The sequence below is a fragment of the Cupressus sempervirens genome, chromosome 3 (assembly GCF_028749045.1).
Source record: "Cupressus sempervirens isolate cs-2001-9-10 chromosome 3, ASM2874904v1, whole genome shotgun sequence".
Lineage (NCBI taxonomy): Eukaryota > Viridiplantae > Streptophyta > Pinopsida > Cupressales > Cupressaceae > Cupressus > Cupressus sempervirens.
In genome coordinates this window covers 783,623,354-783,767,532 of record NC_143120.1, presented here as the reverse complement: position 1 = coordinate 783,767,532, position 144,179 = coordinate 783,623,354, and the positions used below count along the sequence as shown (strand labels likewise).

At 35.4% G+C, this 144,179-nt stretch overlaps 2 protein-coding genes and 1 pseudogene across 4 annotated transcripts; 1 reads left to right on the top strand and 2 right to left on the bottom strand.

The window, feature by feature from the left end:
* Positions 1-25,064: 25,064 nt before the first annotated feature.
* LOC149569135 (uncharacterized) lies at positions 25,065-25,650 on the bottom strand (annotated as a pseudogene).
* Positions 25,651-54,961: 29,311 nt separating this feature from the next.
* On the bottom strand, positions 54,962-118,306 carry LOC149569133 (uncharacterized). Of its 3 annotated transcripts, none has more exons than XM_089821908.1 (5): positions 118,036-118,306; positions 117,904-117,957; positions 117,653-117,704; positions 76,659-76,747; positions 54,962-55,335 (listed from the first exon to the last, which is right to left on the bottom strand). In XM_089821908.1, exons 1-4 carry the CDS (start codon positions 118,134-118,136, stop codon positions 76,679-76,681), a joined length of 276 nt encoding a protein of 91 aa, XP_089678034.1. In that variant the 5' UTR covers positions 118,137-118,306; the 3' UTR covers positions 54,962-55,335; positions 76,659-76,678. The 3 variants fall into 3 exon arrangements, with proteins under 3 accessions (XP_089678034.1, XP_089678033.1, XP_089678035.1); XM_089821909.1 differs by lacking the exon at positions 76,659-76,747 and adding an exon at positions 109,624-109,667 and having other exon boundaries at positions 55,207-55,335; positions 118,036-118,295; XM_089821907.1 differs by lacking the exon at positions 76,659-76,747 and having other exon boundaries at positions 118,036-118,268.
* Positions 62,580-65,129, top strand: LOC149569134 (uncharacterized). Its single transcript, XM_089821905.1, has 5 exons — positions 62,580-63,512; positions 63,641-63,937; positions 64,049-64,173; positions 64,268-64,544; positions 64,652-65,129. The coding sequence occupies exons 1-5, from the start codon at positions 62,589-62,591 to the stop codon at positions 65,036-65,038; spliced, it is 2,010 nt and encodes a 669-aa protein (XP_089678031.1). The 5' UTR covers positions 62,580-62,588; the 3' UTR covers positions 65,039-65,129.
* Positions 118,307-144,179: the final 25,873 nt, after the last annotated feature.

Sequence of the window (144,179 nt, the reverse complement as noted above, 5' to 3'; positions counted from 1 at the left end):
TCTAAAGAATGGAAACATATGCACTTGTATGATTAAAATTATCAATAAGTATGTGTATCTATTTATAAGAGTAGATAAAATACTATAAAAATATTGATCTCGAAAAACTCATGTTGAAGAGAAGATCAAAACATTAGTCCCCTATGCATGAAGAGAAACATATCCCAAAATTTGATCAACTAATTGTTTATAAAACATGAAGAGAATAATTGCTTGAGGATAAGGAATTTTGGGGAGGGTAGGATTGTCATATACCTCTAATAATTAAATTTAATCATAATAACTAGACTATATAAATCTATAACACTTGAAATCAAAAGAAACAATATTTATGACAAACTAATTAGTTAAGAGACTGTGATAATTATAAGATAATTATGTATTAATAACACATAATATTATTTCAATAAATTTTAAATATGATTACACACATATATATAAATACTTCAATAATTATATAAATCTAAAAATTTATAATATATTCATATTAAACATATATTAATAAAAAATTCAATTATATATTAAAATATAAATACAAACTTGGTTAATTAGTCACTAAATCTCATGACCACTGAATCCATAGAATCAACAATATATATGAAAGTAGACACATTCCATATGTCAGAAAGTGCACACTAAGTAGGATGAGTTGAGTTACATCATAGAGAAAAATATATATTATTGAAGCATGACGAGACTATACAAAATGAAGTCCTCGTTGGATAAAGGGGGATTGAGAGAAATGTAACTAGTGGGAGGACATTATATGAGAAGTAAGATGGAAAAACATCCACATGATCAAGGGACACTTGTCCATCAAACAATGTCTTGCAGAATGAAAAGAAGATTGCATAATAAGGAGTACGAAAGAGTGATAACATCAAACAAAATAATCATCAAACAAGAATAATGCAGTCGATCTAGTGTCAAGCCATTATTTGCAAATACCTGAAATAGAATGGAGGAGAAGAATAATGATAGAGGGAGATTAATATTCAGAATGAAAATAATAATCAAAATGGGTGGCAAGCACAACCAAGTAGGCATCCTAATCATTACAAGAAATATCTAGTCAAACTTATTCAAGATAAAATTATTTTTGTATCACTGCTTGTAAATCATTTTAAATTGGATGAGACATATTCAAGAAAATCTCTTTTGGTCATAGTTAGAGAGTATTAAAAGTTAATATTTGATATTAAAAAGAATCAAATAGAAATGATTATAAGAATTACAATATCATTTGATAGCTTTGGAATGATGATGTCTAACCAATGGCTTATCGGAGAAGACCAAGATAACAATAAACAAGATGATAGCAAAAGATATAAATAATATAAGGGAAACATCAAGCAAAAGAAGTGAATGAAAGAGGGCAAGAATAGGACATGTAAATATAATTACAAAAATATAATAGAAAATAAATGATAGAAGGATAGGGAATCATCAAGAGCTTAGGAAGACAATAAATTTTACATATAGCAACATGAATAATAAACACAACAACAATAATTAAGGGCACCGAAACAATAGAAATAAAGAAAGGGAAAGTAAACTTGGTCGATTAAGGTGTAATTCAACCATGTATAAAAAATAAGTAATATCTAAATCACCAAGGGATACATACATACATATACATATACATATACATATACATATACATACATATACATATATATATATATATATATATATATCAATGAAGAGGTCATAATCAACATAGAGATAGTGCAGGACCTCTCTTAAGAAATAGAGGCAATAGATATGACAATATTATGGAGGAAAGAGTACAATTTAGATTAAAGATCAAGAAGTATATTTTATGTTTGACAATAAATGAAATAGAGAAAATTATGAGAACCATCTGTGGTATAGAGATGAATTGGCATGGCTTCCTTTGGGGAGCTCAGTAGTTCAAACCTCGAATTGTCAAAAAAAAAAATAGAGAAAATTATCAATCTAGGATTAATAACCTTAAATGGGACAAGAATTTGGTAGCTCTTATAGAGACCAAGTTAGTCGTGGTAGAGGGCATCTTTCATGGATGTCAAACTTAGAGATTAGAGGTGTTGATCTTAGATTGGTTTTGACAATTGAGTATAAACACACATAAGAAATTTTCTAAGTTGATGCTAAGTATAATATAGATGTTGAGTTACTATATGTGCCAAGCCATAAATTCAAAAAAGTGTCAAGTCATTTAGATGCTGAGTAGATAGATAGTGTCGAGCAAGTTTCAACTATCGAGTGACTAATAGATGTCGAACCAGTATATGTGTCGAGTAAACTATAGGTGTTGAGCAAGATAGAATTCCTATATGTGCCAAGCATCAGTAATCAACAAGTGTCGAGTGACACAATATTAACATACGAGTTTGTGCCTTCACAAACTTAGATGCAAATCATGTTGCATGAAAACTAATATACAGATTTTGAATCTTAAAGATAAGATCGAATCTATTAGATTTCTTATGTACTCGGCATGCAATCAATCAAATAATTGTAATACTAAAGAGGCAAAATGGATGAATCTCAACCATAGATTCATACGTAACCCTAAGTCATGAAAACCTTTTAAGAAGGACGAAGCTCCATAATTTAAGTATCACGATGAGAGATTCAACAGAAAAAAGACAGAGACAAACAAAGCAAAAAATAGTAGGGTGAAGAGTGCGTACAAGGTGACTTAGTAAAATAGGGGAATTGCCATAACAAAGTATCAACACTTCATACAGAGTCATATCAGATCAAAGAGGATTAGATCAAAATGGACTGAACATGGATCTAAAATCACCAATTAAAGATTGTAAGTGATCAGGTCAACACATTCTACTATACTTTCTAGCCATTGTATTAGGAGAATAAAAATCCTATGAAAATAGGTTGGTTTAACAACCATTTTGTAAATCTTTTAATAGGGTGACATTCCAAGTGAATCTTTTGTAAATCCTTTAGACAGGTACACCTTTAACAGGGTAGGGCTCTCATAGGGTAGATCATTGCTGATGGTCAAATCTTGTAACCTTAACCAGTTACATATTGTTGTAGTGATAAGTTGTGAGTGTCATCTCCACCCTAGTTTTACCTTCTTATTTTGGAGGGTTTTTGGGTGATCAAATATTGTGTTGTCTATTTTTATACATGCATTTACTTTCATGTTAATTATAAATGTTACATGCATGTATTGATTTTAGTTAAAAGTTTTATAGCCTAAACTTTGGTACTTTTGATTCACCCCCCCTGTTAGAAGTATACTTCCCACTTGTAAATTCCAAAAATTGGTATCAGAGCCAATTTCTCAGAAGAAGAAGCCTTACATCTTAAAGAAAAGATATAGGAATGGAAGTCTACAAGCTTGGGAAGATTATAGAGAACCAAGAGATTGAAATACATCTCATTCTACTTTCTCTGGAAGAAGCTAAGGAAGAATTGAGGAAATCTCTAAAGAGAAGAAGAGACATTGCCATAGCTGAGAATGATACACAGTAGAAGGAGATTGACACCACAAAAGTGTTTAGCAATGAAGATTCTAAGGAGTTTGATGCAGCAATTGTAGACCTAATGGAGAAGAATAGAGCTCAAGCAGACGAGATTATAACTCTTAAGATTGAAAAAGAATCACAAGCCATGATGCTTTGTGAAGTGACTAAGTAGAAGAACAGAGCCATTAAAGATAAAGCTATGATAGAAGATAATAAGAGAAACCTTGCCAATAGATTAGAGGAAAAGTCAAGTGAGCTTGCAAGAGTTTCCAACATGCAACTAGACACCCTAAGCCAAATGATGAATTCCCATCATGAGTTGAATGTCAAGGACATTGAGATCTCCACACTGAAGATGTAAAATAAATAACTGCAAAATGACTTGAGAAGAAAAAAATAGATTGCAAAAAGCTTCAAAAAACCTAATGAAGCTATCAAGTACTTTGAATAGCTACTAAAATCACCAAGATCTAGAAATGACACTTCAGAACTAGGTTACACCAGTACTGAAGAAGGAAAGTCATCTAAGACTACAGAAGAAAGAAGTGACAAAGGTAAGAACACAAAACCCACTTGTCATTTTTGTCGTAAAAAGGGAAATAACTCTAATGTGTGCAGGATCAAGAATGTCAATCAGCATGAAAAATCGAAAAACATGGGTCACTATCATAAGTGCAATAAGCAAGGTCATCAGGCACATTACTGCAGACGCCAAGATTTGAAGGTAACTACTACAATTGCAATAAGTATGGACATAGAGCCTTTGAACATAGATCCAAGCCTGTGTGGACACCAAACCAACCAAAAAAGAAAAATAGTCATAGACATCACTACAATTAGAACTATAACACTAGGTAGAGCTATCACTATTGTCAAGAATATGGACACATTCCTGAGAACTACATAAGAACACACTTTAGTGGCAATTACAATAGGTGGTTGAGTCAAAAAACTTGTTTTAGCTATCTAAAGATAGGACACATCAGCAAGTATTGCCCAACTAGGTCAAAGGTACCCAACTCTAAGTTCAACAAAAAAAAAAGGAAAAGTTGATGTTGAACACATCATAGGAGAGATGAATAGGACATGGAAAATAAGAGATGGAACAACACATTGAATGGAGAGATCACTTCACCTAAAAGGTCAAGTGCTCACACTTCATCCAACTAAGTAGAAGAAGGTATGTGGGACTAGTATTTAAATGCTTTATCATACATCATTTCCCAGAATAAATCAGCACTGAAAAGGATAGATTAGCATGAATAAATATACAAGGTTAAATTTTCAAATTTTTCACATTATTGTCGAGCAAGGAAAGTAGCCTTCAGATGTTGAGTTGTCTGAAAAACTTCGTAGAAGCCAAGTTAGTCGTAACTGCCAAGTAAAGGGAAATTCTTATTGAAGCCGAGTAAGGAAAACCATAGTGAATGTTGAGTGTTAGAAAATCAATGGAAGCTGAGTAAAATAGAATTACATAAGGCGCCGAGTGGACAATTGTATATGCACTAAGCATTAAATGCTATGAAATGAAGGGTATAAGGTCAAGTTTGTGATCATTTTTCATCATCACAAACACAGAGCAAGAGCAAGAAGAGTGCAAAAATAATTTCCATGCAAAGATTGATGCTTTTGTAAAGATTCCAACTAAGATTTAGCATTTCTTCATCGATTTAAGGTATTTACTCTAGTGTCGAGCTACACAGTTAGGCAATTTTTTCATCTTAAAACCCTAATTTTTAGAAATGGCATCTCGCTCTAGGAATCCCCAAGATAAGGAACCATTTGAGGTTTAATTGGTCAGTAATGAAGTTAAACAACCAAATTTCAGACCAATTCCTAAAGTTGCATATAAAAATGACCCTGTCAGTGCTTTTTCTATTATTCCACCTAAAGTCGTCATGGTGCAAGATGTCAAAAGGTTTATAATTGTAAAATTAGTGCAACTGGTGACATGGAGATTAGGCAAGCATACAATAAACTTTGTGAGAATGGGGTATTGAAGGAAGACTTTCAGATTGTTGAGAGGAAGGACTTAACCTGTGCCCTAGATTTCCCCACTATTTTCAAGATTGAATGGATAAGAGTTGTGCTAAGTAGAATCCACAATGGAACCCTATGGTTGGAGGATGGTCCGATCAAACTATCAAAAAGAATTATACATAGAGTTACTGGGTACCCAACCCTAGAATGGCCAAAGACACTAAAGAGTGATTCAAAAGAAGCCATAGAGAAGAACACTAGGGCAAAGTGGGATAAAAGAAACACAAATATTGTCACAATCAAAGATCTACTTGTAGAATTTTTTGTAAGGGTCATATCTCATAAATTCTACTAGTCAAGCTGACTGAACAATGTACCATGCATTGCAGTTGATGTAGGATACAAAATTATCAAGAAGGATCATACATATGATATGGCTAAATTGCAATTACAATAAATTATGGAGAATTTGGGAGCAATAAGGAGATCCAAGAGTGCACAGTGTAAGTTTAGATCAATTTTGATATGCTTAATTTTCTATGTTCAATGTGAATTCCCCTCTTTTGGTAAAGTAAGTTGGAAGACAAATAGGTCAGTACCAATATAGGTGAATGAATATATAGAGCAGATAGGCGCAAATTTTGAAACCATAATAACTAGCTACTTTGAAGACTTTAAGAAGTCAATGAAACAAAGACTCAGGATACCTATCTCTCTTGTTGAATGGCATATCAATGACATTTGTTTCTTAGTTGACATTGATTTTACATATATCCAAGTAGTAGTACCAAGGGTGAGATGGCTAAGGCCACTTGGATATGAAATCAACATTGATGAGGCATTAGCAACAATCACATCATTGCTTACAGAAGACATTGATGAAAGTGCAAAACCTTTTTGGCACTTTTGATGTTGTGAAATCTAAGGTAGAAATGGAGTTGAATACTGCTTCAACCCTAAAGAAAAAGGACAAATTGGTCAAAATTCTTAAGGCTAGATTTGGTGAAGGCACAACAGAAGCAAAAGAAGAAGATGATGAAGATGAAGAAGAAGAAGAATAGGGCCAGGAGCCACTTGCTTTGACACAAGGTATGGGAGAAGATGTTGAAGAGGTAGAAGGTGTCGAGGAGGAAGAGCAAGTCAAGGAAGCACCTCCTAAGCAAGAGCTAAGGAAAAGAAAAGCTCAAAAGCAACCAATAGCTCAGCTTAAGGGAAAAAAAACTGCCAAGCCTAGTCCAACTAAGCCTACTACAAGGGCAAGTACAGAGCTACAACTAAGGAGGCTAAGAAGAAAGAAAAGAAGAAGGCTACCAATCAGGAAGGTCCAGCCAAGAAGAAGCTCAGAAGAAATTATGTTTCACCTCTTGAATCAGATGAAGAAAGAACCAAGTCACAAGACATAAGCCAATTTAGAGTGGTAAGTCACACAAACAAATTTGATTTATAAAATATATGTGATAATATTAGAGATAATGCAGACATAACTGGCTTAAAGAGCATTGATTTTAATAAGTTGAGTAGAGAAGGAAAAAAAATAGTTGAAGAATCAGTCTACACTATGATGTCAAAGTTCAAGAACACTCCACTTGAACTTCACAATTCTATTCCCAAAGAGTTCTATTCTATTTTTGAAAATAAATGACGTTATTGCCTTAATATGGAGAAAGAAATAAGAGAGTCAAAATTGGCTCGATTAATGCCTGAGCTCACAAAAGAGAAAATTACCAAGGCAAATAAGAAGCATGGGAGTAAATTTTCACCCAAATATAGAGCCTTTAGTATCCTTCAAAATAAGATTGAAGATGTTGTCAAAAAGTCCACACAAATGTGGAAGTTAATCTGTGGACTTACAGCTATAAAAGAAGGAGAAGAAGATCCCTTTGAAGGGAGAAACAATAGAGAAGAGGATGAAAATGAAAAGGAAGATGAAGGAGAAAAAGAAAAGGTAGATGATACAATGGAGAAGAAAACACAAAAGGATGATATGGTAACTATTCAATAGCAACAAATAGAACAGGGTGTGCAAGACACACAATTTCCACCTCCAAGCCCTCCACATATTTCCTCCACACCTGTGAATACAATAATTGTGCAATATGTTCCTAAAAACTTTGGTCAAAACATAAATCCACTAACTATAGAGGATCTTAAAAGGATTCTTCACCTAACTAATTACAAGCACAACTATGCACAAATCCAGTCTTGGTGAGTGTGGAAGAATTACAAAAGGTTGTAGCTGACATCACAAGGGAGAATGTGAATCCACAAGAACCACCTTCTCATATCCCAACAGGTACAAGTGGACAACCTTTGGAGCAGATAGCAGTAGATAAATCATCCAAGGTTGACTCTATAGTTACAATCACTACAACTACCGAGGAGCCAGGAAAGGGTGAAATAGGATAGATGGATACCTCTATTTCTACTACACAAGAACAAGATGCACCACAACAAATAATAGTAACTGATCAAGGAAGAATGGAGGAGGAGACCCCAAAGGAAAAAGAGAAAGAAGCAATTCAAACCCTAGTAAACCTGCGAACCTCTAGGACTCCAATTGGAATGACTCAAAAGCCAAGCACTGAAGCAATACCACTTCAAATTTAAGCACCAAGCTCAAGCTCTACAAAGGTTGCAAGGGTACTTCACTATGGAGACCGTACACTAGATGAAGAAATAGTCATTCCTAAGTATGACTATACAACCATGAACATTGATCAGATAAATGAAGTGTAAGAGGCACTAGAAAGGAAAAAGAAGTAGGAGATAATCAAAAATGAGTATAAACAAAGAAAGCATTAATTGAGATAAAAGACATCTTTCTAGATGCATTTAGCTTGTAAGCACCTGATGAAACTAAGCCCATTATAGAGCAACTATCTAGTATAGTGGAACAGATGAAGATTGAAGACCTTGATACAAATGCCAAACTATTAGAATGGTCATAAAATAAGTTTCAAACAAAGGTGAATGAAAGAATATCCAGTGAGATAGCACTATCACAGGTAGAGTTGTCAAAGAAAATTCAAAAAGTGAAGACAGTACTTGAGAACATATTCTCATTGTACTCAAAATTGTGTGACCCATCATTTTCACACAAGAAACTAGCCAAAGAATAATGAGCTTGGAAAGGAACTTAAAGATATCAAGTATGCAACTACCCAAAGATCTAGCTCAGAGTGAGAAGCATTTTAATAGTTTGCTTCACACTCAGAAAGAACTAGCTGTGCTAACAACAGATGAGGCAAATACAAAGGCCAAATTAATCCAAATACAATCTGCCATAACCCCACATATGGAAATTTTGTAAAAAGAATTGGCCTATGCTAAAAATGTATTAAAGAAAGACCCCAATCTTTCTACATTAGAAGACCTAGTTCACCTTGTAGCAAAGTCAACCATCCAAATTAAATCAATGGAAATTGTACTACAGAATTGGGATACTATTCTGAGTATAGTAATGGAGGTAAATAAATCCTTTTTGGAAAAATATTTAGTTAACATATAGAACCCTTTAACATAAGTGTCAAAAAGGGGGAGATAAAATTTTGGTGAGAAAAATTTTCCAAAAGGAAACTATAACTGCAAGGGAAGATATGTAAAAGGGGGAGTTGGAAGTTAGAACAGGGCAAATAGACAAAGAATGAGAAGGCAAGGCATATCAAAATCAGCATGAAACAAATCCAAAAAGGGGAGTTTTGGATATAGCCAAGGCACATTAACTTAGGGGGAGTTACAAATTTTGAGGTATAAAGTCCTTTGCAAAATTTTGAACAATTTTAAAGTTTTGTATATATGCCAAATAGAAAGTATATCATACTCGAAGAAATTTTATTCATCATGTATAGTTAAGTATTTTTGACACTCATGTCAAAGAGGGAGATTGTTGATCTTAGATTGGTTTTGACAATTGAGTGTCAACACAGTTAAGAAATTTTCTAAGTTGATCAATATAGATGCCGAGTTACTATATGTGTCGAGCCAGAAATTCAAGAAAGTGCCAAGTCATTCAGATGCCAAGCAGATAGACAATGTCGAGCAAGTTTCAACTGCCGAGTGACTAACAGATGTCGAGCCAGTATATGTGCCAAGTAAACTATAGGTGCTAAGCAAGATAGAATTCCTATATGTGTTGAGCATCAGTAATCAACAAGTGTCGAGTCACAGAGTATTAACATATGATTTTGTGCCTTCACAAACTCAAATGCAAATCATGTTGCATGACACCTAATATATAGATTTCAAATCTTAAAGATAAGATCGAATCTATTAGATTTCCTATGTACTCTACATGCAACCAATCAAATAATTGTAATGCTAAAGAGGCAAAAATGGATGAATCTCAGCCATAGATTCATACCTAACCCTAAATCACAAAAACATTTTAAGAAGGACAAAGCTCCATAATTCAAGCATCAAGAAGAGAGATTGAAGAGAAAAAAGGCAAAGATAAAGAGAGCGAGGAACAAAAGGGTGAAGAATACATACAAGGCAACTTAGTAAAATAGGGGAATTGCTAGAACAGAGTATTAGCACTTTGTACAGAGTCATATCAGATCAAAGAGGATCAAATCAGAATGGACTAAACATCGATCTGAAATCAGCAATTGAAGATTGTAAGTGATCAGATCAACACATTCTACTATACTTTCTAGCCATTGTATTAGGAGAATGAAAATCCTATGAAGATAGCTTGGTTTAACAGCCATTTTGTAAATCCTTTAATAGGGTGACATTCCAAGTGAATGTTTTATAAATCTTTTAGAAAGGTACACCTTTAACAGGGTATTGGAGCCTTTAACAGGGCAAGCCTCTCACAGGGTAGACCATTACCAATGGTCAAATCTTGTAACCTTAACTAGTTACATATTGTTGCAGTTATAAGTTGTGGATGTCATCCCCGCCCCAGTTTTACCTTCTCATTTTGGAGGGTTTCTATGTGATCAAATATTGTGTTGTCTATTTTCATGTGTGCCGAAACTTTCATGTTAATTAGAAATGTTACATGCATTTATTGATTTCAATTAAAAAATTTATAGCTTAAACTTCGGTACTTCTAATTCACACCCCCCCACCCCCCCCCCCCCCCTTTAGAAGTATACTACCTGCTTGTAAATTCTAACAAGAGGGAATCTCTTAATTGAATTTCAGAGAGACATTTGTAGAGAATCTCTTAGAGACAATATATATTGTAGTAGTCATTCATATGCATATGTCAGAGATAAAGAGAATTGGTTAGTAGTGAGATCTCTACCAAGTAGTGTTAATAAGAGAATACCCAAAGATCCCAAGAGGCCTTAGGAAGGGTGCTCTTCATATGACGATTAACTAATTGAGAATTATTTCTTATTAGAGAGTTAGGTGATTTGAGAAGAGTTCTTTCCAAAGGATTAGGAAAGGTTAGTGGGGTAGTATTAAAACAAGTATTTAATTATTTCAACACTTATTAAATTTAATATATTTTTTCTATGTTGTACTAATGATTTGTTATAGGTTTTGACACTCATTTCTTAAACTAGAAGAGGGGAAACCACACATAGTCAATCTATAAAAGAAAATATATGATAACTAAAATTTTACTAAAATACATGGTGTAAATAAACCTTACACAATGCACACATGCCTTCATGTATTCTCATCAAGGAAACCTCATAATTTATGCAAGAGCATCTTAGGTTTCTTGTAATTTACACTCCAATTTGTTGGCTTATTCTAGTTTGTTGATTGTTTCTATGATTATTACTTTGTTCAAGTCAACAGTTACGATGTTCATAGCATGATCTAGACTTAGTCTAGCTCATATTCATAAGATAGAAACTCATGATTTTTTTCTTCAGCTATGAATTATTCTCTCTGAGATAGTGTGTTCTTCTCAGTTTTTATGTTTATTGGTGGATTTACATCTTGCAATAGAAACCTATAACTATGCATATATGGTGGAGCATATAGTGTTGTTCTTGATCATATGAGGACCTAAATCTAGAACCTCATATATTCACATAGTTTATGTCACTTATTCCTTTTGATTTGGGACATGACCTATTTGGTTGTAATATATTTCCTATTATTGAGAATGTTTTTTATCTTAAGGTCAACATGCATTTCACAATTCCTTTTTATTACATAGTGTGATGTATATCTTATGATAGGAGTTTGCTAGTATCAATATATTAGTTAGAAGAAGTAGATCAAAGGTCATTGGCCAAATATTGTAAGCAAGAAAGCATATATGAGCCTGACATGTAGCAAGGTCTATTGTTGAACCTTTTTACATCTAATTTTCTATGAATAATTGATAATTTTTCTTGGTTCTCTCCATAAACTTGTTATTTCCTTCATTTTTATTTCTCTTAGCATGGTTGGACCAATCTCTTCAAGGTTTCTCCAACTTGGGACTATGTCAAGTGGTATAAGAGAAAGGTTGTGTCTTTTATAAGCTTGTATAGTGAATCTAAGGTTACGAAGCCCTAATTTTGTTTGTTTGTAGGCCAAAAGAGTTCATATATGATCTATAATTTGTAGTGCCTCTCGTGTTTGCATTCTACACCTTGTTATAATTTGAGTCTAGAGATACTTGATATTCTTATTAATTCTACTTTGAGATTACCTGAGGGCCAGATGTTATACTTTGATTTAGTATCATAGATGTTATATTGCTATGTTGTTCAATCTATCATATTTGCATGTTGATTCCATTTTGATATGACAGTACGTCTATGATTATATCGGGTTATGTGGTATTTTGGACATATCTTTGTTTTAGTTTTGTGATGGATTTTATGTTATGGATATTTACTTCATTTTTTTTTCATTATGCTTTATGCGAACATGACTGATGTAAATGGATTATTTTAGTATAACTTAATAAATGGTTAAATTAGTTATTTAATGCATTTATTGCTTCGACTATCATATTATATGCAATTGCACTTGATCATGTATTTTAGTGTGTAGGTATTATATCCCTGGCAGTGGCACATAGAGTTAGTGATTCAAGCATTCATATTTTACCAATGTCATCCCTATATGGTCGATGTACCCTTATTTAATTGTTTAAAATAAACCTTTCGATGATTACTGAATCTGAACTCATTTGCATTATGTGATTATACTAGTAAGTGTGTCTATGCATTTAGAGGTTCGCATTATCACAAAAGTTGTTGAGTTAATTTCTGTGATTTTGGGTTTTCGGGCTTTAAATTTTATTGAATTTACTTTATGGAAAATTTACCTTAGGTGAATTCCTATTACGAGGGATAACTTGTTTTCATTTGGGTCGATTTGGAGTTTAGCTAGTCTAACTGGCTATTTTCCCTAATCAATTATTCACTCGAAAAGTGAATAAGTATTGAAAAAGGGATTTGTTTTCTCATTTCTCACTGTTGCAAAATACAAATTTGAGAGCTTTTCTAAGAATCCTCTTCTTGAGGATCACGTTTATGTTTGTTGTGAGAGCTGTGAGTGTGGGCCTTCGTGAGGTTAGTCTCATTGGATCCAACTCTGACATACCTTGATTTGCAGTGATTTCTAGCAATTTTAGCAAGCGATTTATTTTATTGTGTTGTTTTTAGTTTTAGCCCCTTTTTCTGTCACTTAGGGATTTCTCATTTCTTATTTTTTCTTTGTTTCTACTTTTGTTTCTAGTAGCAATTTTTTAGGAGGTTGAGAACTAGTGTTCCCCTCTGTTTCTGTTTGTTGGTTCTACCCGATTGGTTGAGTACGAACATTTTCCCTATTTTCAGGATGGCAGTTTGGGGCTTCACATTATTATGTTGATCATTTTTGCATATGATGTCTAAACCCAAATTTTATTTTATTTTCAGCGTTTTTATGCCTAAAGACCAAATGGGTTTTAATTTTAATATTTTTCAGTTTTTGGGGTTTTTACCTTATTTTGTGTACCACCTATTTTCTCAAATTTTCTTAGCATGAGTCTGGTCATGGACCTAGATCATCTATTTGGATGTCATTCAGACCATTGTTCTCCTAAGACTATTTTTGGTTGAGTGATATTTTGTGTTGTGTTCTCATCCAGTCCTTGTGTTATGATTTTTGTGATGGTGGTGTACCACATACAAGTATGTGTACATATATTTTTGGGGTGATTTACAAGGCCTGATCTTCTATAGTACTTCTAAAATTTATGATCATTTGGTGTTGGATTGGGAATATGCATTCCTACGGGCACTCATCATTGGATGAGCATGGGTAGGCTAGGGTAGCATATGGAGGGGGCTCTTATCTCGCAGCCTAGTGACCATTGCACAAAGAGTTGGCAAAGGAAGTTTTAAGTAAGTGATAACTAAATAAAATGCAGGGTGGTAATATCATTTAAGATAATAAAAATTCTTCAGCGTGAGAGCCTTGGAAAGTTGAGTCTGCACTATTCCAAGCTTGGGCTTGTCGATACCAAGTGAATCTTCATGATGTCAGGCCCTACATAGCAGCCCATTGAGTGTTTGACCAGGACCTATAGTATGCATTGTCTATGATCTTGGCTTCAATCATCATACTATCTAGCATGAGTGTTAGCCATAGATGTTTGTTTTATGTGTGTTTGTTGTTGGATCATTATCTCCATCAGCATAGTGAGAGTGGACCTACGGGTCTCACATGGTTGGGAGGCATAGCTACCTTCACCACTGGTAGGGACCAATGTATAGAGATGGTCTATTTTCCCAATGTGACCATTGTTGGATGTTTCTACTTCATACTTTGAGTTCCAAAGTATGCTTTCTTGTGATGTATGCTTTTATTGGAATGCTTGATTATCATGTTAGATGATGTTAGTTTCATTGACGCATTCATCTATTACATGATATTTAGTATATGTTAGAAGATGAGTTTTATTTGTAGGATTATCTTATTCTTTACTTCTAGCATGTTAGATTTCCTTATTCTTATGTTGTAGCATGTTTTAGTAGTGACGGTCCTAATAAGATAGCATTGACGATCTAGTCAATAGTTTGGGATGTTACAGGTGGGGGATGGCTAGGGCCCACAATGGTCTCATGATGCTATTATGGTTGGAGGAACCACGTAATTAGTTTGGTTATTTATTTTATTGTGATGTTAATTATGTACACTACAATGTTGCTTTTAATTATTTTCCCTTCACTGTTTATTAGATGGTTAGATTAGCTTCAGTCTTTTAGTTATTTCTTTGAGTCTCTTTTCCTCAATATGTGGATCTGATAATCCCCGATCTGGAGTAATTATTTTTCTAGTTTTCTTTCCTTAATGTTTTTTGGGTTCTTATTTTGGATTCTTACACAAAATTATAGTTCTCGTGTGGTGTGTTGGGTTTTCTTGTGTAGCTTCTAGCACCTTCTCGTGCAAAACCAAACACCAATTTTGGGTGTCTTGGCTATTGGGCCAAGTACATTCTCACATTGTTTGGTGTACTTCCTCGCATGGATGATAGTTTCTAAAATGGTGTATTGCACTTCCTAGTATGAGAATTTGTCATTCTGTTGTCCTTGTGTGAATAACATGGGGTATCTAGGCTTTGCTAGGGAAATTTTAGAAGTTAGTTTTGGACACCCTGTTATGTTTTACACCTTCCTAGTTCAAAACCAATTTCCTATGGGATTTAAAATATATCATTTAAGTTGACTCCTTATACTTAAGATATATTTTAATATATGCGATGAGTCTTTTTGCGACAGGTTCCAAACCTCTACGAGCCAAGATAAAGATTCTAGTAAATTTCAAGGCTTCAGAAATTTAGACTTAGCCAAATTTCAAGGCTTCAGGTTTTCAAACTTAGCCAATTTTTAGGAGTCAACATTTGTCTTTGAGCATGTTGTTCAATTGTTGTGTTGCTCTTCCTTTGTGCCCTTGACGTGTGTGAGACCATGGTTGGTCTCTACTATTTTCTTGTTTATGTTTTGGTTAGTGGTGATGCTTGGAGATCTTTGGTGTTTTGGTGTTTGGTTAGTCTTCCAGTGTGATCTTTGTGCTCTTTGTATGTTGGTTGATGTGTGCATCCATTCTTGTTAAAAAAAAATGTTTGGCTTTTATCTATTCTTGTTCCAAGGATCTCTAGGTGGGGCATTACATAATTTAAAAGGGTCGCAATGATGGTTCATATAAGGAGAGATATGGATCTAGAAGTGATGGATATGTTGATACAAATTTTGTCTAAACTTGAAGTAATAGAAACTCTCCAAAGAAGAGGAATATGTATTGAAGATGTATGTGATGAACAAATAAAAGAATTTATTTTTGTAAATTTTGAAACTCTACTTGGATAAGGTGATGAATTATTTCTAAGAGCCCTAACTAGAGATAATGGCAGACCATATTTCAACTTATTGGATTGCGATGGTAATCTAGATTTAGATGAATTTCTTGATTGGATCACTAAGATGGAAAATTATTTCAATATTAAAGTTAAAATACATATAAGAATGTAAAAAACTTGTAGCATTTTTTTAAATTGAAAGGGTGTCTTTCATTATGGTGAGAGCATTCACAAATTGATAGACAAAGAAGAGGGAAGGAAAAAATCAAGTGTTGGGATAAGATGGTGAATAAGATGAAAGATAAATTCTTTCTAGGTGATTATCAAGTTAGTTTATTTTGGAAGGTCTAGAATCTATAGTGGAAAAAATCTACTATAAAGGAGTATATCGAATAATTTTATCATTTGGATATCATATCTAGACATATGGATGATGAGGCTGAAACAATTGAGAGATACCTTAATGGTTTGATAACATTTATTCAAGATGATATTAGTTTGACTAAGATGGAAAGTATTCAAGAATCTTATCAATTTTCCCTAAAATTCAAGGAGAAATTGAACAAGAGACAAAAACATAGACAAGGAAGAAGAGGTGGTAAATTCAAAGAGGTGACATTTACTAGAGGGGGAAAATAAAGTATTCAAATCTAAACAAAGAAAAATTAGAATTAAATGAAGATATTTGCTGAAAGAAACTTACTTTAAATGTAGACAGGGACATAGAGAATGTGAGAACTCTCAAGAAAATTCAAGTAAGAAGATCAATAAAGCTATAGAGGTATGCATTTATGGAGAAAGAGTCACCTAAATCTTTGAATCAACTGAAAGATGAAGATTCCTTGATGGTTAGATGAGCACTATAAAATGAGAAACTTGGTCACAAACCAGAAAATTGAGACAAAAAATTGTTCTAGACAAGATGTAAAGTTTCAAGAAAAGGTTGCAAAGTCATCATCAATGAGAATTTAGACAACCTAGCATGAAAAGAATCAATTATTAAGTTGTAATTGTAAAGGATGAATCATCCAAAGCCATATTGGATTGCATGGATAAGACATGATAATTGTGGTACTAGCAAGTGAGTAATGTGTAGTGAAATTTAAGATTGGATCTTATTATGATGCAATTATTTGTGATATTTAATGGTGATAGTGATGCATTGTTGTGATAATCTTGTTTGGTGGACCTTGGTAGTATGATGGACAAGCTATATATACTTGTAGATTGAAAAGATATACCATATTAGAAAATGGATGAAGTAATGTTACCTTTAATAGGAGATCCTAAGAATGAAAATTGTACCATCTAGTTAGGATTTTCTTAGTTGAAGGAAGGAAATTCTTGGATGCTATAAAGAGAAAAGTATGTATTAAGTTTTGATGCTAAAGAAAATTTATTTTGGAATGATAGATAAATATACTAAGGAGATAACAAAGTTACTAAAAAAAATTAAGACATCATTTCATATAATGTACCAAAGAAATTAACTCTTGTTAGTGGTATCAGTCATCGTATGGATCTAGTTACAAGAGAAAGTTTACCAAACAAAGAATCTCACTAGGTGACACCTCTAAAAACATAAGGAACTGAGTAGACAAGTGCAAGAATTATTGAGAAAGTTTCAAATTAGGAAAATTTTGATTCCTTATATGAATGAAGATTGGAGAATGTGTATTGATTTCAGAGCTATTAGCAAGATCACAGTAAGGTGTAAATTTATTTCACCTAGAATGGATGACATAATGGATTATTTTAGTTGGACAGTGTTTTATCAAGATTGATTTCAAGAGTCATTACCATCATATAAAAATTAGAGAGAAGGTGATAAATGGAAGACTACATTAGATACTAATGAGGGTTTGTATGAATATATGGTTACCCAAGCACATTTGGGGTAGTTTTCTGATGAGAATTCAACAAAATTATGACAAGAAAATGATGACATTCTAACAAATTATGATCATCAATAAAAAAATTCTATAAGGTTCAACAAACACATATTTGTTACATTTCTAATGATTGTAGTGTCAAAAATTATGAGTTATGCTAAATTTCATCAAAACGGTGAAAAATATTGGCTAGATTTCGTTATTTTTTTAACAAAAGAATCCAACATAGGCACCAACAAGGTTGTTGTGCTTGCAAAGAAAAAAATCATATACCAACAACATTCTTGTCGATGCTATGAGAGGGTTCATCAAAATTCTAATAGACTAACCCAATACATGCACTAATGAGAGTGTCGTGATTCTGATAAAAAAAAAAAATGAACTTCGTCTACAATAGTCTCATTGGTGCCTGTGTATGGATTTGTTGATATTGTGACGAACTAGTTTGATGCAATAAAGACGATCAATATTTCAAAGAGTTTTCAAATTGAGAGACTCATAGCTTAGTGCAATAGTCCATGAGATGATAAAATAATTGATAGATAGCTTTGTCATTCATCATTTTGGATAAAAAAATTTTATTTAGTAGGTTTAATATCTTTTCTCATTTAGATCTATATAGGAATTGGGTATAGAAGATGATACCCACCCACGGAAGATTTGATAACTAGGTTGGAGAGGTGGAACAAGAGGATGTGATACCCATCATTGTGTACCTCTCACTCATGTTGTTGTCTCATTCAAAAAATTTAACTTGGAGGAAAATTCCTAAGGAAAGGAAAACAATTGTTACATAAAAATAATAATGACACTATAGCGAATACCACACAATAGATTTATAGGTGTACAAATATGGAATGACAAGATTTTTCTTTAAATTATTGGAGAGGTTTAATGTAAATAATTTATTGTTTGTGCATACATTCTTTATCAGAAACTGACATAGTGCAAGGCAAGAGAATCCTCAAAAGAGATGTCCTAGCCCCTATCAAATAACCACACAGTGGAAACACAACACAAGAGACCTAGTCTAATACCAAATGCGACTCTTTATTCACAAAATAATTGTTTACGTGCAATGTGCTCAGTTGTAAGGCCTCCAGGGTTTGGTCAAACACAGTAGAAATTACAATAACATATCTACAAGATCCCTCAAGATCCAACCCAAACACTAGCTAGTCCAAATCCACACTCTGACAGAAACCTCAAAGTAAGATCTAAACATGTGCTCGCAATCTCACCAAGCAATCTCCTTATTTCCCAAGCCTTAGTTACCAACTTTTCAATTTTTTCTCCTCTGTTACATCATCTTCTCCATGATGGATTATTATGACTAAAGACTCCAAAAGACCCCCTACTTATACCGAACTAATCCACAAGTTGGCCTAGTATGTTACAAATTAAATAAACCCTTGCATTAAATGCACATTTAAGCCACAAGTCAACTTACAACTAAATTAAATGCCAAGGTTAGCTCCAATGGTAACCAACCCTCAAACAACTCAGGCAACATAGGGTTCGAGTGTCAAAAACAACCTCTGAGCATCAGCAAAACTACAAGCATTATCAAGTTCCACCAACTGCCAAGTACCAAAATCCCTTCATTGACCGAGCTACTCAACTAATGCTACAACCAAGAATAACTTATCCATGTAGTAAAAATTGATATCCTAGTGTATGTTGAGTTCCTTCAATGACCTAGTGCCACCAAAAGAGAACCAAGAAACACTACTCCAACTAAGTACCTCAGTTAACACTGCAACTAGAAACTACTCAGTAAGGATTGCACCACACCTCTTCCTTTGAGTGAGTCCCCTAACTCCAAGGCCAAAACACACAAACATGCAAGATTGTCAACAAGCCTAGGATGCTCCTGCATCAAAAAGTTGACATGCCAGTCCACAAAAAGCTCAATAAATCTCACACATCCTCAACTTGGAGATATTTTCCTATGAACCTACTTAAGGGAGGGATTATTAGTTAGCTATGTTTTCATATTTAAAAAATAAATAAAGATCAATTTTTAGCCACTTTTAGTAATATAATTGACAAGAAAAGTTATTTGCATAAAATCCCAAAGGATTTGAAACATAGGGAAGCATAATAAAGTTTTTCTTTTGTGTCAACCATTCCATTTTTAATAGGATTTGTGTTCTTATTGATATTTTGAACACAGTGGCCATATCTTAGAAGCCTATCGACAATCATGATGCTCTTCTTCAAAAGGTGAAAATAGAGAAGGGAAACTTGTAATTTGACAATGGTGTAAGAAATTTAGGATTGGAAGATTTAAAAATGTTTCAATGGGTTGATCTAGATTGAGATGGAAAAAAATCAATTGAATGATGCACTTACGACTAAATTCATGTAAGTAAAATTGGAAGACAAAATATGTGTAAGTTTTTCTCAATATGTGTTGGAAATGTAAGCTGTATATCTTGGTTGCATACAATGGATTCATTTAGATTATTGTTCCAATTATTTAGTTATGGACTTAAAGTCACATGAGTATAACTTAAATAAAATGCATGCATTAGCATTGCTCTGTATTTTCTAGCAATGAAATTTATATTGGAGTTACATACTACCACATTTTTTTATGAATTTTCTTGTTAAATATTTATAGCCATAATCGATATTAGAGAAAAATAAAGATAGAGAGGACTTGATAATTAAAATTTTAATATTTGAGTTGTAATTGATGATGCAATGATAGTGATTGGTTTATTAATGGAAGTTTATCTATGACTGGTTTATTGATGGTTTTATGTATGTATTTGGCTAAGGTAACCTAGGTGGCACTTATTTGATCCTTAATGCCAACCAAAACAAATGAAAGGAAAGTATACCGTAGGGCCTTCACATTCCAAATTGAAAGTTGAAGGGGCCTGATTGTATTTCATGGATGAGATTCACATTATTAAGCCCACCACTTCAACTCCCTAAATCTAATCTCCAACATTTTATTTGAAAACTCTAGCCATGTTTCTACCAATGTCTAATTTTATTAATCAATACTACTCCACTTATGAAATAACAACATTTTGGTGATTATGTCATTCACTCAAAAAAAAAACACTAGGTGATGATACCCAGATCTAAGGTTGAGAGGATATCATTAAAAAATGACCTAATTAGGGAAGTGATCAATGATGGTTCCAAACTCAATTTTCCAACCCCACTAAATGCTCTTAATAATTTCACCTCTAGACTCTACTCAATATTTTTTTACACCTAGGGTTACTTGTCATACTCAACCCCAACCCTCATCTTCCTTGTCCAACCTTCTTAATTGCCCATATTTAGCTCAATCCTAGTCTTATAAATCCAAAGTCCTAAATGATGATTTATTATTTAAACATGAAAGGATTTCCTCCTCTTATCACCAAGGAACTATTTTTAAGGTAGTATCTTGTAGTCCAATAACCCCCTATGGATTTAATCTAGGTTCCTCCCCTAAGAGACAAACCCTATATAATCTTAATCACTACTATTGGATAACCAAGCTAGTGCTTTGTTTATAATAGGTAACACTTCATTTACATTCATCTTAATGAAATGCACTACTTAATATTATAATGTGAAGGAATTATCTTATCCCATCTTGGATAAATTAGATTAAGTGGTGTCATATTTTGAAAGATTGATATCATGGAGTTGTTAGAAGTTAAGAGTTGACAATATTTGATTGGAAGCTGATAATAATGTCTTTTGGAAGAAGATATAGGTTCTTACATACAAATCATAATGAAGGAACTAAAAGTTGATCTTGTATAAGAACTCTAGTTATCTATCTCAAATAATTTTTTTATTAGATAAGAAACAAAATAAGGTGTTGAACTTGTTACAACCAAAATCCCCAAGAAAGAGGTTACACAAGCAAATATCAGAATACTTATACAAGTTGTTAGACAACCCATTTATATTATATTTACATAAATAAATAATCTCACAATAAGAGTGGGTTAAAATGTAATGTTAGATCATCACTTCCAATCATAAAGACACGTCACCAAACCATAACTAGTTCAACTAAACCATCACAAGCTCAACATTAATCATTGATTGTCAACTTACCATCACTCGAGAACATAATAGAATTTAACTTATTCAACAACCATGTCACTTATTCATCGATCACCTATATTTGCATATATCATGTCAATGAGTTTTGGTCATAACTATATAATTTGAATAGTATTATTTACTGTCTCTTGAGATCTCTTTTATTGACTTTTTATAAATTTGACAAACTAATAGTATCGCCCATCGCTTGTCACTAAGTATTCTAGTAGTTGGACTATTAATAGAATAAATCATACATTTCTTCACTTCAATAGAAGAAATCATATAATGGACCTCCAGAGACATCCTAGATTCATTCATAAGGATCATTACTAACTCATTGAAACACATTTTTCATCATGTTTATGCTTGGTAATGTACTAGGAATATTAGGTCAAAAGTTTCAACATCAATAACAATACAACAATTTATCATCATGCAATCAAATATATATCATGATACCACTAAACATCATCTTCCATCAGGAAATTAGCTATGCTAACAATATCCCCCTTTGGCATTGATGGAAATCGTCTATACACTCTTTAAATATTTTATAGAAAAATGATACTTTGTGCACAAACCTGTTCATCATCAATTAATACTAGGAAACACAAAATATTTCTAATTTTTTCTTTCACCACTTCTTCAGTTTCTCCCAATTTTATTGGAGTCCTCTCACCCACGCTTCAACATATGCATGCTTTCCCTTTGAAAACAATGCCAAAGGTGCTAAACATAATTAATATCTACTCTATTAAGCCTAACTAACTAGAACATATCACTACAACTCCCCCTAAGGAGTAGCCTCAATACATCAATTTAAACACAAAGATATTCAATAGTGTTATTCAATATCTTATGTGATCTCTCTATTTGACTCTTTGTAAATTTGACAAACTAATCAAATCATGTATTGCTTGTAACTAAGTGTTCTAGTAGTTGTACTATCAATTCACCAAATCATACAATTATTCACTTCAAAATTAGTGGTCATATCATGGAACTTCAAATATATCCCTAATTCTCTCATAAGGATTACCTACTACTAAAACTCATTTCAACACCTTGCTCATCATGTTTATGCTTAGAAATATACTAGGAATATTAAGTCAATAGTTAATATCAATGACAAGAATTGATCATCATGCTATCAAATCTATATAATGACACCACTAAATATCACCTTCCATAATGACATCATTTATGCTAAAAATATACCCCTTTGACATTGATGGTGACTCTCTCTACACTCTTTTAGTTTCTACAGAAATGATGCTTTATGCAAAAACTTGTTCATTGTCAACTAATACTAGAAAAAACAAAATATTTCCACTTTTTTATTTTACCACTTCTTTAGTTTCTACCACTTTTATTGAAGTCCTCTCAATTGTATATCATCATTCATATTGTCCCCCTCTATTAGCACATTCTCCTCGTTTGACAACAATGCCAAAGGTTCTAAATAGACTTGATATCTGCTATGATGGACCTATCTAGAACATATCACTACAATCCCTCCCAAGGAGTAGCCCCAAAATATCAAGTCAAAGAAAAAGATGTTCAATAGTGTTATTTATTATTTCCTGTGATTTATCTACTTGACTCTTTGTAGATTTTACAAACTAATCAAATCACCTAGCACTTTCCACTAAATGTTCTAGGATGTATACTATTGATTCACTGAATCATACATTTATTCACTTTAATAGTAGCAACCATATCATGGATCTTCAGAGGCATCCATAATTTTCCCATGAAGTTCACTACCAATGAAGCTTACTGTAATACCTTGTTCATCATGTTTATGCTTGACAATGTAGTAGAAATATTAGGTCAATAGTTGACATCAATAACAACACAATAATAGATCATCATGCTATCACATCTATATCATGACACCACTAAACATCGCCTTCCAATACAATATCATTTTTATTAACAATATCCCCCTTTGGAATTGATGGAAACCCTCTCTACACTCTTTTTGTTTTCTTCCAAAGTTATACTTTGTGCACAAACCTATTCATCATCAATCAATACTAAGAAACCAAAAAAAATTACACTTTTTCTTTCAGCATTCTTCATTTGCACCCCCTTTCACCACAGTTCTCTCATATTGAATTTATCATAGAATTACCCCCCTTTATCAACACATTCTCCCCCTTTGACAACAATACCAAAGGCACTAAACACACTTGATATTTTTCCTACTAAGCCTAACTAACTAGAACATATCACTATATCCACCCCCTAAGGAGTAGCCCTAAAACATAAATTCACACACAAAGATATTCAACGAGTACATTTGAATTAATGCAATTGTATATTCTTCGAGCTCAATTCGTGTAGGCGAATGATCCCTAGCCTACCTCTTAGATACTCAAATGTATCCTTAGACAATAGTTATGTGAATATATTTTCTGTTAGCACATACTCTATTATTACTTCCTTTTCCTGAACCTTCTCTCTAAGAAAATAATATTTGATAGCTCTATGCTTAATCTTAAACTAGTGCATGACTGGATTCTTTGAAATGTTAATGGCACCTATATTGTCATAGTATATAACCGTCGGTTCAGTAATCTTGTCCTAAATTTCTTCTAGAACCTACTTGATCTAAACTACCTATGTACAATTAATTACAACAACAACATACTCAGATTCAACTGCTGATTGAGATACTCAATGTTCTTCTTGCTTGTCCAATATACAAGCCTATCATTGAGAAAGAATCTACCACCACTTGTACTCTTCTGATCATCAGCGTTACCTACCCAATAAACATCAATAAAAACATTCACTGTAAAATTACCTTATGTCCATACCATAGGGCCCATAATATTCAATTCCCTTGAAATATCTAAAGATTATCTTTACATGCAAATGAGATTCATTGGGATTAGAGGTGAATATAGCCTCTAACCCAACTTTCTCTGCTATATCAGTCTTTGATATACTACATACTGTAGTTTACCGATAATGGATCTGTATAGTATTTAATCCACTGCTTTGGAATCATCTTCATTTGATAGGTTGCAACGGGTTACAATAGGAGTACCAACTGGTTTTGAGTCTTCTAACTCATCAAGTTCTCTCTTACATACTTAGTCTGACTTATGTAGATACCATCTCTAATTGTTAAGAAAAATAATTAGTGATGACTTATATACATGAAGAACTACAAGTCGACCTACCTTGACATGTTTCTAACTAGTTATTACATGCTCCATAAATGTCAATAATTTAACCACAAAATTATTACTTAGATGGACGTGATTATTATACAAAACAGTGCTATTATTATCTAGCATTATAGAAAATAACGTAGGAAGATTCAAATGAATCAGTACAATTATTCCAAGGATTTAGACATAGTTGACCCTATAAAATGTTTGATCAATATGTCCTCGGCTTGCCAAGCTCTGTACATATAACTGATGAATCCCACGGCAGGTTAAATTCGACTGCTATTTCTTCCACCAATTTCAACTTAAAATCAAGTGTTGTCAATTTATTAGACAATTTAGCAATAATCTCCTGTCTTACAGAAGAATAAGAATTCTCATCCAATGCAAAAGACACAAATTCAACTCCATATCTCTGCCCAAAAAGATCTCGCAAGCTCTGCAACTTAGGCAGGTCAGCACACCTTGCAGAAGCAAATATTAAGCTTGAAACTTCTTCATTCAAAGCAGAAGGAATGTCCTTGTGTCTTCGCATATAATGAATATGTTCCATGACACATACACAAAAGCTTAGAATCAGATTATATCCATCCAAGAGATTTTGTTCCTCGTATAGGAGTTGAGCACGCTTCAAGCAGTTTTTGTGCCTCCCGTTCTTGAGAAGCTCGACGATCGTTTCTAAACTGTTGAACTTGTGATTTCCTCTTGTTTTGTAATAATTGCAGGCGTTTTAAGAGTATTTCTAGCAGATGCTTGCACTTGGAGGCTTTTCTCCACCCAAAAATTCTCTCCAACATTATTTCATGTGGGAACGACCAAATGGATCGGTTGATTTGAGAAATATTATATAGCTTTGTCTTCCAAACACAGGAAGACGTTGCAGCCTTTGGAGTGGGCGGCTTACTTTTGGGAATAGTATGATTAGGTCAATTTGAATTTCTCGATGTTTTAACTTATAAATAATGAGTGATTGTGTTAAGTTTTATTATACTTCGATGTTTTTTTTTAAATAAATCTTCAGTCTTTACAATTTTTTTTTTTTTTTATGATGAAGGTTGACACCAAAGTAATTGGTCTAGATCAATATATGAACAGATCTATATACATATATAATATAGAATATTCAAAGTTAGAAGGGAAAATATCATACTTTTATAATCACATAAGGACTCATAGAAAGTAAGCTTTAAACATATTAATGGTAACTCCAATCTTAAAACAATCTTTCAAAAGGTTTCAAAATAACCAAAAGGAAAAATAGAAAATCAGTAAACAAAGAATATGGAGGATCAACAAACTCTATCTATTAACCAACCTAATTGAATTATCAACAACACACAAAGGCCTCGAATTGCTAGCATTTATTATAAGCTTCCCTAAAAAGGACATTAAGGAAGGAGAGATAGTAGTTGAATAAATGGACATGAGGACAAGCCTCACCGAGAAAACATAACAAGGAAAAAATCAACAGACAAGCAAAGATCAAAAAGGGGATATAAATAGTTGTTAAAGTAGGGATGATATAAAAGAGTTAGAAGATAATATATTGAGCATAATATAAATAAACTCCAACAATGTGAACATTGTCCACTCCAAAATTTGTATTTGGAAGATACCAAGAAAATTTAAACAAACACGGGAAGTTGGCACATGAGTTAATATTGATCCATAATGACTTAAAAGATCAATTAATCTTGTGGGAGAAAGCCCATTAAGGTCACTTAAACAAGGATAATAAATCACCATCATTAGAGCACAACAAAGGGCTCACGATCATAAACACACCTAGAAATTATAATTATCGAACAAAAGATCAAAATAAGGGGGGTCAAAACAGAGACTTGTCAAGAGTAGAAATGGAAAGAGAGGAAAAACTAAGATACAAAAGGCCAAAAAAAGAGAAAACAACCTATGATGCAAGAGAATATATCAATCTAATAGAAGTAGAGAATGCAAAAAAGGAAACTGTAGTTAAATTGGAAGCACATAATAGGCATATTAGAAATAAGAATGAAAGTCTTTCATTGATTACTGATAGTATTAAAATTGACATATTAAAAGAAAATATAGAAGAATTAAAGAAACAAATAAGTCTAGCAACTCAAGAAATGGAAAAACAGCCAGATAATATGGGTACTAATCAAAAAAAAGGAAAACCAAAAAAGAATTTGAAGCTATATAAGTTTTGAATAATGTCAGTTGGAGTTCTAACACCTCCTTGAAGAAAATAATATGCTTGGAAACCAGCAAAATTTCGAAGGGAAAAAGAAGAAAAAGTCCTCTGATGATCTTGAACTTGGAGAGGATGAATTCAGAACAAAAGATGTTCAAAATTAATTGGTAGATGTTAAGGAAACAAATTGTTTTCTATCTATATTAAATATGGTAAGTATAATTGATCACCTTGAGCCCTCTGTCAAACACAAAGTCATGGAGCAAAAAAATTACATTATAGGTATCCCAAATATATTCATTAACTTAGAGGATAAGTGCCAAGATTCAAATTCAATGTTTTTTTGCTATTCCATTTGTAGCTTCATCTTCCATCCAAGAAGTTATTATACCTTTTAAGGATCTTATATAGTATGCTAACCATTATAAATCAAAAAATTTGAAAGTAACAATAGATCCACTATTAGATTTACTTCTGAGGCTTGATTCTAAATTGATTAATGTCAACATGATCATGTCCAAATTGTCAAAAGAACAAACTAAATCTTTAGAAAAAATGTAAGTTGAAATTGGGACTTATGTCAATTTTAGAACCAAAATATCAAGTGACTAGGTTGATGTTGATAAAATAGATAAGATTATTAGATTAAACCTTAAACACAACTCTAATATAGTTTCAAATTTTCCTTTTGATGAAGTTGAATTAGTTGAATAAGAATTCTTTAAGGACCTTAATTATGAAGTAGAAGATGAAGAAAGTGAAGAAGCGATAAAAGAAAAAAGTTGGTTAATTGAAAGAATAATGGAAATGGATAAGGAGGAATTAGAAGATGGGGATTTAGAGGATTATAAATAAAAACACAATTCAGCAAACACCAAGGATTATAGTGTATCAATCTCAAATAAAAACACAGCCTTGGACATTTATGTATAAGTAGGGAAAGATAAAAATCTGAATATAGCAAAAATAAAAGAGTATAACAAAGTAAACCAAAAGAAAATGGAATCTATTCCACCCTTCTGAGAAAAAGAAGAAAAAAGAGAAGGAGCTTGCAAATATATTCCTATTGAGGTAGAGATGTCTTTAAGGGAATCTAAATTGATAAATCAAGAAGAAATGCCAGATAGTTAGAATTTGGATAATCTAGATAGGATTAAATTAGGAAAAATTCAAAATTGGGAGGAGTTTAAGATCCAGAAAATAGAAATATTTCAGTAAGATATGGAAAAAAATAGATGGACTAAATAATCAAATTAATAAAAATAGTAGGCAGAGATGCAAATGAGGATGACAGAGGAATTAGTAAAAAAATAATGAAATAATTAGGAAAAGAATATTCATATAAAGAGAAAGATGAATCTATTACCACAAGTGTGCAAAATGTTAGTAAAAAAGTAGATAACCTTGGTATCGTAGAAAATGTACAAGGCTTAGAACTTCCAAAATGTGAAAAAAAAAAAAGTAGAAAAAGAGGAAGAAAATCCTTAATTGAACTTAGAGTAGCTACAAATCTAGTTGGTAACCAGAAAAAGATTAACAATCTTTTGAATATGGGGAAGGGGAAGTTCCTTCTTAGGGAGACATGAAGATAACATGGAATATTAGGGGTCTAAATGCCCCTAATAAAAAGTGCTTACTCAAGCAAAATTTGAGATTATTTGAATTAGATATAGTAATAATACAAGAAATGTAACTTAACAAAGAAGGAAAAAAAACTTAGAAGAAATTGGGATCTTGGAAAATGAAACCGGTTTATTCAGTTGGAGCCTCTAGGGGGATTGGTATTATATGGGATCTAAGGAGGGTATATTTCACATCACTTGTATCTAAAATCAATTGAGGGGTGAGTTAAAAGCTTCATAAGCGAAATTCAGTTCCTACTTATTAATGTGAATGGACCAATACCAACAATGAACAAGAAAGAAATATGGAATAAGATTAGTAATTATCTAAAACTAAAACCACTAGAAAATATTTTTATCGGGCATTATTTTAATCCAATCCTAGATTCAAGAGAAAAAGACGGTGGATCTATGGCCATCACCCAGGTTATGTAAGACTTCATAGCATGGTTTGCAAAAGATAACCTTATATATTCCATCATCTAACAGTGTCTTCACATGAACTGATAGATGAGTTAATGTGTGTAATATAGTAAAAAGATTGGATAGATTATATTTAAAGGAAAATTATTTTTATTTAATCATCTTTTTAGTACATTCATCCTCCCTAATGTAGGATCTTGTCACTATCTAGTTATGCTAGAAATAGGCGAACTATAAAAATCATCAAGAAATCATTTTAAGTGTGAAAAAAATGGTTTCTAGATAAAGATTTTCTTACTAATATCTTGTATGCTAATGAAGTTAGATATCCAAAAATCTTATGATAAAGTGGATTGGATATTCTTATGCAAAACACTCGAAGCTTTTGGATTCTCACGTCAATGGATCAACTAAATATATAATTGCACTTCAACACCAAAAAAACCCTTCCTCATTAATGGTACCGCTAGAGGCATTTTTAGCATATCTAGAGGAATGAGACAAAGGGATCATATATCACCTTTTTTCTTCATTCTTATGATAGAAGCTTTTGACAGAGCCATAATAAAGGCTTAATCTAGACGGGAAATTAGAGGAATCACAATAAGTAAGGAGATCCCTAAAATAAGACATCAACAATTTTTCTTATGACACTAATCTACCAAGAGAAAGTACTTTAGAAGATACTCAAAATTATAAGCAAATAATAAATAAGTATATGGAAGCATCAGATCAAAAGGTAAATAGTAACAAATCTGAGATCTTCTTTATTAATACCAAAGAGGAAGTGGAGAGAGATATTTGTTTAATAATAGGATATAGAAAAGGAACCTTCCCATGAAAATACTTTTATATTCAACTTGGAAAAGGAATTAGAGAAGGAAAATCTTAAGATACAATTTTAGAAAAATGGAATAAAAATTGGGAAGGTTGAAAGGGAAATGGTTAACTAAAGTAGGTAGGATGACTATGATCAAAGAAGTATTGTAGGCCATTCCCACATATCATATGTCATGTCTTCCCGTTTACCCAAAGGTGTTAAAAGGAAATTAGACTCTAAACTATATTTTAAAGAAATGGTAGGGTACTGGAGATAAGAAAGAACAAACTTTGATCAAATGAGGGAAAACTTATAGACTTGTAGAATATTGAGACTTAGGCATAAAATTTTGAAAATGAGGCTATAGGGGCTAAATTAATTTAAAGAATGTTTAAATAACATAATAGTAAATGGGCCAAAATTTAATATCATAAATACTTAAACAATAATAAACCTTTGCCTTTGTTTAGAACTAAAAATATACCAAAAGGTTCAAGAATTTGAAACTTTATGTTGAACTTTCGTTCCTTAATATCTACAAACTTAACTTGGGATATCAGCTTAGGGAAGGATGCTTTATTTTGGAAAGATTCATGGGATGGGCTTTGCTCTCTAGATAGTGTCAATATACCAACTAACATCAAAAACGTGCTTTCAACTCTATGGGGTAAGAAAGTGAGTGATTATCAAATTAAGATTAACGATAATAAGTACGGTGGATAGAAATGGAAAACCCTAGATGCAACTCCACCTTCGTTAATAACTCTTAAATAGAAGATAGGAAAACCATACATACACCTAAAATATTTAAACTAATTGGGAGCTTCAAAGGATGGAAACTATAAAGTCAAACTAGGGCATGAAGAGATAATAAATTCCCAACAATGGGATAAGATTGGCATTCCTCTTGGACTATGTTGGGATCCAGCATGTCTTTTGAAAGTAGGTATTTTTCTATGGGCTTCTCTTTGAAAGAGACATAACAAAAGATACGTTTACCAAGATGGGTTTTGAGGGACCATAAAGATGCCAACTATGCAAAAAAGAATTTGAATCATCCGAAAACTTTCCTTATGATTGTCCCTTTGCTAAGAATTTTTGGTATTCGTTATGTAAAAAAATTAATTGGAAGACATCTTTCCCTGACAATATATTAAACTTTTTAAGAAGTTGGCCAAAACATGGATTTTCTAAGGTTTATAGTAATTAATGGAATATATCCCCTTCCATAGCCCTGTGGGGATTATGAAAAGAGGAATACAATACTTTTTTGTAATGAAAGGATGGGTCTAATGTCATTTCTTGACAAATTGGAGGCATGTATCATTGAGGTGGCTAACAATAATATCAGAAAATCATATAAGGAGGAAGGTTCTTTTTCAAACTGGGATGTAGAAATGCATAAACATGGGTTTTACCTAATAAATCCACAAATGACCTACAAAAATTCCAAGAAGATGCTAGGAAGGACGTAAATGGGAACCTCCTCCTATAGGATGGTCAAAGTTAAATTTTTATGGGGCCTCTAGTGATCATCCAGGACCAACAAGCTTAGGATGTATTATTTTTATAGATAATGGATGATGCTTAACGAAGCATGCCAAGCCCTTAGGAGTAACGTTTAATAACTTAGTAAGATTAGATGCCCTTATTGTTCAGGTTTAACTCCAAGTAGAGATATAGGTATTTAAAAATTAGTTATCGAAGTTGATTCGCAAATTATCCTAAATGTGTTAATATAAAGAGAAACCCCTAACTGGATCATTAATTCTAAACATGAATATTCTCTAACCATAGTTGATAAATTTGAAGAGATAAACATTAAACATATGTATATGGAAGGTAATAAAGAAACGGATAATATTTTTAATAAAGGAGTGGATGGAGAAGAGACTCTAATAAGATAAGTCAATATGATAAGTTTAAGTTAGATATTTGATTTTGTTAGAATTTGGTCCTTAAAAGGAAACTAGTTTGAAATATTCTCAAATTCCTAAATTAGATTCCTAAATTAGAAGTGGGTTCTTATTATATTTGATTTTCTTTATATTATGGAATTTTCAAAATACTTCCTAGGTAATGTTATATTTATGATTGTTTCACAGATTTTCTAACTAAGATTCTTGATTAATAAAAGTTAATTTGCTTAGCTAATAATTTTATTTTTTATAATACAAGTAAATTTTCTTAAAAAATTTGTCACAATCGATCTTAGCTAGATTCCAATTTTTCAAATTTGATATAAATGGACATTTTAAGGAACATTGTAACTTATGAAGACACCTGTGAAGGAATAAAAAGTAGGTTTTTGAAATAAGGAATTTATTGTCTGGACAAAACCAAGGGTACATACCCATCTCTTATCTTTGGTGTCCTACAGAGATGGGTATTTTCAAGAACCTTTTAAATTTCGGCCTTTAGGCCTATTACTATCAAAAAAAAGATGGGTTCTAAAAGAACTTGAACATGTAAGTCAAGTGAGAGACAAAATAAAACAAAGAGTCTAAATGATTCTAGGTGTGGATTAGCTTTACTTTTAAACATCTTCTCTACCATTTTCACCTTCACATATATGCCTTATATCTTGAACATTATGTCATGCAATTATCATATGTTTTACATTGAGCCCTTGTAGTCTAGATTTCTTATATTTTTTTTCTAAAGAGAAAAACTATAGAAATATTTAGGGATCTCTAAATTTCTTACCTAGAGATTTTTTAAACAAGACAATGGGTTTATTTTTTTGGATTGCTTATATATTTTATCATTTCTTCGATCCTAAAAACTCTTAGTTCTTAAAAAAATGATTAGAAAACTTTGTATTTAATTAGAAAGGAATATTTCTACATCTATACAAGTTTAGTATAATTATAATAAATTTATAACTGATAAATCTCTTTATTTTATGTCATATTAAATGAATTTAATAAAAAAATAATGTTGTCAATTAGGATTTCTCCTAAAAAGCTAAGCATTACACTCAACAATCATGTTGAAACATGAAACTCGGATTGTGGGTTATTTTTTCATGAGAGTGAATCTCTAGATAATGGGTTGGGTTCCTCTTTGTAATTCCCTAAAACTAACTTTTTCAAAAATAGAGATAAGAAAGCTACTTGGAAATATAAATAAAAAGGTGATACACTAAGATTTTTTCAATCTATAGAACTCTTGTGTGAAACAATTTGCATCCACAATAAAATATAAATTCAAATTAATTCTCACAAATCCACATGCAATAATTTTTTTTAAAGAAGATTTAAGAGTTCAATAACTATAAAAAGGGAAAGATACTTTCATTTAAGAGTTCAATAACTATAAAAAGGGAAAGATACTTTCAAAAATTAAAATGTTGAAGACACAAAACACAACTCATAACTTGTCAACACAAGATAGGAAGAAAAATCCTATATATATATTCTAAATACAAGGGATAATTCTCCTATAATCCTAAAAGTTAAGTACTCTATATAACAATGTTTGAATCTAAAGAATTTTAAAATCAAGGATGGTTGTGTTGAGCACTAGATTTTTAGGATTTGTAGTAGGATTATCCCTTGGATTCTGAATAGAGATATGATTTTTTATTTCCTGTCTTATTTTTACAAGTCATGAGACATGTTTTTCGGCTTAAGTAGTTTAGTTTGTGGAATATTATTTCTCTTTTATGATTATTAAACACTTGGGCCTTCTTTAAATCTAGTTATCGCATGTAGGTTTGTGGGAATTAACTTTATTTCAAAGTTTATTATAGATTCAAATTATCGTGAGAGTTATGAATATTGAATTAATTATAGTGTATTACCTTTTTATTTATATTTCTTAGTATCTCTTTTATCTCTTTTCCTATAAAAGTGAGTTTTTATCAATTTATCTCTTTTTTATTAACTTTTCCAATATTTTTTGTTGATGATCTTTTCATTGTGCGTTGATGTATTATATATATGATTATATTCATAGAGTTGTGACCTTTCATTATATTCATAAAGTAATTATTAATTATATATATTATTTTTAATTATTATATTAATTATATTAATTATATAAATTATATAAATTATCATTAATATTAATTAGAATATTTTAATATATCATTATATTAAACATATCATCAAATTATTATATTAACGAATTATATATTATTATACATATCTGAAATATATCTAATATATGTATATCATACATATAATTAATATCATAATAATTTTTTATTATTATTATTATTTCGATATGTATATGTCTATAATGATACATTATTATATTATAAATTATGGTCAACCTTATTATTATCATTTCAAATCTAAATATATCAATAATATGTATTAAAGATATTTAATATTATTTATCTTATTTATTATAAATAATATTTGTATCTTTTTTTTAAATAGATAATTATAATAATTTAATAACCTGATATTGGTATTTAATCATTATTTCTTATTAAAACTTAATCTAAAATTGGGGATATCACATTCCTCCTCTCTTGAATTTGCTTGTCCTCAAGCAATTGATTTGGTCCTCGTTTTTTTTTTTTTTTTTTTTTTTTAGTGCAAAAAGAGGGGTAAAAATTTATTAAGACAGAAAGGAATACAACAAGGAGAGCTCAACAAGGAGCTCGATCCTGAGCAACAAGATCATCAAATTCTTGCACCATCTCAAAGGACAGTTGCCCCCTATCCCTAACATTCCAACCCGGATCATGACTAGAAGCCCATTTGGCTAAACAATCAGCAGGTCTATTCCATTCTCGCGGAATATACTTGAACCTAATGAACTGAAAAGAGGAAGAGAAGAAAAGAATCTGCTTAACAACAGTGGCCAGCTGCCAACTAACATCCTCAAGCTCTTGCGAAGAAAGCATGTTCACCACCACCTGGGAATCAGACTCACAAATAATCTTACTCCATCCCCACAAGCAACACTGTTCCACAGCATATAAAATAGCCTGAGCTTCCATGAGATTGTTAGTATAATCACCCTTATGAATTGAGAAGAAAAATTTAACATTCCCAGAACTACAACGAGCCACTCCGCCAATACCAGCCGGACCAGGATTCCCACGAGAAGAACCATCAGTGTTAATTTTCAGAACTCCACAGGGAGGAGGAGTCCAGTGCCCATCCCGGTTAACCCAACCCTTCTTCTGATGGTGAAGCTGCCTGGACATAGAAGGAAACCTATGAGCCGCAACCCCATCCTGCAGATGAAAATTGAGGCGATTACAGATAGCAAGATCAACCGGATCCATACCCCCATCAAGCTCACACTTCACAAGAATAGTTTCCTGGAGAGAATGTGATATTTTCCACCAAAGATGCAAAACACCAAGCCGAACATCTTGGAATATGCGACGATTCCTCTCCAACCAGATATGCCAAAGCATGAAAGATGGGCCAGCAATCCAAGCAGCATGGAGAGAAGAAGACTTGGAGGGAGCACTACCCAAGCGAGCCCAGAACTCAGGCAAAGAGGAAGCATGCCGACAAGAGCAACCCCAAGCACTCCACCAAAGGTGCCATATCTGAGTAGAATAGGAGCAATGGAAGAACAGATGAGAGACAGACTCCTCTCCATTACCACACAAAACACAATAAGAGGGGCCCTGAAATCCACGTTTACAAAGATTATCCCAGGTAAGACAACGGTTGTGAGCCACTAGCCACATGAAAAAATTGCACTTGGACCAAGAAACTTTATTCCAGACTTGCTTCCACCAAGGGTCCTCAGCATCCCCAAATAATTGTCTAGTTATCTCCTGATACCCAGCAGAGACATGATATTTACCAGACAAGGTACCGCCCCAAGCCAATACATCTGGACCAAGCAAAGAGGAACACTCTCTAGAGGCCAGAATTTGAGAAAGTTCCTGACGATCCATGTCTGTACCTCCAGGAGGCCAATCAGAGGAATGCTTCCATCTATAACCAACAACAGGTCCCAATTGATAAGGAGTCTTGTAATGAGCGACTTTATCCCATCCAGCGGCAAGAAAAGAGTCACAAAGAGGCTGAAGATGAGGGTATATGGATAAAATGGAAGGGAATCCATCCCAAGCATCAGACCAAAACAAAGCCTGAGAACCTCCTTTACATATCCAGAACAGACCCCTCTTCACCAACATCGCACCTGTCTTCAAAGTATGCCAAATCATTGAGCCACAACCTTCAAGAGGAAGTGCAGAAACAGAGCAAGGATCAGCACCATGAAAATATTTATGAGTGATAATACGAGCCCAAAGTTGATGCTGTCCAGAGCACCATCGCCAATAAAGTTTAGCAGCCAAAGCTTGTCTACTCAATAGAGCAGAACGAAGACCAAGACCACCCTCCTTTTTAGGCCTACAAACAGTTGCCCAATTAACCAAGCTCCATTTAGTACTACGCAAATTACCACTCCAAAGGAATTGTCGAGAAAGAGCATCAAACTCCTTGAGAAAGTAAATAGGTGCAGCATGAACCATGCTTCTATAAGTAGGAAGAGCTTGGATAACAGCTTGAAGAAGAGTAACCCGGGCAGCAGTAGAAAGCCATCTATGAGTCCAATGATTTACCTTATCTTGAAGCTTGGTAATCAAATTTTGCCAGAAGAGACGTGGCTGCCTAGAAACAGCAATAGGAATGCCAAGATAAGTCAGAGGAAGTGAACCCATCTGAAACCGTAGGATACCAACAATCCTGTGCTGAATAGAATCAGGAGTGTTAAAAAAGTAAATGAAAGATTTGTGCTCATTAACTTTCTGGCCTGAAGCTGCCAAATAAACGTCCAAAGCATGTCGAAAGGCTTCAGCTTCCTTGATCCTAGCAAGACCGGCAAGAGCAGAATCATCAACAAATTGAAGATGGGAAAGAGAAGGTAAGCCATTACCCCACCGCCAGCCTTGAATAGAATTCTGGGACACCTGATGCTTAATGAATCTGCCCAAGCCTTCAGCCATGATTATGAATAGATATGGGGAGAGAGGGTCACCCTGGCGGAGGCCTCTAGAAGCACCAAATAGTTGTGAAGGTTGACCATTAATAAGAATAGAAAAAGAGGCAGAAGTAACACAACTCATAATCCAACTCACCCAGTCAGAGCTAAATCCAAAAGAAAGAAGAATACTCCTTAGGAAGCTCCATTTAACTCTATCGTAGGCCTTAGCCATATCCAGCTTAACAAACATGGCTCTCTCCCTTGAAGTAGCCATAGAGTGAATAGCCTCAGTAGCAATAACCACCCCATCCAAAATTTGTCTTCCAGCAACAAAACCACCTTGTTCTTCTGAGATAATAATGGGAAGCCACCTTTTCAGTCTCTCAGCAATCAGCTTAGTAATAACTTTGTAGACCACATTACATAAGGCAATTGGTCTAAAAAAATCCAATTGATTAGCACCCTCTCTCTTAGGAATAAGAGTCAAGAATGTAGAGTTCAAAGCTCGAAGCATCTGCTTGCTAGTATAGGATTCTTTAACCACCTCCAACAAATCATGATTAATGATGTCCCAAAATTCCTGAAAGAATTCAACTGGAAAACCATCAAGACCAGGAGCCTTCCCCTTAGGCATGCCAAAGACCACCGCCTCCAGCTCTTCCAAAGAGATAGGACGCATGAGATAATCATTCATTTCCTGAGTGATAAGGGAAGGAATATAGGACAAAATAATATTTTCTTCATTATCAGCAGGAGGAGAGTCCTCAGAGAAGAGGGTAGAGAAGTACGAAATAGCCTCCTGGAACAAAGCTGGCAAGGAATTCAGTTGGATACCTTGAGAATTAACCAAAGAAGAGATAGTGCTCTGATTCCGGCGAGATTGCACTGTTTTATGGAAAAAGGCAGTGTTTCGATCACCTTCCTGGAGCCAATCAACTCGAGCCTTTTGCTTCCAAAAAATTTCCTCTCGAAGTTCCCATTCTTCTAGAGCTCTAGAAGCAAGGGATTCAGCCTGGCCAAGATCCTCCAAGAAACCTCGATCTCTAATCTCCCTTGTGATGACATCAAGATTTTCTTGAGCAAGCCTCTTCATAAAGTGAAGATTCCCAAAGCATTCCCTATTCCATATCTTGAGCTGTCTTTTAACATATTGAAGCCTTTTAGAAAATGAGAACATTGCAGTACCATATGCAGGGGCACCATCTTTCCACCAACAAAAAACAAAATCATGAAGAGAGGAGTCACGAAGCCACATCAACTGGAACTTAAAAGGAGGATGCTTCGGAACATAAGCCCCTATAGCGGAAAATTTGATTGGCCAATGATCTGAACCCCTCCAATCAAGGATTTCTGAAGAGATAGTAAGGGTGCCACTAAGCCAGAAGCAAGAAACAAGAAATCTATCCAGGCGTTCTGAGATAGCAGCATCACCAGTCCTGCAATTATTCCAGGTATAGAGGCCATTAGAAGGCTTAACATCAGGGAGATGCAAAAGAGATATGTGTTGCCGAAGAAGAGCAGAAGAAGGCCCCAATCTAGCCAAACCACCATGCTTCTCTTCCAGACTTAAAACTGAATTGAAGTCCCCTGCTAACACCCAAGAATGATAAGGATGACAATTTCTAACATATTGAATATGTTCCCAAAGTTCCTCCTTTCCCACAAGATCAACATGTGCATACACATTAGTAACCATGATTACCTCTCCTGAGTCTATAGCAGAAGCTACCATAGAGAGAGCTGAGCGAGAAGACATCCAACCAAGAGGAGAAATTTTTTTGAGGATCCCAAAATATAGCTAAACCACCAGCACTGCCTGTTGCCCCAACACACTGGCATTGGCCAGGAGACCAAATACTAGAGGCATGTTGGACCATAGACTCCACAGAGAGCTTAGTCTCTTGGATACAAAAAACATCAGGACTATGATCAACCACCAAGTTATGAAGAGCCTTTTGTCTAGGGATGCTATTCAACCCCCTTACATTCCATGAGAGAATAATCATCATTGGGTAGATTTGGGAAAATGAGAATCCAAAGGTTTCACTGAACCAGACTCAATCAATATATCTCCTGTGAGTTTAATCTTCTCTTGGTCTGTTTTGCGCCCACTCCTTAGAGGGGGAGAAGAAGAAGCCCACTTAAAGGGTCGAGGCAGCAACCCCAAGGGGAGAGGAGATCCCTTGCCCTTACCTGATGGTAGCACATCCTTAACCAAGTCAGCCAAAACAACATCATCATCTTCCAACACTGCAGGAGTCACCAGAGCCGCTGTCACAGGAGCTACAGGAACCTCACAATTCTGATATACTACAACTTGAGATGCCCCACAAGCATCATTAGGAACAGATCTCTCATCTGGGCAAGCTGGATCAGAAGAGATAGGAGGAATACCCTCCTCTAGAACCATACTATCCAGCACCTCAAAACGGTTAAAACCTGAATCAGATAATCTTTCTTTCAAAGGCCTCTTTTGACCACGTCCCTTAGCTCGAGGACGAATAGGGGTAAATCCATCCTTATCCTGCATTGAAGCCTTACCCTTACCTGTAGCATCTTGTGGATTCATCCCCTTGGTAGTATTAACCATTTGAGATTGTCCTTTCCCTATAGTATCTGCCAAACCACCAGCATTTCCAGTTGTAGACCGATCCACTCCTTTGAAACTCGAGTTACGGGGGCACTGCCGCAGTAAATGACCATACTCATGACAAATCCGGCAACGGAAAGGGAGGGATTCATAATCTAACTGTTGCACCCAAGAAGAATCCCCCAGACAAATTTCCAAAGAATCTGGTAATGGGTTAATCAAATTAATTTCAACACAAATTCTAGCAAAAGAAATAACCTTTTTATCGAGGGTTTGATGTGCGATGGAGTCTCTGAGAAGCGTTGGCTGCCGGCTGGGCTAGGGTTTTTCCCCTAGCCTGTTCTTGGTGTTTGATCTTTACTATTTTTCGATTGTCCTCGTTAATTTCATAGTTTGGATTCATTCTCTTTCCTACTTATGTGTTAGATACTTGCAAAGTAAATACGTTAGTATATAATAACATTTACAAGAACATATGTATAAAGACACAAAGTAGACACATTAATACATGAAGACGCGATGCAAACACGATGTAGACACATGAATGCAGGAAGACACGAAGAAGACATGAAGTAAACATGTTGATGCATGAAGACACATAGTATACATGTTAAAACCTTGCTTAGAAATTGAAATAAGCAAAAGTAGGGCATGTCAGCTTCAACCCTGTAGAGGAGCTACCTAATTGTGTCCCAGTATGGCTTCGCCTACCGAGGTTGCCAATTGAATGCTGTCGGGAGGATGTGCTACATCTTTTGGCCTCTATGCTTGGAAAACCTGTAAGGACTTCTTTGCAGACCTTGGGTAAAAAGGTAATGTCCTTTGCTCGCATTTGTGTTGAAATTGATCTTAGTAGACCCTTACCAGACGCAATAGAGATGTGCGTGGGTTCTTATTCTTGGGTGCAGCAATTGGATTATGAAACTCTTATATTTCGTTGTCGCCTTTGTCGAGAATATGGTCACGTGCAGCGAAGATGCCCAAGGAATCATCCTCGAGAATCTCATTCATCACAGCCTGAGATCAAGCCTCCTGAGGTAGATAAAGGGAAGCGCATTGCTTCTGTGGAGGCAGGGGCTTCTGATGGTTTTGTTCCGGTCAGGGCTTGGAATAAGAACAGGGGTCTGAAGAGGTCATTTAAAGAAAGGCAGGATGATGCCTTTAACAAGTTTGAGGTTTTGGATGAGCTTAGCCAACAGGAAGTGAACTCGGGTTTGATCAATTTGGATCAAGGGCTTGTGGACTTAGCTCAAGATGATCCTATTATTGAGTCTACTATGGATCCTCCAGGGGAGGAGTGTCATCAATTGGATGTTGATCAGCAAAAGGGGACTTCTGAGATGCAAGAACCCCTGGCTATTGTTTCCATTGCAAGTATAGACTCTCCGGCTCTTGGACAACACATTGGTTTATGTTCAGCAGCGAAGAATGAGCCTCCTCCCAAGCTTGGTATTTTGCAGAAAGATATTAAGAAGGGTGGGACAAAAAATTTCGTAAACCCGACAGAAAAAAGGATGTGGTAAAGATTAAATTGACTGGCGAAAATTTGGTGGAGTCGGGGATAGTTAAGTCCCTGGATGCTATTTTTTCAAGCCCCTTGAAATGATTGTTTTGTCATGGAATGTGAGGGGCTTGAATAGCGGCCCCAGACAAAAAGTTGTTCTTGAGTTAGTTAGAAGACAAGGTCCTGATGTTCTGTTCCTACAGGAAACCAAGTTATCTGTGGAAAGTATGCAAGGTCTGAAATCTAGGGTGTGGAGAAGTGGGGAGTGCCAATGCATTGGTGCCCAGGTGCTTCCGGAGGTTTGGCTTGCTTATGGAATCCTAGAAAAATATAGCCCCTTTGGTGGATTTCCTCCAAATCCTCTTTATCCATGGTTTCTTTTGGCCTAGAGACAGGTGAGGTCATTTTATTCTCCAATATCTATGCGCCTATCAATATCTAGGGTAAACATGCTTTGTGGTCCCACATCAAGCTGGTTCGTAGTATGCTGTCCTTTCATCCTTGGATTTTGGCTGGAGATTTCAATGCTATCTGTGAGTTGGCTGAGAAGCAGTGTGGTATTGGTAGATTGGAGCCTTCTGCACTGCTACTTCAAGACAATATCAAATCTCTGAATCTTGTGGATATTAAACCAAATAATGGGCAGTTTACCTGGAACAACCGACAGAGTGGCGAGTTTTGTATTGCAGAAAGGTTAGATCGGTTCTTGGTTTCTTGTTATTGGATTGGTGGGATGTGGTCATCTTTCTCTGAGATTTTGGATTGGAGGGGTTCTGACCATTGGCCTATCAAACTTACTTTAGATTCATCTCGGGTGCTACGGAAGCCTTCCTTTAGCTTCCAACTTATGTGGCTTCGGGACTCATCTTTGCATGATTTGGTCTCTGATTGGTGGAAGAAAGGTAGACCAGCCTACGGCACTTCAATGTATATTTTTACCAAGCTGCTTCAACATGTTAAATTTGAGCTCAAGCGATGGAATCGTTTGCACTTTGGGAATTTATTTCATGAAAAGGTAGGAGCTCAGGCAGATTTGGATGGTATCACTAGAACGATGAGAGAGGAAGGGGTAACTGATGAATTGCTTCAAGATGAGGCTCGGGCTATGAAATTGCTCGAAGAATGGGAACTGTGTGAGGAAATGTACTGGAAACAGAAGGCACGAATTGAGTGGCTCCAGGAAGGGGACAAAAATACAACTTTTCTCTTCAACTCTATGAAAGCCAGGAGACATGGTAACTCTATCATGGGATTGGTGAATGATAGGGGAGAGCTTCTTTCTTCCTCTCCCGAAATGTTTAGGGAGGCAATCCAGTACTTTGAATACCTCTTTAGAGAGGATTCGCAAGGAGGGCCTCCCAAGGAAACGCAAGTTCTTTCATGCATCCCTGCTCTTGTGACCGAGGATATGAATCAGCAACTCATGAGGGATATCTCGCTTGACGAGCTTGAAGAGGTTGTTTTTAACATGAAGAGAGGGAAGGCACTTGGTCCAGATGGATTCCCTATAGAGTTCTTCCAAGAGTTCTGGGATATCATCAAATTTGATCTCTTGGTCGTGGTTCACGAGTCTCAACATAATAAGCAGATGTTAAAGGCTCTAAATGCTACGTTCCTTGCTCTTATTCCCAAGCAAGAGGGCGCTGATAGGGTGAGTCATTTTCGACCCATCTCATTATGCAATGTTATCTACAAAATCATTTCCAAACTTATTGCAGATAGGTTAAAGAAGGGGCTGGTTGATTTAATCTCCGAGGAGCAAAGTGGTTTTGTGGCTCGCAGACAAATTTTGGATGGGATTGTTATTGCATCTGAGGTCATCCATTCTATGGCCAGATCAAAAGAAAAAGCAATGTTTATCAAATTAGATATGGCAAAGGCATATGACAGAGTAAGGTGGTCCTTCCTGCAGCGGGCTCTTAGAGCTTTTGGCTTTGCGGAAGATTGGATTCAATGGGTTTGGAGTTGTGTTACTTCAGTCTCTTTCTCGGTACTTATTAATGGGAGCCATTCTGAACTTTTTGGGGCTTCACGGGGGCTTCGTCAGGGAGACCCTCTCTCCCCTTATTTGTTTATTCTTTTGGCAGAGGGCCTGGGGAGATGGATTAAGCAAAATGTGGAGTCTGGTTTTATTCAAGGCTAGAGGTGGGGAGGAGCGTTACCCCCGCAGATTCACTTGCAATTTGTGGATGACACTGCTTTGATGGGGTTGGCTACAATGAGGGAGGCATCTAATCTCCGTAGGGTCTTGGATGTGTACTTGGCTGCTTCAGGTCAGTAGATTAATGAGGGAAAATCTTCCATCTTCTTCTTCAATACTCTGGGTTCTATTCAACAGAGGATTGCCCACACTTTGAGGTTTCAGATTGGGAGTCTTCCTTTGAAGTATCTGGGTATCCCCATCTCTGTGAGTAGGCTTCCCAGGGAGTCTTGGCAGGTTATTTTGGACAAATTTAGGGTGAAAGTTAATCATTGGACTCACCGTTGGTTATCCTTTGTTGGTCGTGTCCAGTTGATTAAGTCAGTTGTGCAGGCTCTGCCCATTTACAGATGTATGCTTCAGATTGCTCCTAAGGGCTTTCTTAAGGACCTTGATTCTGTAATGCGCCAATTTCTTTGGGCGGGCTGCTTGGAGGCCTCCAAATGGAGTTTGGTTAGATGGGAAGTGGTATGCAGTCTGAAACATCACGGGGGATTAGGTTTGAGGAAGTCAGCTTTGACTGGAGAGGCGTTGGCTACCAAACTTTATTGGAGATGGTGCAATGAGCAGGATAAGAGTTGGGTGATGGTTCTTTCTCAGAAGTATCTTTCGAGGATTCCTCATCTTGATATTTCTAGGTACCCACTTGGAGGGAAGGGCTCGGTGATCTGGGATACTCTAAACAAAGGGGCCAAGCTTATTAAGGATGGATTGTTCTGGATTTGCAACAATGGGGCGGAGGCCCAATTCTGGACCAACTCTTGGGATGGCTATCCCCCAATCATTTCTCAGTTCCCCAACCTAAGGTATCTTTGTCAGCGGTTTCGGGATGCCGGGTGGTCTTGCGTAAGTGATTTTAAGTCTTTTTTCCCTTATGGGCAGTTGGAAATGGCTAATTGAAAGTCTCCAGATGAATGGCCAGTTGCTGATTTACAGGAGGAATGTGTTATGCTACAAACTATCCTCTCCAGTAGAAGATGTTGTGCTCTCCGGGAGGCTAATGTTCTTGCCTAGTCTCCCAATGCTAAGGGGATCTATACGCTTGCCATTGGATATAGTAGTTTGGTGTCTCATAGGATGGTTCTTCCTGAAGTGCAGTGGTGGAAGAAGGTCTGGAACAAGCTTTCTTGGCCAAAATGCAATTGTTTTATTTGGATGCTAGCCTGGAATAAGTGTTTGACTTGGGATAATATTCGGAAGAGAGGGTTTCACGACCCTTCTATGTGTGTCATGGGTGGGGCTAATGAGGAGGATTCTTCTTATTTGTTTTTTCGTTGCTCCTTTGCTCTGCAACTTTGGCATTTCTGGTGGGGAGTTTGGGCAGTTCCATGTGTCCATGCTTCCTCTTTGATTGAGTTTTGGCAAAAGATGGGTCGTCCCCCTTCTATTGCTCCTTTTCTACAGGAGGTTTAGTTTGTGGGGCCTATCTTCTTATTTTGGCAGATTTGGTTGGAGCGCAATCGTAGGATTTTTCGGGGAGAGCAAAGGCTTGTACAGCAAATTTGGCAGAGGTTATTAGGCATGATTCAAAAGACAATGGAGGCTAAGTGCGAAGTGGACTTTCCTTTGGGGAAACAAGATATGGAGTTGGTGGAGAGATTGGGGACATTGGGTTCTTCTTTGGTCTTAACCAAAGCTAAGAGGAGGCATCGTGAGAAGCAAAAAATTGACAGGGTTGGTACATGGCAGCTGCTCCTCATGGGTATCTTGAAGATCAATACTGATGGTTCTTCAAGGGGTAATCCGGGTCCAGCTGGTATTGGCGGGATTGGTAGAGATGCTATGGGTTCAGTGATTTTTATCTTTTCCATCTATGATGGGATTCAAACCATTAACCTGGTGGAGGGTTTGGCTATTCTTGCTGCTCTTGAGAAAGCTTTTGCTTTAGGATGGAGAAAATTAGTTTACGAGTCTGACTCCCAGGTTTTGATCAACATGCTTAATGAACAGAGAGTGACTGATGTTAATTAGCAATTGGCTAGGATTGTGCAACAAATTTTGCATATTAGTTCTTTGATGGGCATGGTGACTTTTGCTCATATTCCAAGGGAGTGGAATAGGGCAATTGATTGCTTGGCGAAATGGGCTTCCGAGCATGCTGATGGATGGAGAATTGAGGAATGGGAGCTGGTTCCTCAAGAGCTATGTCTAGACTTAAGGAGCATTCTTGATGAGGATAGGGTGGAGAATGGTGACAGATGATGATTTTGGTTGTCTTTCCTTTGTCTGGGTCTATTCTTTTGTTCTTTCTGGGGACCTTTGGTCCTTGATCTCTATGTATTAGTGTTTTTTGTTTCTTAACAAAGTTTTTACCCCCTTTATTTCAAAAAAAAGATCCTATGAATATGCAATATATGTTTTTCTAATGACTTGTTGCAAATCAAAATATCATCTAAATATACAATGAATAACTTACCTAAAAATTATTTCAATACCTCAATCATGAATGAAATAAATTTTCTTGATGCATTGGTTTGTCCAAAAGACATGAAAAACTACTTATATAATCCATCATTTATCTTTAAGGCTATAATACACTCATCTCATTCTCTAATTTTGATTCGATGGTATCCACTCTTCATATCTATCTTTGTGAAGTACACATATCTACTCAAACAATCCATAATATCATCCATCCTTGGTAAGGGAAATCTATACTTGACAATAATCTAATTGATAGCTTGAGAATCTATGTACATCCTCCATTTACCATTTTTTTGTGATAGTGCTATTGGTACAAAATGTAGGCTCAAACTTTCTAGGATCAATATTTTCTATAACAACACTTGTACTTATCTTTTCAATTCATCACTCCCTGTTGGAGTCATTCTATGAGTTTCCTTATTTGGAAAAGTGGCTCCTAGAATCAATTTTGCATGGTAATTGATCTTTCTCACTAGTGGTAATTCATTAGATATATTATCAAACACAATAACCTAAAACTCATCTAATAAATCTATAACTTCTGCAAGTAGATAAATTATCAAATACAATATCATCAAACTCATCTAAGAAATCTGCAACTTCTATAGCTACGTCTACTTTCTCTTTATAAAATTTTGGAATTAAAGAAAAAACACTTATGTTCATGCCTAATGCCGTTAGAAATCTCCTACCATCAACTAAACATAACCTAGCATTACTGCATACCTTCTTATTTATTTCCTTCAATGGATTCAATTTCTTCCAGACTCCATCCTTTATAAAAGATTTAGGACCGGTGTTCATAGATCCATGCATTTGTGAGGGCATTGTCTCTATTCCTATTCTAAATATTGAAGTCAACTCCTTAATTCCAAGCACATTCAAACATCTTCATGGGTATGATCAAGGTAAACCCCTTTTTCCTATAAAAAAAAATTGTGCAAAAATATTTTACAAAGCAGTCGAAACATTTTCAAACAAATCAGAAATAGTTGGAGTATCCTTGTAAGTTTTAGGTGAAAATAAAAGGTTTTGAACGTTTCACTTGCCCTGTGCTTGTGTATTGAATGGCTCGGCCATTTTATACTCTCCAAATCAAACTACAATTTGACTTGTAGATAGGTTAGCGCTTTAGGATCTCAAAACAATAGTCAAAGGTATTTTCAAAATTTTACGTCTATTATTAACGTCTAAAGTAGCATGTTTCCTACTTTGAATGTAAGTGCACATAAATATTCCCTAATCTCAATATCATTTTCCATTTTAAAGTTACATATTTAGGAAAAGATCACTATCTCATTAAGCAATTAGGTCATCACTTGAGCCTATAGGTACATCTTCCTTTCAAAAGTGCAATCATGAAAAGGAGAAGTGATCTACCCCTTTACATTGCTTCCTTTTTTGTATTGTATGTATGTATGTATGTATGTGTATCATCCTCAAAAATTAGAACCCATAATTGGATTCTCTATTAGGTCCCATTTTGATGATTTTAAGATATAATGTTTGTTATGCTTAATCCTAACAATCTTATTCCTCTTATTCTTCATTGTGTCCACCATCCTGACTCAATTTAAATTTGGGTTAATTTTTTGAGATAAAGAATATTTCAAGTGTTATATACCCAAGTACAATACATTTCAGTCATTTTGTACTTGGACATTTTGGCCCAATTTTGGTTTATAGCCCTACATCAAGATGTTAGTGGGAAGTGCTCAACGTCGATTTTTTTTTAATCCCAAAATGATGGATGAAATATATAAACACCTTATCTCTCCTCATTTTGCATATCACAACTAAACTCAAGCTATCAAGTGCAATCAAAAGATCAATAACAATTGAGCAATTAGATCCAAGATTTGAAGGAAAGCATCCAAGATCTAGTTTCTCCAATTCAATCGAAGATAATCTTCTCAACTCAATTAAGTTTCTCCCTTGTGATGGACATGTACATGAATTTTCAATCAAGCAAGAAGATCATTCCATCTACATTCATCTCTCCTTCATTGCAAATGATTATCAAACATATATGCATTGAAGATCTAGGAGTAGCATAAATAGATCTATGCATTTGTGAGAGCATTCTTGGTTTCTATTCTACATTTCAAGGTTAACTCCTTGATTCCAAGAACAACCAAACATCTTCATGGGTATGGGTGATTTTATTCAAATGTTTATCTTTTTCCATACTTTCTTCTATGTAATTTCTTTTCATTTTCAAGGTCAATTCCCAAATGAGGGTTTGACCAAGGAAACCCCTTTTTCCCAACCTTTTTCCCATTTTTCTAAGTGCAAGAACAGGTGACAAAGTTGTTTAAACTTTTTCCAAATAGATTGAGAACACTTGGAGCATCTATGTAGGTTTCCAGCAAAAACCCAAGGTACAAAACGTTTAAGTACCTTATATCTTCTAGATTCAACTCAAATTTGATAAAAAGATAGGTTATAATTTCAGGGTCTCAAAATAGTAGATAGGTGTTTTTGGGATTCTGTCCATCTAATATTCAAATCTAAAGTAGCATAATTTCTATTTTGATTCTTTTAAATCTTCCCTAATCTGCATTTATTATCTGAATTCCTTTATTATTTCAATTTTACATATTTAGAAAAGGATAATTGACCCATTTAGCGCTTGGGTCATCCTAGCCAATGGGACATCTTTTTTAATGTGCATCTTAAAAAAGGAGAAGTGATATACCTCTTTGCATTACTTCTCTTTTCCTATGTATGTGTCTATGTATCTATATATGCATTGAGTACTTAGTGTCATATGTATATGTATGCAAATACAAAACTACGTATTTACACATGTACATATAATCTTGAATATTGTGAGTGGATTTTTGTATGCATTTACATATAAGCTTATATATTTGTACACGTGGGGTTATGAAATTTGTTCATTGGGCTTTAATAAGTATAATTATGCGTGTATGTGTGTGCACATGTAAACAAGTATATTTATAAAGAAGGGTGTGTAGTGCAGCCCGTGGCTATACAACCATGAAAATGTACTTCCTTTATATTGCTTTTTCAAACTTTTTTTAAAAAATTCTAAGTCCTCTCCTTCGTAAGGAAGTGCATTTTCGTGGCTGTATAGACGTTGTCGTGTAGTGCATACCATGTTCATAATTATCTCACACATTGTATATCTTATCTAGTGAATCGACTTAACTAAATATCTTTCATTGAGGTGGAAGGAAGTAAGTTCTCCTTTCCACCAAGTTGACAATGAGTTAGATTTCTTATGTCAAGGGTTTACAAAGATATCACAAAAGTTATTTCCTCTCTCTTGTGATTATATTTTCTTTAAGTTTTTTGCTATCATTCTCTACATGCTCTGTGATCTTGGAGGCTTTCCATTCTACAAGAACGTAATAGTTATTTCTGAGAATATCACATTTTATCAAATCATCTATCATGCAAAGGAATCAAGTTGTTGTGACATCCCTACACATTAATGTGTGAAATCGATAATGGATTCAATCCTTATTTAGCTGCATCAAGTCTTTTATTATCTGATATATAGGCGAAGTTGATCCTTTGTAATTAATTTCCAAATGAAATTATTCATTGAATCAATCAAATGATCCTAATCAATTTATGAAACTACATTACCATCAGTAATCCATGTCTTGAATATAAGAATGAAGGGAGTCATAATCATTGTCCTAATTATCAGTTTAAGAATTTGCATTAGCGTTAGTAATCCATGTCTCAAGTATGAGAATTAAGAGAATCAAAATCATTGTCAAGCATATCGATTCATGGAACTCTATGGTTTATGATGTCAGTCTATGGAATTTATTAATAATTGCAAAGTAGTTGTAAGACCCTCATCTATTATCATCTTTCTCAATCAATACTTTCACAAAAGTAATCAATCCTCTATTATGTAATGCATTACCATTTACTTAATCTTCTTAATGAAGGTTATGACACTCACCCATAGCCTTGGTCATTCAATAATCTTTGTGTGTGCGTGCGTGCGTGTGTGTGTGTGTGCGTGTGTGTGTGCGCGTGCGTGTGCGCGTGCATGTGCGTGTGTGTGTGCGTACGTGTGTGCATATGTGTGTGCGCGTACATGTGTGTGTGTGTGTGTGTGCATGTGTTTCAAGAACCATTTTCAAACCACTTGAGAAGATGAGTGAGTTTCAAGAACCATTTTTTCTGCACTGTCAGGCAATTCCCCAAGCAATCCTATCCTTAGGTTGCCCAACAAAGGAAACTTCTCTAGGGAAGCTATCGACACAAAGGCTAGAGTATTGAAGAGGTAGAGGAAGAGGTAGAGCAAGTGTAGTAGGATCAGACTGGACCACAAGGCCAGCATGGGTTGCACCAGACGTAGTAGGGGCAACATGTAGGGTTGTAGCAGGAGCAAGATCCAGATGAGCAACAGAAGTCTAAAATTGATCAATAACATGAGCAGCATCCAAATTTCCAACAAGGGTTTCATCTTCAATAGTAGACTGTGAGTCCTCAAAGGAAGAATCAGAAAGAGTCAAAAGCATAGACTGTCAAACTAGGTTGCACGGGTACCTCCACCCTCCCCCTTCCTCCCCTCCGGACCACGAACTAGTTCGAACCAGTCCCAAGTTCGAATCTGGTTCGACCAAGGTCCTTTTTTGCAAGCCTGATTCGACCTAGTTCGAACTTGGGTGAACCACGTTTGAAAATTCGAACCAAGGTCAAACCCCTGACTACGAACGTGATTTTGACTATTTTATTTGCAATTTTGCATAACTTTTTAGCGTCCATGTAACCTAAAAAGGTGTTATTAATTGGTTTTGTGCCCTCTCATTGTCATTTGATGTTTCTAAATAGGTTATTTTGCCTTGAAGGAGAGCACATAAGTTTTTGAGCAAGCATCTGGTTGTACAAGGAGGAGTTTGAAGATTGATTTGTTGGTGTTCTTCAAGTGTTTGTGCATCATTCATACACATTTGCAAACTTGCAATGGCTGGAAAAGGACCAAAAGGTAAGATCTTATTCCATTTGCTATTGTTTTTGTTCTAATTTTTTTATTTCTCTTTCAATCATCATATGTTCTTGAATCTTTTCCATTATTCCAAAATTTGTCATTTTCTTGCATATAGATTATGAACATGTATCTAATTTCTTGCCATAGGGAAAGGAATGTCAACTACCTCTTCATCAATAGGCAACATCGATCAAAGAATGGAACCCAACTTTGATTCTCCTCTATGGAAGTATGTAGACATTATAAAACCCATTCCAAGAGGTGGTGCATTCCGTTGGAGATGTCGAGGATGTGGTGTAGAAAGAAATAGTTCTTATTATTGTGTGGTAGGTCATTTATGTGGTTATACTAGAAGAGAAGTCAAGAAATGCCCTAGCAAAAATGGTGTCCCTATACCAAATCAAATTGTGTTAAAATATATTGAAGAGCATGAGGCAACAAAAGAGAGAGAAGGACATAGGGCAATAGAACTCAATAGCAATAAAAGTACGAGCAAAGGGAATGCAACCCCCCTCAGATGTTATAGTACAAGACCACCTCTTCTTTAGTACTGCAATGGACACTGACACTGAATCTGTCCCCATTGTACACAAAAGAAAGGGGCCACTAGAAACTTCTTTTCAAAATAAGGCCCAAGAAATTGCTAACATTAAGGTGGGAAGATGCCTATATGCAAATGGGTTGCCTTTTAATGTTGTCTGCTTTCCATTTTGGAAGGACATGTTGAGGGGTGCCAATGAAGCTCCAAAAGGGTATTGGGGCCCTGGGTATGAGAAAGTGGGCACCACCTTGTTGGATGATGAGGTCCAACAGGTTGAAAATCAATTGAAGCTCATAAGGGACTTATGGGTTGAGACAGGAGTGACAATTGTTTCAGATGGCTAGAAGGATTCTAGGAGCCATCCGTTGATCAATGTCCTTGCGGTGTCCCCTAAAGGGGCAATCTTTTTGAAAGTGGTGGATTGTGTGGGCAAACTAAAAGATGGGCCATTTATTGTTGATATCCTAATTGAGGCCATTGAACAAGTGGGTGCAAGAAACGTTGTCCAAGTCATAACAGACAACGCAAAGAATTGTAGAGCAGCAGGTTTGTTGGTTGAGTCACGATATCAACATATCTTTTGGACACCTTGTGTAGTCCATTCACTCAATCTTATGCTACAAAAGATTGGGAACCAAATTGAGTGGATCAAAACAATGTATGAAGAGGCTGAGGACATACAAATGTTTGTCGCAAACCACCACATGACTCAATCTCTTTTCAGGAACCACAAAAATTGGAGCTATTGCAGGTAAATGAACTTGAACTCAAGTTAGTAATTTAATTTTTTATATTTGACAATTTTTAATTTTTCATATTTTACTTGTGCAATTACCAATGTGTATACTTTTCTTAGTTTTCTAAAATATGTATCTAATAGTTGTTTTTTGCTCTAATTTATGTCACAAGTTGCTGAGACCTGTTTTGCATCACATATAATCGTCTTAAGATGACTTGTGCAAGTTAAAGATGCACTTCAAGGTATGGTAATCAGCAACAATTGGGGTGTATGGAAGCAAGAGAACACTGAAAGGGAAAACAAAATAAAGGATAGGCTATTGGCTGAGTCATGGTGGGAATGTATGGAATATCTCCTTAAGATCACCGAGCCCATTATGAGCATGCTTAGGTACACTGACATGGATAGGCCTTACCATGGAGAGATCTATGATGGCATAGACTCAATGATTGAGAAGATCAAGCAAGTTATAAATGAGAAGGAGCAAGATCCGCAAGAGAACTTTTCAAACAAGTGCAAAAAATTATTAATGAAAGATGGAACAAAATGACCACTCCATTACATTTGCTTGCCTATGCCTTGACCCCCAAATACTATAGCTCGCAATATTGTGATCTACCAGGAAGGTTGCCACCATATACAGATATGGAAGTGTCTAACGAGTATCAGGCAGCATTTAGAAGAATATTTCCTAATGATGATACAAGAGATGTAATCATGGATGTGTTCATAGAATTTGTCAATGCTAGAGGTCTAAGTAATGATGCTCTTCATCATCAGTTCAAGAAGGATGCTGATGGTTGGTGGTACCTCCATGGCCAAAAATTCCAAACATTGTAGCCCCATGCAATCTACGTTATATCACAAGTTTTTTTTTTTTTTTAATTAGCTCTCTTTATCTTCAAAAGAATTTTTTTATAAGATTGAATTAATTCTTTTTTAATTGCTTACCCTATCTTGTCTTTATAGGTTGCTAGTTCTTCTACATCAGAAAGAAATTGGAGCACTTATTCTTTCATCCACTTGGTGAAGCGCAATAGGTTGCAATCAAAAAAAGCAGAGAACTTGGTATTTGTGCATAACAACTTGCGCCTTCTTTTGCACAAGACTCAAGAATACAAAGAAGGGGAGACAAAGAAGTGGTATGTAGATGCAGAGATTGTGGACTTGGATGCTTCCACTACTGAGCTTACGATTGATGATTTTGATGACTTTGATGCCAATACCATTGTTGATTTTATTGCTGATCCCATTGGCCTTGGAGCAAGTAATAGCGGAGGCGAAGGAGGAGGAGATGAAGAAGAAGATGAATATGAAGAAGATGAAGATTGAACAACTTAGAACTAAAAATTCAAAATTTTAATAGATTTTCATTCCATTAGTTACTGTTAAACCCTAAACATGAAACAATGATACTTGAACTTGATATTTTAAATGTTTTGAATCTTTCATCTTTGATGTTGAAGTTGATTGAACTATGTTACTATATGATGGTATGATCACCATGATATGTTATTGCTTATGTTGTTTTAAAGTTTTTGTTGTTTAAATGTGTTTATGTTGCTATGCTACATTCTAATTTTAACTAATGCTTCATAAAGATGTGTGTGTGTGTGTGTGTGTGTGTGTGTGTGTGTGTGTGTGTGTGTGTATTTATTTATTTATTTATTTATTTATAATTTTTACATGTTTTTGTACTAACGAACCCAAACGAACCCAAACCCCTTTCCAAAACCTTGTCGAACCAACGAACCGATTCTCGAACCGCAAACTTGGAACCAAACCTGAACCGGCAACTTAGTTGTCCAATGATCAACACTTGCAGCCCCTCACCAAGTTGCACCTTTATGATGCAAAAGAGTGCGGTCAATAACCATGTGCCCATTAGAGAAGCAACACCGACAACGAAAGGGGTGGCCCTCATGATTTAAAGCTTGAGTCCATGGCCTTCCCCCACCATGAGCATCACCTAGAAGCAGAGTGGATATATTCATATCAACAAAAATACAAGCAAAAGTACAATGGTCCAATGTAGCAGTAGCTTCACCCACCTTTAGGAATGGCCAAGAGAGTAGGATCATAACAATGTCAGCAGAAACTTGTTGCAGAATAGAAGCAGAAAGAATAGGATCAAAATGGGCCACGAGGTCAAGAATGGACCACAAGGTCGACGAGGGTTGCACCTAATGTAGCGGAGGCAGCATCCAAGGCTGTAGTAGGAGCAAGATCCAACAAGCAACAGAAGCTTGATTCTGATCAATAGCATGATTTCAATCAATAGCATGGGCAAAATCCATATTTTCAACACAGATTTCATTTTCATCAATGGACTAGGTCCTCAAAGGAAGAATCAGAAAAAGAGTCAAAAGCATTGACTGCCAAATGATCAACAGTTGCAACTCTCCACCAAGTTGTAGCACCTTTACAATGCAGAAGAGCATAGTCAATCACTATGTACCTGATAGAGAAGCAATGCCAACAACGAAAGGGAACACCCTTATAATCTAATGCTTGAGTCCATGAGCACCACCTCACCTAGAAGCAAAGTGGAGATATCCATATCAACCAAAATATAGGCGAAACTAGAATAGCCCAATGGAGCAATAGTTTCATCCACCTTCAGGAATCGACAAAATCTCTTGTTGATATCTTAAGTGATGGATTTTTTTCCCCTATATTTGGATAGATGAGAGTGTATTCTAAATAAAATCTACTTACATTATTAATATTTTTTATTGTAATTATTTTTCACATTTATATCATATTTTTACATCTAAAATATCGTAATTACTTTTTAATATTTCTAAATAGCTGACATATAGATATGATATTTTTTAAATTTATTATTCTTCCAAAAAAACATCATTTGATTTTAAATATACTCTAAAATGTTTGTTGTTCATTTTTAATTTAAAACTTACGATGCTTTTAGGAGACATCAACAAGAACATATTTTCTTATTACTTTTGCATTTAACCCTTATTATGCTTTTAGTATATATAAAGGTTTTTCATATGAACCAAAAAGGGGGAAAAAAATGTTATTCTAGCAGCAGACATTGGGAACTTCGGGAAAAATTGAAAAACAATATTTCTTGCTTGTAAAGATTGAAAGGTCCTACATTGAAACAGTAAAGACGAAAGTGATGAAGCGTGTAAATTGTAAAGACAAGTGAAATGTGGGATGAAAATGAAATTAATATTTATTGCGAATATAATATAATCAATGTCAAGACAACTTATTTTTGCCTCCTGCTGAATCAAAAGTTCCATAGTTACCTTTCATTATTCATGTTTATTTCTCCTTTCTGCAATATCTCAGTTTGTAACTGGGGTTGCACTGAATATTTTGTTTGTATGCTAGAAAGATTAAATGCTTTGAAGTGAGATGAATCCATCACGGAAGGCTTTCTTCTAAATGATGTCCATCCACTGCACCAATTCCGAACTTTGCACTTAATTGTCTCCTTTGCACAATTGAACCAAGCTTGCGGAGAATGTGGACAGGATGGACTTTCCAACTTTTGCAGCAATAAGTCGGCAGTTGTGTTAACCTGCAAAGCATTAAGAATGACTTAAGATTCATACTTTATATATTTTTTAACTCAAGTAGCATCACACCATTTCAAATATCCTGTGCTCATCTCGCACATGAGCTGATTTGATTTATAAGTCAACTCAATGAGCCTTCATGGCAAGTCTCTTCATTCAAGCTATTACAATAATTTTCTGGAGTTAAAATGTGAGATACTCTACCTCCAAAGAGCTACAATTACGTAATAGCCAAACTGTAACTATTCAATAACACAAACACGGCTAATACAAATTCAAAACAAAATGATCAAATCAACTATTACAATAAGATAAACCTAGAAATCATGATAACAGATGCACCAAAATTAATGTCTTTTCATATTTACTAGTGGCAAACTTTAGAAAACCCCAAAGTGTATCCCATTAGAATTAAGTGTGATCTTGTTCATGATTCTATCCTGACACATCACCCTTCTCGAATGATAGCTACAACATAGTTGACTGAATCCAAGCCACTGATATGACAAATGATTAAATATTAAATAGCGTTTCATCATTACTGCCAAAGGTCTCAGAATTCTATAATTTGTGTCAAGTACAAAGCACATATACTATTTAAATCAATTTTCCAAAAAATTACATATATTGTAATCATCTTTGAACATTTTAATCTTGACAGAAATGTCCCCTACAAACTTAATGCAATCCTTCCATTTGGGCAAATATCATGAAATTTCATACACAAGAACTATCTAAATTGCAAAGAAAATTCTAACCCAAAAACTAAAAGCAATCCTTCGACATTATTAAATATCATGAGATTTCATTTATTCTGTAAAGAAAGCAAAGATGACCAAATAGCAAATATTGTAGTTCTAAAGCAGCTTCACACAAACCAAACAACAGTATTTTTTCATACCAACCAGATGCCAATAGTAGTCAGACAAGCAGACCTTGAAAACAGGAAACAAATTATCCATTTTGTCATCCCTGAAAGACTACCAAGTGACCCTTGCCAAGAGCATTCATTGTGCTCTTCATGAATTACACAAAAATGTAATGATATAAAATAGTTGGGCAGTCTCAACTGGTATAACTTTTGTCAATAAACATTTCATGAAGTTGTAACATTGATTACATAGTCATAAATGTTGGCCACGGTTTGTCGTTTGTGCCAGAAAACAGTTGTTGCTAACACCTTCCCTCAACATGATACTATTAAGTCCAGATAAACACCAACTTCTATCCCAGAACTTCTCTAGTGATATATAACACAGCATTTCTAGCTGCTGAAGGATTTATTTTACACCATCAGATTCAATAATAGTTCGATGGGCATGAATGTTTTAATAAGGATATTGACCATTTGCAATATTACTTTCTTATCTTCCACATATGTATTAATTGATATAAAGCTGCAGGCCTACTTACCTGTGTACAACATTCATCATGCAATATCAAGTATGATATGCCACTTCATCACTCCTGAGCATTATCTCAACAACGTCATAAATAATATGTGCAAAGCTTTTACAAAATCATACATGAGCATTATCTCAAACACGTCATAGATGATATGTGTGAAGGTTTACTTTCAACCACTTAATATTTCTTGTTAGGTATTATTAATGGGAGTAACTAATGTACCATGTACAAGCTTCTCAGAGATTTTAACATTAAAATGCAAGGTCTTGAGCAGGCCATTATGGTTTACAAATTCAGATATTCCCCTCTAAACTAAGCCAAAACATTGAAGCATACAAAATTCATAACCTGCACATTGTCTAATTTACTAGTATTCTTCTTTGGCAGACATTGCCATCAAGACATGATTGAATATGATAGAATTCACAGCCACTGTAGGTGTTACATGCTATTGAGAATAAAATGCTGTGTATACAATTCGACAGTGCTAACTTTCCACAAAGGAAATTAAAGAAAAAAGTTACAACTTTATTTGGAACCCTTACACTGGAAAGGGGATATCTGGATGATCATGGAACATGGGAAAGAAACACTAAAATAATAAAATTGTGCATCATGTTGCAATCACATTCCTAAAAGATGCAAATACACTTTACATGGAAGTTATGGTCCTCTGTATCCAGAGAGCTTAACTCTTTTATGGTGAACTGGGGCAGACCATGTGATCCAGAATTCGGGTTTTAAAAGAGATGCAAATCTTTCCCTAGACTACCAACAGAATTGCCAGCTTTTCTCACCTTTAAGAGGAGAGAATCTGTAACAAAAGATATCTATGTGTTGTTGAAGTATGTAGTTTCAGAATTTATGTATTATCAGACATTCTTCCCGTTTGCTTCTTCCAGCTTGCATATGTCCATTTTTGCCAGCATTGATTGATCGTGGTTCACATATGATAATGGTCGACCCTCTTTTGAGGTTGTCGGTTCCTTGTTTAATGATATTCATCAAAGTTACTACCGCCGACAGGTGTCATCTATTTCTGTTATTGTTAATGTCTTTCCGTTCGTGAGCCGCTGCAGGAATTGTTTTATCATTATGTTCCACTTGTGCTTCATGCCTCCTTATCTTCTCTGCCTTCATCATTTGTGCTCCTCTTTGCTTCGAGTTCTTGTCACCATGTGGATGCTGGCGTGGCTTCATTCATGTTCTTCATTTTGTTTGGCTGTTTATATTCTCCCTCTCTGTATGAGTTTGTCAGTCTCTTTATGGTGAGCATGTACTTTCAAATATCAACAATGGTTCTTATCTTAATCCCACCACATATTTTCATAATGGTTGACCGTCGACTTCCCTTGGCATTGTTTCCTCTATGCTGATTGCAGGAGACAGCATGAATAGGTTTTGTTATTATTTCTTCAGAAAGAAGGAGATTATCATGTCGACATAGTTCTCTCATCTTAGAGTTGCCATAACAAATTTTCTGAAAGTTTGGAGACATGGTTTTCTGAGTCATTCAAGTTCAAATAGATAATACATATGCGCACACACACACACACACACACACACACATATATATTCAATGGTCTCAGTGATTTTTGTGATGCTCGATGTATGAGCAGTATACAGATATTCAGTTTAAGTGTTTTATAGAGCTGACATTGAGTCTAATGTAGGCAATTCTCTGAGGATTTGGTTCTAATCATTAAGTTATCATTGTATGTTGGAGATCTTTATATTGGGTAGAGTTCATCTTTTTATTTGATTTGATAAACTAATATATGAATCATCTTTTGGCATGGCTTGGTTTTTCCTCAGTGAGGAGGGTTTTCCTAGGATAAAGACTCGTGTTATCTGTTAGTTACGTTTTACATTCAGTTGTATCAGATTGTATGCTATTATGGTTCTCGTAAATTTAAAGTTTCAGCCCAGAGCCAGAATCTTTTAGTTATATATGTTATTTGTTTCCCTTCTGTTGTTTATTCTATTCCTGTAGATAGCTCTTCAAAATTCTCTTCATGGAAGCCTAAGATTCTGATTGCACTTGAAGAGAATGATCATCTTGATTATGTAGATTCAGATCCTACAGAACCCTTTAATGAAGCTGAGAAAGGTCAATAGAAAAAGAATAAGATCATGGCCAAGAAGATGTTTATTGATTTCGTCAAGGATCATCTAGTTCCCATTATTTCAAAGTTAAATTCAGCCAAAGAGATGTTTCAGACTCTGAAGAACTTATAGGAATTCAACAACACTAGCAGAGCTCTAGCCTTAAGACGTCAACTTCTACATGTTAAAATAGCCCGAGAAGAATCAGTTGTTTCTTAGTTCATGAAGATTATGGACTTAAGAGATCAGCTAAGTGCTATTGGAGAATCTTTTGCAGACAAAGATTTGGTCATGCTTGTCGTGAATGGACTTCCCCACTCCTGTTTGGAGACATAGTTGCCATGATAAGTTTTCTGAAAGTTTGGAGACATAGTTTTCTGAGTCATTCAACTTATATATATATATATATATATATATTCAATCTTCTCATTGATTTCTGTGATGATCGATGTATGAGCAGTATATAAATATTCAGTTTAAGTGTTTTATAGAGCTGACATCGAATCTTCTGTAGGCTATTCCCTGATGATTTGGTTCTGATCATTAAGTTATCATTTTATGTTGGAGATCTCTACATGGGGTAGATTTTATCTTTGTATTTGATTTGATAAACTAATAAAGGAATCATCTTTTGGCGTGGCTAGGTTTTCCTTTCAGTGAGGAAGGTTTTCCTAGGATAAAGACTTGTGTTATCTGTAACTTGTGTTTTACATTAAGTTATATCAAGTTGTGTGTTATTCTGGTTCTCGTAAATTTAACATGGTATCAGAGCGGGTTTGAGAAATTTCAATCCAGAGCCAGAAGCTTTTAGTTATATTTGTTATTTGTTTCCCTTCTGTTGTTTATTCTCTTCGTGTAACAATGGTGAATGGTTTGAAAGTCGACAATAGATTAGATGGCTGTTCAAAATTCTCTTCATGGAAGTCGAGGATTCTGATTGCACTCGAAGATAATGATCTTCTTGATTATGTAGTTTCAGATCATACAGAACCCTCTAATGAAGCTGAGAAAGGTTGATGGAAAAATAATAAGATCATGCCCAAGAAGATGTTGATTGATTCTGTCAAGGATCATCTAGTTGCCATTATTTCAAAGATAACTTCAGCCAAAGAGATGTTTCAGACTCTGAAGAGCTTGTAGGAATTTAACAACACTAGCAGAGCTCTAGCCTTATGACGTCAACTTCTAAATGTTAAAATAGCCAGTGGAGAATCAGTTGTTTCTTACTTCATGAAGATTATGGAATTAAGAGATCAGCTAAGTGCTATTGGAGAATCCTCTGCAGATAAAGATATGGTCATGCTTGTCATGAATGGACTTCCCCACTTTTGGGAATCTTTTGTTCAAGGTATTAGTGGGAGAATTGATCATCCTAACTTTGATAAATTAAGGGCTGATTGCATTCAACAGGAATGCAGACTGGAGGCAAGAGGAATTGGACGGAAATCTCACAATGAGGAAGATCATGTTCTTGCTACTCATACATCTAAAAAGAAAGGAAGTGAAGGGAGGAAAGAAGATTTCAAGAGGCATAGCGATCCAGAATCTGATTCAGCTCCTGAACCAAAGAAGAGAATGAATCTTTCCAGGATTAAATGCTTTAGGTGTGGCAAGTATGGTCATTTTGCCAAAGATTGATTATCAAAGCCAAAATGTCAAGCTGCTGCTGCAAATGTTGATGTTGCTTCTCCAATTAAAGATTCTGATGTTAAATCAGAAGGATTCTTATTCTAAGACTTTAGATGTTGGATTGTTGTTCAATCATTTTTGGTCTGCTGCTCTGTATTTGAGTTTGAGAGTATTGTAGAAATTTGGCTGCTTCGTTTTAGTCTACTTCAGCTGGTTCTAAATCCTTGTGCAAGATTTGTATTAATTAATGATGCTGGTGAAGTCTTCAAATTTTGTAGAGGCATATTCATAATACCATCCTTAATCAATATCAAGAGATAAGTCCTTGTTTCCTAGATAATTATAAATCTTTTATGAGTTCTTCTTTAGTAAAGTATTGCCTCTATTTTTTCTTTGATGTCTCATATCACTTCTAGATAGCTTCGATCCCATCAATTATTATTAATCTCTCTTGTTTGTAGGTTGCATCAAGGAGCTAAACTATGCTTGATTAATTATCATTAGAGAAAGTTTGTGCACTATTGTAAGAATGCCAAAATTCTTTTACTGCAGATCAACAAGTTTGTGTAGCAGAGAGACTATCAATACTCTTTGTTCGGTTAACATAGGAATCAGCTCTATTTTTGTTGTGATTTCTGCTCCTACTGAGAGGGAGTCTGATCATTCACTTTTGGCAATCTTGGACAAGGAGCTCAGAAGGTTGAGAAGCAGTCTCAACTGTGAGCTGGTCTCAACATTCAGATAACTTTAATGTGTTAATGAGTTCTTCTCCGAGAGGGAGAAGTTCCAACTGAAATCCCTTGTTAATGAGTTCTTCTCTGTGAGAAAAGTTTGAGGTGAAATCCCTTATTAATGAGTTCTTCTCTGCGAGAGAAGTTTGAGGTGAAATTTTTTGTTCATGAGTTTTTCTCTGCGAGAGAAGTTCAAGGTGAAATCTCTTGTTTCCACCCTCTGCGAGTAGGTATGGTGGATCCAGCCTTTGCATAAGGCATGGTCAATGTCATGGAAGAAATTCCATGAAGTAGCCACTTTTGTTTATTCACCCTCCTGAGAGTAGTTATGGTGAATGTCATATTGAGATGATAATATTATGTTAAGAAAATATGTGATAAGATTTTGTTATTGACGCTCATTGGTTGCAGCGATTTTCTCTAATATATTCTGATGAAACTGGACTGTATTGGTTCTGACTGTCTTCAGTTGTCTCTCCTTTCTTTAACTGAAGCATCTATAAAATTTCTTCTTTGCTGAGTGGGAGCATTGAAGTATGTAGCTTTAGAAGAAATTTATGTATTTTCCTTAGTTACCGGATTCGCCTGGAAAAGGCCGGATCCGGGCTCGGGTCCGATTCGGATCCGGATCCACGTATGGATCCGTGAGGATCCGGGCAGGATTCGTAATCCTGCCTGTGGATCCGTAAGGATCCGCGGCCCGCGGATCCTTACGGATCCACAGGCAGGATTACGAATCCTGCCCGGATCCTCGAGGATCCACGCGCGGATCCGCGTGAATCCGCGGCAATGAAGGAGGAGAATGCAAAAACGTGGGCCCATTATCATTTTTTAATGTTTTTTTTTTGCCCTAAAGGCCCTAAACCCTAAAAACGACCCTCTAAATCACAATGCAAGTTCATTTGCTCTCTATTTTGCTCTCTATTTTGCTCTCTCATTTTGCTCTCTCATACTTGCTAGTTTGAAGTGAAGTGCTTGGATTCGAAGGAGATCGGTTGTGGAGCTTCAAATACCTTGCAAGAAGTGTTTAAGGTATGCATTTCAACCATATTCTTGAATTCTTTCATAGATTATTGATTTATTTTTAGTTTTCCAAATTTTCAAGTTTTTGTGCAAGTGTGAAGTATGGTTTTCTTTCACTTTTTCTAGATTGCAAGAATAGAACAATGAGTAGTCAAGGCTCAGTGGGTGGGGGTGGGGCTGCATCACCAAGCTTCAAAATTGATAAGGGGTCTCCTTTATGGAGACACACAACAAGAGTTGCACAATGTCCTGGGGGTGGGGCATACATATGGAAATGTAATTTTTGCAACATACAACATAGAAGCTCCTATTCCCGAGTGAAACTACATTTTTTGGGCCCTACGGGTGAAGGAATTCACATGTGTCAAGGTAGTGATAAGAAGGGATTACCAGCTGCACAAATAGCAGCATTAGCAAAAGAGCAAGATGATGCTGATAGAGCAGTTGCAAAAGCAAAACGTGGTGCTTCCCAAAAAACAAATATACCAACACCATCATTTGATCAAACAAACACAAGAACACATCCTTTTTTGCCTATGCCAACTACAAATGATGAAGATGAAGACCCATCTCCACTCACCCGCAAGAGAGGCCCACTAGATAGGGCATTCCAAATTGAAAAGAGAGACATTGCTGATCACAAAATTGGACATTGTTTAATTGCAAATGGTGTTTCATTCAATTTTGCTAGATCACCTTATTTTAGGGAGATGGTGGAAGCAATAAATGATGCACCCCATGGTTACAAACCGCCTGGTTATGAGAAGTTGCGCACTACCATATTACATGATGAGAGGAAAAATGTAGAGGCTCAACTTCAACCAATAAGAGATTTTTGGGTTCAATCGGGTGTGTCTATTATTTCGGATGGTTGGAAAGATTGTAGAAACCGTCCATTGATCAATGTTATTGCTGTATGCCCTAAGGGGGCAATGTTCTTGAAGGCAGTTGATTGTGAAGGGCAAGTGAAAGATGCAGAATTTATTTCACGCATTCTCATTGATGCCATAGAGTCAGTGGGTCCTGATAATGTTGTTCAAGTGGTCACGGACAATGCAAAAGTTTGCAGGGCTGCAGGGATAATTGTAGAGTCTAGATATGATCATATCTTTTGGACACCATGCACCGTCCACTCTCTCAATTTAGTGATGAAAGCAATTGGCACCGAAATAGATTGGGTGAAAATGATATATGAGGAAGCTGAAGAGATTCAAATGTTTGTGACAAATCACCACATGTCACAAGCAATTTTTAGGAGTTTCTCGGACTTGGAGTTATTGAAGGTAAATTTTTATATTTAATATATAATTGAATATTATTGGATTCCACAATTATTAATTTTTGTTGTTGTTTACATTAACATGTTTTAATTTTTAAATGTTTTACTAACTTGAGTTTAACATGTTCTTAGGTTGCTGAAACCCGCTTTGCCTCTCACACAATTGTCTTGAGACGACTTGTGAAGGTAAAAGAAGCATTGAAGCATATGGTCATTAGCCCCCAATGGGGCATTTGGAAAAATTCCAATACAGCAAGGGCTTTAAATGTGAGAAGAATGATACTAGATGAGGATTGGTGGGGTCTTGTGAGTTATGTGTTGGAAATCACCGATCCAATAATGGCAATGCTTCGCTTCGCAGATAGTGATGAGCCATGCCTTGGGGATATTTATGATTCCATGGATAGTATGCTGGAAAAAATTAAAATGGTAAGTTTTACGCTCTTTTACAACAATTTTTTATTTGAGAGATATCTAGATTCTAAAGTTTAAATTGACATATTCACTAATTATAATTATTATTCATATTTCATATCTTAGGTCATACAGAGGAGGGAGAATGATCCTGAGGACACCCTTTACAAGAAGGTGGAAAAAATTGTTCATCATCGATGGAACAAGATGACCACACCTTTGCACCTCCTTGCATATGCTCTATCCCCGAGGTACTGTAGTTCTTATCAAATGTTTGTGCTTATTTTATCCAATGTTTGTGCTATTGATATTTGATAGTGTTCAATTGTCTTTTGTTATCCCCAGGTACTATAGTGCAGATGTACTTCGCCTTCCAGGTAGAGTGCCACCATTTAGAGATGCAGAGGTTGCAGATGGGTATAAGAGGGCACTAGCTAAGATATTCCAAGATCCAGAGATTGGGGCAATTGTGAGGAGTGAATTTGCTGCTTTCAACTCAGGTGAGGATTTCGACCCTATTGCCATAGCAGACCAAAGCAGGATGGGTGCCATCAAATGGTGGTACCTTCATGGGCAAGCCTTCACGTACCTCCAACCTCTTGCCATAAAGGTCCTATCCCAAGTAAGTTTGTAAAATTAAGCTTAAGGTTAACATTCTCAATTCCTTGAATTTATTATTTAATTTATTTATCTTGATTGTTGTATTGATAATTTTTAATTTCTCTTTAGGTTGCCAGCTCTTCTGCCGCTGAGCAGAATTGGAGTACTTACTCCTTTATCCACTCAATCAAACGCAACCGGTTGGCTCCAAAAAAATCAGAAGACCTTGTGTTCATTCACAACAATTTGCGCTTGTTGTCACGGAAGGATCCTAAGTACAAGAAGGGGCCCGAAAAGCTTTGGGATGTAGCACCCGAGACTCCTGATTTAGATATGACCATCCGAGATCTTGCTAGATCCACTTTGATTGATGTGGATGATGAGGAGGAGGATTATGAATTAACAATCCCCTCTACTACTAGTGGTTTGGGTTCCTCTACTAATACAGATGCAGCACTTGCAGCTCACCAGTACCCCTCTGATGCGGATTTTCTTGAAAATCCATTTGATGATTAAATAAAAAACTTTAGTGTTGACTCTTGACTCTTTTATGAGTAAATCATGTTATAAACTTTAAGTTTAATGATCTATATTTTGAATGTTACAAGCTTTCCTTTCAGTAATTCAATGTGAATGTGTTGATTTTCTTTATAATCGTGAAAATAGATTAATTATCAATGTCATTGATCAAGTATACTAGATTCATACTATGAAATGATTTAGTTTTAGAATTATGTATATTTCTCTTTTTTTTAGTATATATAATGCATATATATATATATATATATATATATATATATATGCACGAATCCTCCACGAATCATAATTGGGAAAAAAAAAAAAATCCCGAATCCACGGATCCGATTCACGTGCCCGAATCGGATTCGTGTCACGAATCGGCAACTAAGGTATTTTCAGACATTCTTCCCATTAGCTTCCTCCAGCTTGCATAATCGTGGTTCAGTTATGATAATGGTTGACACTCTTTTGAGGTTGTTGGTTCCTTGTTTAATGATATTCATCAAAGTTAATGCTGACAGGTGTAATCTATTTCTGTTGTCGCTACTGGGTTTCCATTCTTGAGCTGTCGCAGGAGTTGTTTTATCATTATGTTTCACATGTGCTTCATCGTTTGTGCTCCTCTTTGCTACGAGTTCTTGTTACCATGTCGATGCTGGCGTGGCTCCATTCATGTTCTTCATTTTGTCTGGCTGTTTATATTCTCCCTCTCTGTGTGAGTTTGTGGTCTCTTTATGTGAGCAGTTACTTTCGAATATGGACAATGGTTCTTATTCCCACTGCATTTTTGATAATGGCTGACCGTCGACTTTCCTTGGTATTGTTTCCTCTATGTTATTTGCTTGAGACAGCATGAATAAGTTTTGTTATTACTTCTTCAGAAAGAAAAAGATTGCCATGTTTGACATAGTTCTCTCATCTTAGAATTCCCGTGACGAGTTTTCTGAAAGTTTGGAAATCTAGTTTTCTGAGTCATTCAAGTTCAGATATATATATCTTCTCAGTGATTTTTGTGATGCTCGATGTATGAGCAGTATATAAATCAGTTCAAGTGTTTTATAGAGCTGACACCGAGTCTTCCGTAGGCAATTCTCTGATGATTTATTTGGTTCTGATCATTAAGTGATCATTGTATGTTGGAGATCTCTATATGGGGTAGAGTTTCTCTTTGTATTTGATTTGATAAACTAATAAAGGAATCATCTTATGGCGTGGCTAGATTTTTCCCTAAGTCAGGAGGGATTTCCCAGGATAAGGACTTGTGTTATGTGTATTGCATTCAGTTATATCAAGTTGTATGCTACTCTGGTTCTCATTAATTTAACATATGTAATGTCTCTATTTATTAGCAAATTGGCTTTTCCTTGTGGGCTTTCAAGCCTAATAAATGCTGGAAAAGTTCTCTTTTGCCAGAAAATATTACTCAATCACAGAAGTTGTTTCATTTTATTAATTTAGGTTTTTTAATAGTTTAATCTTTAAAAATTTATTGGGACTTTTTCCAAACCAAGAAAAGAAAGTTATTGTCCCATGTAAATGATACTTTGGAATTAAAAGTGAGATAAAAATAAATAAAGGTTATAATGACCATTTAGTTTAGAGGGAGATGCAAAATAAAATTTGTGAAGAGCCATTGACACAAAAGCAGGATTAATTGTGTGTATTAAACAAATGGTAACCAACCATTATGAACAGGTCTATTGGTTGAAGCATCCCATGGAAAATTATAAACTAAATGAGAGGACTTGAGATGGTGGATAGGCAAGCAATGACCTATTGATGTGAGTTTTATTCCACTATAACATGCAGAATCAAATATTCAATGTTTCGAGACGATACACCAAACACTCAATCCTTTGTTGATATAAGATCGTCTCTCATGCTAAGCTTGCAAGGTAAGATCATGAAATGACTTCGACTTCAAGGTTCTTTCAATTGTAGACACTCACTGAGTTGGGATGATGTGATTTGCTGGATCACTAAGGGAACTTATCCTAGTTCATTCAAGACTTGTCAACAACTTGCACTTCTGAAGATTTAGCTTCATAATGTGCAATGAAAATAACCTTTGACTTTCCAACTTGTCCAACTTAATTTAAACTTCTAATTTTTACTATTACTACTTCTACTTCTAACTATGACTGCAAGCAACCATGAATGGACTTGGACTCTACTGGATGTAGGTTAATCAGCGACCCCACCTATCTAGTGCAAGCTTCTAAGGATCTACTCAAATGGTTTTCAAATCATTATCTACCTTCTTCAATCTCATCAAAGGATGCAAACTAAAGATTGGATATCAATTGAAGTTAAGTACCTTCACTAGTTGACCACACAAGGCACTCCTACCATCAGCAAGAGGCTAGTGGCCTAGATTATATTCAAGTAAGTAAACATCCACAATTCTTTCATCCAACTAAACTACTTCTAAACAATATTAAGTGAAATCCTAAGCTAAGTGAGGAAATAAGGATCACCATGCAATAATGCAATCTTGATCACAACAATTCAATATGCGAGAGTCCAGGACACAACAATGAAAAGTAGAGCAAATTCGGCATTATATTAGCAACAAGTCTTGTTTTACAAATAAGAGGGGTAGGGGTTATATAGGAGTCCCAATTACAATGAACAATCAAAGATTAAATTGAAATCAATGGTCCCGATTAAAACATTATGAAACCTAATTAGGACAACCACAAGTAGCCAATAGAAATGAAGCACCACAAAATAAGCCAATGAGAAGATTCAGAGGCTTGAGGACCGATAAGAAGCAAGGAAGTTGCCTACTCATACAAATCTTCATCCAAGATATATACTCCTTTCTTCCTCACCCTTTTAGCAAAACCAATGAACTTAAACAAAATTTCACTAAGGGCCCATTTGGTTGCTAGCATAGGAATTCAAAATTAGAATTGGGAATGGGAATGGGAATTAAAAACTGCAATTCCAGACACGTTTAATTTACCTAGAATTTGATCGGGAATATGTTAATTATGTGTTTAGTTGTAGAAACCTGGAATTGGAATAAGGTTAAGTTTATTGGGTGCTCCGGAGAGTTATTATAGAAAAGATAATGCATTGTTTGTTGTTGTGTCCTCCATTGTTTTGGTTGCTTCTTGTATTCATTCTAGCTTCTGAACCAATGTGAGACTCTGATTCTGTGGCTGAGCCTTTGTTCTTATTTCAGCAATCATGGCATGGGGAAACCCATCAAATCCTTTTTCCCGAAATTGGTATCAGACACATCAGTATGCTCTAGAAGTCATTTTCCATTTGAGGATCTTGAACCACCCCTACCTGGTTTCAAATCCAGAGGGTGCAGATTTGTTCTAACATGAAAGCACTCAACAAAACATAATGTCAATGCTGGTAAGGAGTAAACTCAGTCAAATATAGAAGTATGGTTTATATGATCCGAGAAGTCTGTTTTCATTTTTTGGATTTTTTAAATGTTTATCCATTGATTGCAAAAACTGTGCACAATGGAAAAAGAAAACATTGAAGGTGCTACAGTAGAGAGCGATTATTGCATTCTCTTAGCAATTCAAACTATGATTTCTTACTTGTGTGGAGTGCCCTGCAAACAATTCAATGAAAATGTTGCAAACAGGAAATGTAAATGTGAAAAATTCCATCTTCTGTTGCAGGTCAAAGTCAAAAATGAAATTCAAACAGCCAGCGAGTGAGGAGAAAATTATATATTAGGCTCATTCCAGTCCCTTGCAACCATGTATGATGCATAAAAGAGAGAACAATACAACTGTGGTGACAGGCAGAAGCACAATGACTGACTTCTTAATTGCTCTGAAAGAGCATTTTGTTGCTTTTATTTGTATCCGACTTGGAAATCATTATCTCTGTTGCAGCTAACATTTCTTGTATATCTTCAAAACTGCTCCTATCCAATGTTTTTGTAGTAATAGAACCCATACTAGGGTTACTAAATGACAGAAAATTGTTAGCGCTACCTACATTGGAGACACCCACAAAGCTCCCGATCAATCAGCAGGGCATGGCAGATGGAAGAAATTGCGGTTTCACACCCAACATTTTCCCACCCAAAATCCGATCAAGACATTCTGCAATGGCAGACACAGATGATTAAGTGGATCTCCTATTTCGTGTTAAAGCAGATGATTGTGCCTCTTTCCAAGGAATATCAACCACGAACCCGAAAAAACTATATAATTTGGGAAAGTCAGATTGAGAATAGGAATAGCCTATTCCAATAACAGGTATTTTTTGGAATGGGCATATGCTCATTTTAGGGGCAAAATGGGAATATGTATTCCTATTCTAATTCCGATTTGGCACACCAAATGCAGAATACAAAACATATTCTGATTTTCTATTTCGATTCCGGTTGAATTCCAGCAACTAAACGGGCCCTATGTTCCTCCAAATCAATACTAGGAAGGTTGTTATGTTGTAGCTCCATAACCTCTACCTTCTCCACACAATCTTTATCTTAATTATATGTCCTCATACTTAGGAATTCTTCAGCGTTCTTGGACTTCTTTCTCTTGGATGGTAGGACTTTACAATGCTTGAACCCTTGGTATTTCCACCGTCGTTATTTGGAATTCCTTTATCTTTTTCATCTTCAGATTTGATCATTGGAGCAATCCCCTAAACACATTAATCATCTTCCTTTCCATATTAAATCTTCCTCGTTCCATTTCCTTGTATGACTCGATCATCATCAAGGTCACTCCCCTGATGGGATAATTCCTTCAGCTTGATCCTTGAATTTTATTTCCTTTGTTCCAGTTTTGAAGTGCATCATCTTGAAGTGTTGTCTTTTGAACTTGATCACTTTTAGGTTGATCCTCTTTCATTGTTATCCTTGGTTTTGAGCTTGAGATTGTCTTCCACCTGCCTTTGTTCATTTCCTTGTGGCTATCCCTGCCTTTGATCCAAACATGATTCTCGGTACAAAGCTTGAAGCTGGTATGGCCTTAAGGAACTTAAACAAAATAATAAATCTCAGACTTAAAATCTTTGCATTAACCAATGTAATTTGTGTCCAAACTTAGTAATTCCCTCCAATGAAAGTTGTAACTAAAATAAGTATTTGAATTAGAACCCTAAGCCCCAATTTGACCAATACTTAGCCGTTAGAATCACAAAAGTAGTCTTCCATCCGAATCTGATCTTCTAAGGACAAATTGGACAAATCTGAAGATTGGCTTATAAATTTAGTCCTAACAATTCACTAAGTTAGCAAAATCATGATCCATGGATTCATATGCACAAGGAAGTCTGAAAATGAGATATAATTAATACAAAGTTCCAAACAATGCTTAAACTCCATGCACAATGATTGAAATGAGAGTTTGGAACCTAAGTTTGCACTTATCCATATGTTATTCATCACTTTAAAGAATAAAATCAGACCCAGACAAAGTTCTAATTTTCTACAGACAATCCATGGATAGGTCTGAAAATCATCCAAACTCCAATTCAAACACGACTCAATCAGCACTTGTAAGTTTAATTAAGGCATGAACAAAGTTAGCTTGAATAAAACCACTTGTCACAATTCTGATTTTCTGAATACATGTCTGCAACTTACCTTATTCCGGGTAAATGATTGAAATGAGAGTTTGGAACCTAAGTTTGCACTTATCCATATGTTATTCATCACTTTAAAGAATAAAATCAGACCCAGACAAAGTTCTGATTTTCTACAGACAATCCATGGATAGGTCTGAAAATCATCCAAACTCCAATCCAAACTCCAATTCAAACACGACTCAATCAGCACTCGTAAGTTTAATTAAGGCATGAACAAATTTAGCTTGAATAAAACCACTTGTCACAATTCTGATTTTCTGAATACATGTCTGCAACTTACCTTATTCCGGGTGAATTTGACAAGAACACCCACACAACACTCAGCAACAGCCCACTTGATGATTGGGTGAAGGGGCAAATTATAAAAATTCTTGCAAAAAATGTCCCAAGTATGTATGCTTCATATTTATGTCCGAAGACAAGTATGTTTCAGACCTCTAATGGCCTTGGAATAGGCCTCTAATCCGCCCAAAACGCCTGCAAGGAAGTTAGGAATGCTATGAATGCTCAAAAATAACTTATGATTTTTCTAAAAAATTGCACCATATGGAATTTTCAGATTTTGGTCAGAAAATCCACATATTCATCCCATTTAATGTCTCAAATCAGTCCCAAAATAATCCTTTTTACCTTGCAATTGATTAGCAATCCAGTCCGGAGTAGTTTAGGGAGTCATTCTCAAAAAAGCGCCCCATGTATGGAAATTCTCAGGTTTGGGTCTGCAGACATGAACTTTCAGCCATTTCTTGCCTCTAAAAATTTAGAAAATGAGCTCCAAACAACCTGTAACTATGCATGGATAAAGCTCCTTACGATTTATTTTCCATTAATTTCAAAAAAAATCGTAACATGAGAGGGTTTTCAGAAATTTGGTCAGAAAATACCTTGCTTTCAGCCCTCTAATGGCTTCCACAAACTCAGAAAATATCACCATCCAGCCTCTTTCAATCACTTGCAGCACTTCAACTTACCATTTTCATCCCTCCAAGGTTGGACTGTCTTGCACTTAGCCTTTTTGCTTCAGATTTTAAGCTGCTTGGCAGTTGTCTTTATAAATCCTCTTGATTTCTCTTGTCAGTTGATGACCTTTAGAAGGAGATTGGATTGTTGATTTATCACCCACAAGCAGAGTGGAATAAAAGACCAATGGCCTTCTAGAAGCTTCCAATCTTTATTAATTTTCCCCACATTTAATTAATCATTAAAATAATGCCACAATAGAGAAAATCGATCCATGTATGGATCTTTCAAAAAATTGCTTACTGCAGAATCTTCATTCATCAATCCAAGCAAGCATTCACACTTTGGTTCCATCCATGCAATGTAGGGAAAATCAACCAAAGGTACGCATGGAACTCATTTCACCTTAGAAAAACCCTCATCTCACCAGTGAGTAATATTAAACCTCCAAATGTTAGCATAAAACACTAGAGATCTGAAAAGGACTGCTTTTTATAATAAAACACCATTCAACAATGATCAACATAATGGAAATCACCAACTATCAAACAGTTGTTGAAAAGATGACAAAACTTGTACTCAGCTATGATCCTGCTACTCAATACAACTCCTCACATAGGGAGATTTATATTGTGCACTGCTCACCATGGGTTACTGTTCCGAGGGAACAAACAATCAAAAGCTTTAGTATTCTCCATCCATCTTGTTTGAATACATGCACATTCCTAGAGTACATTTCATTCCACATCAGTCAACTTTCCAACAATGCCTCTCACAGACATTCATGACTAATAACTACCCTTTCTGCCCATATAAAAAGGGAATACACAGGAAGTTGTTGACAGTTGGCTATATGTAGATATGTAAATGTTGTCATTAATGGCAACACATGATGTACATGCTTGTAGATAACCTCGGAAATAAAGATACTTAGCTTTTTGGTACTCAGAAAATTTTCTAAGTATGAAAATGGTTTACAGCAGTGTATTGTTTTATATGCAACCTATTTATACGATGTCATTCTTGAGAGAGAAGATATATGGAAACTGTATACATGTTGACGATGATGTGTATAACCTCAAACAGTACGGAAAAGAGATATTTAAGATATACAGATCAGCGGAATGAAAGGTAAAGTAATTATTTTGTTTATAAAATAATTACTTGACCAATTAGGGACGACATCCTAGATGTTTACTCTATATTGGAAAGTTTATTTTGGTCATAGCCAACCTAGCAGCAATTTGTGAAAAGGCATGGTATTTATACAAAGACATCTTGCGAAATTATGAGGACGTGAATTGTGAAGATATATATTAAGTTATATGTGAAAGTTGTGAATCCGAAGTTTTATATCATATGCAGAAGCAAATTTTGATAACCTGATTTTGTGATCCAAGATCGAGCTGAGGTCAAAGATCAGCTGAAGGAAGGTACAGCATTTATACTTATGTTACTTGTTTGGGCAGTGAGCTCTTCTTGCATCCATTGTACCACAACTCTTGACAGGGTTGGAATCTCCTAACAGGAATTCAAAGTCTCCTAACAGGGACTCATATGTACTAAATGAGTTTATAGACTCCTAACAAAGTCCATCCTCTAACAAGGAACATTTATATTAGTACATCATCTTGTGGGTATCATCCCCACCGGGGTTTTCCCTTGGCCAGGGTTTACCTAGTTAACAAAATATGGTGTTATGAGTTCTCTCTGCACATGGTTACTTTTACTATTCAGCATTACTTGCTTACTTTCTTATGCATGGTTCGAAGTAATAAATAATATCCAGTTGGTAACAAAAGTTTGTAGAATACTGATTCACCCCCCCTCTCAATATTCCCTATTGCTAACAATTGGTATCAGAGCTCAATTACTCTGAAGAGGCTTAACAGCTTGAGTAAGATCCCTACAGCTATTGGACAATTGATGAAGAACCTTGAAAAGGCACTTGAACAAATTGATCTCCTTACTGAAGAAAGAGATAAGCTGGAAGATAGCTATGAAGACTCCAAAGTATACATTGGACAACTGAAGGACGAGATTGAACATCTCAAATCCAAGTCTAAATCTACTGAATCTGAAATTGATGATGATGAATATTCAAAAATTGAAAACAAAGTACACGATCTTGAAGCATGAATTGAAGATTACCAATCTAAAGTTCAGTTTGAAGAATGATTCTAGCAAAGTTGAACCTGATTTGAAGACTGAAAATTCAGATCTTAGAGCCAATCTAGCAAAGAAGACATCTGAACTTGAAGCATTAAAAGCAAATCATGAAGAACTTCAAAAGTACAACACTATTGTGAAAGGTGAACTAACTCAAAGCAAGGTACAACTTGAAAAGTTTTATTCTAGCAGGGAAAAGCTTGATGAACAAATGTCAGTACAAAGACCTACCTATGACAAGACTGGTCTTGGTTACCTATTTAACATGTCTACAAAGAAACCTGAAAGTGGATTCAGATCTGGAAGAAAAAGATAAATCCAGTCAATCTTCTGATAAATCTAAATGGTTGGATAAGACAAGAAAACTGAGAAATTGGATGAACCTGAGCAAGTTGAATCTCCTAAAGAAACTCGGTATAAATTTCAAGGTAAGTGTTTTTCATATAATAAAATAGGTCATATGAAAAGAGATTGTGCACATAAGTCATTTAATCATGTTACGAATTTTTATTGTCATAATTGTCATGGTATTGGTCATAAAGCATTTGATTGTAAGAAAGCTAAATATGATAATGATGAAAGGAATAGTAGAATGTGTGGAAATACTAACCCTGTAGATAAAAGAAGATCTAATGAGAGGACATCAAGAGAAAGAAAAGACCTTTTGAAGAAAGAAAGCAAATCATGTGGTATAAGTGTAACAATGTTGGACACATAGCCCGGAATTGTCAAGCATCTATTGATCAACAAAATCCTAGAAGCAAAACCCCAGTATGTCAGTAATGCAACAACTTCGGACATATAGCGAAGTACTGTGGAATGGACATAAGGAACAATGTGGAAATAGAAGGAACAATGAAAGAAACTTCGGAAATTACAAAAGGAACCATGAAAGGAACTCCGAAACTAACAAAGATAATGAAGATCAATGAAATGTAGTTAGTGAACTTCGAGAAGAACTTGATGAGACATTTGTGAAGGGATTAACTATTGGATCTCAAGAAAAGTCAGATGATGCAGAGAAAGGAAGATTGAAGTCAGTAATTGAGTTTGATTCAATCAAGTTGAATTAAGCTTGTTCACAGCACCAGAATTTGAAACTTCATTTAGAGATTGAGCTATGAGTAGCAAGGTTGAGAAAGATGTATCTAGATGTGTTTAGATTGTAGCTAAGCTCGCTTACAATTTGGAGCTTATCGAAACAAGTTTCGAAGGAAATGAAAGTTGCTGTTACAACAGAGAAAGTTTATTTTGTGACAGAAGATGAAATCTATGTTTTCATAGCAAATTTCTTGGAGCGAAGTTTTGTGGAGCATTGTCATGATGAAAGGAAGCTATGGTTAACCTCGGGTAGCATTTGAAGATCAAATAGATGATTTTAAGCAGATATTTGATTTCAAAATGAAATTAATAGCTTTTTTAGCAAAGTACGCAATTAATGCAAGTTCAAGTTGGATAAATAGAGTACGAACTTGATTATTTCCACATTGCAATTATCTCAGAAGCTAAGAGCACTCAAAAGCGATTTGACAAAGCAATTTCGAGCTAAAACCTACTTTGAAAAAAGGTATTTTATCCTTTTTCGCACAAAATTTCTTTGATAAATTTCTATTTGGTGAAGTAATGGATATGTCAATTGTTCACAATGTTGAAAATATTGAGAGACCCAAATTGAAGGTTTTACCTATGAAACCCTTAGAAGGAAACCTTAATTTGGCTCTATCAACAACTTCGAACAACGTAGTTTATTTGGAAGACATAGGAAACTATTTGTCTAGCAAGTTTGAAACTGTTGGAGGTGAATTTATGAACAAGGATATGGAAATTGTTTTCAATCATGATATGACTGTGAAGCTCGGATTTGAACATATAAAAGATTTAGATTTATTCAAATATTATTTCTATCAAGAACTTGATAACGAACAATGGACTCAAATTATATTAAGCAGAATTCATAATGGGAAGTTTTGGATGGGAGACAATGTAGTTGACATTTCTACCGACTTTATTCATGAGGTTACTGGTCTTAGCTAACAAGGCAGTATACCCATTGGTGAGAAATTAGTCAAGAAGAAGGTTGAACTCAATACTAAAGCAGTTTATAATGGCAAGGCAATGGTGATCGGCACCATCAATCAATATGATGTGAGATTCTTGAGCAGAATCATTGCATATTCTATTTGTGCAAGTTTTAAGAGTGATGAGTTGTCAACAAGCTTTATCTATGCAGCCTACAAGATTTGTGTTGAGAAAGAACAAGTGAATTTGAGTGAGATTTTGAGAGTACAACTCCTTGAGAATTTGGAGAAGATTAACAAAACTAAGAATGGTGTATTCAGATTTCAGTCACTAATCAATCATATTTTCTTTCATATACTTAAAAGATTTCCATTTCTATCAATTACAGGAATCATGAACAATGAAAGATGTACTATGGATAAGATAACAAATGTAGATAAAATCTTGGACAGCCGTAATTTGATTATGAGAACATTCCAAAATAAAATGAAACAAAAATTCAGAATTGCACCAACAATTGTTGACAGATTTAAGGATGACATATGTTTTATGGTAGATACAGACCTAACTTATGTTGAAGCAGTAGAACCAAGGGAAACATTTCTTGAACCCTTAGGTTATGAATTGAGTGATGATGTAGCTATTGGTTATATTGATCTATTATTGAACTCTGAAAAGGACCAAGCTTCATACAAATTTGGAACATATGAAAAGTTAACTCAGTCAGCTTACCAGGCATTTTTAGAAAAAGCATCTCATAAGAAGGTTGAGACTACGATAAAGAAAGCACTGATTGAGGCTGGTATGATAGAAAGAGAATCACAGGCAGTCAGACAAACAATATCTGGACTGAAACAAACTAGTGAACAAGGTGTGATGTATGTGACACCTCTATCAGTTGCTCAAGCATCAGGAGTATCCATTGCAGCAACTCCTAAGAGCAAAGCATTCCATATGTTGTTGTATCAGCTGAGCAACCTAGTGAACCCAAAAGAAAGTTTGAAAGGTTAGTATAAGTTGAGACTCATAAGTCAAAAAGAGTTGAGCAACAAGCTACTAGACCTGAGAAAAGGAAGAAAACATTGCTGACAATTTGAAGATTCCAGTGAGGAATATGATGAGGAACAAAAAGTTAAGCAGCCTGAAAAAGTTATTGCTTCTAAGCAGCCAGTAGGAAAACAAGGCAACCTTGGAAACCAAAGATAGAAAAGATTAACACATCTATTGCCAATAAGGGGAACTTTGTGCAAATGAATAAGTTTTATGATTTGTACAATGATATTGACAAAGAACATATTGATATCTCTACTGTGAGATATATAATTCTTAACAATTTGAAACTTGAAGACATTGAAGGCATTGTAATTCAGAAAGTCTATGACAGACTTATAGCTAAGAAGCATCAGTTCGTGAAGAAGACATAGAACTTCAGAAATCTATGTTAAAAACTATGTGCAAAACTGATAAAGAAGAAGAAATCAAGAAATTGATGAACAATCTAGCACCTTACTTACGAAGTAAGATGAGGCCATTTCTGTTTATGGGAGGTGAGAAAAATGTCATAAGAAGTGAAACAGCTGCAGCCATCGACAAGATGATGATTGAGTTAAAGACTGCACCTACCACTACAGAAAAAACTTCAGTAAATGGTGATACAATGCAAATTGATCAAACTAATATCACAATTAATATTGAAGATGATCCTTTTGCAAGTTGTGATCAGCCTGAGTCCCATTTCGGAAACTTCTAGATCATTTAAAACTGATTGAAGAGGAGAAAAGGCAATTAGAAGAGGAAAAGGAAAAGGTTGAAGAAGCCAATCTAAAGTTGCTTGAGGAGGAGAAGCAGCTAGAAGAAGAAAAGAAAGAACTAGAAAGGAAGGAAAAAGAGAATGAAGGAGAGAGAAAAACAAGCAAGATAGTAGAGACGAAACAAAAGGGAGACTCATCCACTCCACTATCTCTTGCCGACCTTACAGGTGATGATGATGATCAATCTAACTTGATCTCATCTTTAAACAAATTGATTGAGAAGAACAGAAAAGTCAAGAGTCTACAAAGTACATTAATGGAGGTGACTAACAGATTGCACAACACTCTGGCAGCCAAACATGCAGAAGCAGACCCCGAACAAAGAGCCAAAGCAGTAGTCAAATCTTTTGATGATGAATTTACAGAATTGTTAAGTGTTACAGAATCTAAGGCTCAAATTTCTCATGATGCTAATCTTTTTAGCACTGTTTTTCAAAACATAAAGAATGATTTGCTGACTCTTGATACTTATATCAAGGAACTTCAAAGATGTCAACAAGATGACAAGGTACTGTACCAATGAGTGCTTCACCCCTGTGAGCATCACCTAGATCCAATGAGTGCTAAGTGTTCCATTTATTCTCATGAGAGATGGATTCATGTTGAATCACTACTCATGAAACATGGGTCATCGAGTTTGACTCAAAAATCACACAGTTAAATCCTGATATTCACATCACAAGGTACTGTACATCAAATGTATTTATCTCACAAGTTGACTAAAGATTTGGATAATAAGATGGAAGGGAAGTAGAGTAAGCTAGCAAATCTCACAAGTCAGTTATAGCAACCCTCTAGAAGAGTTGATGATTTTGAAGGACAAGTTGTCGATGTTCACACTGACATCAGGAAACTGCAACTTGAAAAAGAGCAAATTTGGAGAAGATTATCAGATTTCAGAGAATCTATAACTCTAAAACTATCAGCCATTGAGAGACAATTGGAGGAATTTGTTAAAAGCAAAGGACACTTATTCCAATTTTATATATTCCGATGTCAATACAGTTGAGATTGCATCATATGCCTTATGTGCAATTCTCACTACCGTCGAAGCAACTGAGGACACATGGGTCAACGGTATGGACAGTCTAAAGGAAAATTTTGATGATTGTATAAAGATTATATCAGCTTGAGGCAGCTAGACAGAAATTTTGACAGAACTTTTTGACAACAGTTAGACAGAACTTTTTGACAATTTTTGGACATTCTGACCTTTGTCATTAATGTCAAAGGAGGAGAAGTTGTATGAGACTATTGTAAGTAAGTTATCCATTTAGTCATGTCAAAAGGGAGAGCATTTTATAAGATGAAGTATTTGTAATAGATGGTAAGTGTAGTAATGTTGTAAGTTTTGGAAAAGTTTTTAATACTTAGCCAATTTTCCTACTTTGTTGCCATCAATGCTAAAGGGGGAGATTGTTGACGATTGGCTATATGTAGATATGTAAATGTTGTCATTAATGGCAACACATGATGTACATGCTTGTAGATAACCTCGGAAATAAAGATACTTAGCTTTTTGGTACTCAAAAAATTGTCTAAGTATAAAAATGATTTACAGCAGTGTATTGCTTTATATGCAACCTATGTTATTTTTGAGAGAGAAGATATATGGAAACTGTATACATTTTGATGATAATGTGTATAACCTCGAACATCAGTAAGGACAGTATGGAAAAGAGATACTTAAGATTTACAAAACAACGAAATGAAAGGTAAAGGAATTATTTTGTTTACAAAATAATTACTTGACTAATTAGGGATGACATCCTAGATGTTTACTCTATATTGAAAAGTTTATTTTGGTCTTAACCGACCTAGCAGCAATTTGTGAAAAGGCATGGTATTTATGCAAAGATGTCTCGCAAAATTATGAGGAAGTGAATTGTAAAGATATATATGAAGTTATATGTGAAAGTTGTGAATGCAAAGTTTTATATCATATGCAGAAGCGAATTTTGATAACCTGATTTTGTGATCCGAGATTGAGCTGAAGTCAAAGATCAGCTGAAGGAAGGTACAACATCTATACTTTTGTTACTTGTTTGAGCAATGAGCTCTTCTTGCATCCATTGTACCAAAACTCCTAACAGGGATTCAAAGTCTCCTAACAGGGACTCATATGCATTGAATGAGTTTATAGACTCCTAATAGGGTCCATCCTCTAACAAAGAACATTTATATTAGTACATCATCTTGTTGGTATCATCCCCACCGGGGTTTTCCCTTGGCCAAGGTTTCCTTAGTTAACAAAATATGGTGTTATGAGTTCTCTCTGTGCATGGTTACTTTTACCATTCAGCATTACTTGTTTACTTTCTTATGCATGGTTCAAAGTAATAAATAATATCTAGTTGGTAACAAAAGTTTGTAGAATACTGATTCAAACCCCCCGCCCCCCCCCCCGCCCCCCAATATTCCCTATTCCTAACAAACACGCCTTCATAAAAAGGGAATAATCATTCAGAGTTTCCTGATTAGAAAACTAAAAGAACACATTGAGACCTTCACCAACTACTCCAAATCAAAACCCATGTGAAGTCAATTCTACTCTGTACCCCTATTGGGTACTACTTGTGCTTGGAAACAGCCAATTTTCAGGCCAATTTGATAGCATGGATATGCTATAATGGGCAGCTCAAATGACGAACAAAGCCTGTGGAAATCAGAAATTATCTACAGCTAATCCTAACAGAAGTATAGTAACCCAAACTTTGGCAAGGACGCTATAATTTTCCCAAGGAATGAAGCAGTTGTATCTAGGAACGATGGCCTTGTGATAGCCCCTAACTGAATATTTAAATATATATTAATTTTATATAAAAATTAGTAACTGAACAACTGAATACACTATTATTAAGTAAATAATTGAATAATAATAATAAATATTGCTTACTAAATATATATATATATATATATATATATGTGTGTGAAAATTAAATATTAATTAAACAAAGTCAACTATTATTCTTAATTAATTTAATTAACAAGTTAATTATTACTCTTATAAACAAGTTACTTAATATTCTTAACTAGTAAATTAATCAATATGGCACTTAATAACTGCATCCATGTCATTAACATATTATTCATTCAGAGATTTTTAAAATAATAATTTATTATTTATTTAATGTGCAATACGGTACTTTATTTATAATTTTAGGTGATAAGATTGTCTCTGATCTTATCTGCCATTTTTTTTATAAACTTGCTTATTTTTTAAATATTGTAAACTTATTTATTGAGTGCCTTTGCTCATTGTTAATACATCAAATAATTTACCAATTACTTGTGTAATATAGTATCCAAGTGAGCTTAAATTATTTTTTCCGAAAAATTTATAATTTCTCTTATGAAATTATTTGCATTAAATTTTTTAAATTAATTTTCTTTAGGCTGGGCTCATCAGTATTTTAGTCTGCAAATCTTTTTCAGAACCCAAATACGGTTTCACAGCAATTTTCTCTCTGCAAATCCCAACCATTACTGGTTGGTTTTTGGGCTACAAACTGTTTTGAACACTGGGCGAATTCATTATGCAAATCGCATCAATCTTTGGTGTCATTTTTCAAAACCACGAGTTATTTTTATCTGCTCATTTTGCTGGCTCTTTCTCTGGTTTTCTTCGTGTAGATATTTGGTTGTATGCATCTTCTTTGGGAGCCATTCTTGTAGACGTGATTTTGCAGACATGATTTTAGACTTTTTTGTGGCCCATTTCCTGCAATTTTCCCTACAAATCATGGCCTCTTTCTGCTCCTTGGGCATTGTCTAGAGTTTTTAAAACTGTGTGTTTAATCTGCAGCCAGAAACTCTTGTTTCCACCACTTTTTTACAGTCAAATCTGCCATATTTGTGGGTTTTTCAAAAACAGCTGGGGTTTCTTTCAAAACTCTCAAATGCTTTGCCATTTTGAAACACTTATTGTAGAGTCTAGGTGGGTTTTTCAAGATCTCATCTAAGTCGTCAGGATTTTTTGGGTATCTCGTTTTCGTGGCTTGATTTCCATGTCCAAGTTTCATTCTAATTTCATCTCTTTTTGGATTTTTTGAGATCTCTTCTAGGTCTTCGTCAAAATGTTTTGAGTATTTTGAAAATTGTCTCAAAGTCTATGCCTTGATTTTGTGCCAGCAGATTTGAAATCTATATGTCTCAATGCATTGAAATTCATGAATAAAATTTCATGCAATCAGCATCTTCAAAGCCTCCTGTTTTTCATGTCTAGAAAAAGATGGCTATATTGACTAACATCATGTTGGAAGGCAGTCAATGTTTCAATGGTAGAAACTACAACACTTGAAAGCAGCGAATGATGACCATTTTTTAATATTGCTGCCTTGATAAGATCATTTTGGGCACAATCCAGCATCCAGCCACAGCAGATAAGGATCATGAAAAGTTTGATGAGCGCAATCAGGAAGTTGTTATGTTCATTAAGACTTTCTGTAATAGATGATCAGCACAGGTTCCCTCCGAAAATCAGCTACGAAGATTTGGGAGCACCTAAAGGCCTTGTAAGAAACCTCTAATAAAAGTTGCGCATTTTTTATAAGAATCAGCTTTTCTCCATCATGACGGATGAGAGAATATCCTTACAGGAACATCTAACAAGATTAAGGACATCTATGATCAGTTGGAGGTGATTGGTCGAAAAATGGAGGAAGAAGACATGGTGGTTATTACCTTGAAGAGCCTTTCGAGGTCTTGTGAACATTTTGTTGAAACTCTCAACATTGCTTCCACGAATGTTGATCTGAAGTTTCCAGGCCTTTAGACCAAGCTTCTTTAGCAAGACCATTGGAAACAACAGTTTGGCACTGGTTCTTCATCTTCTACAAAAAATGCTTTAGCAACACACTCTTAGCCGAAAAACAAAGGGAAAGATCGGCCTTCGTAGAAAAAAGGCTGAGGTCAACCTAAGGACAGTTTTAAGAAAAAGAATATACTGTGTAATTAGTGTCACAAATTTGGTCACATGAAGAAGGATTGTCGTTAGCGATTGGCAAGGGAGGGTCTCCATCATAAAGCTCACGTAGCTAAGCATACTGAGCAGAAAGAATCTGCCTTTTATGCCTCCATGGTTAAAAGCTCTGCAAATCATGTGATGTCTTCTGCCTAGTACATTGACTCAAGTGCTTCAGGTCACTTAACTAATCGGTGTGATTGGTTCACATACTTCTCTTCGTTCACTAACTTAATTGTTTTTGGAGGAGAAGAATACACAGTTGTGGGTAATGGTATTGTTTACATACATTCTGGAGGGAGGGGACTCATATTCTTCAATATGTACTATGCTCCTAGCATAGAACTAAATCTTCTCTCAGTCAATCAAATCATGCGGAATTCTCCTCAGCTGAATGTTGTATTCAACTCATACAAGTGTTTGATTATTGATCGAGAGACTCGCACTCTTGTAGTTGTTGGCATTGGGGATCATGGTCTTTACCAACTTGTGGATACTGGTGATTCTCCGGAGTGAGCCATGGAAGCCAGAAGTTATTCCATCGCCAATCTTCGACATCAATGGCATGGGCACTTAAATGTGCACCATCTCTCTCAATAGGCTCACAAGGGACTTGTAGCTAGTTTATCTGAGATCTAGACTCAACATCATGGTATTTGCAGAGCTTGTCAGGCTAGGAAGCAGCACAGGAGACTGTTCATGGATGGTGACTCATGGTGAGTGTTACATCCCCTATTTTGTGATTTTGATAAGTTATCTAGCCATTGATATTTCAAGCTAACCCAAAATGGTTGGTAAAATTAGTTACTAATTTTTTATTCCTTATGAATGGGAACATTGGTTATTTGTTATTCCTTATGATGGGAGCACCAGAGTTCAGACTGTGGCATGACAAATCTAATGATTTTACTTTATATGTTTATACCGATGTTGATTGAGCAGGCAGTATGGATGACAAAAAGAGCACCAGTGGTGGAGCATTTTTTCTTGGAGGAAGATTAGTCTCTTGGTTAAGCAAGAAGCAAGATTGTATCCCACCGAGTACAATAGAGGCAGAATGTGTTGAAAAAGCAAACAATTGTAATCAAGTAGTTTGGATGAAGCAAATGTTGAAAGATATAAGGATAGAATTCAGTGAACCTGTTGTCATAGATTGTGATAACACAAGCACAGTGAATATGTCTAAGAATCGAATGTTGCATTCTAAGACTAAGCACATTTCTATCAAATATCACATGTCGAGACAGACAGTTGCAGAAAAGGAAATCAAATTGGAGTATGTAAGCACCAAAGAGCACATAGCAGATATTTTCACCAAGCCTCTTCTTAAAGAGACTTTTGAGTACTTGCGAGGTATGCTAGGGGTTATACCCCTACCTACATCAAAGTAGATGATGCAAGAGTGCATCAGTCTAGTGATACAGAGCACCATTGTTCGTCTGGACTGAATGTTGATGCTTCCTATATGGAGGAGTATCTGTGATGGGCAGAGTCCTCTAGGACTCTTGATGGATGTTGTTTTGAATAGTGTCTTTAGGCACTTGAGCAGGTCAGCGATAGTTGATGCAGTGATAGATAGTTGTTGAAACCTTTGACACTGATGTTAATGGGGGAGAGATTACAGCATGAAAAACATTTTGATACATGGAGAAGTTACAGAGCATGTTCAAGTATATCAATAGGGGAGAATGATTGATGAAGAGGATTTGAAAAGAAAGGATAACAGTCTTTAGCAATTGATATTCTTGGAACTAGATGTTTTTCATCTATGTTGCCATCAATGCCAAAGGGGGAGATTGTTGGAAGCATGAATGTTGATGATACTCCTATAGGGGAGTATTGAAGAAACATGATTAGATCATTATAATAATGATATGTTACATTCATGACTATGTTTGTCATTGATATCAACATAGTAGTTTTCTGTGGTATCTGATAGAAGAACAGCAGTAAAGATGAAGTTGGTAGGGACAGATCATTGAGTATTTTCACTAGCAAGGTTAATGGGAGATACTACTAAGTGTCTAGCACATGCAGCTAACCTCAAGTGCATAAGATATTAAGTCTGGAAGAAGTTATGCAAGTTTTGGTGAAGACTATTCTGAGACAGAGTTTACAGAAGCATGTTCTGGTAAACTTGTCATATCTCTTAGCAGAGTTATTATTCTGAGAAGCAAGGTTAAAGGCGTGTAGAAGACATGTTGGAGATGGTGTGGCTAAGCTCGCTCGTCATAATATTACATGTACGGAAAATTATTCAAGTTACAAGGCAACTGATTGATGTTATTGCTAAGTATAATGTGTTCTTAATGAGGTCCTTTAATAATTAATTGAGGTGTAATAGTCGACTCAAGGAATTGTTTTATGGATTCGGTATAAAGGATATTTTCCTTTGTTATGTATGAAAGAATGCAGTAAGCAAGAAGAGCGAAAAGGAGAAGAGAAGATATAATTGCGAAAATAAACAGAGCAAAGCGAAGTTGGAGAAAACTTCATTGCCGAGGTTTTATTTTGAGATCTGAGGTTTGATATTTGGATCCGAGGTTCGTGACCTGGTCTACAAGGTCTGACAATGATTGGTCTGGTTGACAAGACAAAGGAAAGAGGTTAAAGCACAGTACAAACAATCATTCTGCAAGGAATAGTTGAGAGATTAGTTGGACAATAAAGTTCAATGGTCTTGCCCCAGAAGTTGTTTGGACAGTGGATCCTTCTACCTTCTTCAACTCCTAAAAGAGTTGGAATCTCCTAACAAGGATTCAAAGTCTCCTAACAGGGACTCTTATGTACTGAATGTGTTTTATAGACTCCTAACACGATCCATCCTCTAACAAGGAATATATATATCAGTATATCTTTGTGGGCATCATTCCCACTAGGGTTTTCCCTCTGATCAAGGGTTCCCTTAGTTAACAAATCTGGTGTAATTGTGTATGTGCATCTTGTTATGGTTGTTGTTTACTTTGATTGAATGGTTGAGATTAATCAAGGTTGATAAATGTTTTAACTGGATAACTGATTCACACCCCCCCCCCTCTCAGTTATCTTGGTGGACTATTATTTCTAATAGTAACACATACAAATATATGTAAATAATATAAGTATCATTATAGTAAAATATAAGAAGTAATTTATTATTTCCATTTTATGTCAATTAAATTATTTCTTAAAGTCCATCGGACTCTTATTTTTTGATCTTGCATTTACAAACCAAGATTTTAACTCTTTCGCCACCTTTCAAGTCGCCCAATTACATAACACCTCTTGGGCAGCATTATAATTTTAAATAAGCATTACTCGAGAGGATAGAAGATACATCCTCAGCCATTCAAAATTTTGCATTCTTCGTTTCTTCATGCCCGACAAATAGCAATGACAATAAAGATTGAAATACATTTTTTCTGAGGAGCCAATCAAGACTGGCATCCGACAATTTGTAACCAGCAATTGAGAATTTGGCGCACCTCCTTGCACTAGCAGCTTGCCAAGTCGTATATCTCTCATGCATTTTTTTTCATTCCAATCTTATGATTATAAAGCTCTAAAATCAAGCTAACTATGAATGAAAGATATAAATATATTTGGAAACTTGCCAGTCGGATTTGAATCCATGAACATATGATCTCTAAATGTTCTTAAGCTTTCCAGTCTGATAGAATGATCATAACCGATCGAATGATTTTGCATGCAGTCAATCTAGCATTGAATTAAATTACATGTATATTGATCTTTTCTTTCAAGAACATGAATAACCTAGAAACGACCCAAGATTGTATGCTCTTATACGAGGTTATAATGTGATATTCCTCTAAGATAAGATGTATTACCTTTACAATATGATAATGATTTCATTGTATCTCTTGTTACTCCTTAATATCAATACGAGGCCCAAGTTGGGCAAAGAACTTATGACTGTGGTAGACTGAATTATTCAAGAATTATGGACTACACCCGGGATCATCAAGGATGACCAAGCATGGTCGAGATGAAGGGTGTAGGCTGACATCAAAGGATTATGGAAAAACCCTACAAGTCAATAAATGAAAATCAGTAAATAAACCAAGCATTAAAAGAAATATAAGAAACTTAATATGTTGACCGAGTTAGCTCATGGTGGGCAATAGAGGGGTATAGTCTTGTTTGTCAAGTTGAGCGGTGGGTGATCGCGTAAGAAGTGCCCATGTAAACACCTAGCCAAGGTAGGTTAGAGGCAAATATTATTGTTGTGATCATTAGAGGTCACGATAACTTGCAGTCAGATGTATAGGCTGATAGAAAGGACTCCACAGTCTAGCTGGTTGTATAGTTGACAATCCAACACCAGGATGCTCAGGTGACAGGACGAGGTTGTGTTCCCACGCAAGGTAGGGCATTCTCAGTTAAGAGTGAGGGGATACGTTTGGTCCATGGTTGGGAGGTTAAGCCTCTAGCAATACTTCTTTCCACCAAATGCCAAGAATTGCATAAGACAGATCAAGATTGCATTCTTAGTCATTACGGTTAGCACGTATCTTTCCTCCTTTCATGTTTATTCAAGTTCAATTAGTTACAAAATTATTTATGTGGCTGTTGCATTTAATTTCTTTCATATTTGTAAGTATTGTTCAATTGTATCAAGTAGGAACTGATCTCTCTCTATCTCTCTTATTATGCATTGGTTAGTTATGATGAAAGTTTATAAATGCATTATTTACATAATGATTTCTCAATTCCATTTATTAGTTAAGGCAATAACTGAAAATCAGTTAATCGGTTATAACTATTAATCCCATGCATGTGAATATATAAACTTGCTGATTTGGATATTAAATGAGAAGGTAAATATTGGGATAGAAAAATGGGTTTTTACAGCGAGCCTCTAAGGTACTTCAGTTGGTTCATGTTGATCTTTGCGGGCCAATGCATGCACCTTCTGTTACTGATTGCAGGTATTTCTTACTTTTTGTTGATGATTTCAGTTGTAAAATGTGAGTGTACTTTCTTAGATAGAAATCAGATGCTTTCATTGTATTTTAGAAGTTTTAAGGCCTTGGTAGAAAAAAAAGTCTGGTTGTTGTATTATCACCCTTAGGTCAGATAACAGAGGGCAATTTTGTTCTACTACATTCTCCAACTTCTGTGATACACACGGTATTAAACATCAGTTAACCACACCCCATTCTCCTCAGCAAAAGGATGTTGTAGAGCAGTGCAATCATACAATTGTTGAGATGGCCTGTTCCATGTTACAACACAGGAGTGTTCCTAATAAGTTTTCAGTAGAAACGATTTTCACTGCGGTTTATCTCCTTAATAGGTCCCCTACATAGGTTATTAAGAGAAAGACTCCCGAAGAAGTTTGGACTGGTCACAAACCTAGGATCAGTCATCTCAAAATCTTTCGATCTTTAGCTTATGTATGGATTCCAAATGCCAAGCGCTTCAAGTTGGATTACGAGAGTCAAAATTTTATGTTCACAATGTATAGTGACAACCATAAGGCTTACCAATTAATAGATGTATACACTAATCATCTTGTCTTCAGCAGGGATGGTGTCTTTGATGAAAAGTGTGGACCTTTTCACCCATCCTCATCTATGCAAAATTCTGAGGATAGGACATCAACAAATCTAAGTCGACGGTAACACTTGAAATCGATTCTTGATAACATTTATACTTCCTTCAATCCACATGGACTAGCAACAGATCGCAAGTAGGTTAATTAAAGTTAAGGGCCCTGTTACTGTTAAAACACGCACGCCCTTTCCCAACATCCGAAGAGACAGTCAAAACATTGAAGAAAATCCTGCTGACAAACTCCACTTATGATCAGTATAAAGACACCACCTAGATGCTGAGGGTTCACAAGAAGGGTGCCAACGAGTTATAAGGAAGGGCGATATCATATGACAAGGAAGGGCATGTCCCTTAATTGAAAGGAAATATAAATATTGGTAATTGTGTAAGGAAAGGCACCATCGAAGAAGTAAGAATTGGGAAAAACACAGACGGTAGAATATTGTTTTCAGCATTACTATAAGGTATGAATACATATTAACCTCTGTTAGCAGCCAATTGTATTCTGCACAAAGGCAGCGTACTAAGACTAGGGAAAAACTTAGACATTCGAATATTGTTTTCAGCATTACTATAAGTTATGAATACATATTAAACTCTGTTAGCAGTCAACTGTATTGTGCACAAAGGCAGCGTACCAGTTATTGCAATAAAAATATATAATTACATATGCATAAGAATTTGAATTCCTATAAATAAATGAACTAGCATGATTAATATATTAATATATATGTTTCTACTTTATTTATTTGATATATGTAAATTAACATTTATAATTATATACATAAATTATTCATCAATCCTATTACTATATGATTTCTAGAAAGGAAGTCTAGGATGTTACCAAGGAGGGGCTTGTATAAATCCAAGCAATGGATCTTTGTCCCAAGATATGGTAGGGGTCAGCACTCCGTAAGCCTTGATGGATACGGACTAGGACTTGTAAACATTGAGAAAAACCATTATTGGTTTCTAGGCAACTTGGATAACACCTACACCTTCCATTCTGTTGGGTAGGAAAATTGAAGCAAACCAACCCTACATAAATGAAAGTGGGAGAACCGAGATCCACCCCTTTGTTTAGATTTGATTGATACAAGAGGAAGTGTCAATACAAAGCCTAATGGACAAGGACAAAAGAATGAATAACTTGGATATACTTCCCTCTCACCCCCACCTTAAGAGGATTTAGGTAAAAATATGTAACTAAAGTAATGCTAAAATGGAATAGAAAGGAGAAGATAATACCTTATAGAAAATAAACCTGAAAATTTGTTGTCTATTGGTGTAGTTGTAACCCGAGATCTAGGTTGAAATCAGCGAAGTGGACAAAACCCAAAAAACTTTCGAAGATTTGTCAAGGGCAAACTGAATCTTCAAGGACGAAATGAAATATTAAAGGATGCGGTGTAGTGCACCCCTGATGATGGTGTGTGAAGCTGATTTTGATTTTGCAGTTTTGCAAAGAATCGAAAAGGGTATCCAAATTCACAACCTATTCTTCGGTCCGAGATCTGAGACCTACAAAGCAAAGGGATTGTTTCTAAGGTGTTGCAAGGGGGTGGGGGGTTGCCTCACTAAAACCCTAGTTCAAGAATTAACGTTGAATTGGAATAATTGAAATGGAATGTTAGCAAGTAGTAGTGATAGATCTAACATTAAGCAATGTAAATTTATGAATATGCTCTTGAATTTTAAATGTGATCAACTATGGAGATGCAATAGCTTTGACTCAACTTCAAAACCCTAAAATGGAAATCGAAGTAAAACCAAAACCTTCATGAATGTATATGCTTGAAATCCCTCTTTGTAGATCTTGAAAGGATGGATGTAGAAGATGCAACAAAGGATCTTGAATGTGTTAAGGGAGATCTTCAATGTTGAAAATGCAATGAACTACTTCAATTGCTTGAATGCCTAAATCCTTGATCTTTGATGGAGAGATTGCCTTGTCTACTTGAGGAACAGTTAAGAACTTGGATGCTTGAATGCTTGCTTGCGAATGAATTGATTGTGGATATGAAAAATGGAACAAATGGAAGGGTTTATATAAAGCTCGGAATTAACTAACTCTCACAGACCGACCAATCTAGAAGTTGACACTTCAAACATCCTTAAACACAAGACTCGAAGAGGGAGACCAAAATAGGGCATCATCAAGGGCGCACTACGCCCCTATTGGCCCATCAGGGGGAGCCTACGCCCTTGATGATCAGTTGCACAACCCCCGAGGTTGTCTTGGGGCTCCAAAAAAGGGTCTCAAGATTCAGAAATCAAGTACAGATTCCAAGAAATCTTGTTTCGATACAAGGAATAGATTCCAAGTGGATAGATGGATGAAAAGGGAAGATCTAGGGGAAATAGATCCCAGCTCGAGCTTAACACCATGAAAATAAGAGCTTTAAAAAGGATCTATTAAGTTTTACCCCAATTCCACTTAGGAAGACAAAAAAGGGAATAAGACATGAAAGAGAGAAGGAGATTGATGGTCTCGCATTAAATAGTTGCTAAATCTTCATTAAATTGGAGTGCTTCCAATTTAAGACAGTACATTTAGCCCCCACTTTAGCCAAAGTGTGGATCAACCCACACTTGCAGTAAAGTAGAGAGAAGAATAAGAAAGGAAGAAGAGTATGGTGAATCTCAACGAGATAGGACATCACTTAGTAAAAGAGAACAAGCTCCCAAGACCAAGGGTACTAACCCCACATACATGCACGAGGGTGCAAAGGAAAACAAAACAAAAAGGCCAAAAAAAGACAAAGACAACACAAAGAGATTAGTAAAAAAACAAGCCCAAATCAACTAGTGAGAAAAATCTCTCCCATTAATATCATATTTGGAAAGCCATTACAAGAGCATAATTCATGACATAAGAAATGCAAGGGCAATATCATAAATCAACATAGCTTCTATATCTATCTCGACCAGCATGAAAGCAAAAGAGACAAGGAAAAGGAAAGTGATTACCTTGCCCACTACAGTGCCCACCTTACCATGAATCACCAAGAGAGCTGCTGCAAAAGATGGCGTTGAAATAGTCTAACGAGGTGGTAACCTGCTAGTTAACCTACCAAAGTTCCATCCATAGATCAACATCCATTGTATCATCATGGCATGGTCCTATGTAAAAGATGTGTTACCCATGTATGGGACTTAGCATACTGTGTTTGAATGTGTTACCTATCTTGGGACTTAGCAAGTTGTTATATGTTACCCAAATATAAGATTTAGCATATATGTATCTGGATATGTTAGCCATGAATGAGATTTAGCACGTTTGTCTATGTTACCCATTATGAGATTTAGCATGTCTTTGTGCGTCAAAGAGGGACGAAGCAACAATGCATAGATTTGAGAATGACTTACAAAGTATACCTAGCATCTAGGGCTAAAGTACTCCAAGCCATGCTCAAAATCCATAAATCTGTATTTGCTACCCCATGAAAGCAAAACTATGTACAAGGGCATATAGCAACAAGGGGATATCCTTTTAGCAACAACGTGGACTATATTCATAGCAAAGTGTTGTGACTCTTACAATCTAAGAACATAGACAATTATGAAAAAGATATATCGCTTATGGAAAGAGGACCCTCAAAAGGGAGAAATCTTAATAACAAGACATCCACCTAAAAGGAGTACTTAATTAAGATAAAATCTCCAAGAAGAAGGGACGGAGAACCAAAATGCACCTATTCAACCCCTATATATAGGTAAAATAAGGATCCTTGGATGAAGGATAACAATCTTCAAACAAGGGGAAATGTGCATAATGGACATAGCTTTACTTGATAAAGAAGAGGTGATGAACTAGGGCATGCACCTCTTGTGAAAGAGAGAATCCATAGTCAAGACACAATTCTTCATAAAGAAAAGAACAATGTCACATAGTAAACAAGTTCCACATAAGCTTAAAGAAAGTAGATCCATAGAAAAAAGACAAAGAATATACAAAGGCTCTTGACCCCCAAGTGTGAGACAAGAAAGGATATGTTGTAGATTATATAACCAAATATTGAAGAACATAAGGATGAGTCATAAGCAAAAACTGATAGCCATGCATAAAAACTAAAAAGCCAACATCTAATAATAAATATCCAACAAGATATACTATAAAGGGAGCACTCGATTCTAAATAATATAAGAATGCTTAGAAAAGAGGAATTAAAAAGAATTTGTAGAGGATCATAATATGACAAGCATTAAGATCGTAGATATGAATTATAATTTGCTAAGCACAAACACATAGCTTATGCATATAGCAAAGAAAGTATACCTACAAATAAAAATGTTCCATAAAACAATATCAATCTATAGGAATATAAAGAAGCAAGGCCATTATACATCTAGAGAAAATCTCATGGAAATGTAGCAAACAGAGATAAGGCATCATGCATAAATGGTAAACAAATGTGAATGTCAAAGAGATGGCAAAATCTTTTTCTCGCATAAGATTTTGAAGAACAGCCCATATTGGGAAACAAGAAAATGATCTCGAGGAAAAAGAAAGAAACCTTGCACCCCAGTGAAGGGCAAAGAAAAGAAACCTATTGGGAGATTTCAAGGACACGATATACAAGATAATGGTAAATCTGCTCCAATAGGTGGAAAACAAAGACTGTGTGAAATCATGCAAAAACTGTAACACCTCATGTGTATAAGAAATAACACCCTTTGAAGCTTTTTCTTTAACATACAAATGAAAATGAAAACAATCGGCAATGTTGTGATCATCATTATAATGGAAGGTACAAGAATGCACAAAAAGACAATCTCCAAGGGGTATAGGAGATTTCTTTGGAGCAACAACTACTTTAATATACACCTTTAAAGCCAAATCTCGACAAGAATCGAGATAATCAAGATCAGTTGTAGGTAAGAGAAGATGAAGAGGAGTTCGCCCAGAATATTCTTGCACTATATTAGAAGGAGAATATCCAAGACCATGTTTATTCATCTTAGGAGAAACATGAATAGGATTTTTAAGACCTTGTTCATTAACACCAAGTCCTATGCCAATGTAACCATGTTTAACAACCATGTGATAACCTTTAGGATAGTCATTCGTAACCAATCAAACCAATCACTATCAAACCTCGTAGACCAGGTCATGAACCTCGGATCCAAATATCAAACCTCGGATCACTCAGCAAAACCTCGGCAATGAAGTTTCCTTCACTTCCGCATTACTTCGCTCAAATTTGCATTCTGCTCTCCCTCTGCTTACAATCTCTTTTTGCATCAATATAATTCATGTCATTCTTGATAAAGGAAAATGTCCTTCCTTTATACCAAGTCCTCAAAACAATTTCTTGAGTCGGCTGTTAGACCTTCTCAATTAATTATTATAGGACCACATTAAGAACACGTTACACTTAGCGATAACATTAATCTTTCGCCTTGCAACTTGAATAGCTTTCCATACACACAATATTATGACGAGCGAACTTAGCCACATCATCACCACCATGTCTTCTTCATGTACTCAACCTCGATTCTCAGAATATCAACTCTACTACGAGGTATGACAAGTTTACCAAAACATGCCTCTGTAAACTCTATCTCAGAACATACATCATCAAAACTTACATAACTTCTTTTAGACTTATCCTTTCTTCTTTCGACGTTAACTGCATATACCAGATACTCAGAAATATCTCCCATAACCTCGGGTAGTTAGAATACTCAACTAGTCATCCAAACCCACTTGATCTTTCTGTTGTTCTTCTGTCAAATACCACTATGTTGACATCAATGACAAACTCAGTCATGAATGTAGCATATTTGCAATACTCCCCCATAGGAATATCATCAGCATTCATGCTTCCAACCAATCCTCTAACAATCTCCCCCTTTGGCATTGATGACAACATAGATGAAAAACATCTAGTTCCAAGAATACCAACAAAAGACTATTCATCTTTTCAAAACCTCTTCGTCAATCATTCTCCCCATTGATATATCTCAATGTGCTTTCTGCCAAACTGTCATTCCATGTTGTGCTTATGCCGAACGTACTGTACTAATGTCGAACATCTTCCTCAACATAATGTTTTTCATGCAATATTCTCCCCCATTGACATCAATGTCAAAGGTTTCAGCAACCAACATCTCTGCATCAAACTCTACAACAACTGATACTTACTTAGCTCGAGTGTCAAAAGACACTGTTCAAAACAACATCCAAAAAGAGTCCTAGATGACTCTGTCCATCACAAATACTCTCCCATACAAGAAGCATTAGGATTCAGTCCAGACAACAATGGTGTTCTGTTACACTGGACCCTTCCCCAAGCGTACCTCGCAAATACTCATAAGTCTCTTTAGGAAGACGCTTAGTGAATATATCTACAATCTGCTCTTTAGTGCTCACATACTTCAATCTGATTTCCTTTTCTGCAACTTTCTCTCTCAACATATGATATTTAATAGAAATGTGCTTGGTCTTAGAATGCAATACTAGATTCTTAGACATATTTATCGTGCTTGTATTGTCACAATGAATGACAACAGGTTCATTGATTTTTGTCCTTATATCCTTTAGTATCTGCTTCATCCAAATGACTTGATTGCAATTATTTGTTGCTGCAACATACTCTGCTTCCCCTGTACTTTCTGATGTACAATCCTGCTTCTTGCTTAACCAAGAAACCAATCTTCCTCCAAGAAAGAAGGCTCCACCACTGGTGTTTTTTTTGTCATCCATACTGTCTGCTCAATCTGCATCAATATAAGCACTTAGAGTGAAATCATTAGATCTCTCGTACCATAATCCAAACTCTGATGTTCCCTTAAGATATCTAAATATCCTTTCAATTGTTGCATAATGTGCTTCTCTAGGATTAGCTTGGAATCTTGCAACAATTCCAACTGCATTTGTTATATTCAGCCTTATGTGAGTCAGATATTGCAATCCTTCGATCATAGATCTGTACTTCTTTGCTCAACAATAGGTGTCTCATCCTTTGTAGATAACTTGTATCCAGCTACCATAGGTGTTCCAACTGGTTTGAATGTTTCCAAACCAAACCTTTTCAGTAAATCCTTCAAGTACTTAGTTTGAGAAATAAAGATTCCTCCTTTATTTTGTACAATCTGTAATCTTAAGAAATATTTCATTTCTCCTATCATACTCATGTCAAATTCTTTCTTCATCTCCTCAGCAAACTTCTCACTTTCTTCATCATTTCCTCCAAATAATATATCATCAACAAATATTACCAAAATCATCAAACCATCATCAATTTCTTTCCAATACAGATTACTATCTACCATACCTTTGCTATATCCAAGTTTTATCAAATGTTTGTCCAACCTTGCATACCTGGTTCTAGGTGCTTTCTTCAGTCCATACAATGCTTTCCTTAGTCTGCATACTATGTCCTTGTCATCTGTCAAAGGACATCCTTCAAGCTGCTCGATGTATACTTCTTCAACTTCTCCATTCAGAAATGTTGACTTGACATCCATCTGATGTACTTTGATATTCTTTTGTGCTGCACAGGTAAGAATAATCTTACGACTTCTATTCTAGCCACTGAAGCATAAGTCTCCTCATAATCTATCCCTTCTTGCTGTGAGTAACCTTTACTTACCAATCTTGCTTTGTTTCTTACAACTTCGCCTTGTTCATTCATCCTGTTTCGGAATACCCATTTAGTTCCTATCACATTCTTGTATGTTGGTCTAGGGACCAATTCCCATGTCTCATTCTTAACTATCTGATCCAATTCCTCTTTTATGGCTTGTTTCCAATAATCATCTTTACATGCTTCATTTGCATTCTTAGGCTCAACTTGAGATATCAAGCATAGTTCTTCATTTTCTCTGCTTCTTGTCATCACACCTTTGTCTTTGCTTCCAATAATCTGCTCGGATGGGTGATTCTTTATCATATTCTTTCCTGGAGTAGGAGTTGCTATCTCAACTCTTGCCTCTATTGAAGGTTCTAAGCTTTGTTCCTGCCTTGGTTCTTCTTCATTCTACAAATCATTGTTAGTCTCAAGAAATACTTCATCATTCCTTGGCTTAGTAACAACATCATCAGCTGAATTGTAATCAACTATTCTCTCTTGTATTCTGAATTTATCATCAATTCTCACATTTGCACTTTCCATAATAGTCTTAGTTATCTAATTATAACATCTATAAGTCTTGGTTTTCAATGAATAACTAAGACACATACCTTCATCACTTCTAGCATCAAACTTACCAATGTCATCATCTCTTTTGATATAGCACGTACTTCCAAAAATTCTGAAATACTTAACTGTAGGTGAGTGACCAAACCACAATTCATAAAGGGTCTTGTTTGTGTCTTTCCTAACTTGCACTCTATTTATAGTGTAGATTGTTGTATTCACAGCTTCTCTCCAAAATGTTTTGGATACATCATTCTCTGCTAACATAGCTCTTCCAACTTCTGTGACTGAGTTGTTCCTTCTCTCTACAACACCATTCTGTTTAGGGGTTCTTGGAGTTGATAATTGTCTTTTAATTCTATTTTCTTCACAAAACATTTTAAACTCATTCGAAGTAAATTCTCCTCCTCTATCTGATCTTAAACATTTGAACTTCATACCAGATTCATTCTCAACCCTATTCTTGAATATCTTAAACTTATCAAATGCCTCAGATTTCTCTTTACGAAATGCAACCCACATCATTCTAGAAAAATCATCAACTAGAATCATAAAATACCTTTCACCATAGAATCCTTTAGTCTTTGTAGGACTGTTGAGATCTGTGTGTACAATCTCCAACTTTGTTGTAGTGGTAAACTTCTTGCTAGGAGAAGTCCTATTATGCTTGGCCAAAACACACTCCTTGCAATGTGTTAGTAGGCTTTACAATCTTCGGCAAATCTATAACTGCAAACACTCTACTAGTCCTCACAATACTGTCAAAGTTTATATGACAAATTCTCTTATAACATAACCAACTGTCATCTACCTTTACAACCAAACATGTCATTTGACTAGGATTCAACTAAAATACATTACCTCTAGATCTGGTTCTTGTTCCAATTACCTTTGCATCGTTATCTTTGATCATGTATGTCTTTTCTGTAAACTGTAGCTGATAACCTTTGTCCACTAGTTGTCGAACACTCAAAAGATTGTGCTTTAAACCATCAACAAAGTATACATCCTCAGTGTTAGTTTTACCATCAAGAGTTATAGATCCAATACCTTTAACTTGGCATGCTACATTGTTTCCAACTCTGACAATTCCTCCATCCTGACTTTTGAAGTCAACAAACTTGTTCATGTCACCAGTCATATGATGTGAAGAACCACTGTCAATTATCCAATTGGACTTCTTCTCAACCTGTCACACCAAAGCTACCTTTTCTGGACTTTATTCTTTAATTGACACAAATCGAATTTCATCATCACTGTTGCTTAATTCTTGTTCATCAGAATCATTATCTCCATTTGTATACAAACACTCTCTATCTTTTCTAGGCTTGTAATTTTCCTTATACTTTTTCTCTCTTTTAGGACACTTAGATGCATAATGACCATATTCATTACAAGTCCAACATTTAAAGATTTTCTTACCTCCTTTTTTCTCTTTTTACCAAAAGGGCTACTGCTTCAATCTTTCTGTCTTCCTTAGATTTGTTGCTGCTAGAAAAATCTCCTCTAGCACTTGTGCTCCTTGATAGACTAGGTTGAATATTCAAGGCACTAAAAGTTGTCTCTATTTTGGTCAATTCTCCGGACTGTCTGAGCTCATTCTCAACTGCTTCAAGTCTTCCAAGCAATGACTCCTTTGTGAAATCTTTGGTACAAGATATCAACAACTGTATCATCTAAATTGCTGACTTAAATGGTGGTGTTAAAGTCTTCAATATTTTCCATATAACCTCATCATCTTCTTTGGTTCCTCCTTGAGCTTTGATACCTACGGTAATTTATGATATCCTGCCTATATATGTTTTTACAGATTCATCTTCAATCATTTTAGCATTTTGAAATGCACAAATCCAACTTTGTAGCCTCAACTTCTTAGAATGTGCATCACCTTCAAAACTATTTTCCAAAGCTTTCCAAATCAAATGTGAAGTAGCAAGTGATTTTATCTAATTGTACTCAATTTCAAGAAGTGCAGTCAATAGTGCTTCTCTAGCTCTCATGACACACATGAAAAGATCTCTTTTTGCCTCTATGCAAATTTCCAAATCCTTTTCAGCAATGATTGTCTTCTCTGATTTTGTCAAATCCAATATCCCGAACCCATACACAACAAATGTGTCGTCATCTTTCCTGTCCAGTTGTCGTAATTTGTTCCATAGAACTTCAAACTATCTTTCTTGAATATGTTTGCCATGGATCTACCAAAGTTGTTAAACTTTTTCTTCATGGGCCTGATGCTCTGATACCAACTATTAGAAACAACAGTCCACCAACATAACTAGGGCGGGGAGGGGGGTGAATCAGTTATCTAACAATTAAAACATTTATCTTCTTTAGACAAACTTAACCAATCAACCGAAGTAAACAGCAACCATAATAAAATGCACATAGACAATTGCACAAGATATGTTGACTAGGGAAACCCTTGATCAGAGGGAAAACTGATGCGGAGTCTGCAGCTAGTGACCTCCTTAAGCCTCCTAAGGTCTTCCAACAACCAGGTCTTAACACCAACACTCCAATTTGGCAACTTACCCTTCACCCGGTACACCCTACTCAATGGGGTTATTAAGTAACTATATAAGACACTTCACTTCTCAAGCAAATTCCTTCGGAGACAATCTACAAATACCCTGAATACTCAGATTCCACAACTTGTTTGGACCCCTCAAGTGTCAAACCCTCTTTTGTAGCAATTAGGCCTATTAGGCCAATCAGCCCTCAAGTTTCCCACACACCCAGGGAAACTAATCACCTTTCCAGACACCTTTTTGGCTGTTTTGTCTGTTCCTAAACGGATTGGCAGAGATCTTAGTCCTGCACCCCCAAACCCCAATTGCACTCCTATGCCTAGTTGGCCAAGCTAAGCTAGGGCATCATGAAAATTTGAACAAGGTGGGTTCCCAAGACCCCAGATCCTCTAGGCTAACTCAGACAACCCCAAACTACACAAAAACAACCCTTGGTGCCATTAAACAACTCAGTTTTTTTAACGCTGTCTCCAGTTTGCGTCTTTTCCTAGTCAAGATCGCTCACCAACTTGACCTAGGACCGGCTTGAAAGTGCCTCAACCCTTCTCCAAACACCTTGAAACTCTGGAATCACATAGTCCAGACTCCTAACTTGCATTCCCTCTAGTTTTAGAATTTTCCACTATGGAGATTGCAAGTTAGGACTCCATGAATACAAACTGCTCTTCCAAAACTGAATTCTGGACCAGTCCCAGAAAATCTCTGATAACTTTTGACTCCCTACTCCAAATAAATTCAAACAAAAACCAAAAGATAGCTAACACATTGCTCTGTTCAGAAAAGTACGATTGCAATCACTCCCAGGCTGTACCTGTCCGTACAATTTTGTCTCACCAGTTTTCCAGAATTTTTAAGGGTTTTTTGCATTATTTCAACTTCCAGCCTTGCACAATGATCCTTCCTTTTTCTATGGATCACATTACATCGTTTTTGAATTCAAATCATGACTGTTGGTTCTCCAATGGACCGTTGGAAACCAAAAGACACACCTTTTCCAAATGTTATTAAAACATAACAATGTAATTTGTCACTTTAGGTGTACTTATGCGTAAAATTTATTCTTGAGGATATATTTGACCCCCTATACCTCTAAAACAACTCTGACCTATCACCTAGACACACCAAACATGACCACAACCACTTAAACATGCCATCAATCTACTAGGACCCTATGGTTGCTTTGATTCACTAGGTTTATAAAGACACCTTAGTGATCAAGCACCTTACAAAATGGGTCATTACAATGAGGACCTAGACCAACTACTAGACCTACCTAGCAATTTTGCATGCCAAGGAGTCATAGGTGCCCTGCACCATACTCCCTAGGCCAAAGAAAACTCAAGTCTCTTGAGTTGGGAGATTGGAGACCTCATATCCAAGCTTCTTGAGTTGGGCATCATTCATCCAACTTGCATCTTCAACTGGCTTGCCTGCCCATTTGATGAGATACTCCATAAAAACTTGCCTCCTGGTCCTCTTACCTTCCCTCTTGTCAATCACACATTCAATGATAGGTGTCACTTGCTTAGGAAGGGAATCAAGTACTTCTTTATCCATTTTAACAGGTGTGCTGTCACCCTTGTCTTCTTGTGGACCTTTGTAAGGGTATAAGTCTGCTACATTGAAGGTATTAGACAGTTCTATGTCTGATGGCAGCTCAATTTTATAGGCATTCTGCCCACATTTCTTCAAGATCCTAAAAGGACCCATCTTCCTCATCAAGAATTCTGTATACTTCCCCTTAGGAAGCCTCTCCTTGAGATTCACCATGACTAAATCCCCAACTTCAAACTGCAGATCCCTTCTTTTACTGTCTGCTGCTTCCTTGTACTTCTCTGTCATCCTCTCTAGTCTGCCTTTGACATCTTTATGAATCTCTTGCATCACCTCTGCAAAGTCACAAGCTTGTGCACTACTCCTTTCCATGCTCTTGATGTCCCTCAACTCCATCACTCCCCTTGGGTGAGTACCATAAACTATTTGAAAAGGACTCAACTCTGTTGTTCTATTCACTGAGTCGTAAGCAAATTCTGCTTGGGCAAGGACAGCAACCCATGTAGTTCCATGTTCCTTGGTAAGACACCTCAAAAGATTACCCAATGATCTATTTACAACTTCAGTCTGACCATCTGATTGTGGATGGTATGCAGATGACATGGCTAATTCAGTGCCTAACCTCCTCCACAAAGTCCTCCAAAAATGCCCAATAAACTTTGCATCTCTGTCAGAGACAATAGACAGTGGCAGTCCATGAAGTCTCACAATTTCCTTGAAGAAAAGCCCTGCAATATATGAAGCATCATTACTTGTTTTACATGGCAAGAAGTGTGCCATCTTAGAGAATCTGTCTACAACCACACAAACACTACCAAAGCCTTGTTTTGTCCTAGGCAGTCCAAGCACAAAATCCAAACTTATAGCATCCCAAGGTCTGTTGGGAATAGGCAATAGAGTATATAATCCAGCATTGGATGTATTTCCTTTGGCTTTTTGACAAATGACACAAGCCTCAACAAATTTTCCAACCTCCGTTGGCATCCTTGGCCAGTAGTAAAATCTTCTCACAAGTTCTAGGGTCTTATCCAACCCAAAGTGACCTAATAGGCCCCCACAATGTTTCTCCTTTATGATGTTCTCTCTTAATGATCCCCTAGGGATACACAACTGCCCTCCTTTGAAGAGTAACCCCTCTTGCAGCATGTAATCAGCATAGGTACTGTGGTACTGACCTGTCATGTCCTTACAGACTTGATAGACTTCCTTGAAGTCCTCATCCTACTCATACAAGTCCTTGATGGAGTGGAATCCCACATTCTCCAATCTTATCTCTTGAATAGTCAAATTCCTCATACAAAGGGCATCAGCAACCTTGTTTGCTACCCCCTTCTTATGCTTAATTGTGAATGTGTATGATTGGAGGTACTCCATCCACTTGACATGCCTATGATTCAATTTTTCTTGCCTATTCAGGAAACCAAGGGCATGGTTATCTGTATAGATAATGAACTCCTTGGGCAGTAGATAATGTCTCCATTTCCTAAGAGACTGAACCATGGCATACATTTCTAAGTCATAAGTTGAATATTTCTACCTGGCCTCATTCAACTTTTCACTAAAGAATGCAACTGGCCTGCCTTCTTGGCTAAGGACTCCACCTATGGCCCTGTTGCTTGCATCACATTCTATGGTGAATACCTTATTGAAATCAGGTAACACCAATACTGGTTGCTCAGCCACCTTCTTCTTCAATGCTTCAAAGGAATCATTGGCTTCTTTTGTCCACTTGAACAAACACTTTCTTCCACCCTTGATGGTATCAATCATGGGAGCACTGAGATTACTAAACCCTCTTATAAACTTCCTGTAAAAACTTGCCAAGCCATGAAAACTTTTGACTGCACTAGCAGTCCTAGGTGTAGGCCAACTCAAGATGGCATCAACCTTACTTGGATCCATTTTGAGGTTTCCTTTGGAGATGACAAATCCCAAGAAAATCAACTCCTCTTGCATAAAGACACACTTGTCTACATCCTCAATTTCTCCTCTAACAATCTTTTCAAGACTTGTTCAATGTGTACTAAGTGCTCCTCTTTACTCTTACTAAAAATAAGAATATCATCTAAATAAACAACCACAAAGTGGTTAATGAAGGGCTTCAATACCTCATTCATGAGTCTCATGAAGGTGCTTGGTGCATTGGAGAGACCAAAGGGCATCACCATCCATTCAAAAAGTCCCTCATTGGTCTTAAACGCTGTTTTCCACTCATCCCCCTCTCTTACCCTTATCTGATGGTAACCACTTTTTAAATCCATTTTGGTGTAATACTTTGCCCCTCCTAGGCAGTCCATCAAATCCTCCATTCTTGGCATGGGAAATCTGTACCTAATGGTTATCTTATTAATAGCCCTGGAGTCAGTACATAACCTCCATGTACCATCTTTCTTAGGGGCTAATAGTGCAGGCACTGCACAAGGACTTATGCTCCTTCTAACAAACCCCTGCTTCAAGAGTTCCTCAATTTGTCTTGCCAACTCTTCATTTTGACTAGGTGTGAGTTTGTATGCAGCTTTGTTTGGGAGAGACGATCCTGGTATGAAATCAATGCAGTGACTAATATCTCTGATTGGTGGCAGTGTCTCTGTCTTTCCATCAGCAATTACTTCTTTGTACAACTTCAACATGTCTCTGACCTCCTTGCGTCTCACTGTCTCCCATGGTTCCTTTTCTTTAGCCACCTTGCACACCACCTTCTCCCTCTTGTGGTTTGACCACAATAGCATAACATGGAGTATCCTTCTCCTTAATTGTTTTCAGAAATTCTTTTTCTCCAACCGCTAGCAGACTGTTTGCTTGTTGTTCCTCCCTTCCATCATCAGGCAGAGGCTTCATTATGTACTGTTTACCATTCTTGGTGATCTCATAAACATTGTTCCTTCCTTGATGTTGAGAGTCTACATCATACTGCCAGGGTCTTCCAAGCAGCAGGTGACATGCATCCATGTCAGTCACATCACATAGCACTTTGTCATGATAGTCTCCTATCTTAAACTCAACATAGACCTGTTCATTAACCAATGCTTGCTGCTCTTTGTTTAGCCATGATACTTTGTAGGGATTAGGATGAGGAAATTTCTTTAACCCAAGTTTCTCCACCATCAAACTAGATGCCAAATTATCAGTAGAACCTGAATCTACTATAACTTTCCATTTCTTACCTTTAATGCTGCAACTTGTCTTGAACAAGGTCCTCCTTTGTGGTGGCTCCTTCACTTGAGGTTTCTTCAACAAGATTCTGTTGAACATCAGTGATTCTCCATCCTCAGGGTCTGCAATTCCTTTTCCTCCATGATTGCTTTGCACCTCCTCTTCATGAGCAAGATGCACTCTCCTATCCCCTCCTTGCTGGCTGTTTGTTTTCTCAGGGCACTTAGAAGCTTGATGCCCCACTTGACTGCAATTGAAACATCTGCCTATAAATAGGCCAGGGGTTCTTCCACTTGATCTACCCCTTCCATTTCCTCTTCTTCCTCTACAGCCTCCTCTAGCAGTAGACTCTCCCTCATGACTCTCCTTGCTGCTTGATTGTTCTTCATTGTTCTTGAGGGTTCCTCTCCCTCCAAACCTTCCTCTGCCCCTGCTACTACTGCCTCCTCTATTCTTATTCTGAGAATCACTTTTCCTTTTCAATTTTTCTTCAATCCTCAAAGCCATTTGGAAGCAAGCATGCACTGACTTTGGATTGAATAGGGCTAATTCATCCTGAATGGAGTACTTGAGTCCATGTAAGTACCTTGCAAGTTTCTGCCTCTCTGTCTCAGTCACCTTGGCTCTCAGGGTCAATTTGTGGAATTCTTCTGTGCAGGTATTTATGTCCATATCCTTCTGCCTCAACCCTTGCAACTTTTGATGTAGCATGACTTCATAGTCTTCAAGAATAAATTGTTTCTTGATTTCAGACTTCATTCTCTTCCATGTGTTGATGGCAGCCTTCCCTTCATCCAACCTCTCTGATTGGAGATAATTCCACCAACTTAAAGCAGCACCCTTCATCTTTGCTTTGGCAGTTTTAATCCTTTGCACTTCAGGAACATTATCACATTCAAAGTGATTTTCTAAGGCCTCAATCCAGTCCATGCACTCTTCTGGATTTAGTCTACCACTGAACATAGGGATGTCAGGCTTCATATCTCTTCTCCCTAGCCTCTCAAGGGTTTCAATCATGATCCTCTGATCATCAGCCAAAGCTTGACTTGGGTTTTGTGGCACTTGTCTTTTCTCATCCTCTTTCTCATCTTTAGAGTCATCAAAAGACCCTCTACTCACCTTACCTCTCAGTTTTTCGATCTCCCTTCTTATCAATCTGTTTTCTTCTCTTATGGCTCTATTTCTGCCATCTGCTCCTTGACCAACTTGGTCAATTCAGCGTTTGTTACCTTTAGAAGGATCTCCCCCTCTTCGTCATTCTCTGACATTTTGTCTCTCCTCTTGTTTCCAACCAAGAACTTGGTGGCTCTGATACCACCTGATGCAGAGTCTGCAGCTAGTGACCTCCTTAAGCCTCCTAAGGTCTTCCCACAACCAGGTCTTAACACCAACACTCCAATTTGGCAACTTACCCTTCACCCAATACACCCTACTCAATGGGGTTATGAAGTAACTATATAAGACACTTCACTTCTCAAGCAAATTCCTTTGGAGACAATCTACAAATACCCTGAATACTCAGATTCCACAACTTGTTTGGACCCCTCAAGTGTCAAACCCTCTTTTTTAACAATTAGGCCTATTAGGCCAATTAGCCCTCCATTCTTTGTTTTTGGGCTTTAAGTCTCAAATTTCCCACACACCCAGGGAAACTAATGACCTTTCCAGACACCCCTTTGGCTGTTTTGTCTGTTCCTAAAAGGATTGGCAGAGATCTTAGTCCTTCACCCCCAAACCCCAATTGCACTCCTATGCCTAGTTGGCCAAGCTAAGCTAGGGCATCATGAAAATTTGAACAAGGTGGGTTCCCAAGACCCCAAATCCTCTAGGCTAACTCAGACAACCCCAAACTACACAAAAACAACCCTTGGTGCCATTAAACAACTCAGTTTTTTTTAAGGCTGTCTCCATTTTGCTTCTTTTCCTAGTCAAGATTGCTCACCAACTTGACCTAGGGCCGGCTTGAAAGTGCCTCAACCCTTCTCCAAATGCCTTGAAACTCTGGAATCACATAGTCCAGACTCCTAACTTGCATTCCCTCTAGTTTTAGAATTTTCCACCATGGAGATTGCAAGTTAGGACTCCATGAATACAAACTGCTCTTTCAAAACTGAATTCTGGACCGGTCCCATAAAATCTCTGATAACTTTTGACTCCCTACTCCAAATAAATTCAAACAAAAACCAAAAGATAGCTAACACATTGCTCTGTTCAGAAAAGTACGCTTGCAATCAATCCCAGGCCATACCTGTCCATACAATTTGTTGTCTCACCAGTTTTCCAGAATTTTTAAGGGTATTTTGCATTATTTCAACTTCCAGCCTTGCAGAATGATCCTTCCTTTTTCTATGGATCAGATTACATCGTTTTTGAATTCAAATCATGACTGTTGGTTCTCCAATGGACCGTTGGAAACCAAAAGACACCTTTTCCAAATGTTATTAAAACATAACAATGTAATTTGTCACTTTAGGTGTACTTATGCGTAAAACTTATTCTTGAGGATATATTTGACCCCCTATACCACTAAAACAACTCTGACCTATCACCTAGACACACCAAACATGACCACAACCACTTAAACATGCCATCAATCTACTAGGACCCTATGGTTGCTTTGATTCACTAGGTTTATAAAGACACCTTAGTGATCAAGCACCTTACAAAATGGGTCGTTACAATGCAAATAAGGAACTAGACCAACTACTAGACCTACCTAGCAATCTTGCATGCCAAGGAGTCATAGGTGCCCTGCACCAAAACCCCCGGTGGGAATGATGCGCAAGATGATGTACTAATATAAATATTCCTTGTTAGAGGATGGGCCCTGTTAGGAGTCTATTGCAACATTTAGTACATAAAGTACCTATTAGGAGACTTTTAATCCCTATTAGGAGATTCCAACCCTATTACGAGTTATGCCAACCCTGTTAGAAGTTGTAGTACAATGTATGCAAGATGAGCCCATTGTCCAAACATGCAATTTCAACTACAAGAAGAGTTCACTGCTCAAAAAAGTAATTTATTGTTATCTTCCTCTTTCCTCTGTCCTATCAACCGGATCAATCACTATCAGACCTTATAGACCAAGTCACGAACCTTGGATCCAAATATCAAACGTCGAACCACTCAGCAAAACCTCGATAATGAAATTTCCTTCACTTCCGCATTACTTTACTCAACTTCAAATTCTACTCTCTCTGCTTACAATCTCTTTTTGCATCAACATAATTCATGTCATTCTTGATAAAGGAAAATGTCCTTCCTTTATACCAAGTCCTCAAAACAATTTCCTACATCAGTTGTTAGACCTTCTCAATTAATTATTATAGGACCACATTAAGAACACGTTGCACTTAGCGATAACATTAATCTTTCGCCTTGCAACTTGAATAACTTTTTGTACACACAATATTATGACGAGCAAACTTAGCCACATCATCACCAATATGTCTTCTTCATGTCCTCAACCTCGATTCTCAGAATATCAACTCTGCTAAGAGATCTAACAAGTTTACAAGAACATGCCTCTGTAAACTCTATCTCAGAACATACATCACCAAAACTTACATAACTTCCTTTAAACTTATCCTTTCTTCTTCCAACGTTAACTGCATAAACCAGATACTCCGAAGTATCTCCCATAACCTTGGGTAGTTAGAATACTCAACTAGTCGTCCATACAAACTTGATGTTTCTGTTTTCTTCTGTCAGATACCCAAAAAACCGCTATGTTGACGGCAATGACAAACTCAGTCACGAATGTAACACATCATCATAGTAACATATCTACAGTACTCCCCCATAGGAATATCATCAACATTCATGCTTCCAACCAATCTTCTAACAGTTTGAGCTTGAACATATGTAGAAGAAGTGTTGGGAGAAGAGGAAGGAGAAGGAGGATTAAACAAAGGATTAGGAGGGTTAGGAGGAGGATGAGGAACATCCCCAATTAAGGTTCTCACATAATCCAAGGAGGCAATAAGCCAACCACAGAAAGATCTAACCATAATCTTGAAAGAAGGAAAAGGTGTATTCACCAACCGCATAATAGCATAAGCAAGGAGATTGTGAAGAGCCATAAACACTATTAAATGCATAAAACTTTCATAAACATCATAGGTGTTATAAGGAGATGCAAGAATGATAATATTGAAAAAGATAACCATACACTAAAAGATCTTCATGATGCAAGATGTATGCAAACCAAGAGAAGAATCTAAATCTAATGCACTAACAAGGAGGAAGATAACCAAGAAAGATAGAAGGATCTAACTCCAAGAAAAGAAGAAGGACGTCAGGTTCACCAATTTATGTAGGGTAGGAAAATGGAAGCAAACCAACCCTACATAAATAAAAGGGGGAGAACCCGAGATCCACCCCTTTTGATTAGATTTGATTGATACAAGAGGAAGTATCAACACAAAACCTAATGGTCAAAAAAATGAATTACTCAGATTTACTTCTCTCTCACCCCCGCCTTAAGAGGATTTAGGTAAAAATATGTAAATAAAGTAATGCTGAAATGGAAAGTATGGATATACAAAAGAGAAGATAATACCTTATAGAACACAAACCTGAAAATCTGTTGTTGGATGGTGTGAGAAGCTATAGTAACCCAAGTTCTAGAATGTAATTTGCAAAGTGGACAAAACCTAGAAATATTTCAGAGATCTGTCAAGGGTGAACTGGATCTTTAGGGGCAAAATGGAATCTTTAGGGGTACAGTGCGCCCCTAATGATGGTGTGCAATGCTGATTTTGAGTTCATAGTATTGTAGAGAGCCGAAAAGGATATCCGAATCCGCAACCTTTTCTTCAATCTGAGATTCCAAACCTACAAAACAAAGGGATTGTTTGTTTGTTGTTGGGAGGGAGTTTGCCTCAGTCAAACCCCAGTTCATGAATTCACCTTGAATTGAAATAATTGAAATGGAATGCTAACAAGTACTGGTGATAGATCTAACATGAAGTAATGTAAATCTACGAATATGCTCTTGAATTTGAAATGTGATCAAGTATGTAGATGCAATAGCTTTGATTTAATTTCAAAACCCTAAAAAGGAAATCGAAGTGAAACCAAAACCTTCATGAATGTATGTGCTTGAAATACATCTTTGTAGATCTTGAAAGGATGGATGTAGAAGATGCAACAAAGGATCTTGAAGTATGAAGGGAGATCTTGAATGTTGAAAATGTAATAAACTCCTTCAATAGCTTGAATGCCTAAATCCTTGATCCTTGATGGAAAGATTGCCTTGTATGCTTGAAGAACACTTTGAGAACTTGGATGCTTGAATGCTTGCTTGTGAATGAATTGATTGCGGATATGAAAAATGGAGCAAATGGAAGGGTTTATATAGAGCTCGGAATTAACTCAAGCAGCCCAAGCAACCTAGAGGTCAACACCCGAACATCCCAAAACACGAGACACGAAGAGGGAGACCAAAATAGAGCCTCGTCAGGGGTGCACTACGTCCCTAATGATGAGGTGCACAAACCCCTAAGGCTGTCTTGGGGCTCCAAAAGAGGTCTCGCGATCTAGAAATCCTGGATTCAGAGCGAGGATTAGATTCCAAGTGGATAGATGGATGAAAAGGGAGGACCTAAGGGAAATAGATCCTACCTCGAGCTTAACACCATGAAAATAGGAGCTTTAAAGAGGATCTATTAGGTTTTACCTCAATTCCACCTAGTAGGAAGGATGGAAAAGGGAAGAAGAAATGAAAGGGAGAAGGAGATTGATGATCTCACATAAAATAGGTGCTAAACCTCCATTAAATTGGCGTGCTTCCAATTTAAGACGGTATACATCCTTAAGCCAAATAGTAGTTTGAATGGATCTACTGGAATTATTGTTACTTATGAATATTTGTCTCTTAGGACATATAAAATTTGACTTCAATATGTAATAATTATGTCCAACCTTACCAAGGGCATTACAAGCACCCTTCTCAAGATTCTCAACAGTCAAGAATGGAAATTCAAGTCCTACAAATATCCCATGTCTTTACCTTAACTGGCACAGCTCTATTCAGAGAACCAGAATACTAAGTTGCACCCTAAAATAGCCCTTAAAGAATAAAGATTTCCATGGCTCGAAATGAAAATGCTTCAATGTCCCTTCAATAAAGACTAACCTGATATCAATCCAATTTTCAATGGTTCAGTCCAACAGTGACTCCTGTATGAAATCAATACAAGGAATTGTGAGTTTTCATCCTCAAACTCCAAATTTAGAATCCAACAAGGAGTAAAAATCAGAAAATAGACTAGTTGATCAATAAGCCATATCCTTCCTTAGCCTCTCTTAAATGCTTTTTCCTTCAAAATATATAACTATTCAAATCTCTGTCATGAATTGATATTTGAGAGGAATTATTTAAATTAAACTTTAATTATAAGAGATCTCATTTTATAGTTTCACCTTTAATTGAGGCCCTCTTTGTTATAACACTTTTACTTGAGGCCCTCTTTATTATAGTTACATTTTACAAGAACGTTTAAGTGGCCCTTTTTATGACATTATGATCCTCTTCAGTCATATTATACTCCCATTTCCCTAGTGCTAAGTTCTCAAGGCACGCTGGTAATGAATGATAGGAACTAGGGTTTCAACATAGCTTCATTATGAAAAGAGGACATTACAGCCTATTTATCATCTTATATATTGAAGAAACTTGACATGAACATCTGAAAATCTTCATCTACTACATATCCCTCAAGAGTCAAGTTGATAGCTTGTGTTTTACACTATCAGTTGATGTCAGTTTGTATAGACAACTTGTTGAAGTCTATTATACAACTGATGCTCAACAATAAATTTCCCATGGACTTGCTCTAGTATGCAGACTCATGCACAAAATTAAAGTGTCACTAGAAAGTAGCCAAATGGATATTACAATACATTCAAGGCTATACAACAGTGTTGACTGGATAGGAGACGTGGATGATAGTAAATCCTCTTCTTGATTTGTATATCATCTTGGCTCCATAATATTACTTGGTATTGAAAGAAGCAATAGGCAATTACATTGTCAACCACGGGGGCATAGGTAAACAAAACAAGAGACAGCATGGTATATGAGTCATTGCAAGAGCTTGGTGTTCCATAGAATCACCAAGGTACTCTTCATGTTTAAAATGCTATTCAATTTTCTCATGATCTTGTTATACGTGAGGACAAAGCATAGTGAAATCCATTGACAACAAATCAGGTATTGCATTCAAGAAAGGTTGCTCGATTTATATTTGAGCACGTCTATGACCACTTAGCCAGTGTCTTTGTGAATCCCTTGGCATCTAGACTGTCATTGGGGTGTATGGCAAGTAAAAGCTACCTTCTTTTGGCTCCGTAGAGGAGATGGAGAAGAGTATAAAAGATCATGATGGACCCTCTGAGATACTATTGTTTTGGTGTACCTTTGAGTAACTTGCATTTGAAAGTGTCTTAATGAATGGGATAGACCCTCTTAGATATAGTTGTTGTGATGTACCTTTGGGTGACTTCCAAATGGATGTCTCAATGGTTTCTCGTATCCTTTTGTGGACAGCTGTACAAAAAGAGACTATGCGCAACACCTAATCGACATTCCATTATCATCCATTTTTGACACTCATTAACTAACTACTCTATTTGTGAATCTATTCATTCTATTTAATTAAGTAGTTTTTGACACCAAAACATATCTGCAATGTCTCTTTTGCTTTTGGAATCTATATGTTTTTTATTTTGGACTTGCGTGGTCATCCTCACGCATTCAAGTGTACACACCAAGGATATTTTGGGTTAACTTACATTTGATATAGATATCACTTAAAAGATTTTCCATATATGTGTGTATGTGTCTATATATATATATATATATATATATATATAGAGAGAGAGAGAGAGAGAGAGAGAGAAAGAAAGAGAGAGAGCTTTACTTCGTCACTACTTATTATTGAGTAGGTTGTCAATCCTTGCAGCAAATCAAAAGTGAGTAATTCCCCTTGATCACGAGTTGTGAAAAACACTTTTCCAATCATTTTGAGACTTGTATTTTGCTAAATTGACCATCTAATGTCTTAAGAGATCAAAATTATATTTATTTAAGACAGCTTCCCTTGTGCATTACAATGCTACATTCTTGTATATTCTCAACAAAGGAAGTGTGCAAGACTGCCTCTCCAAAAGAAAGATTTGTATCAAACAAATCTACTAGAGCTAACTACTGTACACGTTCGAACATTTTTGTTTAGTGCTGCCGTAACAAAGCTAATTGGGACAATCAAAACAATATAAGAGAATACGAGACACATTAGAAAGTTATTTTTTCATCCACAATTTTTTTACTGAGTCCCCGTCTCTTCTTTGCAGGTTGCAAGCCCGCCCCTCAGTCCAATGACCTGATCTCCATGTTAGTTTTGTTAGCTTGGACAGCTGTTTGTCCATATGCTATTATTTAGTATCTAATTGTTTTTGCTAACAAATTGGTTAGAGCAAGGACAATTATTTATTAAATAATTGACTTCTTTTAGAAGCAACTAGAAACCAATTTTGTTAAGGTTGGTAAGTTGTTTTATATCTCCACCGTCGATTGTAAATCAATCTCGACCATTGGTTTACCAACGAGAGTAGTATAAAAGGGGGTCTAGGGGGCATTTGGAGAACAAGAAGTTTGGAAAAACGTTTGCAGTGTTAGCAAACAGTCTTGCAGTGTTAGCAAGGGCGCAGCGTTAGTGCGGGAATAGCAGTGGGGAATATCAGCGGGATAAATTAGGAGGTTGTCGAAGTTCTGTCAATAAGAGGCAAGGAATTTTGTATCTCTTGATTTGCTTAAGTTTAATATAATTTCTCATTTGTAGAGCTGGTTTTCCCTTAGGGGTTTTTTCCAGGGACAATTTGTCCGAAAATATTATGTTCATTGTGTTGCGCATTTCTTTCCGTATTTTATAAGTGAAGTTGCAGTTGTGTTATTTTTCAATATTAGCTGGGAATTTATTTTCAACAGTTTAATAATCGTTTATGATAAGAGATTAATAATCAGTGATTGCAATAGTTAAATTTTTCACATGGTATCAAAGCATTGTTAAGGGTAGAAGAGTTTTGCCCTAGGAAAGAAATTTTGATCTCTTTAGATTTATTATTGCTTTAAACCCTTGAAATGGCTTCAGCTGGTTTGAGAGATCAGGATAGATTGGATGGTGCCTCGAATTTTGGTGTCTGGAAGGCCAGAATTTCTTTATTGTTGGAAGAGAATGGTATCAAGGATTATGCTACCAGCGTTGTACCTGTACCAACGGATGCAACACAGCTTGCAGCATATAGGAAGGATGATGCCAAAGCGAGGAGGATTATCCTTGATGGTGTCAAGGATCATATTGTTCCACATATCGCAGAGCTAGATACGGCGAAGAAGATGTGAGATGCCATTCTGAATCTATACCAGAATGCTACCACCAACAGGAAGTTGATTCTCAAAGAGAAGCTAAAGAATACCAGAATGAATCAGGGAGAAGACGTCACAAGTTACCTTACCAGGCTCAGACTTGTCAAGGACGAGTTAGCAGCTGTTGGAGATAGCCCAAGCGATGACGAGCTAGTGAGAATAGCCCTAAATGGGTTTACTAAACAATGGAGTGTCTTTGTTCAAGTTGTCAGTGGACGAGATACTTTACCGAGTTGGGATCGACTATGGACTGATTTCACTCAGGAGGAGTTTAGACTAAGTCTTGTCAATGGGGCCAACAAGAGTCAGAAAAATGAGGTGGAACAAGAGAACGTTGCCCTAGCGGGTAAAGGGAAAGCAAAGAAGGGATCTAGCAAAGGATCAAATTCACAAAGTGAGAAGAAGAAGAAGGACCTTTCTAAGGTCAAGTGCTTTGGATGTCACGAGTTTGGCCACTATGTCAGTGATTGCCCAGAGAGGAAGAAGGGTAAGAAGCAGGTGGCAGCTTCAGCAAGTGCAGAAGAACTCTCCAGTAGAATGGAAGATGAGTTTGCACTCATAGCTTGTATGGTTAGCTCAACCTCACAGTGTGTTTGGTATATAGATAGTGGGGCATCATTTCATATGACAGGAATTAGAGAGTACTTCTCCAGTTACAAGGAGGAGGACACCAACATCCAGATTTCTATGGGAAACTTGTCCAAACTCAACCCTGTTGGGAAAGGGATTGTTCAGTTTCAGAGAGAGAATGGAAAGATAATTCCACTTCATGATGTGTTATATGTGCCAGGCTTAGGTATGAATTTGATTTCTGTATCTGTTCTTCAGGCTAGGGGGTATAATGTACTCTTTAGAGGGACAAATGTGTTGATTAAGCACAAGGATTGGAAATCACCCATAACTATTGGAGTTAGGAGTGGTCGCCTTTATAGATTGCAGTTTGATACTCCTAAGGCACTTATGAGCAACAGTAATCCTAGAGATCTTGGAGAGCTATGGCATAGGAGGATGGGCCATATTCATCATGGAGCACTTAGATTGCTTCGTGAGACGGTGACAGGTGTTCCAGAGGTGAGCACAGAGCATGACGATGTATGTAAGGGATGTGTGTTGGAGAAGTTTGTGAAAGCATCTTTTCCAAAGAGTGACACCAAATCTAAGGGTGTTCTTGATCTAGTACATTCAGATGTTTGTGGACCAATGTCGACGAAATCTCTCAGAGGATATGAGTACTATGTTACTTTTATTGATGATTTCTCTAGAAAGACCTGGATATACTTCTTGAAGACTAAGGATGAGGTTTTCAGTCGATTCCAAGAGTTCAAGGCTCTTGTGGAGAACTCGACAGGAAAGAAGATAAAGGTTCTTCGGTCAGACAATGGAGGCGAGTACAAAGGAAATGTCTTCCAGGAGTTCTGCACCAGAGAAGGAATCAAGAGAGAATGGACTGTTCCTTACAATCCACAGCAAAATGGAGTTGCTGAGAGGAAGAACCGTTTTATATTGGAGGCAGCAAGAGCTATGCTACATGACCAGGACATGCCCCATTACTTATGGGCAAAGGCGTGTAATACAGCAGTCTACATTCAGAATAGAGTTCCACACAAGGTGCTAGGAAAGATGACACCAGAGGAGGCTTTCACAGGGAAGAAGCCAGATGTTAGTCACTTTAGGATATTCGGGAGTTTGGCATATTGCCATATTCCTGGAGATACAGGTACAAAGTTAGATCAGACTGCAGAGAGGGGTTACTTTGTTGGGTACAGTGAGACCTCAAAGGCATACAGGATTTTCATTCCGGGGACTAAAAGAATTATTGTCAGACGGGATGTCAAGTTCATGGAGGACAAGGCATTTAGGAGATCCAGAGATTTGCCAGTAGATGATCAGAGTGAGCAGCCAACAGAAGCTCCAAGACCAAGTCAAGAGCAACAAAGCTCAAGTACAGTTACTAGTACGAGTGTAGACTCAGTTAGTGAATGGAGCAACAGGTGCAATAGGAAATGCATCTAGAAGACGTAGAGGTTGACATTTCATCCTCTATAGTTGGCAGCGGGAACCATGTGGTTCCAGATACTCAAAGGGATACTCAGGAGTTTGTGGGAGCTCCTAAGAAGAGTACTAGACAACGAAGACAACCAGCCAAGTTCAATGACTACGTGGCATTAGTTAGTCAGTTGGTAGATAGTGAGCCTTCTAGCTATCAAAAAGATGCAGAACATCAGGTATGGCGAGATGCTATGATTGAGGAATATTCTTCAATAATGCAGAATGATGTGTGGGAGGTAGTACCTAGACCAACAGATAGGGTTGTAGTTGGATCACGCTGGATCTATAAGATAAAACACAATGCAGATGGTAGCATCGAGAAATACAAGGCGAGGTTCGTGGCAAAGGGGTTCTCTCAGAAGGAGGGAATAGACTATGAGGAGACATTTGCTCCAATTGCCAGGTATACTTCTATACGAGCTGTAATCTCACTTGCAGCACAGATGGGATGGCAAATCCATCAAATGGATGTCAAGACAGCATTCTTTAATGGTGAGTTGAAGGAGGAGGTATACATAGAACAACCAGAAGGCTTTGTAGCACACAGCAAAGAGACCTACGTGTGCAGATTGAAGAAAGCATTATACGAACTCAAGCAGGCTCCTAGAGCGTGGTATGAGCGCATTGATACATACTTGCAGAAAATGGGCTTTGTAAAGAGTGAAGCAGATGCTAACCTCTACTACTTGATGGTTGGGGGTGAGATTCTCATTCTTGTTTTTTATGTGGACGACCTATTTCTTACAGGTTCACTAGGGCTCATAGTGGATTGCAAGAGGAACTTTGCAGAAGAGTTCGAGATGAAAGATTTAGGACTTATGCACTACTTTCTAGGCATGAAAGTGTGGCAGACAGATGGGGAGATTTTCCTTGGTCAAGGGAAATATTGCATTGAAATCTTGAAGAAATTTGGGATGGAGGATTGCAAAGCCATGTCTACACCCATGATCATGAATTGGAGGAAGATAGATACATCTAAGGAGAAAGATGTAGATCCCACTTTATATAAACAGTTGATTAGTTCGCTTATGTATTTGGTTAATAATAGGCCAGATATAACATTTGCAGTAAACTCTCTTAGTCAGTTCATGGTTGAACCAAAGAGAATGCATTGGATAGCGGCTAAGCATGTGCTACATTACTTGCGTGGTACAGTCGAGTATGGGATCAGATATGTTTGAGGTGAAGGTATCAGGTTGATAGGCTTTACTGACGCAGATTGGGCAGGAAGTACAAAAGACAAAAGGAGCACTTCAAGGTGTTGTTTCAGTTTAGGATTAGGAGTTGTATCTTGGTTCAGCAGGAAGCAGAAGTCTGTAGCTCTAAGTTCAACAGAAGCAGAATACATAGCAGCTAGCATGGCGACATGTGAAGCTATATGGCTTCGGAAGTTGTTAGTAGCCTTGTTTGGTGAGAAGGTGGAGACTACTATGATACATTGTGACAATCAGAGTTGCATCAAGTTGTCTGAGAATCCAGTGTTTCATGATAGGTTTAAACGTATAGATATCAGATATCACTTCATCAGAGATTGTGTACAAAAAGGAGTTGTTCAGCTACAATACATACCTACAGAGGAGCAGGTAGCAAACATTTTGACTAAGGTATTGGGAAAGGCAAAATTTATCTTCTTCAGAGATAAGTTAGGTGTCCTGCAGAACAGCTTCCTCGCTAAGAGGGAGTGTTAGTTTTGTTAGCTTGGACAGCTGTTTGTCCATATGCTATTATTTAGTATCTAATTGTTTTTGCTAACAAATTGGTTAGAGCAAGGACAATTATTTATTAAATAATTGACTTCTTTTAGAAGCAACTAGAAACCAATTTTGTTAGGGTTAGTAAGTTGTTTTATATCTCCACCGTCGATTGTAAATCAATCTCGACCGTTGGTTTACCAACGAGAGTAGTATAAAAGGGGGTCTAGGGGGCATTTGGAGAACAAGAAGTTTGGAGAAACGTTTGCAGTGTTAGCAAACAGTCTTGCAGTGTTAGCAAGGGCGCAGTGTTAGCGCGGGAATAGCAGTGGAGAATATCAGCGGGATAAATTAGGAGGTTGTCGAAGTTCTGCCAGTAAGGGGCAAGGAATTTTGTGTCTCTTGATTTGCTGAAGTTTAATATAATTTCTCATCTGTAGAACTGGTTTTCCCTTAGGGGTTTTTTTCAGGGACAATTTGTCCGAAAATATTGTGTTCATTGTGTTGCGCATTTCTTTCCGTATTTTATAAGTGAAGTTGCACTTGTGTTATTTTTCGATATTAGCTGGGAATTTATTTTCAGCAGTTTAATAATCGTTTATGATAGGAGATTAATAATCAGTGACTGCAATAGTTAAATTTTTCACACTCCATACAAATTTCCTATTCCAAATTTTTCTATTGGGATTTTATGGACACTTTTAGGCATCCCTTTTTCACATTATGTGTTTCCCCATCCCACCCAGAAGTGGACGACGTAGAACAGGCATAGTTTTTACAAGTTCAAATAGTATGTATTCCTGGATCAACATGACAGGATTCAGGGCAAATCAAATTCCACACTCGTCAATTTTCCACTGATTAAACACCGCAGACTACACAGTCATTCCCTGCTGATTGTTAAATCAAAAATACTTTATTCCCAAAATTACTAGTTTAAAGTGAGCATTAGAAGCAGAATCTCAGTAGTTTAATGGTGAATGGTAAAAAACAGTTACCCATTGGAAGACAACTGTCGCTGCGGCTTTGGTGAGAGGAACAATACAAAACCTGCAAGCAAATATAATCGGAAACCTATCAAACAAGAAAACGAGCTTTAAAAACTTACAGAAAACTAGGGTTTTAAATAATAATTACAATAGTAGAGATGTATTTCAAATATTCACAATTACAATAGTAGGGATGTATTTTAAATATTCACAATTACAAAACATTACGTCTCTCATTTAAAAGGATCACAAAAGCTTACATTCCTCGGCCTCCAGTCAGAGCTACTTCAGCCGGGCTCCTCCATTCCTCATATCTGAATGAAGATAGCAAACAGTGAGAACAGAGAAATGTTTGGTAATGTTAGTAATGAGGAAGAAGTCGTAATACTTACATCCAGCCGTAGCGCCTGTCAAATATAAGCTCCTTCCGCCTACGTTTAGAGAACGTGATGGAACTCCCGCTGTTGTTGAATTGTTTTTGATCTCCATGCATTGTAGAGTCACGGCTTCAACCTGTTAATACAGATAACATCTTATTCCAGGGCACCGATGATTGAAAAAGCTCAATCAAATTCTAACCCTGGGTCCCATGGAGGGGGCTTGGGCTCTATATTTTGGGAGCTGGTGGACCCATGATAATATTTTGGAAGGTTAAAGCTTAATTTGGAATCTTTTCCTATAACTAGGAGCCCCTACTTTTTAGTTGAGCGGATGGAAAAGGCGGGGGGCTGGAAATAGCCCCTACTATTTAAGGAAGAATTCTGCCACTTGGCAATAACCTACCCTTCATTTTGCCTCCAAATTGAAATCACCTTACCAAAACTTCTAAAAACAACAATTTATATTTTTAATATTTCTTTCAATTTACGAGTTTTTTTTTAAAGCAGATTTATATGTAATGCCCATGGGACTGCTCCCTTTCAAATGTTTCTAAAAAAGCTCAGCGGCACTCGCTCTATCTTTAAGCAAGCCAGTGCCCATGGAACCTCAGCCTAGGGGTAAGGCCCTAGGCAGGCTTGTTTAAAAATAGAGCGGGTGTTGCTGAGTTTTTTAGGAACTTCTAAACTTATGAATTGAATTTTTAATGTGAATCTGCTTTACTCCTACAAACAAGGAAGTTGGTGGTCTTATGAAAACTGTTTAAATTTTTTTAATTTATGATAGATTATTTTATTATAATCATAATTAAATTTATTTTATATGTTAAATTTTTTAATATTAAAAAATATATTTATCTTGCAATCTATATTGTAAATAAAAATAAAAAATATTTACATTATTTGAAATGTTTTGAAAATTATATGATATTTATCTTTTTTATTTTATTTATTTTTAAATCTTTAAATTATATTAAATATGATGAAAAAAATTATATCAATTTATAACACATTCAAATTGCTCATATGTAAATTGATTTGAATTTTGTTATAGTATTTATATTTTATTATAATTATAATTAAATTTTTTATTTTATAATATGTTACTTTGCATATATATTAACTTTTTACAATCATGATATAAAATACAATTGTGTTGCAATTAGTTTGTTAAAGTATATAAAAATTTAAAAAATTTAAAAAAATTGTTTATATTATTTGAAATATTTGCAAATCATATGATAATTCACTTTTATCAATGTTGTGTATTTATTTTCATATCTTTCAATCGTATTAAACATCGTGAGATATATCAATTAATAACACATTCAAATCACTCAAGGAAGCTATATGTAAATTGATTTGAATGTTGTATATGAAAGTTCCGGTATTCCTATAATATTCAGAGTCAAAGAAAAATAATATAAACTTTTACAAAGCATGTTCAAATTACCATTATTTATCATTTCTTAGTAATTCTACATGCTTACATTATTCATATCACCATTTACAAAAGTCATTAATGCTTCTCGAGCAATTGTTGCAACTGGATCAGCTGACTCACTAGTTGACATATTTGTTCCCCTCTCATCAAAGACATCATCACATGTATCATCTTCATCTTGCATATTTAATATCATATTATGCAATACACAACAACAATATATAGTTCTTGGAAGTACTTCCAAATTTGGATGCCACATTTTTTATTCCAAAATTTGCCACATCCTTTTTAGCCTGCCAAATGCACGTTCTACCACAATACGTGTTAATGACAACTTAAAATTTAATTCTCTTTGACTAGTTGTTAGACCTCCACTAAAAGTTGTAATTAACCATGTTAACAATGGATATCCTCCATCACCAATAATATACTCTCTTATGTTCATTGAGCCAATTGACACTGGATGCCCATTTCATTTCTCTCCACCTTCACACATTCTATAGAAACCTGAGTTTCGTAGAAGTCTAGAATCATTTACAGAGCCAGGCCATCCTATAAAAATATCCATGAAATACATATTGCTATCAACAATTTCTTGTAATGGCATGCTATAGTTATGATTGCGATCAAACCAATCAGAACAACACTCATTAGGTGGAAGATGAAATTGAATATGAGTTACATCTATTGCTCCACAACAATTTGGAAATCCTCGTTTCCGATGGAAACCCTCTTTCACATGCTCAATTGACATCCGATCACTAGGCCATTGGATATGATTTTTATATTGAGCATAAAAGACATTTATGAACTTATTCACAACTCTTACAATAGTGGACTTACCACAACCAAATAGTTCACTAACGTTAATCATTGTCATTCCTGATGACAATCATAAAACTGCAATAGCAACCTATTTCTCAACTGAAAGCACCCTACTTTTTATGGAACTAGCCAATGAATATGGTATGACACCTAGCTTCAAGTCATCATTCAAATTTTCACAAAGGTTTTTGAATAATGCATAAGGCAACCTAAAAATGTTGCAAAAACGTTCATCATCACATCTAACTTGAAAAATGCAGTGGTTCCACCAATGTACAGAGCGTGGCTTGACATACCACTCACCTTGAATTCTTCCTTCCCGCTAAGAAACAAATAAATCATTCCCAATAATCTCACCTTCTAGCTCAGAATTGGTTGCATGAAGGACTATTTCCATGTCATCTAATTCCATGCTTGACAACTGTATTCTTATAGACAAATGTACTCTATGTTTCTTACAATTGTTTTGTGCACTTTTTGAAATCTGACTATCATTCCAAATTTATATTTCCAACTGGATAATATTTGATCCAACAGCAAGAAGAAATTGCATTTTTTTGGTACAATTAGAATTCATTATGTAGTATTGAACTCCACCCTACCAAAAAAAAAAAGAAACACAAAAAAATATTAAGTTTTTAAGACTTGAAAAAATTACATAAACAATGAGGTAAGAATACAATTCTAATATGAATATAATAGTAACATAATATGCACCAAATTTTTTAACAAAGATAAAGAATCCGTTGTATTAACTGATAAGAATTATTACAAGCTATTGTTGCTATAAATATAGTTCAGATTGCTCATGGATATTGTTGCTATGATTGACTTATTATAATAATTATATGGGACACACAAATTAGATGTAGCTCTTAAGCTTCTATCAAATTATAGTTTCAGTTATACCTACATTTGATTTTTGTTGTTTATAATTTTCAGTCAAATTTTATAGACCCAAGACTCTTTGAGTAGCATCCAAATGTTGTTAGGACTGATTCATGAGGTATGTTTTGAAGCTAATTAAAGTTTAGTTGTACCAGTATTTTATTTCTTAATCTAATCAGATATAAAATCTCATGTGAGCAATGTCATATGTTATAACAGACCCGTTTCCATTGATTGGTTGAATTTAATATTTATTACATGCCAATCTTTATAAATTCTTGTTATTGTTTGGGCTGATTTTATTTGGAACTGCATTTTCCCTTGTCCTATTTAAAACTTATTTAAAATTTCAATTCATGATATGATTCTTAATATGTGAACCTATATTTCTAGATAATTTAGGGCAGCAGTCTTGTATGATCCAATTAAATAGTTAATGTGTACAAATCTTGAATGTACACTACCTCTGCAATATCCCAACTCTTGGTCAACAACTTTTGCCCTTTTCCAATTTAAAAATGTACTAAACTTCATCAAGCTATTTTATATTTCATGCATTAAGCTATCTTTCTAGATAATTCTAGGCCTTCGATTGAGTGAGTCAGGACACATAAATTCTCAGTTATACAAACATAACAAATGGGGATTATCACAACCACAAGCAACTAGACCAGATTCTGACTGCATCACTAGTTATCTAGATTAATTTATTTTTGTTGAACAATGCAACAAATCTAGAGCTAAGCACAACGAAACTTAAAATCAAAGCAAGACAGATTTAAGATCTAAAGACCAACATACAATAAATAAATTAGATAGCAAGATTTAACAGCAAACTTCATTTTTATATGGTAAGAAGCCCTTTAAAACCAGCTTTAAGAGAAGAATATGTAGAGGTGACCAATCTTGATCCTAGAACTTCTATTTGTGATAGTTGTTGGGTAGATATATTGCAACTAACAATGTCCAATTGCAAAATAGGATTATAAAGTTATGAACTTTATATTTAAAACAAAAAAGAACAATTGTTCCATGAAACTAGTGCACAAGACAAGCAAGTGCAATGATTTCAAATGCCAAACAAAATATTATTTAAATGTCATACTAAACTTAAACCTATATATATACTAAAAGTAAGATGAATCATTTTTCGTTTGAAAATGATTCTGAAATCTTAACCATTGCTTGAGCTATGGAATTAAGGGCAGCAACAAGGCTCATTTGCACATTGACCTTTTGTTCTTCCAACTTGATCAATTTTTCATCATTTTCTACTTGCCTTTGCATCACAGCATGGTCTTTTTCATGATGTTTCATGCGGCCCTCTTCAGCAACCTATAATGTAGAAACAACTAGTTTGTTGTTTTCTAAGAATCGTATCTTTCATGCCTTCTGCTTTTTGCCTGTGTATCCCTTTTCACTTTCATTATCTGTGTATACTGACCCTTGACATGCTCCATTCATTACATCGAATTCATCCCCTAGAGATTTTTCATTTGGAATTGAGTATTTTTCACTGGATGTATAAGTGTTGTAAGATGTATCAATAGTAATATTTCCAAGATCAATAACTCTATCAGTACCAAAATTTGCCTCCATTGCATCTATAAGCTCCTTTGGAAAGTTTGATGGAAGTCTTTTTTCTACTCTTTCTTTGCTTGTCATAATCCAATAACTATCATGGCCAAAGAAAATATGTAACTCATAATCTCTTATTCTCTTGTAATCTAGCAAAACATGCTCCCATCGGTCTCGACATTGATTTGTTGTCTGAAAAACTCCATGATTAGAACAATATTCCTTCACAATTTTCCACTTTTTACTAGCTGATGTAGCCTTCTTCATTGTCCCACCATTTGAAAGTGTGTCTTTCTCATTGCGTTTTGCTTCAATGAGGACTATGGTGTCTGAAATGCTCCATCGCATCCTTCATTTTTGTGTAGAAGAAACCATAGGTGTTTTTTCTTGAACTTTTGGTTGTTCAAATGGAGTATATGGTATTCTTTCTTCATTTTCACTCTTTATATTTTGAGAAATATCAGAGGCAAAATTTGCATTCATTATTTGAGTACTTGGTATGAAGTCATTGAAGTCTTCATTTATGGAATATATGTCATTATCTTGCATGTCATTTTGTGACAACATTGTTGTAAACCTCCTGAAACCACTCTTTGTCAGTACTGGAAAATGTAGATTTCAATCCATAATAACTCCAACAAATATATCTTGCTTCACACTGCACCTAAAGATTAAAAAATTATAATCTTTCAGTAACAAGATTGGATTGAGACGAAAAAAACCCAACAAAGAAAGTAAAGGAAGGGGGAATCCTTCTGTAGATTTTTTGGTAAAAACATTTCATGTCGATGATAGCTTTATCAAAAATAATGGTTTTGGGTTTGGTTCTCCAATTGATTGTTTGTAAAGCAATGGCAGGTGTTCTTTTACAGTCTATGTTAAATGAAAAAGCAGAGTATCAGTGGAGAAGCATGACATCTAAAAAGGATTTAATTTTGTCAGTTTGCAACTGAAACATAGATCTTTATTGATGTTGAAGGATTTATCAAAAACCTGGCTAAGTACTATGTTATATTATAGTGTTTTTGATACTCAGAGGATTTTTTTTAGGCTTTTGAGAGGCCGCCCAAAAAAATGAAACACAAACTTTGTTGCTAATCAGTCAATCTCTGGTATCTCAGTTTTCTTTGTTTTTTAGGGCTTTCTAAATTAATTGTGTTTAAAGTTTGTGGTAGCCAAATGTGTTTCCTCATGATGTTTTCATGTCTGAATAAACTTCAATAATTGATTATTATATTAGGTAACATGGCTATATAGGTATTATTATTATAGTAGTTTACAAAGTTCTATAAATATTAAAATCTAAAGGTTAGGTTTCCGAATTTTATTTTGGGGAAATCAATGCCTCATCAATTTCTTTATGATGCCTATTATTCTGCAACGTAGCATTCATTATCCTACTTACTATGGCTCTGGTTTGTTTGAGCTTTTTAATCTAATAAATCAAGTCTAAAAGCTACATGTGCTAAGATTAAAAGTAGACTCAATTTTATCTACGAGTGGAAGAAATGAAGGTCAGATTTTTAAATGCATCCTATCTTATTTATTGCAGACCTTAGATACCCTTCAATAAGGAAAATATCAATGCTTTTTATTTCAAAAATTTTAAGGCCAATTTCAGTCAAGACAAGGTAATTTTTTTGTAATTGGTCTAATACACCAAATAATATTAATTATTGCAATTTCAACTTGAATTCGTTTCCTCTTCACTGATTTTATTGAGCGCATGCATGTTTGGGCCGAAATGCTAACCTATTTATTAGAATGCTCAATTTGAAAGCTTGGCTAGGGAAGAATTGAACTTTTGGTTAGGCTCTATAAAATCCTATCTAGCTGAAGAAAATAAAACCAAATTCATATATGATAAGGAACACAAAACTAACAAAGAATCTGGAAAGAATGGGGAATGTCGAATCCAGGAGCCTCGCTCATCTCTGCCACATATAGTATCTTATAGAAATTACATTTTAATTGGCTATTTAACTAGTTGTAGAATACAAATATTTTCATCTACTAATGTTGTTGTTCCTCAATGTATGGGCTTGACCCCACTGGAATTTGATTTATTAAGTTTTCTTCGTTTAACTCTAATCCCATTAGAATTTTGAAAATGTGCCCTGTACCATCTTATTTTTAATAACATATTAAAATTTTAATTATCCCTCATTTATATAACCATATTATTAGAATAAGATGGGTTAGTGCTTTTGTTTGTTTCTTACCTACTCTTTTATATTATTAAGACTTGGATTCTTGTGATTTGTGTCATTACTTAATTACAATCGGCCAATCAAAGTGGGGTCACAAACCAAGAGCAACAACAAAGGTCAATTCTCTGTGTCTTATCTATGCATTTGAAAGGCAAATAGGCGACTGTAAAAATATGAAAATTTATAGAATAATGATGCATGAAAAAACAAATTGTCCCATCGACATTATTAAGCATTTGATTGTAGATGTTGTGCAAGCGAACAAAACAAAGGAGCAATTGATGTTACAAATGAAATTTGTTGGGCCGTGTAAAAGGCTGAGATTGACTACAACCATGATCGTTGGAGTCATGGGAAGAAACTGGCAAATTAATTCCTTGTTGGGATCGACAACGTGAAAAATGACATTGGAATCCAGATTATTGGTGAGAAAATGCATGGGATATCAAGGTACGCCCATCTGATGTGTAACCAAAATGCGAGTGCAAATAATTTACAGTGCAGGCAGTGAAAACGAAAACTAGAAATATTTTACAACCTACATTCTCTGTAATGAAAAAAATTGAAAACTATTCACAGGAAACAACGATAGTACCTTTTTTCTACTTCCTCTGTTGGCTTCCTCCCTTTGCATTGTGCAGTCACTGTCTGACAAAAAATGAAATATTAAATATGAAAATTGTATTTCTTCATAATTTTGGTGGGAAAATGAAAATAGATTATTGACAAGTGGCAAAATTTTCTCCTAAACTGGTGGGGCTAATTCCAGCCCCACCCCTTTTTCATCCGCTCAAAATGAAAAAGCTAAAAAGTAGGGGCTCCTATAAAATAGGAAAAGATTCTAATTAAAGCTTTAGCCCCCACCAAAAAAATGCATAGGACCTCCAGTTCCCAAAAAATAGACCCCAAGCCCCTCCATGGAACCGCTGCCTAAGTGTTCAAGTTTACTTTCCATTCAGTAACTTCAAAATAATATCTAAGCAATTGAAATTTTTTTTAATTGATCAATGCTAATTATAATTTAATTGTTCGCATGTCTTATATATATGCGAGAAATTTAATCATCTATTTATCATTATTTATTATTTGTTGTTGCTTTCATTCAATTCAATTGACCAATTAACTTATAGACTTTTAAAGATTAAAACAAGCTTCAAATGTTTATATCTTTTTCTATTTTTTTTTTAATTTTATAAAACACATTTTTCATACATCCTATTGGACCAAGGAGAAAATTCAATTTTCTTCAACAAAAATACAAATATTTTCTAACAAAGTCTATCATGCATTAATTACAACTTATGTTTTCCACATTTGTGACAAGTGGATTAGATTTTTTAAAAAAAATCGTTTTTATCTTCCTCCTCACAAATGAATGTCTAATCAATATTAATTATCACGATCTATTTTTCGTACCAAGTTCAAATATAGAGTTAAATGTTTTATATTTATTATTTTAAATATATTTATAAGTTTTACATCAATTGATGTTTATTTTTGTCAATTGTAAAATGTTATTACTTTAAGTTTACACTATATTTTACTAGCTATTATTTTACAATCCTACTCTAATTTTTTATATACCATTTTACAAATTGTGAAACTAATACCACCCCTAAATTAAGTAATCAACAATTTATTTTTTATATCAAATATTTCAACTTATAACTGAATTGGTAGAAATAAGTAGTTCATTCATAGTTTCTATTGTTATTTATATATTTATTAAAATAATATATTTATTAATATTTTTAAAATTCCTTTTAACTCTCTATATCATCCTACCTTTACTTGTCCTTATAATAACATTTCATTCTCTTTTAGTTCTCTCTTCATATCCTACCTTTCTATCTATACATCTCTATTTTCTTTCTTTTCCAATTATTGGAAGGAACTTTGATGCATTGCGTCTCTTGTTATTATTAGTTCCTGTAAGATAATATTATTTTTATTCAATTCAATTTTTCAATTTAACTGACCAATCAATAAATCGAACCAATTAGAGTTGCAACTTCTAGCCCCCCACAGTCTCTAAAAAATTAAAAGAAACTTCAAATGTTTATATCTTTTTCTAATTTTTCATTATTTTATAAATCACATTTTTCATTCATTTTATTCGACCATTCTATTTTTGGCAATGAAAAAATCAATTTTCTCAAATAAAAATACAAATATTTTCTAACAACTCTATCATATATTAATGAATGCATTAATTACAAAACTATCTTTTTCACATTTGTGACAAATAGATAAACTTTTTGAAAAAACAATCATTTTTATCTTCCACCTCACAAATGAATGTCTAATCAATATTAATTATCACTATCTATTTTTCTTACCAAGTTCAAATATAGATATTTCAATCAAATATAGAGTTAAATATTTTTTATTTTTTTATTTTAAATACATTTACTATTTAAGATAGTTTATAAAGAAGAAGTCATATGAATTTATAGAGTTAAATATTTTTAGTTCCTGCCTTTGGCAGAAAACTAATGGAATCACAAGGTTCCATATTAGTTATATAATCTAAAAATTTCAAGATATACTAATGTTTACAAAAGCTATATTAATTTGCATGTTTTTTGGGGATTGAAAAATACAATTTTTAAAAAATTGTATTGGCTCATGATGAAAAAGGCAATGAAAAAATTCAATTTTCTTTAACAAAAATACAAAAAAAAATTCAACACCTCTATTAATGAATGCATTAATTGCAACTTTATCTTTTCCACATTTGTGACAAGTGGAAAAACTTTTTTAAAAAATAATCTATTTTCTTACACCCCTGTTAATAATGCATTAATTTCAAGTTTATCTTTTTCACATTTGTGACAAGTGGATAAACTCTATAAAAAAAAATTGTTTATTTTTGTAATTTGTTAAATGTTATTCAAATATAGATATTTTAATCCAATATAGAGTTAAATATATTTCTTATTTTAAACACATTTATTATTTAGGATAGTTTATGAAGAAGAACTCATATGAATTTAAGTGGTAGAAATTTAGTTCATATATCATTATTTGTATTATTCATATATGATAGAATTAAATAATAAATAATAATATATATTACTTTCTTTTGAAATCTACAAATATTTATCAATTTATTTATATTTCAAAATTTCCTACCTTACACATTCCATTTATCAATCTTGTATAGGATGAATCAGGGACATTATATCCTAATATAATATCTCCTTAAAAATCTTTGCAGTTGTTAATAGTTTGCTCCCCTTGCAAAAGCGGGTAATTGAAATATCAATGGTAATACATAACTCGATAAAAGTGTTGAAGATTTATGTGTGCCTTTGAATTGGTGTGCCATGGTTAATTAAAGGCCCTAAAATACTAATCGCTTGGTTTACATAATCACGTTGGTTTCAAATTTAATGTCAAATTTACAAATGATGTCAAATGGATGCAAAACACAAAGTCACATATTAATAAGCAATTTAAGCTTAAGAATATTGTCCATGCGACCAATATTGAGAAGAGCTTCTTGAATTAGATGAATTTACCACTTAAACAAGATATATCAAACAATTTAATAATTAAAATTAATCAATTTAACTCTTATAAAAAAAATTATATGATTTTATCTATATGTTATATATAATTAGTTGGTAAATATCTTTGGTATGATAGATGTTTTTTAGGATGTCATCTACTTTTAATTTAGCATGATACTATAATGTTTATTTATATATTCTTTTAAAGCTTTAATTAATATATATCATTGTAGTTATATAATTAAATAATATTCTAATTATATTCTGCAATTTAATTTAGTTTAGCACTATAACATTATATTTTTTTATTAATAGTTATTTGTTATATTTATTAAATTAAATACATTATATTTTAATCAAAAGCTACTTCAATCAACCATAAAAACATGAAGGCAGGAACTTTGGCGCATGCTCCCCTTGTTTAAGTTGTATAATTTAGATATTTTAATCAAATATAAAGTTAAATGTTTTATATTTCTTATTGTAAATATATTTATTATTAGTTTTACATTGATGTTTATTTTTGTAATTTGTAAAATGTTATTTCTTTAAGTTTACACTATATTTTACTAGCTATCTTACCAAGTTCAAATATAGAGTTAAATATTTTTTTATTTCTTATTATATATATATTTTTTATTAGTTTTACATTGATGTTTATTTTTGAAAAATATAAAATGTTGTTTTTTTAAAGTTTACACTACGTTTTACTAGCTACTATTTTACAATTTTGCTCAATTTTTTTTATACCATTAATACTACCCCTCAAACTTACTATATATTTTGGTACTTCGATTTAAGTAATCAACAAATTTATTTTTTAATTTAATATTTCAACTTATAATTGAATTGGTAGAAATTAGTAGTTCATTCATATAATATAATAATAATAATTATTTTTTAATCGGTAAACCGTCAAGGCCTTGATAGTTTTTATTAAATCAAATAAAAGTATTATAACAACAATTTTCTGTTCAAACAGTCATTGGTAGGAAATAATGGAGAAGAAAACCTCTAGTCTAGTCCAAGACAAACGTCCTTTATTATCACATCGTAAAAGGGGCATTACCCTATTCACTTTATTTCATATTAATTACATCAAGTTTTATACAAGAAGGTTAGATAGTCGATCCATACATTTGTTGAGAGCAAGGTGCTCAAAATAAATAGAACTAGTCCTATCATTGTGCAATATACATCACCCAGACTATGTGGTATACTTTTTCCTCCTTCTTAGCTTGCCAATCATCATAGTTAGTAAAAATTACCAATAATCAAACAATTGAATAACTCTTGAGAAATCACCGAACTACATTGATCTTTCTAAATAAATTAACCAACAAGATAAATCTCAACATACTAATCTTGACAGATTCAAATACAAGTTACCTAATTATTAGCATTTAGAAATAAGATCAGAAAATATTCATACTAGGGCCTACCTATCAACTTGAATATATCCAAACGATTGTCATACTAATTATAGTTAAATTGATACTTAACCCTCTACCATAGGACAAAGAGCTCCCTATCGAAAAATCCTATATCCTAATCTTAAATTCATTAAATAGGAAACATTACATCTAGAATAGAATGTAGAGAGTAAGTAGAACCTCACATCTAACAATAAAAAAAAGGAAAGACATGTATAACCATCAAATAGTCGAGGTAATATGTGTTAGGATAAACCACGGACAGAAATAAAAACTACATGCAAATATAACCAATAACAGAAAATAATAGAACACACAGAAATGAACACAAGGCACCAAGATTTAACGTGGTTCACCCAATCCCTGGGCTACGTCCACCAAAAAACAAGTCCGATCTTATTACAATCCAGTGATTACAACCTGATTACAATCTGTAATCCCTTACAGCTCAATACCGCCGCAAGAACCAATTTCGCATCACAACCTTATGAAAAATACCCAACCCTAAGCCCTTTTATACAAGTATTAAACCGCTTTAGGGTTATAACATGTCGGCCATATGTCGGCCATAATATGTCGGCTACCATGTCGGCCACTGCCCAAATTTTTTTTTTTTTATGAAGCATGTACAGTACTTTCCTGATTAGTCACCACAATCTAACAATCTCCCACTTGGAGACTGATCAGGCTCCACACTAAACAACAATCTTCCACTTGGAGATTGATCCTGTAGCAATACAACTACCACATGGGGCTCCCACTGGATCAAACCACCCTAGACTCTGTTGTTCTTTTATTCATGTTTAGTCTAAAAGACCAACTAAAGCTGAAGAGGAGTTCAGCTTCTCCCTTGTTACAACCTTTGTCAACATATTTGCTAGATTATCATTGTAATGTATCTTCTCCAGCTTTAACTGTCCATCCTCCAAAATTGACCGAATGAAATGGTACCGTAACTGTATGTGCTTGGTCTTAGAATGTAGAGCTGAATTCTTAGCAAGATGAATGGCACTTTGACTATCTGTAAACAAATAATTAACCTTCTAAGGATGTCCCAATTCTTTCAAGAAGAATTGAAGTCATATCATCTCCTTGGTCGCCTCTGTAGCAGCAACATACTCTGCCTCTGTAGTGGATAAAGCATTAATCTTCTGTAACCTAGAAACCCAGCTCACAGCTGCCCCACCAACAGTAAAGACATAACCTGTAGTACTCCGCCTGGTATCAATATCCCTAGCCAAATCTGAGTCAACATAGCCCTATAAATCAGTAGTAGAGCCCCCAAAGTGTAAACACTTATTGGATGTTCCTCTCAAATATCTGAGAATCCACTTGACAACATTCCAATGCTTAAATCTTGGATGACTCATATACCTGCTAACGACTCCCACTGCATGTGCAATATCTGGCCGAGGGCATACCATAGCATACATCAAACTTCCTACAGCTGAAGCATAGGGTACCTTGGACATCTTATCCTCCTCTTCCTGTGTCTTGGGACACATCTCCTTAGTCAATTTCAAATGACCAAGTAAAGGTGTGCTGACAGATTTAGCATTCTCCATACAGAAACGTTGCAACACCTTCTCAACATAATCAGCCTGAGATAGCGTCAAGGTTTTGTTCTTCCTATCTCTGTAAATCTTCATACCAAGGATTTGTTTTTCTGCCCCCAAATCCTTCATAGCAAATGCATGTGCTAACTGGCGTTTTAACCCCTTAATATGATTCATGTTAGACCCAGCTATAAGCATATCATCAACAAATTAAACATAAAATAATGTAGCTATCATCATCCAACCTCTTAAAATAAACATAGTAATCTGAATGACACCTGTTATATCCATGCTCATGCATAAAACTGTCAAATTTTGGATACCATTGCCGAGGTGCTTGCTTCAAGCCATATAAACTTTTCTTCAATTTGCACACTAAGTGCTCCTTACCTTTGACCTCAAAACCCTGTGGCTGAGCCATATATATTTTTTCATTCAAATCACCATGAAGAAAGGCTGTTTTAAAATCCATCTGCTCTAAATGCAAATCTTCAGTAGCCACAAGACTTAAAACAGTACGAATAGAAGTCATTTTAACAACAGGAGAAAATATCTCATCAAAATCAATTCCTTTTTTCTGTGCAAATCCTTTTACAACTAACCTAGCCTTAAATCTTTTCTTACCTCCTTCCTCTTCTTTCAACCTGTAAACCCACTTATTCTGTAAAGCCTTTTTACCTGCAGGCAACTTGCACAAATCCCATGTCTTATTTTTCAGCAAAGAGTCCATTTCATCTTTCGTTGCAGACTCCCACTGAATCTTAGTATCCACCTGCACAGCTTCATCATAACTTTCAGGTTCACCAGCATCAGTAAGTAAAATAGAATACAAAGAGGGAGAAAACCTTTGGGGAGGTCTAATTTGCCTTGTTGACCGTCTAACATTTACTGGTGTGTGTGGTATTTTTTGTTGCAATTGTTGCACATCATGAAGAATGGCTAGAACATCAGCTTTTGGAGTATCATCCAACACTACATAATCATCTTCTTTCTTCTCATGTTGCTGCAACAGATCTTTGTACAACACTTTCTCATTGAATATGACATCCCGACTTCTAACAATTTTAAGATTTTAAAAATCCCAAAGCCTATAACCAAATTCATTAATGCCATATCCAACAAAGACACATTTCTTTGATTTAGCTTCTAGCTTGGTTCTATTTTCAGAGTCTATATGAGCAAAAGCTTCACAACCGAAGGTCTTGAGAAAAGAATAACTCACCTTCTTACCAGTCCATGCTTCCTCTGGAATACCACAACCCAAAGGAGTAGAGGGACCTCTATTAATCAAATATACTGCAGTATTGACAGCCTCCACCCACATGTGTAAGGGCAACCTAGCATGCAACCTCATGCTCCTTGTGCACTCCATTATAGTCCTGTTCATGCGTTCAGCCACTCCATTTTCCTGTGGAGTCCTTGGAACAGTTTTTTGTCTACGAATACCATTAGTGGAGCAATAATCTTCAAATTCATGACTGCAATACTCACCACCATTATCAAATCTGAGGCATTTTAATTTCTTACCAGTCTCATTTTCAACCAAGCATTTCCATTTCTTAAAAGTTTGAAATACATCAGATTTCTGTCTAAAAAAATAAACCCATACTTTTCTAGTTGCATCATCAATAAATGTAACATAATAATGAGAGCCACCAAGGGAAGATACCTGAGCCGGTCCCCATACATCTGTATGCACAAGCTCTAATTTCTCCTTTTTGTTTTCCTTCCCAGTCTTTACAAAACTCACTCTCTTTTGTTTTCCATACACACAACTTTCACAGAAATCCATATTCACACATTTCAGACCTGGTAAAACTTTCTTTGAATGAAGTACTTTCATACCTTTCTCACTCATGTGCCCAAGTCTATTGTGCCACAACGCTGTATCAGAATCTACAGTAGCTATTTGTTCTCCCTGCTCAACTACAGTAATTGTTCCTGAACATTCATTTTTCTCTGAAACAATCAAAGTAGAAGGAACAATATGACCTGTACAAAGATATAAGGTGTCTACTTTCACACCTTTTGCTACTACAAGGGAACCTTTTGAAACCTTCCAATTTTTATCATTAAAAGTAGCTACAGAACCCTCATCATCGAGTTGCCCTGCTGAAATTAAATTCCTACTCAGCTTTGGAACATGTCTTCCCTCATGTAGTAGCCAATGATTCCCATTCTGCAACTTAATCTTAATTTTTCCCTTTCCAACAATCTGACAGGGTTCATTAACCCCCAAATAAACAAGCCCAAAATCCCCTTGGACATAATCAATGAAATAACCTCTATGAGGTGTAGCATGAAAAGAAGCACCAGAATCTAAAACCCATGAATCATCAACACTCTCTAAAGACAGAAGCAAAGCATCCTCTTCGGATTTGTTACTTACCACATTTGCCTCCTTGTCTCCATCTGATTTATCTCCTTCATTTTTCTTTCGATTCCAGCAATCTTTCTTTTTGTGCCCTGGTTTCCCATAGTACCAGCAATCATTTGGTCCTCTCAATTGAGACCTCCTCCCCTTTGACTTTCCTCTTGATTTCTCACGATTTCCAGAGTTACTTCCTCTTTTAGTCGTTCTGCCCCTGCTTTGTGCATTTAAAGCACTTCCTGATGTAGATCCACCTGAGGATTTTCTACGAGTTTCCTCACTTAAAATAACACCGATCACATCATCATATTTTAGGGTACTAGATCCAGGAACATAATTACTCACCGCCATTACCAAGCCATTCTGGCTTCCAGGCAAAGAACACAAAATCAAGAGAGCCCTAATTTCTTCATCAAAATTGATACCCACAGAAGATAATTGACTAGTAATAGTATTAAACTCATTTAAATGATCTGCAACAAATCCACCTTCTGCCATTTTCATATTAAATAAACGCTTCATGAAAAATACCTTGTTTGAAGTGGAGGGCTTTTCATACAGTGTCACTAGGGTTTTCATCAAATCTTCTGTCGTCTTTGCTTTTGTAATATTAAATGCCACTGATGGTGCCAAACATAATCGAATGCTTCCGAGTGCCTTTCTGTCCAAAAGATCCCATTCAGCCTCTGACATAGTTCCCTGATTCTTGGCTTTTCCTTCCAACGGCTTCCTTAAATCCTTCTGATATATAAATAGTCTTCCATTTGCATCTTCCATAATTGGAAGTTCTGCCCATTAAACTTGTCAACCCTCAACTTACCCTCATCTGCCATTGGTCCCACTCAACTGTGAGACTCCCACTTAACTGTGAGACTTTCCTGTAGAGGATAACTGAAAGACAACCTTGCTCTGATACCACTTGTTAGGATAAACCACGGACAGAAATAAAAACTACATGCAAATATAACCAATAACAGAAAATAATAGAACACACAAAAATGAACACAAGGCACCAAGATTCAACGTGGTTCACCCAATCCCTAGGCTACATCCACCAAACAACAAGTCCGATCTTATTACAATCTAGTGATTACAACCTGATTACAATCTGTAATCCCTTACAGCTCAATATCGCTGCAAGAACCAATTTCGCATCACAACCTTATGAAAAATACCCAACCCTAAGCCCTTTTATACAAGTATTAAACTGCTTTAGGGTTATAACATGTCGGCCATAATATGTTGGCCACTGCCCAAATATTTTTATTTTTTTCAGGGCGATGCCCCGAACCCCACTATTTATAAAGTATGTACAGTACTTTCCTGATCAGTCACCACAATCTAACAATATGAGTAAAATATCTAGATATCATTAAAGCTTGGAATCAAAACTCCCCAATAGCTCAAAATCTCCAACCATAAATCTATTACCTCTACCTTCTGATAAAGAGATCCAATGAAAGTAGACATAAAATCTTGCAGAAGACTTTATTCAAATTCGGACTCCATGAGAGGATTAACGAATAAATCCACCATATGTTAAGAGGAATAAAAATAATAACAAACAAATTTGTTGATTTAAATAACATACAACAATCTATATGATGAAAAGGAACTAAAGCCAAACTAGATAAGAAACAGCTAGATCAGATGTATATTTTGAAATACACCTAAAAATCGGCACAAAGTAACCTAGGAACATTGAATTTAGAAGAAACTCAACATCAACCTCAGAAGTTCCTCTTACAATTTGATAAAATTGTTCCACTTTGCAATGCATACGATAGAAAACTTCATACAAGACATAATTCATGAGTGAGATTAAAAGGATAAAACCTCACCCTCACCCTAAATCCGTAGTTAAAACAAAACCTTTTACTGAACGATCGAGATAAACAGAGTAGCATAGTATTTTGTGCTATTCATAACCCATGATTCTAAACTAATCAAATTAGATTTTATAATATTTTATGTCTGTAAGCATAGAATTTTGATAGCCACTTTACCTTACCCAGATATACATAAAACTACTGAAATCTCAATCCGCTTATACAACTAAGAGCCCACTATATATAGAAACTAGATTAGATGCCAGTTCGGCTAACAATATCACCTATTACCCAAAATGACCTAACAAAATCTAAACATGACTAAAGGAAATTGAATCTACTATTATATTTATGTATAAAACAAAAAAGACGAAAACCCCAACACTCTGAATTTGGGGCAATCAAAATCCACTAACCAGTATTAGGAAGCAAAATGTAAATCAAACCCATTCTCTCCACACCAGCTTTATTTTTTCCAATAGATCATAATTACTTCAACCACATCATTAGGGCTTTCGGCCTCAAAGAAAGGCAAAAACTCAAATGTGGATTTCTCCCTACTATTTTTTTTCAATGTTTGGAGTACAAAAATCTACTCTATCCAGGTTGGCAAATACCACACCCAGGTGGATATAGGCCTTGTACATATTGATATAGTTTACTAGCCAACCATGACCATTGCAACTTTTATTTTCCTCCAACACATCATAAAATGGAAGCAGGATTCCATTTTAGGCTATTCCATATTAAATGCAAACCTATCCCTGATAATTAGGGCAGGATATCTAGGAATGTTGACAATAATGAGACTCCCTCAAGGATGCTCCATATACATCTCTGGAAGAGGTAAGCATAAGTTTTCATCCAAACTTGTGATTGCTTCCACTATACCTCTGCACCAAGTTGAATCAAAGAGATTGAGACATAAACAAATCATATCCCATTTCTTGAAACCAACTTTCACCATGCATCCAATGAAAATGCCAATCAGATCACTATTGGTCCTCCATGCATGTTCATGCTTAAAGATGCCTTCTCGGATTGCCCTATTGACAATAATTTTGGTCATACTGTCAACATCCCTAAGAATTCTATTCCACCTTTCTAGTTTCACATTCCCGCAAAATGTCATTGTTCTACATTCAGAAGTGTGAAAGACACAAATATTCGAGTCCATTTTCAAATTCAACAAATACTTCCTGATTGCTTCCGAATTCTTTGTATAAAGGAACAAAGCCAAATACCAAATACTCTAGAACCTAGATAACCTAGACTCATAGGAAAGTTGTCCCACCCATGCCATGATAAATGGACCAGCTATCTACATAGGATTAAATTAATCACTCTTCCCTAAGCATGAGTAACTCATAAATGTTGAAATAAGAACATTGTCTGCCATGATGTTAAATGATAGCACTTTACACCCCTTTAATTGAATTTGGCAAACCAAAAAATCAAATATTACCAAAGGACTTTCCCGTAAATCCATAACGCGCAAAGTGACATGTGAAGCTATGTTATGCAATCTAAACCATATTTATAAACTTTAATACTTGTCCTAAACATTCTTAACACTTAAAACCAAGGTGACCTAAACACATAATGATAAGTAACGAAACAAAGAAGGAAAATACTCATATAATGAAATACCTTACCTAAATTCTAGAATATCTGCATCGTCCACCCCTACATTAGCTAAGTAGTCAGCCTTCTTGTTACCTTATCTATAAATATGACATATCTGAGTTTCCTCAAACCTGTCCAACAAGTGGATGATTTCTTTTAGTTTTGAATTAAGGATCCAAGTAGGAGTTGATCTGTTCCTAATTGCATGTAAAATAATTTGAGAATCACCCTCAATAATGGGTTTCAATATGCCTAATTGATGACATATTTTAAGACCTTCCTCCAGAGCTATGAACTCTGCCAAATTATTGGAAGTTGGGTCAATGGCCATGGCTTTTTTAGCAATCCACCTGCCCAAATCATTATTAATGATGCAACCAATGCCTGCTACCTTTGGATTACCTCTAGTTGTACCATCAAAATTAAGCTTCGCCCAACCCTTCGAGGGAGGGGACCATTTGCAATTTCTCCTAGCCTCCTTATTTTCCTTGAAAGAAACAAGCGGGGGATTGATCAGATTTGGCCATTTCTTTTTGATGAATCCATCCCAGAGTGAAAATGAGCCTTCTTCAATATGAATTTTCTTGAGATGTAAATTAATATTTTCCACTATACTTGCTTCAATTTTTATAACTAGCTCTTTACCTTTCGATTCGCTGTCACAAAAATCCCTTCTATTTCTTTCTTTCCAAATTTCCCACATAAGTATAGAGGGACAAATTTTCCAAAGTTTACTATAGATACCTTTACACAAGTGAGAGGGCCAACCAATAAGAAAATCCGTAAAAAATTTAGAGAGAGGAGAGAACTAGCCCAGTTTTTGAATGAGCCATTCCCAACAAACTTGAGAGAAAGGACAATTATAGAGGAGATGATCTACATCTTCGCAATCATTTTTGCAAAGTACACATCTCAAAGGTCCAACAATACCTCTTTTACTGAGCCTGTCAGCCGTTAGAATCCTTTTTTGAAAAGCTAACCATAGGAAAAAGCTAGCTTTTGGAAGACATGTAGGATCCAAACACAAATTAAGAGGAATTTCCACTTCTTCCCAACTTTTTGAAATTAAAATAGTTTTTTATCCAGTTTTAATGCTATATTTACCATCATTTGACACTTCCCATATCAAATTGTCCTTCCGCTCTATCTGTTCAACTTTCTTAAAGAGATAATCTTTTCATAGGCCTTAATCTCATTTTGATCCCTATCAGCTTCTTCCAAAGGTTTCCAAATCCACTGAGATTGATTATCCAAGCTTAGCTTAGATTTGTAATCACTTACTTTCCTACCCCAATGGTTGATTAACTTTTCTTTGAGACTGGTTGGGACGAGATTATTGTCAAGAGGTGGATGTCCATCCCACAAGTCTTCCTAGAAAAGCACTTTGTCTCCCTTTCCAACATCCCAAGTGAGATATTTGCTAATAAGATGATGACGCTTAACCATAAAATTCAAGCTTTCTGATCCCTTAGGAAAAGACTTCATTTTGAAGATCGAACCAAGATCTTCAACATTAAGATACTTGTTGTACAGATTCTAGGCCCATTTCTGCTCTCTTTCTGAATAAAGTCACCAAATCAATTTAGCCCCTAGCGCTTCATTTTGCCATAGTAGATTCTTGATTCCAAGCCCATCGTACTCCTTTGGTTTACATCTATTATCCCATTTAATGAGTGCCAATTTTTTGGATTCCTCACAATCATTCCACAGAAAATTTCTAAGTTTAACCTTGAATTTATGGTGTAGATGTTTGGGAAGGGGACGACAAGAAAGCAGAAAAGTCAAAATAGCTAATAAGACTGACCTAATTTTAATGATCTTACCTACTTTAGAGAGCCATTTATCTTTCCAACTTCAAATCTTGGCTTCCACTTTTTTCAAGGTACTATTCCAGATCTTACCTAATTTATTTCCCTTCTCCAACTCAATACTAAGATACTTGCACATGAATGAACCTTTTTTGTATCTCATAAATTGGAAAATCTGATCTTCCATCTTAGTATCCGTATTAATAAAAATTATTTATGATTTAGCATCATTTACTTTTTGCCCAGAGGCTTTCATGTATTGCTCAATAATGGTTTTTATATTCCCTGCCTCTTTCAGAGAGCTGTCCCCTAGCAAGATTGTGTCATCTGTATAGTGTTGATGAGTGATGTTAGGAATATTTCTAGTCACTATAATGCCTTTAATTTATTTATTTTTATGTGCTTTCATTATAGCTCTCCCAAGGGCTTCTGCCATAATGATAAATAAAAACAGAGATAAAGGATCACCTTGCCTTATACCCCTCGATATTTCAAAAAAACCTTCAAGCATCCCATTAATGAGAAGAAAAATCTTGGTAGTAGAGATACATTTAAAAATAAGATTGATCCATTAACGAGAAAAACTAAAAGCTTCTAAGGTTTTGTAGAGGAAACGCCAATTAACCATATCATAGGCTTTCTAAATATCTAGTTTCATAAACATGCAAGCCTCTTTGTTCTTGAGGGCTGAATGAATTGCCTCCCGAATGATTATGATCCCATCCAGAATGGATCTTCCTGGAACAAAACTTGTTTGTTCCTTAAAAATGATTTTTCAAAGAATTAAGTTAAGTTTATTAGCTAAAATTTTGGAGAAGATTTTATAAATAGTATTACATAATGCTATAGGCCTAAAATCTCCTGGGGTCTCAGGCCCATCCTTCTTGGGGATCAAGGTTAGAAAGGAGTGATTAATTTCTAACAATGGGGAGCCACCCCTCCTTGAAGCTTCGATTGCCTCCCAGAGATCTTTACTAATAATATCCCAATATTTTTTTTATAGAAAAAGGCCTAAAAGCCATCTAGACTAGGAGATTTCTCTGGATTCATGCTAAAAACTACCTTCCTAACTTCTTCTAATGAAATCAATTTATTTAAAACCTTATTGTCTTTCGGAGTAACCAATTTAGGAATTACTTCAAGTAGTTTACCTTGTTCTACTTTATTTGACCCTTCAAAATTATTTAGCATATTTTGAAAATGATTTACAAAAATCTCAGTAATTTTCGTCAGTTTATCTATCGTTCTTCCCACGTGATTTTTGATCCTTGTAATAGTACTTTTAGCTCTATTATAGATTGTCGAATTATGAAAATATTTGTTATTTTGATCTCCCTCTTCTAACCACCTTTCTCGAGATTTTTGTCTTTAGAAAATTTCTTCCTTGGACAAAATTTCCTCTTGTTTAGTCAAAAGTTCTTTGTCTAGATTATAACTATCATTGTTCATACCATTCTTGATAACTTCTAAATTTAATTCTTTTAATCTCTCCTCTATTTCTAATTTTTCTTTGAAAATATTATTGAAATGTTCTTTATTCCATCTGAGAATATTTTCTTGAAGCATTTTCATTTTAGATATGAAAATAAACATTTTTGACCCTTTAGAAATCTCCTTGTGACCACCAGTCTTTGATGTTTCCTAGAAAGTTGGAGTCCAAGAACCACATTTTTTCACATTTAAACGAATTTCTAAAGGGTTAGTGTGGTTTGATGAGTTCCAATATGATAGGAAAGTGGTCTGAACCAGCAATCAGAAGAATCAATGTTTGAATATTTAGATTATTTACTTCTAAACTTCCTTTGATAAAAAAACCTATCTAATTTCTCCACAATATATGAAAAATCCTTTCGTTTGTTATTCCATGTGTGAATCTCATTGTTGAATGGAATATCAATTAAGTTATGGCCTTCACACCGTTCTTTAAAGTCTTTCATGGATTGAGAGATATGTTGAGCTCCTCTAGTTTTCTCATTCAAATTTAATATTGTATTAAAGTCACCTCCTAGAATAATTGGAATATTTTGATAATTTTCCATGTAATGACTAATTTCATTCCAAACTATTTTTTTCTCTATATTACTAACTGACCCATATATATTAAAAAGAATAAACTTGATATTAGACTTCACACTATTAACTAAACCACTAATCCAATTATTCTTTGATATTAATATGTCTAACTTTATTTTCCTATAATTCCATATAAGTCCTAAACCCCCAGATGCACCTACCAATTCATGCATAAAACAACTCTAGTTACCTATCTTTTTACCTAAATTAAGACCTTCTATTTTATTTTATTTTGTTTCTTGTATTAATATAATATCTTATTCAAATTTATTTAGATTTTGTTTTAGAATTCTTTTCTTGTTAGGGGAATTTAGGCCTCTAACATTCTAGGTGGTGATCTTCATGGTTCCGTGGGAAGGCTCTTCCCCTTCCATTTGTTGAAAAGCTGACTAATTTTTTGCTATTCCCAAGCTTTGCCATCTGTTTCTCTGAGTTCCTTAAGTGATTTTCTGCCTCTCTTTGCCTTCATTTTACCACAACTGGGGAATTTAACTCCTTCAAGGTTATTTAGTATTCCCAGCTAGTCTTAGTTTTTTTGCGCACTATTAACCATATCAGTTTTATTGCTTTCCTCAATCTCCTTTTCATCAATTTCCAGTTCTTGAAGTAATTGTTCTGTTATACATTGTTGTACTCTTCATCTTCCTGAGTACTATTGTCTACCAATGAATTCTTGCTGGTCTTATTTTCTTCTTCAAAGGAAGATAAGTCCCTTCTAACATCTGAAAAAGTGTAATTGTCTCCACCAAGCTATAAAACTTTCTGTAAAAGTTCTTCTTTTTGAGCAATATTATCAATATCTTCATTGCCAAAATCAAATACCCTACATATTTCTTCTGAGAGCTTTTCTAAGTAGTCTTTCTCTTCTTTTTTGAGCAAATCTGTTTCTAATTCTTCAATCTTATCCACTCTTTGGTTCAAGAAATCCTGAAAGTCTTGAATAGGAATCTCTTTTGAATTGCTTTCTTCTAACCTAATTGTTTTGACCCTATTTTTTGAATATTCTCTTTTTGGAGAGGAAGTCTGTCAGAACTTGGTTAACCTCTTTGGCGACTCTTTAATTGAATTTGAATTTGCCATAGAAGGTATTACCCATTGTTGCTTAGAATGTTTATCCTCTATATCACTTTCCTTCTTTGCTAAGACTTCAAATAGGAGTGATTGTTCCTTATCTTTCATGGTACTTTAAAAATTAGTTGAAATCTTGTTCTCCTCTAAAATGGGTACTGGTAGAATCTTTGATTCGCTTTCTGCCTTATTGACATCTTTCTTTTTCTTTATTTTCCTTTTTTTTTTTTTTTTCCCTATTTTCTGTTATCAACAATAATACTTTGTAACTTTGGTCTGATATTTGCTTTAGGAGACATTTCCATGAAACATAAGTCACTATCCTGTTCCAACAATTTCATCTTGTCCATGCTTCTATCAGATGAGATATACATGTTTGGCTGATGATTCCCACTTTTATTTTTTGGGGATAAGTTGATTCTATCCTACTAAACTCCAATCTTACTTTTTCCTTCTTCCTTCTTTGCCTTATCTGCCTTTGAAATGCCTGATGACTCTTTAAAAAAATTTAGATTATTTTCCTCTGCTTCCTCCTCTTCCTACAACATGCTCAGGTGCCTTATTCTGATCTTAGAGAGATAGATGTTGAGATCTAAAGTTCTAGGTAAAAATATGAATGAAGACTTCCTTTCATCGTCCAACCTGATTATCTTTGTGATCTTACCCTCAAATTTCTGAAAATTTAAGTTGTATGTTGATTTGTTTGTGATTAACTTTATTGGCTTGGGGTTTGAATTGTTAACTTTGCATTTGATAAGAATTTTAATATTATTAAAACTTTTGAATGATGCATCCAAACTAACCAACTCACCTAGTGGTTTACCAATTCTTTTAATAATACCTATGTGGTTTAGCTTAGGAAGTAATGAATTAACAACAAACCATGTTGGAGAAATTAAGTCTTAATTTTCCTCTTTACAATTTGGAACCCAATCAAAGAAATTGATCGCATGACCCTTAAACATACATTCAAATGCCATAAGAAACTCTTTTTTCACATCTTCATCACAACAATGAATAAAAACTAATCTATCAGAGTAATGTGAAATACTTATCTGAAAGCCACAAAAATCCTCAACCAATCAATTAGATTGTGAAGTTCTACTTTAGGGCCATTCCAAAAGGCAAATAAACCAACCTCTTAACATTATTTCTAGCATTCTTCACTCTTTAGATTGTTGATGATGAGGACATTGTCTTCATGAGCTGTAGAGAGGTGATGAGTAGCCTTAGTAATCACAAAAGATGGTTGATGAATGAGGGTTTCCCTATGATGTGGAGGGATGTAACTAGAAGGAGAAAGTAACGGTAGGGCGCCTAAAATTGAGATGGAAAATATATAGTTGGATGGAAATCAAAACCCTTTTGCCTCATATACAAAGGGTTCAGATTTTGGTTAGCATATTTTGTAGAATTGAATACAAAAATTTGCCTATCTAAACTGGATGTAGAATGAATCACTATTTTTGCTTTGCATTCAAATTCAATAGGCTGATGAAGGGAGTCCTTCTTAAGGCATTGATTCGTAGCATTGCCACTCAACCCATTCTATAAATCCACTAGTAAGGTGAAATAATTAGAAGTTTTAACCCCTGATGAGCCTGCATATCTTGAATCATCTACTTGTCTTTGCAAATTAGGGCTTCTCGATCCATAAGGGTTTGATATGTTTGTAAATGAATGCCTATGCTTTTTAGGTTTTGAAAATCTTTTTGGATGATGTCTGACTGCATTCGAATGAATCACATTTTTTGTAGATTTTGCTATTTTATTTTTTCTTGCCATTTTCACACTTAATATAATTTTTATTTTTATTTATATATTTCTTAAAAATAATAAAATTATTAATATTTTTCAAATTCTCTCAACTCTCTCTATTATTCTACCTTTACTTGTCCTTATAATAACATATCATTCTCTCTTTTAGCTCTATTT

Bases quoted from the DNA above. Each gene is read 5' to 3' on its own strand.
- LOC149569133 (XM_089821907.1), bottom strand. From the start codon at position 118,136: ATGCATGGAGATCAAAAACAATTCAACAACAGCGGGAGTTCCATCACG. The intron at 117,705-117,903 runs GTAAGCTTTTGT...ATTTGCTTGCAG, and splicing joins CTGACTGGAGGCCGAGGAAT to GTTTTGTATTGTTCCTCTCA. The intron at 55,336-117,652 runs GTAACTGTTTTT...AATGCTTTGCAG, and splicing joins CGACAGTTGTCTTCCAATGG to GTTAACACAACTGCCGACTT.
- LOC149569134 (XM_089821905.1), top strand. From the start codon at position 62,589: ATGTGTCAAGGTAGTGATAAGAAGGGATTACCAGCTGCACAAATAGCA. The intron at 63,513-63,640 runs GTAAATTTTTAT...ACATGTTCTTAG, and splicing joins CGGACTTGGAGTTATTGAAG to GTTGCTGAAACCCGCTTTGC. The intron at 64,174-64,267 runs GTACTGTAGTTC...TGTTATCCCCAG, and splicing joins GCATATGCTCTATCCCCGAG to GTACTATAGTGCAGATGTAC.